General features: G+C 41.0%; 7 protein-coding genes and 1 long non-coding RNA gene across 12 annotated transcripts; 5 read left to right on the top strand and 3 right to left on the bottom strand.

The window, feature by feature from the left end:
* Window positions 1–12,934: 12,934 nt before the first annotated feature.
* Window positions 12,935–50,170, bottom strand: LOC119719171. Its single transcript, XR_005269885.1, has 4 exons — window positions 50,039–50,170; window positions 33,561–33,719; window positions 17,575–17,741; window positions 12,935–13,709 (listed from the first exon to the last, which is right to left on the bottom strand). It is a non-coding gene; the product is annotated as an uncharacterized LOC119719171 (long non-coding RNA).
* Window positions 50,171–53,763: 3,593 nt separating this feature from the next.
* Window positions 53,764–60,425, top strand: LOC119719842. Its single transcript, XM_038189338.1, has 3 exons — window positions 53,764–53,922; window positions 57,024–59,002; window positions 59,297–60,425. The coding sequence occupies exons 1-3, from the start codon at window positions 53,896–53,898 to the stop codon at window positions 59,889–59,891; spliced, it is 2,601 nt and encodes an 866-aa protein (XP_038045266.1). The 5' UTR covers window positions 53,764–53,895; the 3' UTR covers window positions 59,892–60,425.
* Window positions 60,426–62,880: 2,455 nt separating this feature from the next.
* LOC119719847 (translational activator of cytochrome c oxidase 1-like) lies at window positions 62,881–69,189 on the bottom strand. 2 transcript variants are annotated; one of them, XM_038189345.1, is made up of 6 exons: window positions 69,103–69,189; window positions 67,247–67,884; window positions 65,963–66,069; window positions 65,069–65,199; window positions 64,039–64,216; window positions 62,881–63,275 (listed from the first exon to the last, which is right to left on the bottom strand). In XM_038189345.1, exons 2-6 carry the CDS (start codon window positions 67,773–67,775, stop codon window positions 63,066–63,068), a joined length of 1,155 nt encoding a protein of 384 aa, XP_038045273.1. In that variant the 5' UTR covers window positions 67,776–67,884; window positions 69,103–69,189; the 3' UTR covers window positions 62,881–63,065. The 2 variants fall into 2 exon arrangements, with proteins under 2 accessions (XP_038045273.1, XP_038045274.1); XM_038189346.1 differs by having other exon boundaries at window positions 67,247–67,817; window positions 69,103–69,188.
* Window positions 69,190–69,253: 64 nt separating this feature from the next.
* LOC119719844 (double-stranded RNA-specific editase 1-like) lies at window positions 69,254–80,091 on the top strand. 3 transcript variants are annotated; one of them, XM_038189340.1, is made up of 8 exons: window positions 69,255–69,396; window positions 69,936–70,158; window positions 71,268–71,370; window positions 72,837–72,988; window positions 73,706–73,824; window positions 74,439–74,553; window positions 76,594–76,836; window positions 78,389–80,091. In XM_038189340.1, exons 2-8 carry the CDS (start codon window positions 70,008–70,010, stop codon window positions 79,948–79,950), a joined length of 2,445 nt encoding a protein of 814 aa, XP_038045268.1. In that variant the 5' UTR covers window positions 69,255–69,396; window positions 69,936–70,007; the 3' UTR covers window positions 79,951–80,091. The 3 variants fall into 3 exon arrangements, with proteins under 3 accessions (XP_038045270.1, XP_038045268.1, XP_038045269.1); XM_038189341.1 differs by having other exon boundaries at window positions 69,266–69,396; window positions 69,874–70,158; XM_038189342.1 differs by lacking the exon at window positions 76,594–76,836 and having other exon boundaries at window positions 69,254–69,396.
* Window positions 80,092–80,765: 674 nt separating this feature from the next.
* Window positions 80,766–88,191, bottom strand: LOC119719845 (histone acetyltransferase KAT6A-like). The gene is made up of 7 exons (XM_038189344.1): window positions 87,503–88,191; window positions 85,482–85,544; window positions 84,655–84,783; window positions 83,960–84,127; window positions 83,661–83,791; window positions 83,112–83,392; window positions 80,766–82,608 (listed from the first exon to the last, which is right to left on the bottom strand). Exons 1-7 carry the CDS (start codon window positions 87,548–87,550, stop codon window positions 81,599–81,601), a joined length of 1,830 nt encoding a protein of 609 aa, XP_038045272.1. The 5' UTR covers window positions 87,551–88,191; the 3' UTR covers window positions 80,766–81,598.
* Window positions 88,192–88,897: 706 nt separating this feature from the next.
* Window positions 88,898–96,141, top strand: LOC119719848 (actin-related protein 2/3 complex subunit 2-like). Its single transcript, XM_038189347.1, has 9 exons — window positions 88,898–89,115; window positions 89,244–89,278; window positions 89,647–89,759; window positions 90,472–90,704; window positions 91,807–91,900; window positions 92,033–92,159; window positions 92,760–92,860; window positions 93,994–94,094; window positions 94,632–96,141. Exons 1-9 carry the CDS (start codon window positions 89,042–89,044, stop codon window positions 94,654–94,656), a joined length of 903 nt encoding a protein of 300 aa, XP_038045275.1. The 5' UTR covers window positions 88,898–89,041; the 3' UTR covers window positions 94,657–96,141.
* Window positions 96,142–96,547: 406 nt separating this feature from the next.
* Window positions 96,548–107,505, top strand: LOC119719555 (solute carrier family 40 member 1-like). Its single transcript, XM_038189026.1, has 9 exons — window positions 96,548–96,684; window positions 98,165–98,466; window positions 99,297–99,373; window positions 100,576–100,735; window positions 101,151–101,393; window positions 102,159–102,371; window positions 103,390–103,596; window positions 103,944–104,615; window positions 106,541–107,505. Exons 2-9 carry the CDS (start codon window positions 98,211–98,213, stop codon window positions 106,882–106,884), a joined length of 2,172 nt encoding a protein of 723 aa, XP_038044954.1. The 5' UTR covers window positions 96,548–96,684; window positions 98,165–98,210; the 3' UTR covers window positions 106,885–107,505.
* A 2,850-nt stretch (window positions 107,506–110,355) lies between these two features.
* LOC119719506 (ADP-ribosylation factor 1) lies at window positions 110,356–121,020 on the top strand. Of its 2 annotated transcripts, none has more exons than XM_038188986.1 (5): window positions 110,356–110,516; window positions 115,510–115,759; window positions 117,250–117,360; window positions 118,310–118,434; window positions 120,705–121,020. In XM_038188986.1, exons 2-5 carry the CDS (start codon window positions 115,615–115,617, stop codon window positions 120,867–120,869), a joined length of 546 nt encoding a protein of 181 aa, XP_038044914.1. In that variant the 5' UTR covers window positions 110,356–110,516; window positions 115,510–115,614; the 3' UTR covers window positions 120,870–121,020. The 2 variants fall into 2 exon arrangements, with proteins under 2 accessions (XP_038044914.1, XP_038044915.1); XM_038188987.1 differs by having other exon boundaries at window positions 110,371–110,521.
* The last annotated feature ends 1,470 nt before the right edge of the window (window positions 121,021–122,490 follow it).

Raw genomic sequence — 122,490 nt, forward strand, 5'->3', positions numbered from 1 at the left:
GCAAAGATAATCGTTCAATTTTGGTCAGTTTCCTCTTACTCGATTGTAATTTACAATCCAAAAGATTTTAATCATGCCCCATTTTTATTATAATGTAATACTTTCATCACGGCGACGTTTAACGCTGCATGGGAACTAGGACAGACTGCAGAATAGCACCGATTGTCAGAGTTTGTGGCGCTTAAAATGTAAATGGCCCATTTCGATTTCCGAATAATAAAGTAATGAATCAAGATGAAGATTGAAGACATGGAATGTCAAATTCACAAAACTGCACGTTTCACTACGGGGTATTCGAACAGATGCTATTTATTCTGGCTTGAATGCCTACGCTTTTTTATTTACTTTAGCTTTTCTATGCAAATATCTAAACTATTCCGCTGTTTAAAATCCAAAGGTTAATTTACTATGTGCTTATCGCGCTGTTGCAAGTTCAAAGTGCGTCCCTGTTAAAAAAATTACTGTTCCGTTGGCAGATGCAAAATTATGGCAAGTTACTCGGAGCTCCAATTTTACGGGGAAATTCTGCCGGTGGGTATGGGTAACAGGTGTACAAATTGCAGTATTCGTTAATTGATTGGTTTCTGTGTATACGACTTCGGTGTTTTTTAGCTCGGAGGATTCCACAACATCATTACTAAGTCACGAAGAAGGTATGACATTTTCTCAAAGAGGCATGTTTTCTAAAGCATTGTGCCAATTTATTACAATTTTTGTCGGTGTCACCCTGTGGATCTTTTGAAAACGGTCTCCTGGTACGCCCACTCAGCTGTAATTTATTGCTTTACAGACGAAATGAAACGGCAATCAAAAGTGGAGAAGTAGACCACGCAAACTGTGATCAGAGAATAATGGAAAGTAGGGTAATTGAGAAAGTTGTGCTTCACAAAGCTCAAGGCCCAAACTAGACTTGATTCGAGTCTCACTATACGACTAACTACGTTTCTTATTAAGCCAACCACGCAAGCACAGCAACTTTATAAACATGCATTCATCAATGTCTGTTGTATGGGTTCTTTGTGTATTAAATTGCAACATGATATACAAGTTTAGTGTTCATATTCACGCACCGACGGTTTCACCATATAATATGCGGGTAATTAGAAATCATATCTCGTGACAATAGCCTGGACTCCAAGAGCAAGTTACAATTAGTACAGTTTAATGCCATACGCGGTGCATGAATTAAGGGCGCAAGGCTACTTGGACTAGTGTCGGATGTACATTTTTTTTAATATGTTAATATGGATCTTCCTTAGACAAATGTATTGTACATGACAACATAAATTTATAATTGCGTTAATTCTGGCCTAAATTCACAAGATGATGACCTTTAATATAACGATTCCGTGTTGCCAATCAAACCAAGAACCAGATGTAGTTTAAAATTACCATCACTCTGCACCCAGGAATTTGTTTCTAATCAAGTACTCGAAAACTCGAGTAGGAGTAATGTTATGAATAATTGTAATATAAGGTTTAACAAATAAAATGGTGGGCCTACACTATGATAACACCTCTATGTTGCGACACCCCTATGTTCCGACTGCACATCGGGTTGTCGGAACATAGGGGTGTGGGGAGTAACACATGGGTATCGGAACAGAGGGGTGTGGGAACATAGGGGTGTCGGAACATAGAGCAGTCACATACACTATCAGGTAACTTGGCTATTTCCCTGAAAACTGAAAATAAAGACTTCACAATCAACCGCCTGTAATTTGAACACCCTGTTCGACACGAATGCTTTATTGTGAGTATTCGACTTTCCAACTGCGAATTCATATCGGAAAAGCTTCATGAATTGGCACCGGTAACAATGCCCGCCGTCCTACGTGGTTCCATGCCTCTCGTAAAGTTGTTATGCAAATGTGCGGTTTCCGTATGTGGCAATCGTAAACTCAATTGAGTACTGTTTCCCAGTTTTGTTTCCGCAATTTTGAATAGTTCCGAAACGCTTTCATTGTTTCACAACCAAGCCAGATTTATCCTTGACGCGTGATAAGTCAACGGCAGCATTTCGCAGGGGATTTCGTTTGGAGTGTTGGGTAAGGATGTATGTCCCGACCTGCCAAATATGACTTCGTGGTGTCATTTTGCAGAACATTGGTAGATAACATTGGTCAGAGTGGTTCCTGGAACGTATCAAACTGACTGGTTAATGACATGTGATGGTTCAAAGATCGCGGGTGACTGTCAAATTACTCAGCATAAATTTTCCTGGCAGATTTATATACAATTTGTTGCTCTCAGCCAGAACTAAAGATATAATACTGCTCTCGTAGAAGAACAGGGAAAGTAATTTTCTTCATTACAAAAACACATGACTATAAAATGCGAGTCGAACAGCTGTTTGCAATATGCTAAAGACTTAATATCCGTGGTATTGGTATTCTATGAAAAGTAAAAATTAATTTATTTATCCAATCACTTAGGAGCAATCATCACTCATTCAAGTTTAAAGATCATCTCGTCTTCTACATTTGAACCAAAAGACAATCTTAGAATTTAGAATTTTTACACATGCTGTATTTGATACTGTGTTTAACCTGTGTATTAAACTCTTTACAACAACTTCTGCAAAACCATGACCGATTTGTCAGAATTGAAGTTTGGAATTGCTGTGACCCAATACGTGAAAACTGTGTCAACAACCTCCAGTTGAGAAGTGCGCAGTCTTTTCCCGAGAAACAAGAAAGTTCTAAGAATGATGAAGTTCGTTCACCGCCTTTGGATAAATAATCCCGACGATGCTACTATCTCCACGGAAGCACCTGTCGGTCCACATGGCGCTGTACCGCGAAGATCGAAACACAACCCATATATCAAATTATACACTACCCCCAACATCCCCGCTTGCGTATCACGTTGGAGCCGGAATGCGGAACTCGCCGTACCAATCAAAACATCAAATAAATCAAGTTCAATGATAAACACAAAATGCCCCCGAAATCTTGTGAAAATAACTCCCCAATTGAATTCTCTGGTTTAGGGTTTATTGCAGGGCCTGCATTGGCACGTCCTTTCTGACCCATCCACACTTTTAAGAAAATAAATCGTTCAGCTGACAGAATTCGCCGGTCAAAGCAGCATGTACCAACGTGGGCAGTAGAGTTTATTTTTCAAATCAGTGAGGCAATTCCTCACTTTCTTATAACTATATACAGATATGCCCAATTTGTAATACATTTTTATCATGTATTCATTTTATTGCTTAAGGAATCTATGAAAAAATATAAATATCACACCCTCAACGCCCAAAACAACAATCAACGAAAAAACTGGAATAAAATAATCTACACAAGATTCAACACCATTGAACGACTAACACAAAGTGGTCACATTTGGCTGAAGCTTGATTCAAACTATTCTTCGAATCACATGTTCATTTCCGGATGTTCCTTAATCCTCATCAGGAAGAAACGAAAATCAAAATGAAATGTTGGGATTGTTTGGAGGATGTATACATTGACATATTAATGGACGTGTGCTAAATGTCAAGGCAAAATGCTTCCAAACTACGGAGGCACAACCCCAAATGTCACTGTAAAGGAAGGCCCGAGTTGGAATAATATTGTCACTTCATCAATTTATTTATGCATTAACCAACGAAAGCCGTTTGGGTTTTATCAATGTGTCAAGAAGAGCGCTTATAAACTCCAGCTGTGTAAGTTGACATTATTTGGCTCGGTTGGAACCTTTGGGGTGTTTCGTATCGGCAAGAGACATTTGTTCATTTGGCAAAACAGTTGAAGGTGATGTGCCGTCTCACCGAAATGTAATTGTATGAACACGTTTGAAGGTGTTGCTTAATGGGAATACACAACATTTGCAAACATCAAAAACAGTACTACATTATTTTCACGAAAAACCTTACTGGCCTGTTCGTGAATGACAGTCTATAGCATCCTGCAAAATCATGGTGTGCTGACATTTTAAAGAAGATTTGTATCAATTTCCAAATTATTTTTTCCAACGCTAGACGGCCGACCAGGGTTGGGCAAAATGGTTTTTTTTTTTCATATTTAGCTAATCCGCATTTTCTTTGCAATCGATTACACACCTGTTAACGGGTACAAGCCAGCCCGACTGATTCCCTTACCTTACAATTCCCCGGCGTCTACCAATTGCCCCGTTTCATCTTAATCGGGGTCCGGGAACCAGACTGTACAAAAACATGATTGTTTTTTCCAGTATCTACGAACACAAAACTTTAAACAAGTCAACGTAAATATATTTGCTATGAAATACTGAACCCCAAATCCATCCATTTCTGAAAATTACAGCAAAAGCGAATGCTGTATATTCTCTTTAATTCGAGTATGCTTCTGAGGGGGAAATCGGTCTACAGTGCAGGGAAAATACACATTGTTGGCAACATGTACAGACTGAGATTTAAAGTTATATCAACATGTCAGCAGTCATCATGGACAGGACGGGCACAACAAGCAGTTCATTTTAGAAAAACAAATCGTAATTATATTTTTTTTAAATTTAAAAAGCCATAATCTATTCCCCTAGGCCCATTACTTGGAGTTTTTAGCTTGTAACCTTTAAATTACAAACCGCATCGTACGCGTAGGCGATTTCGATAATGCGAAAGTTTTTTGTTTTTCATTCGATAAAATGGTAAAACTGACTCTGTCATACGCACATGACATCAAAAAAGATCTGCATCTGCTGTTTTTTCTCGAAATGTAAACGTTAATGGCAAAGGAGGAGAAAAAAAGGTTAAACTTACGAGGGTTCATGAAGGGACGATGACTTAGTTTGCAAAGACAGGCTGTGCTTAAACACACACACAAACACGTTCAAAACGAAAATTATTCACAGTAAATACAAAAACCCTTATTTGAAGTCAATATTTTACGTAAAGCAACAAACGGAAACTACAAATCTTAATGTATATAAAACGAGAGTAAATTTGTACACAATTGGACAGTGTTGATATTCTAAAAAATAGTCAGTATAATAATTATGTGCAAGCGAACTGCGCCATATGTTTAATGTATAGGCCAAAACACAATCATGTCCTAGATTAGGTATATACCGTTCACGAGACTATGATAGCGACTATTTAGTGGCAATAATATAACTGAACTCATAATAATATTGGCTGCAAACATATTTGTTGGTTATGACATTTCCTTTCATTAATAAAGGAACTGGTGGAACGAAGGATGGATTTATTTATACTGAGGTTGTATGTAAGGGGGAGTTTCAGCTGCAAGATTAAAATGTTCATTCTTGTTTAAGGGCGTTAGAGAAGAAATATAAAAAAAAAAAAAAATTAAAACGCTTTCAAAATAAAATACAGCTTTGGAAAACTATCATTCTTATCAAGGCCGGTTACAGCTGCACACAAAAGCCTGATATTTGATTACTACTTGAAGAGATACTGCAATCAATAGCGACTTTAAGTGCCAAATGTTCGCCACTCCATAAACTGTCATTCCTTAAAGCCACTCTAAGACTAAACTGATATGGACGTCATGGGTAGCTCTTAATTACTGCAGGATCGTAGGTGTCAGCCAAGATTTAAAGCCTCACCGATTATTCCATCGAATACATTCATTTTATTTCCTCACGAGTAACCAGACTGGAATCGCCATGGTTATGTGAGTTTATAACAACATTCTCGTACATGGCAAGCTTTTAATAAAGTTGATAATTTGCCATGGGTATTTACTGGAATATCCAAGTATGGAGCATCCATTACGTTCCATGTAAGTTTGCCAATTGGAACCCGTACCAACAAGTTTAAAACTAATCTACTTTATGGCTCAGGCTGCAATTTACTTCCAAGTAAATACACATAGCATGCACTCCCAAAAAAGGTAAAAGTTACTGCCCTGCATCTTTGAAATCAAGTCTCATGACGTCGAGTAGACCGGCTCAAGTCCAGAACATTATTTCACATATAAAACCATCAATTGAACACGCGTCTATTTGTACAAGGGTATAGGGAGAATTACAGGCTGGAATTAGACGCGTCTGGAGGGATGGATAGGACTGATTAATTACGGGACTCAGAAAACCTAGGAGGGTGTTTATCCAGTACAATCAGTCATTTCCAGTGATAAATAACAAGCAGAGTGCAATACAGGTGCTTATCGACTGATGTGCTAGAGCGCTTGAATTGCAGGAACACGTACGGGCTCCTTCAATCAATGATCATAGCCGATCAAATGTTTGCTTGTTCGTTTCAAAGGTATGGAGACGGAGGAATGCGCTGCAATCGAAGTTGAATAATTTGATTTGTTCGCGGATTGATATTTATTGAGATTGCTTATTAAATAAGTTGTTTCGTTAACTGCGAGATGCAAAAGTGCAAACGGGGGAAGTGACTGCAAAACGTAAACAAACGAAGACGCTGGTGACACATTGGCTTTGTGCTGCAGCTGCTGCTGTATCGTAGGGCTTGACTTGTGATGTTGTTTGCATGTTGATTCTAATATCTATAGGATAACGATGCTGGTGCTGACGCTGATGCAGCTGCGTCGGCTACCACGGCTGGTACTGATGATACCAGCACGTGCTGTGCTGCCGTTGCTGCAGTAAAGACTGCTTCTGATGTTGCTGCTGAAGTCGCTGCTTTGCTGCTATTTCTGCTGCTAGTACAGTTGCTGCTAATGTTGCTGCTATACTGTTGCTATTGTTACTACTGCTGTTGCTGCTGCAGCATATGACTATGGATGATAATATGGTTGCTGCTTATTGCTGCTGGTAAGGCTGCTGCCCTCGTGGCTGCACTTCTGTTGAGCATGACACTCTCCGACTCCTCCACCCCCCATAAAATAAAATGGCTGGTTGTGATGTCCGACTACAGGTGATTCCCTTCTAGTGATAGTAACGAATGATCTGACAAGATTTATTGTCCACTTAAAGCCCAAACATTGAAACACTAATTAGTCGATGGCAATCGGCATGAAATTGTACCCTCCTCTATTCTGCGATTTTTGCAGAGTTGAGCAACGGAAAGAGAAGGGAAGTCAGAAGGTCAGAGATAGGGGAGATGTTCCTGTTCCAAACTGACACTCATTATTTTACGAGCGCTCAGGTTCAGAGTCCAAACGAACCTGAAAATAGCGATGGCCTGCCAAGAAGTCTTATACAAATCACTCTGCGAACGTTTCTTCAAGACATGGATACTTGCGTTAGGAATATAATCACAATGTACCATGATTCGTAATTGCAACTGGTAAAAGTGCGGTGCAGTCAAACTGCAATGAGCCCGTAAACCTCGATTGTGAGACAGTTATAGCCTCATGCACAGCCATTTATGGAAAACAAACAGATACCAAGATCCATAGTGCAAAATCCAAAAAGTCTCTTAAAAGAAACGGCTTAAATCAAACTATTTTGGGCTACTGATAAAAACAAATCAATGGCTTTACCTCAATAGAAATACCTTGTACATGACCCATGCTGAAGGGACGTTAATACATATCGATTTGTCTCACATTCATGTATGAGCACATCTCACTTCTGACACAAAATTAGTCCAAATTTCATTGTTCGAGTTCAATTGGCATACATTATAATCTTATTATAAAAGAGACGCTCCCAAGAGCAAATATTGAAAAACTAAGCAGTAAGCAATTGCTGGTAATGGCGTTCCTACATGTTAATCAAAGTTCAATCTATGCTGTGGCCATATTGTCATGTTTAATGATGTTTGATATTCATTGGGCTGGAAACGTATAAACAATTTGCAATTGAGCAGCGCGTGTTTATGCTTACAAAATTAACGAGACGATGTTGCTGCGCGCGCATAAATATTATTTTTTTTACACAAATCATGCGGAACGGTAAGCCATGCATACGATTCAACTAAATACAATATCACTATAATTCGACACGGCCATTGTTTTGTACTGTATGCCACTTGTAATAGTTAATTCGTTCATACTGCCATACTAGATGACGTCTTTACAATAATTGCATGAATTTGGGATTTATTTGTGTAAAAAATAATGCAGTTGTAATATTGGCAGTAGTTAATGGTTTTCAATGACATTTCAAAAACCTATTTGTTCATAATCACTTCAAAACCTTTGACCATGATATTTACTACAACATTCAGCGCGTATAAACTATAAAATCGCCTTAAAAATCATACTTTGTGCGTTGTAGACTCTCCTCCAGCCGTTTCGAAGCATTTCTACTGGAAATGTCCTTCATGAAAATACACAAATTCACAAAAAATGTGCACTCTACATGTACAAGACCGTAGCAAGTTCATCGTGTGCAAAGTCACGTTCCATACCCTGGAAATTAATGAGATTTCAAGCCGTCCAGACTTTCTGGAACTCCCCCCAACGCGTAATAGCTGAAGTTGTACAATTTTTACATAATTTGCCTGGTTGCGGTACTTTGTTGAAATAAAAAATCACTGAAAACAAGGGACGACTTGGCAGCAACACGTGAGGTGACATACAAGAACAGCAATGGTAACAAGTGGGCCCTTTGGGAATACCGTACGAGGCGGAATGCATACAGAACTTTAGAGAAACGCCGGAAAGCGTGTTGAGTAAGGGTTTATACTGGCGTTATGCGTAATAACCAGTTTGTAGATTCATTCTACCATATACAAATATTATTCCACTGATAACAATGTGTCTAATGACTGACTGGACGTTATGTCATTAGATGCAATGTTCGAAAGTCAGAAGTAGTTCGACTCACTGGCTCTATATAAAAGTGTTACAGGATTGGAATTATTTGTAGTGCACTTGCTGGGGGGGGGGTCAAAGAGCGTCTAGGGGTAAAAGCTTTCTTGAGGATTTATCAGGTGGTACATGAGTCAAAACGTGATATTGTGATTCTCCATGCAGTTTCTATAAATACTTTGGGGGTTAGTTCTGAATTCCGCAGGGTTTCCCCAAATCCTTGCCCTGCGGCAAACCGGCAACAGCAAAACAAGGTCTATCAATGCATTTCACTGTAATGTAGGAAATCGAATTAGGAGTCTATAAATGTCTCGGAAACAATGTAGCGTCGATGCTGTTCTTAAATCTGGGGATGTTTAACAGGAAGGAAATCAAATGTTGACTTGGTGTCAAGACTGGATCCCGACATTGCAGTTTGTACTTTTGACTAAGTCCTAATTTGGCGATATGCATTCCATGACGAAACGACATGGGTGTGGGAAAATTTGCATTATTTTTATTTGTCAATGCAGGACTAAACAGGTTGGTGGTAGCATGGCTGCCATACAACATTTAACCCTGCATGCACTATGAGTTACCCGTGAGGATCATGCTCATTTAGTAAAATGGGTTGGTGTCCAGGCTTCAAGAGAGGTGACTGACATGACCCGAGCGCGCCTCTGCCGACGCAGCTGTGCATTCGAAATGGCGGGAATCTGGGCCAACGGAGAGAGGAAAACAGTGCGCGTCATCATCGGAATTGAAATTCAGCCCCTTAATGCGAAAAACACCACGACTCGTACTTGAACTTAAAGAGTACGAGCAAAGATGGCAATGACACACAACATACCAGTTACGTAGTGCAACCATGAAATCAAATGTGCAGGTGGCTGAGTGTCCTCTCAGAGAGTATCGTTGCAGAAAAGGCACTGACCAACAACTGGCAGTACCACAGTACATATACCACTTATGTGATCAAAACAATGTGCAAGATTGTGAGCGTCTTCTAAAGAAAACATCTTAGAAACCATCTATTATGAGCAAATATGGCAATGACGACAATTGGCAGTACCTCACACTGCATACGAGATATGTGGTACACCCATCAAATCAAATCTGCTATTTCCAAGAGTTCTCATAAGAAAACATCTTATAAACCTCTTGATCATGTGCAACATGGAAATGACTAAAACTAGTAGCCACACATCGCGAGCTGTTAGTCCAATCAAAAATATCAAATGTGCAATTTTTTGAGGGTCCTTTAAAAACATCTTAGAAACAATCTCTCAAAGTACAGAGTGAGTATGTAAGTACAACAGATCAAGAGCACCAATTCCGACCGCCTGACCCCGACCACATTTTATGCAGTGACCGAGGTCTGATCGATAAAAATGCACGTGCATGCGCTGGCTGTTCCTAAAACTTCGCGTCCTTACGGGTAAATGGAGGGCTCTTGACTTGATGAGAGGCTTGTCTTCCTCCGTCTTGATGCGCATTTTGTGGCTCATGTCTGGTAATTCAAACGTTGGTAAAACACGTCCCGAGAAACATTACCAGAAGCGATGGATCCAAATGGGTCTCCTTCGCATACACAAATCACGTAGTTAGTCCGCGCTCTCTGAAAAATTACCCAAATCATTCTGAAATATTTTAGGATTGCACAACTCAATCACAACTGACAGGAAAATACCTCTAACAGCCGGAAACCATGTGATAGGGACATCTGAATTCTTTGCGTGAGAAAGCAAGCGAGAAGAGTTGATGTCATTTGCAGGGACAATATTGCAAAAACGTTCAGGACAATTAGAATTTTGTTATTAATCGGTCAGGTGCAGGAAGACCCACAAATTCCTTAAAAATTGATGGTAAAACATGTCTCGTGGAAATACTGCAGGTCAGGCAACGGTTAAAGATTGACGTAGTGGTACTTTCCTCGCCTACAACCGCTGTGACCCGGGTTCGGATCCCGCCTTGGCTTACATGTGGACTAGGCTATCAGTCCCTGCCTGATTCCGTGGGTTATCCCTGGAATATCCTTCCGGGGTTTTCCTCCCACCTCTACAAGTTGTACATTTCTCCGTCGTCAGACGCTGTCGGGCCATGTTGTTTGCCTGACATCATCGTATGAAGTTGCCTCATTGTGGTTAATTCCGGTAAAAACTGACAAACTAAGAATTTGCCCAAGAGTGTCGATAATTGGTAATGTTGACCAACATTGGGCAAAGTACCGATCCATTTACCCAACTTTTTTAACAGTGTGTTCAGGGTGTGTCAAAAAAAAGGAAACCCAACTTCAAAGAATGAGTACGGACAGACGATATGTTTACTGGCTATAAAACTGGTATCATCTGAAAGCGTAATCTCTATGCTTTTCAATGATACCGTGTTTAGGTTTTCTGAGTAATGCATCACTAAGCATCATTGTCTTGAAAACTGGATGCAAAAATGCAGTTGGTTCACTTTCATCAAAAAAAAAACCACTGGGCACGGTGTGCCTATTGTTACGGAAATGTCTGTGAAATGGCATGAATGTCAATTCTCGGGAAAATGGCACATTGTTTTGAACGTGGCTTAGTCAAAACGAGAATTTACGACAAACAATGAAATCCAGTTTTAAAACCAACCCGACTTGTTTTGGGGGTTTCTTCTTATGCACTCGTGTCTTCTTCTTGAATACTTATTCTCATGCACACCATGCCTATTGTGTTTGACATGAAAGTGAACCAACTGAAATTTTGCATCCAGTTTTCAAGACAATGATGCTCAGTGATGCATGACCCTGGAAATGTAAACAAGGTATCATTGAAAAGCATAGAGATTACGCTTTCAGATGATACCAGTTTTATAGCCAGTAAACATTTAGTCTGTCCATACTGGTTCTTCAAATTTGGGATTCTTTTTTATTGAAACACCGTGTAGAATGCTTTCGGAATGTGCCTTTATCTTTACATGGAGCTATTAAACAAATAGCTCCATGATCTTTATTCAGGCTTCCAAAATAATAAGACTATCATTCAATAAAACTACCAATCATCGACCTCCTCGCTTGTCCAAACCATCGGAAGGTCATCCTGTACAACCGTGAATAATCGACTACAGACTACCCTGACCTCTGTCCAGTCACAAGGTCATCCGGTCAAGCGAGGAGTTTAGACGTGGTGCGGGTAGATACCAGACGACCACTCCTTGTGCGTCCCTGACCCTATGAGGGCATTCGGTTTAGTCATTTTCCCATATCACATCACACCAATAAGTCCATGATCATACGGAACCTTGAGGTCAGCAGACACCAGCAGTATTAAGCACATTGTTCGCGAATCAGTGGGCAATTAAGGTGTCAAAAACCCTAAAGTTTGAACATCGAACCCGCTACGGTTGACACCCTGTGAAGTCATGGGTGTGATTGGGGCAAACAGAGAGAGGGGACTGGACCTGCTTTTAGCCGATAGGCGATTTGCAGATCAGAGCTGTTAGTGGTGACCTTGAATTAAAAAAATGTATTGTTTTTGCGTACGGTGCATTTTTTCCCCAGCTAAATAGCTACATGTAGCTGAGTACAACCCTTTTGCCTTTAGTCATTATGCTGGTGACAATGCAACACGCATTTATGATAAAATGCGAATCATTATAGTGACGCGATATGATATAACCCTGGCGGCATACTGCGGTAAATGATATCGAACGATGGTTAATTAAGTGGTTGCTATTCATTAAAACAGTGCAACTGGGCTCTCTGCCATAATTATTATTCGGTTCTCTGAAATTAACGTTCGCCTGCTGTTTGTAAACATGCAGCTTCAGAAAATTAACTTTTGTTACGGTTATTGTCGGTTATAACTAGTTTGGGGTTTTTTTTTCGTTTAGTCTGCCTAATTTATACATGTGTATTGTGTTGGTTTTTTTATTTAAATAAAGCAAGATTTCACCTCTTGGCAAATTTGTATTTTTTGTCTGGTGTCGTGCTGATTGCGCAAAATGGTGGTAGTATTTGCAATTAATGTTTCATTTTGTTCAAAATGTAGTCATAAAAATCTCTTGAATGAAAGAAACAGTCATATTTTTTATTGAGCCGTCCAGAGCTGCAAATCACCGAAACACCATCGCATGTTGCAATTGCATTCAAAAAACCCTCCCAATGCGCAGGGGGAAAAAACACGATTGGATATGGTTCGCAGGCAGGATATAGAAAATATGAACAATGAAAGTTCACCCAATTCAAAGTGCACTTATTTTTAGATTTTTTTCTTTACAAAGTAGAGAACAAAGGTTTTGAACTTACCAAGCTGCAGATTATGGCAATGCCCCTGTGGGGCCCTTGCCTGTTTCTTCCCGCCATTGTGCAGTGGCGTTGTCGACGGATCAAACTGCTACAAACTTCAAACTGCTACCATTCAAAAAGTCCAAATTGTCCAGGTTTTCGAAGCAAAATGAGGAGAATTGGGTAAATTTTCCAGTTCCAGCTGTCCACAGATTCACATCTGGTTCCGCTGAACAGCAGTTGCTGTGTTGAGCTGAGGGAAATTCAACGAAAAAATCGTAAATCCAGAGTTTCTTTATGAAAGGCAAAACTGGGGAGCGGTACTAAAGTTCCACTTGCGTTCGCGCAAGTATCGAAGACGAGTCCTTTCTGGCTCCCGGGCCAGCCTTCACCGCGGTTTGTCCTCAATCCAGGACACCTCTGCGGTTTGTTGCCAACTTGTCCCGTTAGCAGTTATGAGTGTCCCGTATGCTAGTAATCCAACAGGCGGTCGTGTGAAGGGACAAGGCCAGACAACACACTAGTGCCTCGCGGTGTGTGTATTGATCAGCTCAGTGGGTAGTCTACCACTCCTCGTGGCGTTCCAACTCTCCGAACCACGTTCAGCTTTCCAGCAATATGTAGCTTTTAGTTGACTCTCTCGGTATCTGCCCTCGACTCTGGAGTAACCTGCCGTTGGCTAGCCGTCCAGCAAGACGATTACCACATCATATGTTGACAAGACTGGGAGTGGAAACTGTTGCTCACTGACACGATGTTCGCACATCACGTCTGTACCACACACTCTATTTCCCGGTCCCCTGCGCAAACAATGGAATGAGAACGAGTTAGTTCGGGCCTCATGCAAGCAAAGTCATGTTTGCGGGGCGAAACGGTTATTTTGTATTTACCCTCCGGGCTGAAATTATACGGGTTTTTTTTTTTACTCTGCATTGTTTGACCATATGATGATGTTATGGCTTATGTAAGGCAGCTGGATGGGTTTGAGCAAATTTAATATCGATTTACGATATTCCGCAGACAAAAAGTTCAACCTGAACCGTCAGCGGATTATCGAAAATAATTCATACAAACATAGACACCGAAATTCCGAATACAATTGGCTTACAGCTTCAAATATAACTTTCGATTTCATAATAATTAGGTAAAACTTACCTAATTGATTTTGCGTGTGCGTCTGATTTGTGTGTATAAACATTGAACTATCAAAAATACAAACCTTCTTTAACTGTTGGCAAACTTGCGTAAAAAAAACATCATTATTCAACATGAACATACCTTGCCTAAATGCCCTGCGAGTAAGGTTGTTGCATTTGAAAGACATCTCCAACTGGACATTAGTTCATTATAGGTATTATTCACAGATCGTAGGACCAGTATCAGATTCTGAAAGTGCATGCTTTTGGAAGCAACAAAATAGCAGTCATTTTCTGTTGATAAATTGCATTGTAAACTGGAGAAACAAACTTTAATATTACCCTAGCCTAATCGATCGAATCCCTTGTTCACTGCGTTCCAGTAACACTCGAGTTCAAAATCAAACCGGTTTTGGTGAGCAAATAAAAAAAAAATGTGAATAATCCACTTCAATACAGAAACCGCACGGTCAATTGAATTGCATCGAGGGCCGGGGTCCGGACCGTTGTAATGTTGCTGGGTGACGGGCGCGCAGGACACCGGGCGTGAGACGCGATCTCTCCGTATGTCGCCCGGGTCCGTTCCGCTGGAATTTGATTTGTCTTTGGTGTGTCTCCGGTGGCTTATCTTTTGATATTTTGTTGAGAAGCGCTAAACATTAATCCGGGTACCCTCAACTTCTTGAGAGAGCTGTAGGTAATTACTACCGTATAACGACATCAATGCGATTTGAAGCTTTGGTGGAGAGAAAAATTCGGGAGGCATTCCGGATGTGAAGTGTATAAAAGTAAACGTGGTTCTGAGAAAAAATCTGTTAGAAAACAGCATAATGACCGAAATATCTCTCGTCTTGGAACGAACCACTCTGAAATATTTTTGTCACTATAAATCGGTACTCAACAATCAGTAAAAGTCCCTGAAGCTCCACGATATCAGTTGCGCCTTTAATACAAAGACGTCTAGTATCAAGCGGCAGACATAATTATGTCCAATTGTAATTTTACGATCCAACCCCCCCCCCCCCCCCGTATCAAGGGAATGTTTTCTCAGATCCAGAAAATGGAATTTCTCGGCAAAAATCTGCCACGCAGCAGACAGACAGAACGACAGCCTTGGGAGGAGAACCCACTTTCCACCTGCTTTCAATGTTCAGGACGTACCAACCTGCTCATCATTAGAAGCGAGGCCGTCTGGCACTCTGAATGGACTTTTAAAAAAAGTGGAACCCTTGACCTTCGCCACAGTGGGGATATAGTAGAGACTGGTTCTGGTTCAGGGTCGTTGCACTGTGCCTTGGCTTCTCTCCATGGTCCCGGCTGTGCCTGGTCTACAAACATCAGACACCCGGGGCGAAGTCGGTTGGACTCAATTTCGCGGGCCTGTTAACCAGAAGAGCATTTTGGTATAGACGTTTAAAGCAAGAATAAGCAGGGACCAGGCTCGAGCTGACGTGTAAACGGCATTTGCAGTTTGCTCTGGTGGACGAATTTTGCTGAGCAGAACTCTCCCGTGCTCGGTAAATATAGATATTTTGTTTTCAGTGAAGGACCTCTTGAAGTCGCACAAAAGCTTTGCGATTTCTAAACTGCAAAGCAGACGTGTGAAGATCCGCCTCGTCAAATAGCGCAAACGACAACAAAGATGATCTGAGATTGTGAAACAACATTAGTTTTCCTAAATGGTACATTTGTGATTAAATCCACAACATGTTATTGCCCGCTAAATATATCAACATGATCAGCACTATAAAAAAAAACCACTGGAAACGCACAACGGCTGTAACCAGATCAACTTCCTTTCATCCGCCTCAACATTAAGTTGTGCCACAGGCATGAACATTGTTGTGACAATGTGTAACGTAAACTGAAAACCTCACCACATAGGCCTAATGTTACATCCTCTTGTACCAACTCAAAGTTGTGTCTTTTCATGTGAAGTTCTGGTATGCACAAAAAGGCGTTACCGCCACGCGATATGTGACAGTGGTTAAAACTGGTGAATGTACATGTACATGTACTCTACCTATGAATTCTTGTAATTTTAACCGGCCAAGAAGACTGCCAGTCGACCTTAGATTCTCGGTCATGTCAGAAGTCAAACCAGTGCCTGTTGCCCACTTCCTGTGAGTTTTATTACGAACGGATATTTATGATTATTAAGTCCGGGAAGTTGCTGCCCTGGGAATTAAAGGGGCTCACCGGTTTAGAGCTCTCCATGTTCTAAATCTGCTGTAGGACCCTACCGGTGAAAAGATCCAGAGAGTGCCAGGGACTCCTTTTAAAGGTGTCCAGGATTTACAAGCCAAACCCGGAACAGCCTCCAAAACAAAACCAAAAACTCTGCACCTGTGTGTCATCAAACAGTGTCAAACGATTGCCTTGAACGCGCGCGCATGACATCCAATCAGAAGTCGTCTTTTAATAGACCATCGGCAACTTGGTATACAGTCTTGTATAGCCATCAAGTATTAATCACTCATGGAACTTTCGGAATAAAAAAAAATGAGTCATGCCTTGGCCCAGACTTCAGGAAAGGGATTTACTTCTTTCCCCTTACTGGATATTTATGTGGCTGCCTGCGTTAAAAATAGGAGGGAGTGGCATCCATGGGGATAAAAATAAAACATGGGCTGACTGAGGGTTAGCAGAAGTGACAGCGGACTTCCGTGAATTCGTCATGCTGGTGAATTTAGCGTGTTTACAATAATACGTGACAACCATCTTGGTCGTGTCCCCTGACGTATTGAGATACTCTGCTGATCTAAACCACAGCATGATGTCATGCATATACGACACACTAGAAAAGTTCTGTTAAATGTACAAAATGATTCAACGTGTAACACTTACCATCTGGTAACACAATGTCCATTCCTCTCCGAGTGAACCTCAGCAAAAAGGTGATGCAGATTAAGTTGCTGCAACTTGCAACAACTTGTTAAAGCGGTAATACACCTATTTGAACATGGTTTATTCAAAGGGGCATTTGGATGTACTATAGCAAATTGGACTTCTTCAGTCGAAGGCACTCCCACACTGTACTTGCAATTCGACAAGACAATTTAAAAATAAGTTAAAAGATTACATTGGACAATCCTAATTGCGCACTCGGTGGTAATAAGTGCGACATAAGGCGCCTAAATTCTCGGCATCGCCTTGGTTAACGAGCAACAGCAGGTTCCGTCAGCCGAATGTCAAGTGTGACTTGTAGGGGCAGAGCCGCCTCATAAACCCGCTGGAGATTTCCCTGAGTGCGACCCATTGACCTAGAAGTGCGGGGCCGCAAATAGGGACTGAGGACATCAGTCTATTTCCAGACTTCTGTACAAAAGTGACAAGAACACAAGTCTGAAAAAGCCCCGAAAGCAGCTGCTGAAAGCACTCCAACTTTGGTTCGGAATTCTCACCATTGCGTGAAATGTAACCGTTTTACGAATCTCCGCACCTTAACGCGCAGATTTCAATTAATCCCCAGCAAACCACATCTTTATTTTAGTATCAGAATGGCAACACGTACATGTATGTTACTTACCGTTATTGAACACTCAACCGAACGGTATTAATGCACCTTAGTCTGCATATTATGAGGTTATCACACAATCCTGGGTGAATCACTTCAAAGGGAAGCCTTATATCAGCAATTCAGAGGTCTTGGGTTCACATCTCATCCGTCAGGATCCGCTTTATCAAACGAATTCCCTAGAAAACAAGAACACAAGTGCTGAATTAACCTTGCACAATTTGTTTCGTCACTGTGCTCGATAATTACTCAGATGTCCTCCACAGCTAATATCAGGCTGTAGTCTGAAAACATATTTATTCCTCTGGTTTTGCAGACGGGATAATTCCCCAGTTATCCCCAACAAGGCAGGCCAAGCTAATGAACGCATTGGACCCCGCCTGGCTGGAACTCAAGAAAAGCCCAAGACTGTTTAATTCGAATTTCCGTCAGCCCAGGAGAGGACCACTTGTATACTCAAGAGCCTTCCACTGCAAATTATTCAAATGACGAATTCAGGGATAGTCAGCAGGGTTTTCCTTCAGATCCTGATGGCTTTGGTACCCGGGGGAAGTTCCCCCCAAGCCACCTTTGACCTACTTGGATTCTCGGGTTGGCTGCCGGGTAATTGGTTGCTCTACCGGTGAACCAGGGATAACGTTGGTTCCCGCTAGTTCTGCTTCCACAGGGGGTGATCTATTTACATGACCTCTGACCCTGACTAGGGTCAGGTACCAGCGATTTCGTTTGTTTTCAAATTGTGGAGAAATTGAAACAGACACTATTGGGGTAATGGGAAAAAACACTGAAAAGGGATCGGACTCGGAAAGATTTCAAACCTCACCCTTGGTGAGTCGTTGACCTCAAAATTGTTTTGTTGACGCCTGCGGGCGCTATTTATACAGAAATGGCTTAATGATTTGCAAGTTTACATAAATATGATGAAACGGTGAGAGAATGATATTCTAGAAGCAAAACTATATTCGTTTACTACTAAAATAAGTGAAAATACATGTAGTTAAAAAACGACATTTTTGAAAGGTATCTCAACTGCATTATTCCTGTTGTATGTTGAACTGGATTTATTTGAGAAGAAATCGAAAGTCCCCCTTTTTTGGTTTACAAATGTCTTCCTATTGCCTAATGTACTTCGTGTCAACGCAACATAAGGTGCTGCACATCAATTGAAATTCCGATGACAGACTGTAGTGGCTCCCTGAGTCCACGGGGAATATTACACGAATGTACTGCATGATCGAATCGGTGTGCTGGAAGCATGTTCAATTCGGTGAATTGACGTTGACCAGAAAAAAAAAATGGGTCGCACGATAACAACAAACATGTACTTTCATCAAGTTAACAGGTGTCAGGGACAAAACAATTGGTATTGATGACACAGGAGGGCGCCAGTGTGACCTTTGACAAACGTTGTTCGTCATCATTCCGAAGAGGGCGCTATACGTATGCTAAAATCCTAAAAAGGGTCGTTGCATGTGTGGGACTTCGAGGTTGTAAAACGTAGTTTCTCTTGCTTGTGCCTTTCTGGATTAGAATTACTTCAAAAGTCTGGAATTTTCATACAGCGAACATAAACCAAGATATCAAATATGACTGATGGAGCAGCATTAAATGAGGAAAATTGTATTTCGTTCAAACACAATTTGCATGGATATATACATGTATTATCCAAAATGCCGAAGTGTGCTAACATTTGGAAATGATTTGTTAAGGTAAGAGTAACAGGTGAAATGTAAGACCACGAAGATTCTGTCTATTACAACGGCGCAGCCCCCGAAAATCCAATCGCTACATAAAGACGACGTTTCCTCAGCAGTAATTCATTCTCCTATCCAACAAACCAATGTGCCTGACCAGATGGGAAAACCATGCTCTCCAAACACGCCTTCTGAAATTGACACAGACATCTTCTGACAGCTCAAGTTCACTGTCATAAAGGGGCTTATGGCATCGTCGAACAATAATTAGTTTAGCTGTGTTAGGACAAAATTGAGTCCTTCAATGAGATTATCAAAACGCGCGCCAATTTTGACAAAAGTACGCGTTCCCCGGCCGTCAGAAGTTGCACGCGGGCTGCGCTGTGCATTTGATCCGGCTAATATAACGCTGGTAGTAGGACTCGCAAACGAATGAAAGAAATCGATTGCATGTGAATAAAAAAAATCGGACGAGATGTAATCCTTGCCCAAGGGCGAAGTTCCTCGTCCGGTTTGCCGTGGAAGTCGGTGAGAGTTGGCGAGGATTAGCCGGGCTTATTTCTTGTTTTTTCCCCGGGTTGAGTGAGGACTGTGAGATTGGAGGTGCTGTTGCTTATGTCGGAGTCGTCAAGGTTCAGGCCTATATGTTATAACATCAGATTTCACTCCTATTTCTTCATTTAGTTATAGGACGCTGGAATTTTATTCAACCGATTGTGTGCTTTAACATAGTATTAGTTATGGGGTTATTTTTCTGTTTATTGCAAATTAAATATCGGCCAAGCTATGGAAATTTCTGTTTGATAGTTGCATGAAAATGCAGAGCGAAATACGACCGGTGATCTGTTAAAGGTACTGGTTGGAAATACAAGCTACACTATATGAATAGAAGGTTGTTTTATTATGTTTTGCACATGGCATACCTGCAAGAAAACACAGTGCTATCATTAAACAATCATCAGTAAAATATATATATCAAGGTTACATTAAGATATCGATAGCATTTCACTGGAAAATGTTCCTTAAATAGTAAGGAACGGCAGACTTTTAGGTAATGCGATATCCTAAAACTATCCATCAATGAAGCTCGGAGGAGGAGGAGAACATCATGTTCCCCAAATGGAAAATGGCGCCAAGTCATTCATACGTAATGTGTTTTCCTTCTGCAAGAATGTGCCTTTAGCATGACAAACTGCCAAGACGTACCACATCAACGTGTGGACTGTCGTTGTCTGTTAATTTACTTCATGTGCCTGCAGATTGTACCGATGGTGTTATGTGACGACAAAATCAGCAGTAAGAGCCGTCCGAATGGCCCTACAGGCGACACATTGTGGTAACGCTATGGCGCTTTTCACTTCGATAAATCAACAACGGCATCTAACGCTGGCGACTTTCTGCTACGGCAGAAGAAAACTGCCTTTATCTTCTGACCTCTGTTACTGTTTACTGCGCGGAAATTGCGCTTTTTGGGGATGTCACTACAAGAGGAGAAGTTCACTAAAGACGCGGAAATTGTCTTGTCAGAGGCTGCTTTAACATTTGTCACGAGAGATGCTAGAAATAATAGATGAATACAATCGGTGATGAAGCATGCCATATTGAAAACAACAAAATATTGATTTACCATTTTAGAATGTGTATTGTGTTATTTCAATGCATTTTTGTTTATTTGACGTACACGCTTACGCGGGAACGTTGTATTATTATTAATGTTCAATCTGAAGAAGCAAAAACATGCACGATCGTTTAGGAATTTATGTAATGGCAATGACCGCCATTAAAGGAGTGTTAAAATGAAACCTAGAGGTTAAAACAGGTAGGTTTGTAAATAATTGTAAAGGGGAGATTATTTCCAATCGTGAAATACTTTGAACGATGACCACACAAAGTGCTTCAAATCAAATAGTTTGTTCTTGTTTTATTACTATTAGGAAAGAATTTTCCTATGAAACGAATCATTTAAAGAATGTCGGTAGCATACCCTTCGGGTACAAATGCCGCAAAAGCTTTCGACAAATTGAATCCGCTCTACTGTATGAAATGCATGCAAATTTTAATAACCAAAATAGACCCCGGCTTGCGAAAGATATAAACTGTCAACTTCGGAACCCTATAAATGCAATTCACCAAGACTCCTAATTTAATTTCAGAATAATAAATGGACAAGAATAACTTTAACGCTTATCTGAACTGATATAGGAGAGCCTTTTACGAAGCACTCTATTCCGGAATTTTAAGTGAAATGCTGGTCAGTACATGTGTATGCAAACCAATCGAACAGTTATCAAATTCACTATGCTCGACCAAGATTTTGTTTTGACATGAATTGTACACGGGACAATCTCGAGGTTGTCAAACAAGAACGGTGCTAGGGGCTGTACATGTTTATTACGGGCAGGCACGAATGTGATAAAAATGATTACGTTCCAAATATATAAAGACGTAAATCTTTAACACAATTTTTTTTATTAAGGTCAAGTAGGCAGGTGTGCATATACGCTACACTGCGGCTATAGCATCTTATAATTACATTACCTTTCTTTTTTATTTTAGGTCGTACGTCAATAGGCGTAAATTCCCCCCCCCCCCCATGTAAATGACATCAACTTTGAAAGGTTCTTATCGTTTGGTGGAAAAACAGGCTTCAGGACCACTACACTAATAAAAAGGTTATTACCATCTCTGAGCATTGTATAAAATAACTTTGTTAGCTTACACATGACGTATTCGCCAACATATACTTTTTATTCGACAGTTGCCTGATTTCACAAAATTTATGGTATTCAACTAACTTTAAAAGAGGGTTTAGGGGTGCACACCGGTAAATAGGCCTAAATCCATCCGCCGAGCTCATGAATATAAGTCATACCCTCAAAATATTCTATATTAGAGAGTTCTGAGAGCCATAAAATCGGGGAATTGAAGAGATATGGCAATGATATGGCAATGAACCTCTGGCCCGGACTTGGGGCTTTCAATTCTGAGAATTTTGGATGCAATTGGGCTGGAAAGTGGCGCTATTTTGCCACGTTGTGGAGGGATCGTTTTCCAGGATGGCTACTTGTCCGCTTTGGGGAAAATAGGGGTCGTCTTTTTGGGTGAGAATTTTTCGAAAAGTCAATGGTCAACCCACCAAAAAATGAAAAGAAAAGGAAAGATGACATGTTGATCATTATATTTCTGTGCAGCTTAAATACCTGTGAGAGTTCTTAGTATTTTTAAAAGAATTTTGAAGTATGGGCATTTAGCAATGGTGTCTATGGGAATTACAGGGTTGCACCCATAGGCCACGTTCCAGTGCAGTGCGCCATTTGAACAGGTTTCTTCCACAGTGAAGAACCAACAAAATATCCGATAACTTGACCTATGGGATTAGTTGACTGCATCAGTGCAGATTTCAAGAGAGGTTTGCAACTTTAATCGCAAAATGAAAGTTCGCGAGACTAAGAAATGTGGCGTCGGTGGCTCCTACCACGAGACGCCTCCGTTGCGCTTACATCAGACATTGCCAATATATGACCCATAGATCTTATATTATGTATCCCTCGAACAATAATGGGCTGGAATAGATAATGGACGAGATGACAAGGTTGTGGAAGAAGTAATACGTGTCCAGGCATAGTCCTGATCATTTTGTAGCGGGTATATCTAGAGTACATGCCACTGCGTGAGAGATGTTGTATATGAGCTGCTTAATGCGAAGTTGTGAGCCATGTTCTCTTTGCCATTTGTAGGTCTTTCATACCAAATCGATACATGCACTTTACACTATGCAGTGTATTGACTTTTTAACCGTGGTTTTGTGCGCTCTGATTCTATGCAAACATGAGGGCAAAACCTGTTTTATTTGCAGCTGAAATATGTGAGCGATTGTTTTTTTTTTCAAATCTTTTAATCTTGCATCAAACGAACTCGTTTAAAAATAAAGGGTACTGTACTGTGTGGTTTATAGTTAATCAAACAAACAATAACAACATTCATTTCAATTACATTACGGCCGATCAGATTCGCTCTGATGACCTTTTTGATAGTGCATGTTCCTTTTTCACGCGACTTTGGTGAGCGCAGCCTTCGACGAGTCGAGAAACAAAATGACATTGCGACGCACGATTTTCCCGTAACATTTTCTAAAGGAAATAAACAAGATACTCAAAAGTCGTATTCGAATAATGTCATGACCTCTGTTTTCAGCAGAGCAAAATGAAACGCCAAAGTACACGGGGACAAAAACGGGACGGATTTTCGTCACGTTCGTTAAATCCTCCGTCGTCATCGCCCTCTCAGACGGGCTGGCCGTCGGCTGAGGGGGCCAAGAAGGAGTCACAGATGAAGATAAAGAGACAAGAGATGTCATCGCGAGGGGAAGGAGGGGGGAGAGATTCGTGCTTGGCCTGATGGTCGTGGAAATAGGATTAAGGAATGCGAGATGCACAAGCCTAATGACTCTATCACTACTGGTTGGTGGTGGTAGTACGTGGTACATTGCAAACAGGTTGTCGAATTTTTTTTAGTTTCTTTACGTATGTTCCAGAGATGTACAGTATACGTACATTTTCGTACGTACATATGAGGTACTGTCTAATTGAAAGAGGGCTTTGAATATCTCAACTTTATTACAGAGGGCACTATTCACAATGAGGGCGCTATTTAAAAAAAAAAGACATGGCGCCATTCATACAAAAAAAGTCTAGTGAATTACCGTACAGCTCGAAATATACAGGTGTTAATTGCTTGTCGACTGATTATTTTTGGCTGTCAACGATTGGTATACAAGGCTGATTTTGTTTATTTTAAAGTCACGGCATGCTGCACCTTTGCAAATTGCTTTGGGCCCAAACGTATCATATCTGATGAATGTATATATAACCGCCTCGGTTTACTTGCACGCAAACCAAACGCGATACGTCACCATTGGCCGGGTGTTCATAACGTGTGTACAGTATACCCATGTCACTGCTGCAGGGACCTTGGCCACAAATTTCGAGGAGACTTGAAAATAATTAAGTAATCATCCTTTTTGTTTGATTACACATTAACAAACATATGTTACATACTTTAGCGAGTAAGTAAGGCATTAGAAGTGCGATGTAACTTTTGAATCTGTATTGGCCTATTCGAAACATTACAGGTACCAAGCTTAGGTTCTCTGACAGTGATAGCTTTGAGCCATGTTGAAATTTCCACAGCAATGTTAAGTTGAAGACGAGAAAAACATGAAATCTGCCAGCTGGAGGGTTCAAAATGTTAATGAATTGCCTGGCAGTATATAGAGATAGTAGCATCTTATATAGTCCTGCATGTCTTCTTCCATAATACATGTAATTGATGTTGGAAATGATACAATGCAGACATCCGCGCGCTGTCAGACTGAGCGTAAACACCGATCGGGTTGGGTAATATACCGCGTGTTGCATTCAGCTCACGGATCGAGCGCTACCAAACGTGCCTCGAACCGTGTACGCAGCTTCCCTAAGGAGGCTGATAACACGGTTACGATCCGGAGGATTTTGAGTTTATTCGAAGACAATCTCCCGCTTGTGGGTACTGGGTAGAACCAAATACTGCTGACTCCATTAAACTTGCATTAGCCCTTAGGTCAAAATTTCTAAACTATTCTTTACATACCTCATGAGGCCATATTACCCATACAAAAAAGGACAGTAATACTCAATATCAGGACACGGCACCTTTGATAGATAAAAGGGCCATTTTTTCAGGCAATTCAAAAATATTTACCGCCCGTTATAGTCTTATATAGCGAACTTGTTGTGAGGACTCGTTGGTCTTGTTGAATATAACTTTGAGCAATATAACTAATAGAAGTACTGGTGAAACTTGGGGTTTAATTGAGTGGTTTTCTTTTTCAAGTAAAAAAATTAATGGACGGGTATAGCACACTTCTACCACGAGAGATTTTGGCTATAGTAGCTTATAATAAACATGAGTACATGGATGTAAACAATTCAATTTACGAAATAACGATTGAAGTTACAATTGTTCGTGGCTTCTGTAAATGGTCCATCTGGTGTTTAAAAACAGAAGCCTTGCCTTCAGGAAACTATTCGGGAACAATCAAGCTTTTTGTATCTTTCGCTTTCATTCAAGTTAATTATCGATAGCTCTATAAGCGAAAAAAAAGCATTGCATTGACCGTTTTTAATCAAGCTTGTAGCACCTGAATAATGTTGAGGCGCACATGCATTCTTCACCATATGGTCAATATATTACCTGAATCTTATTACAGTTGTCTGTTCGTCGTAAGAAATTAAATGTATTTAGAAGGTCCTGATTACTGTGCAGCCTTGGTGATCTGTCTTCATTCGTAAACATGTGTTTCTTGAGAAATGCAAGGCGGGATAATAGGAAATCCAGCAACCATACGGTTAATTAAATTGAGACGATAACCATACAAAGGACTCTCCAACATCAAGCAAAAGTGCAATATGTTCGGTTATAATTTAATTTGCACATTAAAGCATATCTCTCGTCGCCAGTTAGGCAATATCATTTGATGGGAATTATGCCAATTGCAATTTGGATGAGCGATGATATGGTTCGAATTTTTGTTTTTTTTGTATAAAACACAATTGCTTCCAATAAAATAACGAAAGAAACTGAGTAATGCCGTCCGTCGAAATGCCAAAACTGTCTTTATTTAGTATACCGATAATGTACACGTTTTTCTTGTAGCATTATCTACTGCGGGTGAGTAAGTTTCGAATCTGAGCCAGTAGGGAGTTGAACCGTTTAAAGAAATTAAGATATTTCAACCAAACACCGATAACAACTTGAAATGAGTTAAAGGGAATATACAACATTTGCAAACATCGAAACATAAAACTACCAAGTTTTTACGAAATACTTTACTAGGATGCTGGTAAATGACAGTTTAAAGCATACTGTAAAATTATGGCACCTGGTGTGAAGTCATTTTCAAAAAATAGTTATTTGTATACATTTCCAACGGTGGTCGGCCGACCACCGTTGGAAAAACCTAACTATTTTTCAACTACTGATCCAAATTTACCATATTTTCAGTCCAAATTTTGTTTGCTATTGGTTACATGTTCATGAACGGGTGCAGGCAGGCTAGACTGGTTCCCTCACCTTACAATTTTCCGGCATCTATAAATATTGATCAATTTCATCTTTAGTGGAGTCAGGGAACCAGACTGCTTGAACATTTATGTTTTTCTTGGTTTTCCAGCATTTTCGAACACACAACTTCAAACACTAGTGTAACAATATTTGATCTATTATACTAACCCCTCAAATAGTTCATTTCTGAAAATAATAGCAAAAGCCAAAGATGTACATTCCCTTTAAACTTTTCTGACATTTTGTTCGGCTCCTAATGGTAAAGAAGTTTTTAATTTCCAGATGTTAGTTTTGTCACTACAACCACCAGAGTTCCTATAGCGTGACCTTCAGTGCAACAAAGCGCACCAAATTGCCAAGTAGTAGTTCTCCTTCTAACTGCAATTTAATTACATTCAAATTACATGTCATTAAAATACTCCTCCCGCAATAGACATGTATGCATTTTACATTAGGACGCTGAGTGCAAACAGCTCTCCCTAGGGGTTTGGGCTTCGGGTGCTTCAATACTTTACAAAATTCATCTGTTAAGGAAGAGTTTAATTATACATGTACACACCGGCAAGGTTATTTATTTTATCGTTTAATGAGTTTCACAATTTCGGTTCTGCCATCCATAAGACTATTTTTTCAAGAACCCTTTGGATTGATATCGTATATGATTAATGAGTGTCAGTAGGGTTTGGCAGTGTATAATTATCTCCATATAAATTGTAAGGCTTTAAAACGTGAGTCTAAATCTAATGCGCATTAAACTTATTACAATTTGACATTGAAGATCGACGCCAAGAAAATAATTGTGAAGGAGGTATAACATGAGTAGTTACAAAATCATATTTTTCACATTCTACTTCGTGAAATTAGAATATTACTTTAAGGATGATGCAGAATGAAGATAATTATTCATGAACGTTGTCCTTCGAGTCGTCATGTTATTCAACATTGTTTGAAGACGCTATCCTGCTGCTTTTGAGGAAATATTTCGAAACAAATTTCAAAGAGCAGGAGTCACGAAGATGGAAAAAAAATTACTTGTAAGATCGTCTTTATTATCGTTGATTGCACGATACTTCATTGTTAATGTCATCACTTACCATCTTAGTGATATTATCAATATTGGCAAGTCCTTTGCTCATGAAAAAAAATAAAGATTACAGGCCTAAGTAGATCCATTTTTTTTTACAAAAGAAATGTTATGCTTTCGTAATAGCCGAAAAGAGTAGAATTTAATTCGTCCAGGATACGAACTCTCATGTGGCTTTAATCTTCAGTCTTCAGCGAGAGCCAAACATGATGATGAATTGTTGGGTCGAGAACTGACGAGAGGCTGATGCAGTGAAATACTAGCCAATATCAACTGTGGGCTGGGGCCTATGGGAACACGGTGGAGGAATAAAATGCCACCTCTCTTCACAACTCGCGGGAATAACCACGCGGACAAATGCCTGCATTTCAAATTCTATAAGGTTGGCCTCATAGCTTAATTGCTTTGATGAAATTACCGTCCTGTAATTATAAATGGCATATGGCATAATGGGCACGGCTACTGGTGTAGCCACGGGGGGTGGGGCTGGGGGCCGGAGCACGTGCCCCCACAAAGTTTCTGTGCCCCCCCCCCCACCAAAATACTGATAATGCCACTTCCCCAACAAAAAAGGGGTTTTTGTAAGTTGTATTTTTTCAGTTAGGCAAAGGCTTACTGGGTAAAATTTCTTATGTCAATGGATATAGCGAGGCATGGGGCCCAACTGGAAAAAAAAAACTGCAATAGGCCGTTTGCGATATGTGCCCCCTATGATATTCTGATGTCCCCCTCCCGTGCCCCCCCCCCCCCCCTACAAAAAATCCTAGCTATGAAATTGATGAAATTACCGTCCTGTAATTATAAATGGCATATGGCATAATGGGCACGGCTCACTGGCGTAGCCACGGGGGGTGGGGTGGGGGCTGGGGGAGGCACGTGCCCCCACAATTTTTCTTGCCCCCCCCCCCACCAAAATACTGATAATGCCACTTCCTCAACCAAAAGGGTTTTTGTAAGTTGTATTTTTCAGTTAGCCAAAGGCTTACTGTGTACGATTTCGTATGTCAATGGATATAGCGAGGCATTATGGGGCCCAACTGGAAAGAAAATGCAATAGAAAGTTTGCGATATGTGCCCCCTATGCTATTCTAATGACCCCCTCCCGTGTTCCCCCGCCCCCCCCCCCCGCAAAAAATCCTAGCTACCCCACTAGCACGGCTCAAATTTGCACTTATCCATGCAATTTCCTTAACAGATTAATATGCAGGCAATGAAATTCAGTTGATTGGTGGGGGAAAAACAGAATTTGAATGTTATGACTAAGAGGAATACAATTAATTAGGCTGAAAACAGTTACGACTATTGCAGACAACAGTAACATTCAGGTGCAATCTTCTGGTTGACAACTGATGCAAAACACGATCTTGTTTAATACACCGCACGCGCACACAGGAAACATGTTCTCCCATTGCGAACATTCTATTTCATGTTCTGAGAATATCAGTTCACGCCGAGACTGATTTTGAAATAGGGCGTGTAAAATAACGAAACCCAAGAAAAGCTAAATGTGACTGTTACATTCGCCAAACAGAAACTAGCAACAAAACTCGATCGCAGTCTCTCACCGTTAACAATGGTGTTGAAGGTCGCAGGAATGTCGTGGGTTTATTTGAATATTTCATCGAAGGAATTCAGATCCGAGAAGGATTTATGTTGTATTTAGGTCAAGCATGTATACACAAAAATCGCTTTAGTATTTGCATTCTGGAGTCCCTCGTGGCAAAGACAAACATTTGCCGGTCGTTGCTGTTTTCGACATCTCTTTGCAGGAATTTAGGCCATGGTTGCTCACACGTAACCTTAAAGACTATTTCACTCGCATTAGCGAACCAATAAAGTTCCAAGTTTTCTGTTACATAAAAGGAACGATTCCCCTTTTTCTACTTCATCATCAAGTTACACCAGTGAGTGTTCCTTAAAAAGTTTCGATTATTTTTTTTTCTTCTTTCTAGTTTTGTTTTAAGGCATGAAATGCGAGCATCTAAAAACTTCCAACGATAAACACATTAAGCATCGCACTGTTTTTCCTCAGACAGTTCGTGCCTCCCTCGCAAATTTCAGGGGGGAAAAATCAGAAGAAGCAAAGGGCAAAAGGGAAGGAAACGAGACGGTTGCAGTTGTTTGACTATAGCCGGACATCGATTAAAAGCGTCTTATAGACTCCTGCTCCACCATTCCATGGACTTATTTGCCAGCCTGATGTTGTTTCTCTTTTCCTCTGGGGACAAGACATGGGAGTAAAAAGCTAAGTGTCCGGGAGTTGGGAATCAAATATTGGATTTATGGCATTTTAGTCGGGGCAAACGTACAAGTGAAAACAAAAGTGAATGATTTATTCCCATTTTTTTCCCGAAAGGTCTGGTCGGCACAATTGCGAGTAAATATCAGTTGTGACGTCCAAAAACCTTTCTCGAAATGTTAACAAGTTTATGGTTGACATTTTTGTCTATTGTATCCGTCCGTTGGAAAAGAGGCTTTGATAAAAGGAAGATAAATTTATGGCTATTATAAATACAATATATAAAGAAGAACAAAGCCAACTTTCTCGTCAATTGTCAGTAACGAAATGTGGTGTTTTTTTAAATAGAAAGCGCCATCATGACGGGTAGTATCTTCAAACAAACTCACCGAAGGAATATTCTAACAGCTTTGAATCAATGCTCTCGCCTATAATGACACCACTTTACTCACTGTGAATTACCATAAATTGCTACAAATAAGGGAATTTGCTATTTTAAAAAGTGGCGATAAAAAGGTAGAAGTTGGAGTACCGAAGAAAAATATGTGCCCTTATTAATAAGGTCTTCCAAAAAGTATTCTGAAAACACTACTAATTTAATTGGTTACTTCTCCTCCGTCAGCTGCTTTTTTTTAGTATATCACTGCATCGCGGTATCCCTTTTTTATATCTACATATGAGATGTTCACTTCTACCCTATCTTGCACCCAGCATCAATGATCAAAATTGAACACTGCTTGCGAAGTCAATGACCGGGCAACGGAGTGTGTCGTACGGGGCGGGATTGATGCGCAAAGGTACCGTACGGGAGGGTATTTGCGGAAGGATATAGGCACGGTGGCTAAGGCTTTACGTGATTGTTTCCGTACGGAAATCATTCCGGACAGATCGCATTATAGAGTCGCTGAGGGATTTACGCGGACGAGGAGTTTGTGCGTTGCCACACTCTCGGTTAGATTATTGCTCAAGAGAGGATTGCACAAGGGACCAGAATTTCGTACCGGGATTGCAGATGAAAAAAAATATTTCGGGGAAAATTGCAGTCAAATTTGAGAAATGATGAAAATTGAAATCGGTTTTCTTGCTCATCTCGTTGCTTGAGAAAAAAATATAGGTCCAGAATATTAATTTTAGCATCAGTTGCAAACGTTTTCTCAAAGTCACAAGAGACTTATGGCTCATTTCTTAATAGAAACAACTGCCATGGAGGGCCAACGAACTATGTACTCAAGCGGATTCTGTCAGAATTTGTTGTTGGTTTTTTGTGGTCCATTTGGCTGCAAAGTTCACAATTTTACTTAGCACGTGAAAGATTTGCAAGAGAAAATCAATTATTTTCACTGCGTTGATTTCCACTGCTTTGTGACGGGGTCCACCCAATAACCCCCAAACTCCTTAGGGTTAGGGTTAGGGGGTTAGGGAACATAGCTATTGGGGAACAAAGGTATATATGCACCCCTTTGTGACTTGTTACTTTAACAAATAGTTACTGACATTTGATGTATTATAACTTCTGCTTAGCCTTTCCTAAATGAAAGCCCAAGTCATCGGTACATTTCAGGCTTAACTTTGTTCATTATCCAACGGAGTGATAGTGACAAGGGAAAAGAGCTAATGGACAGGGCTGGTAACCATTACGTCCAGAATGATACCAGCCAACAAATACAAATTCGAGCCGTGCGATCAGAGAGCGAGTTGCCCGTTATTGAAACACCAGGACGACGATTAGGCCTAAGTGAATGTGACTTTGCATGTTGGTGGACTCGTTTCGTGTGACTGTGATGGCCTAGATTAATTAGAGCCAACCTTTTTCTGCCTTCTTTGGCAGACGTGCGGTTTACACACGATAGCTCGTTCTGTTACACCAATCACTAGTGATTCATGTGAGACATTATGTTACACGCCACTTGGAGTGCATAATGTGGCCTTCTAACGAGTTAGACTCAGCCATTGCTTAACTTTGGGCAATATCTTTCTTGGCATACCAAATGTATCACAATTTGTGTTAATGGAGATCGCTTTCCAACTGGATCCAGACGTTTTTTTTATCAATCAGCTTTAGTTCCAATCTCACGTAGATCGTGTTCTAATTCAGGGAGCAAGATCAGAGTTATTAAGTCCAAAGACCTGTTGTACGTAACTCGAGGGGAACGATCTTAATATGAGTTCATGGTATATACGGCACCTATTGCTTTGCTTTTAATAAGACACAAATGAACTTAATGCAAAATCACACGATATAAATTTAACAAACGCGTCTGGAATCGAACCTGACACCACTGGACTGCAGACCCAGTGTTCTACCATCGGAGCGCTAATGTAGGTCTACCAACGGATCTCTACCCACGGTTCTTTGGCGGCGTCATTTAAAGTCAACCTGTTTGTCATGGTTGGTACCAACCAGAAACTAAGGACCCAAACAAGAAACCACACACGGGGAGAATTCGAAACCAAATGTCTTTTGATTCCAGAAATGTAGCTACGTTATCCACAAGTTCAAGACCGTATAGAAATATACATTTGCATGTTGAGATCCAGGAGAGAGCCGCTCCTGCCAAATGATAGTGCTGATGGGAAACAGATTAGGCTCTATGTTAACTTGCACACCAAAGTATTCAGATTACGCATGAAGAACACATATTAACGATTTAAGTAGATCATACATATCAAACCACAGCCTCTCCAGACTATTACTTTCCAATCGTTTCGTCGTTATCACATTTTTTCGAACCCCAATCACTGACCCGGATCGGAATCGTGAATATTCGGACCCTATTACCAGGCGTTAAACAGCATGCGACACAAGATGCCAATGTGAGAAAAGAACGATGACACCTGGAAATGCAGACCCGCGTCTCTGAACACCTGAGCTCAAGTAAACGGTAGATGGTTAATAACCTCGATTGAGGCCTGTTTGGTTACCGTGCGTGGAACTGCCCCTGACATCGATTAGGTATGGTGATCACGGGCAGGCAACCCCTCACGGACGCACCTCAGGCTCAGACCCGTATTACGCCGTTCCTCTCTCCCTCCACTAACGATCAAGTACGTTTTCTGCGTACACATTTACCGTACTTGTGCACCTTTTTGCCCCCGTTCTTTTCCTCACAAACAGGTCTCTCTGGAATGACTCGCGGGTTGAACCGCGTAATCATGATCTATCGAGGACTCGCTTTCAGCCGGTGATTTGAAGAGTATCATCCAAGGATTGTAGGACATACTTCACAATAAAAGTCTCGATCGCGAAAAGGGCTTGGAAGGGGGAATGTTTCTTCAAGCTCAAGCTCGGGGGTACTTTTAATTGGCCGGAGCGATTGGAGGTCATTGCGCCTTCTTACTTTGTCCATGTGAGTGAATTTTCAATTTCTCGACTTATTACCCTCAAATATCAGTGACAAATTTGTTCGCTTTAGATGACTAGCCAGTTAAGATTATTTTCATGGATTTCAGCAAAACTCATGCGGATGTTTTCAATAAAAACAATAATGAATAGCAGTGTGTAATACAGTATTAATCGCTTTAATTCAAAGGCAATTAAAGATGAGTTACGCTACCCTACAGAAAATGTTCAACAATCGTGACCTACGACCGGTGAGATTATATCGGTCAGTTTGATTAAAATTCTAGGCTTTCGCGCAGAGTGACCTCAAATCATTACTGAATCCGTTTAAATGTACAGGTTCAAAAAGGAACAAATAAAACATCTTTAACACTCCACTCAAATTTTCACATTTTGTTTATAAAGTGCAACGGGATGCCAACTGCAACGACGAACGCCACGGAAAGTAATTTTCTAAAATGTGCTGAAATGTAGACACAGCATAAATGAAATGAATATCAGAAAATTTGAAAATGGAGAACAAAAACGGATGACCCTTACCCGTTACGAAGATGCCAAGTTGCAGGTTACCCTTCCCGCGAGTAAAGTCCTAGCAGGAACTGACACGCACTGGTTCAGGCAATCCGTAAACCTTGGCCTCTTGTACGTCAACGTACAGTACACGCTAAAAACTTGATCAGTCACCGACAGCATCGATCTCTGCAGAGACAATGGAGAGACAAGGTCTTAAAAGCATCCAGGCACTGTATAGCCTGGGAACCATACGGAATTGACAAATGGAGAGTCAGTGTATTACAAGGCGGATTACCATTGAGTGAGGTCGCTACGTATCAGACCGCCCTTTGCCAGAAGCCAGTTAGCAAAGCCACAGGCGTACTTTTTCTCACACGCCGAGAAACACCGACAAGGAATCATTCTCTTGCATCCAATGCAAAAGTTCCGCGGCGGAGCAGCGCGCCAAATTGCCCGCTGAATAAATCCCAAGATCGGAAGCGCCTCGGCTCGGCAGCGGTACGCTCAAAGTGCAGGCATGGTGAATATGCGAAGTCTTAACGTCAAAGGTCAAGATGTGATTAGGGAGCAAAAAAGATTCTGTTTTCCGGTCACATCTCGTTCTGAGAGGGTGGCTAGTCGATTTGCTAAATGGAACGGGGCAGAGAAAGCACAAGGGTTACATTAAGATCTCCAGTACAGTATCTAATTGAGCGATACAAATTGAGTAATTTACCAGACGCCGTAGCCCTCTTGACTTGGGCCTTGGGCTTATGTGGGCGTGGTCAGTAAGAATGTTACACAGTGTGATGATGAGTGGTCAGTTCTGCGAAGTAGGCGGGGACATTTCCGCGTAACATGTAAGAAAGGAGTGGTCACAAGATGAAAAAAAAACCACACAAATTGATGTCACGTGACAGTTGGGAACTGCACTAAAATATGAACCCTGACTGAAGTAATATTAAACCAATTAAATGATTAATTAATACTAAGAACACAATTTTAGTTGCTTTTACGTTGATCTTTGAGTTTAAAAAACATAAAATGTTAAAAGTGTACTGTACTTAATATATTAAATTTCATTCACACGAAGAAAATGAGTAAAGACAACATCATTTAAAATTGAGTTAATGATACATAAACTATTTGGTTAATATATCTCCAAAAAAAACAAATTCATCAGGTGCACTTAATTCATTTCAGTACTAAATACTTAAATCCATAACTTGTAGATGGAACGTGAAGTATTTATGTCATAAAAACACAACAAACCCAATTAAAGCTGATATCGATACAAGAGTCCTTAATTATACGTAAGATTGATCAGCAAGTTTGAGTAATAAACACGTAAATCTTAAAGAGTCGGTATAACTTAAAGTCTTTAAGATCTTCAATGATAAATTCAATTTTCAATAAAAAAAATTTTTAATATTATGGTTGTATGTATTTGACATGAAATTGCTTTTCGTGCGAACATAATAATGTAGTTTTTCGGGAGGGGGCTGTATTTACGTCCAACCAACCAGCAGGAGTAGTAAGATGAGTTCTGAGTGTTATGGAGCCTATATTAAATGGCATAGCGCGGCCATCGTATCAGGCACTTCAGTGAATGCGCGCGGAGTCTTGTCTTTAGAACAGTGAGTAAATGCAAACAGTGCACACGTTCTTTCACCAGTGCTGTCGGTATTGAATATGAAAATTCAACTTGGAACTTCGTTATAATGTTTACCAAGATTGTGTTGTGATAAGTGAGGATACCCTGAAGTATGTAGCAACACTACAATTTGGTTAATCTAACGACGTAGCTGATAATTCCATCATTCTATTCATTACTAGATCCCATTTGTATGTGAGCTGCAATTACTTAAATTATAATAAGCTGAATTTACTTATTTGAATTAAGGCAAGTGGGTTGCCTTAAACGTATTAAGTAGATTCTAAATGATTGAATTTAATAAATACTTACTTAAAAACTGAAGTGGCGATAACTTAAAAGTTGAAATGACGTAATCGAATTAAGGTAACAATGTTGCCTTAATTTTATTGAGTAGATTGAAAGATTTTTTTTTAGTGTGAATATCCAAATCTCAGACATGGAAATGGCGAATCTGGTTTTATAAACAATAAAAATTAAAAAAAAAGACACCAACATAATGTTCCTATACCATTAGCGCGTCTTTGAGTTGCATCGCTTACAAATCGTCACTTGTTATCCCTCTATGTAGACTTTGTTCACAAGGAAGCCAATGTCGATCGTGTTCCCTGAAGCTATTTTAGAAATGGTAACTGTTGAATGGAAGGTGCCAGACTATTTTATGATTGGAGTGCGTTCCAAGACTCACTTTCAAATTTTTCTTTCGAATTGTGGCTTAAAACATTAGGGTATGTTTAGGCCTAATCACAAATTTGTAATTATTCATCAGAGCAGACTGGTATTTATTTGTAATTAATTTTATTTCATTGCTTTCATATCTACTGGCAAGTTCCCGAAATGAGGAGTTGACCTCGCTTACAATTTAATGTGGCCGACTCACGAATGAATTCTATTCAAGTTATTACCATTAAGAGAGCAGTTTATGCAATCAACGACGCCGGGATTATTTAAAATGAAAAGCACTGTCAGGGTAAGGACAAGAAAGACCGATGGGAGACTGACCAAAAAAAAGCAAATCTTTATGAGAGTAAATCACCTGATACAAAATATCATGCGTATCAATCTCAAAACACAAAACTGAAATCTGGCACACAAGGGATGATACAGCTCCCAAGACAATTATGCATGCTCACAGTCGATCCAAAAAAGAAATAGAACTCAACCTAGTTCTCCTTGCTGAATCGTACCGTGCGTGACGATTTGACCGAGGCACGGATTATATCGAAGTTGTTGATGTCGGGCGAAACGAACGAGGAAAAAAAGATCGGTACAATTATGCATAAGGCAGCCAATGGCTTTATCTGTTTTTGGTACATATATCTCTGGAGCCATGGACAGCGACTGCGTCTTTTTATCTTTCATAATGTATGTGCCTTCTTTTTCTGGAAAGCTCATGGGTGGGTTTAAGACTCGGCACCGAACCGCAAAGGTATATGGGTTAATGACTTGTCAGGGTATACGGATTTAAGAGAGGTTTTGCCTTTGTGGAGGTTTGTGCTTGCCTTGGGGAGGGTGTACCGACGACAATGAGTAGTCTCGTTCAAAAGGAGTGGACAGTAAAACAAAACTAATCACTAAATACATTTTTAAAGGAACAAAGCCAAGGTGCAACAAATAAATCATTATATTCAATGGAATATCAATACACAAACATCATTTCTGTGTGACAGTGAACTACTAACAATTGGTTGGCAGAAAAGCAAAGTTAAAAGCGACCCCCACAAAACACAAATATCCCAGAATTCTGGCTATTTAGCCTACGAAACATAATCGTCGTCCCGCAACGAAGTTTACAGTAAGAAACAAGGTACCTGAGAGAGCAATCTGTAATTGGATTCGCAGTAATAAATCCCTAAGATCGCCGTTAAGAACTAAAAGCAGACTTAGCTGTTTCCTCTCCATGTACTTACCAAAAGTGCAAAGTAGACCTAATGGTGTTTTTGTATTAACTGCATTACTGACCTCCCAAACGATTGTTTTGAAAGTCCATTTTTGAACTCCGAGTCTAGAAATCTGAATTCAAACTAGTCCATTAGGGTCAATGGCTCCCTGTAAAACCACTGCACGAATCGGTCCCTTTTCCGCCAAACACGGTCGGCAGACATCAGTCTCTCGAACTGATGCATTTTTTTATGGCGAAAAGCAGATTTACGAAGCTAGTTCCGGCTCAAGATACATCCAAGACATTCGTTATATTGGTTTCTTTTTGACATAAATGCGTAAACAAGCTTAATCTCAAGCTCAAATGGTAGTTTCGTGCGTCATATTTTGGTCATTTTGGCCGAAAAGACCTTGATTTATAAAGCCTATGGTTTTCAGTGCGATCTCCATCAGAGTAGCTCCGGTGATAAATACTTAATGGCGAGATGTTCTTAATACGCGTAATGACTGCGGGCGCAAAAAAGTGTATCTTTGAGTTAAATTAAATAGTGTGAATCTTTTCTGCTTTGTCTAAGATTTGTTTATCACACTTCAAACGGAATTTTAATAGGCCTTTAGAAGTCGACTATTACTGATTGTCTATTTCTTGATTTCTTTAAAGATTTCTGATATTGGATATATCATCGACTGCTTTATCGATTTGTTTTGTCGATGAGCAAATGAGGCAGCATTCAGCGGAAGTATATTCGCATTTGGTCCGATTACAGTTTTCCCCATACGGATGGGATCGTCTATGGCCGTGGCCTAGATTTGCTCAACTTTCTGACCTCGGATGATTTAAGCGTCAATAGAGGCGAGACGTGGAGATGCCTTGAACTTCTCAAGCAAAACGGACTGAGACGATTTGCTACGAATGCACCGACCTGGAAAGGAGAAGACGCCCATAAATTTCATCCAAATGGTCGTCATGACATTAGACGGCAAAAAGCTGTCAAAGTTACTGGAAAAAAATCGCGCCAAGTAGCGACATCCACTCCCAAGCTCAAGCGACACTGATTTATGTTTTGACATTAATTGTTCATAATTTGTCCAAACATAGTCCTACTACATGTTTGATGAACGGGAAGACGCTATGGACACGGACCACCAAGGAACTGTGTCTTTGCAATATGTCTCGCCAAAAACGTGAAACGTGAAACACTCATTTTAATACTGTTTCTTGGTACTGTTTATATTTTGTTACAAACTGCTGAGTTTACTTCTGGAAATTACAGTGTTTCAAGTTGTTGCCAACATTAAAGGTTTTTTTTTACTTTGAAATTAACTTTACAATCATTCTCAACTTTACAATGTCATTAAATCATTTTAATGGAACTTCTTGTTGCTGTTTATACTATGTGACGATCTACATGCAATGTTTTACTGGGGTGAAAATAGTTTTATTAAACTTAATCTCCACTTTAATTTTCCAAATTGTTGTCGTAGAGTTTATATTATCCCGTATGCTCAGTACAATATTGATAAATAATTTGTGCTTCTTCAATGCATTCTATTCTCATGTTTCAGATTTACCTTTAAGAACAAGCTTTCTTCAACTCATTTCTTAATTTCTAAATGGATCTGATATATGTCTTTTAATCAAGCTGCATCTTGATGTACTGTTCTGTAAAAACGATCTACGCGAAGGCCGGAAAAAATGGTGTTTCGTTTCCAATCAGTGCAAGTTGCCACGTTCTCCGTACGCGTAGCTCAAGCGAAACGATTTTATCGAGAGATGTCACTGGAGATTAATTGTTCATTATTCTGTACTTACAGTTTTGTACATGTTTGTTCACGGTTGATGGAGAACAAGATGTTAAAAACAGACTTTGGATAACGAATGTGTATACCATTCTTCAACTTGAATACGTGAGCCCATCCATATTTTATGTCGCCGCAAATTAGGAATTTATTCCTTGACATTTTTAAAATAAAAAAATTAGAGTGGTATGATATTTCATCCTTATAGCAAGGACTTCTTCAGAGGCAAATAATTTTGGAATGTTTCTGCTTGATATGGCTTATATTAAATTGTCAAAAACTCAAGCTCCTTATGTTCGTAATTAAATATCCGAATCATTATTTTCTATACGCAACATAATTATCAAAATGTTTGTCCCATGTAACTCAGATTTAACATATGTTTAGAAATCTGAAATTTTCAGATTTCTAGTCATGCTTCAGAATCTAATCGGATGTTACATGTCTTCATTTTTGTGTCTACAAATTATGCCTGAAATAGTTTGTACCATCGCATGTTCCAGATTTCCTGTAAATGATACGGATTCTTCGTTGGTGAGGTAGATAAGGTGACAAATTAATGTCTATTTCAAACATGAATCACATTTCCGTCTATCGTGTCTCTAGAATGTTTACTGTATCGTGTCTTCCTTTAATTAAAGAATGCTGAATGCGCTGATTGCGCCATAAGTTACTCGTGTCTATACCAAGTCTCATTGTAGTAAAGGGTAAAGGGGGACGAACCTGTGTTCACAGGAACGGAGTGCCCATCTCTCCTTCGAAGCGATTGGGCCAGACTCATATGCTGCTGTGGGGGGATCGCTACACCTCCTCCACAGCGAGTCTGTTACCTTCCCAGCATTGAACAATGCCGGTACCCATTCAACACCTGGGTTGAGGGGAGTAATTGAGGTAAAGCGCCTTACTCAAGGGCACAACACGCATGGCCACGGTGGGGCTTGAACCCACAACCTCTCGATCACGAATCATGTGCTCCACCGCTAGACCACACGTGCCCACCATTGTACCGTTATAAAATCCACATTATGTCCACAAATATACAAATGAGTAAATGTATTTCTTTGCTATTAATATCGTGGGGTCCACAAAACGGCGTATTAACCTAGGAATCAATGTGCGGAGGGGTGCCGTTTTCTGGAGGGGGCACACAATGGGTATGATCATACTGTCAAATAATAAGCCGGCGATTGTGGCGATGATGCATTTTTTTTGGGGTACACACTGATGTGAGCCACAATTATTAACAGGAAACTCGGTCACATGTCAAGATCTTATTGATACACCCCTCGCGCGCTCAAATGCAAGCGCAGCACGCGTAGACGATAGCGCGTCCACGCCGCACTTTTTCTTTCCCGCGCTTTTTTTAATGAAACAGCGCCCGCCCCTCATTCTCCCGCCAAATCTGATGATCTCGCCAGATAATCTTCCGACAACATTTCATTAGAACGCGGAACTCTGTCCTTCCGGCGGGCACGGGTTTTGGATATGAGTTTACAAAGGCGAACCTCCGCTTGTCTATTGATGTGACATTGGAGACTAGGTGGTTGATAAGCGACAAGGGGTGAAATTGAATGTTATTTATAGCGCTGTAGGCGCGGGAAAGTGAAACTTGCCGATGGGAAAAGATGATTTTCTCGTTATTAGTGACATCGAAAGATATTTAACTATTAGTAAGTACACATGCCCTTTACTTGTAAAGAAATAGGTCAGTACGGATAAAAAAGGGGGGAAAAATATTCTTCAATCCTGTGGCTGTAATGCTGGCATTCATACGGGAGTGATATTGCCCTATCCACCACTGTGATTCATCGGATAATAACTCCCAACCTCCGGGCTCTAAGCTTCATGATCGCACCACTGAATGTTTTAAGCAGGGGGTGCACGTGGAATTCACACGGTGAGGCAGGTTATGTACTCAGTCTGGGAATCAGTGATCTAAAGCACTTTCGGGTGCTTTTCCGACATCCCCCCAAAAAGAGATACAAACTGCATGGCTTACTCAAATCCTGATGGGTATAATGATAATACAACACAGTTTAGAACAAGCTAAGGTTTTTCAAGACATTTTTAATGTTTCTTTAATAAACACCCTTGAGGAATGCCGATGAAAGCAGATGCTTAAATAAAGACAAAGAATAATATGCTTGATATTGATATCTTAAATACCTGCCGAAGAATTAGACTGAATTCAATCCCAACTCGACCGTGCTTGTGCTCCCCAGAGATCTCTTATCCACTAGTAATTAGCATTTACGACAACCCAAGGGTACAGAGGAGGGCCGGCTCCGGAGGGAACGCCAGGCCACTTCAGGCCATAGACGGGCTGCCGGAGAGCTCGCGCCCCGGGACGCGTTGACCGCGCCTCGCCTTCCCTCCTACTTCTCCCACGAGTGATTCTCGTGAGGTCAGACGCAAATTGGATTTTCCATTTCTCTCTCGACGCATATTAGATAATTTTTGGTTTTAAAATCCTCACACGACAGGACCAGGTACTTCAAAAATGTCAGCGAGCTTAAGTGCCAAAATGTAACCATTATTTCAATCATCTCTATGGTGAATCTCTTTTTATCGGCGTTATCTTGACAATTAATTTCATTATCTCAAAAAATGAAAACATCCTCAACAAACCTGTTGATTGTCACAGTCAGCAGCGATAGCGACAGCAATATCCATAATTCTACTGTCATTGTCATACGCCATTACCTTTGTCTTAATCATAACTGTCACCATCGCCACTGTACTGAGACACTATCAGCTTCATCATGAATTCATCATGGCAATGGCAAATCACTATCAGCTCCATCATGCATCATCATGGCAATCGCGACAACAGCCTGGTCAGTTGTCTTGAACACAATAATTTCACCTTTAAAGTGATCGACACAATCGCCAACGGCATCAGTCCTTTATAATAACAAGGACGTACACCAGCAGCAACGCCAAGACCAACAACAGACTCAATTTAAGGATGAACAATTAACCGATCCTTAAAAGCTTAGACTTCTCTTCGTCCATCTTATACAGCATGCATGACATTAAGGTCCGTCCCCGATTGACCAGACCTAATCTTGCACAGTTACAACCCCTCACAGTCCAATCCACTGGTTAAAGTGTTTTAAGCTGGCAAACTCCCCACCTTCGTCTGCGAGGGAAACAAATCCACCCCGAGTGTCTATAATTAGTCTACTCTCATTAAAGAATCGACGCAGAACGTCCAGAGGTCCTCTTCAGACACTTCAGAGACACTTCAGAAGGATGCTGGGAGGACTCCTCAGTGGAGTTTAATCCAGACAAGAGTGCTGGAAGGTGCTCCTATCTGCTGGCCGGGCAGGAGCCGGTGAAAAGGGGGACTATAACGGGGACACTTGGAGTGTTTTCTGCGGGGAGGGCAATTATGATGTGTGGCAGGGCACAGCTCCTGAAGTTCCTTGATGGTGGTATTTTGAGGAGCTCGGCAAATTCAGTCAAGTGGCGTATGGATGGGAATAGGCCTATTATTGAGTGTCTTTAATTTACTAAAATGTTGAGATGTCGTCATCTTTTTCCTTTCAATCATTTCTTTCTTCATCCTTGCATATTAAACAATTTGCACGTTCGTCGTCAAAACATAAATTACCTCCACTTTGGCGAATTCTCCGAAAGAGACCTTAATTTTCCAGGAAATAAACAACAATAACAGAGGTTAATCACACCCATTCTAGGATATAGCATACTGCTGCCCCTGTTTACTTCTGAAGATGATCGGTAAAGAGCACAACCGCTTTAAATTGTACATCTCCCAGTCCCAACGGGAAAAAAAATCCACCATAGACAACATCAAAGGAGCTTTTCCACAAGATCTAAAAGTATCATCTTCCACCAGTAAATCATCCATTATCTACGCGCATCTCCGTCCAGGCGCCTTCTGGAAGATTAAACTTCCTGCAAACTTGGTAATGCACTCACGTGCGGTGGCTTCGATTCCAAGAACTGGAGCACAACAGGCCATCATGCAATCAACCCATGCGACGATAGATTCTAGTAGTTAAGCCTTACGCATCTAAGGTGTTAGGACCATCACTGTCTTGAGAGCCCTTATCATCCCTGGACACTGGGCCCTGCCCATTACAAAAGACGTCAGCGTCGCATGAACATGTTAACACTTACACCTCACTGATGGGCTGAAGTTCATTACTTTTATAAGCAGAAAATGTAAATTGTAAAATGAGGGTGCACGGACAGACTAGGGGTATTGTGGCTTACTGTTTCTGCTAAGCAACGAGTCTTAATATTAAGCAACTTATGTTTGACGGTAGAATGTCATATCTTAAAAAAAAGTGTATACATGAATGCAAAACAAAATAATCCATGCATCGGAAGGTTTAGCACAGGACAAAATGGGCAAAAGTACACTGCTGTGCAAAAATGTCACATGATCGACGAATTTAACATCGATTAAACTGGTTCCATGCCTCATCAAGCTTTACGATTATAGCATGAATGATATCAATCTTCTTCCCAGGTCGACGAATATCAATAGGGCTGGTACAGTGCGCCTCGACACTTTAGTTGCGTTTATTAATGTGTTCCTTTCAGCAATGAGGACGCTCATAATATACGGTATATTATTATCTTACCAAAATACGGTCAACCGTACCGATGCCAACAAAAAGGTCATCGTTTTTTGTGTAAAGTTCCCGCCGCATATGGTGTGAAAGGAAACTGATGATGTGAAGAAATTTTTCACACCGCAGTGTCGGTGTTGCAAAAATGTTATAATTACAATTTCACACCCAGCTGGTGGCTTGTGTAGCAATATCAAATTTGTGTAGCGCCATCTGCCGATATTCTGCAAGTGTCATCAAAAGACATGCAAATATGCTGTGTACATTTGTTTTTGTTAAATCATTACCAACTTCAACTGTTGTTTGTGTGTCTAAAAATCATTTTTCTTTCCCAGAAATGTTTCAAATAATTTGCTCAAAGTACAAGAATATCAGTACTACCTTTCAGATAGTGAGTAACTTATTGAAACATTTCATAATGCTTAAGAATTCCAGAACCAAGAGAGGGCGCTGTTTTGAATACAAAGGAGGGGCAGTTTTCACGGGTATAAATATGTCAATACCGAAACCTATCTTCAATTCAAAAAGTAAACATTTCCCGAAACCTCACCCGAGTAACTTAAATCTCTACAAACATTGCATTGACCAGCAGTATTCCTTACCAAGATTGATCCAAGCAGAAAACAATCGCAATTAAAACTTTAAAAGCAAACTGGAAGTCGGGCGTGTCAATAACAATTCATGATTGAATCACTGAAAGGTGATTATAAGATCTCAACATATGTAATGAGTGATATGTTCAAACCAAAAGCCTGGTTTGAAATCCAACATTAGTCAAGGAATTATAGATTCCCAAAAAGATGGGTCAAGCCTGCGCAATCCCCGAGTCGATAAATCTACAAGTTCGGCTTCAGCGTTAAGCGGCATTTGATTGGGGGCTACGCGGGAGAAAAGTCCCGTGCAAACCTCGGCGCAAATTGAGCAAATCGGCGCGAATTGCTTCTCGAGTAACGAGCATCCGCCACAGCGTAGTGTTCCAATGCCCGTCGATCGACCTCCTGGATCCGATCCACGGGTCAACACGACCGGGACATCGGGCGGCGTTGTCTTCCCGCGTTGTGCAAATCACTCCAAAACTCTCGCATAACAGAACTCACACACTTTCCCTGTTGACTCAAGAAAATGGGATGGATGCCGCCCAGGCGAGGATTGTTTACCATCAGGAATCTTCCGATGGTTGGTAAGATAGTTCTGATTTAAGGTGGTCTACGTGAGACTGTCGCCAGCCTTTTTTACCTTTACCTATTTAGTGTTTACTTGATTGCACTTTACCAAGGAACGGCAGCGACTTCGGCGGTTAGCGGTCGCGTGAACTTTCTTACGCCCTGCTGACAAAGTTCACGACTTGGATGTTGTGAAAAGACACTTAAGTCTTAAGAGAAGGACTCCAACAAGTCTCGAAAGTTCCAGGTTAATGGGTTTTTGGCACGTATGACTGCAAACCCGGGAGTGTTCAAGCATTCCATACACTGTGTGGACTTCCAAACAAAAGAGCTCCACATAATCCAGGTAGCAGCGACGTTGTGTGGACTTGCCCACGTCCACACAAGGTTCCCCCTCTCTGGAAAACAGGTTTAGAGGCATTTTGGATTAGATTTATCCGTGGCAAAATGAAGAGAAACACTCAAGAGAATCATAGAAAATAAAAATTTGGTTGGAAGAGTTTTCACAGTGTGAGTAAAATTAGTTTTTTTTTCACAGGTTTTTCTTAACTACACAAAAACAAAGGAATGTCCATACTACGTATGTAACGTAAACGTGTGTGTGTGAGCTTGTCTTACATACGCAGTGTGGACTTCCGAACAAAAGACGTCCACATAATGTAGGTAGCACCGACGTTGTGTGGACTTGCCCCACGTCCACACAGTGTTTCCCCATTTCTGGAAAACAGGTTTAGAGGCATTTTTGGGTTAGGTTTATCTGTAGCAGAATGAAGAGAAACACTAAAGGGAATCATAGAAAAAAAATTGGGTTGAAAGAGTTTTCACAGTTTGAGAAAAATGAGTTTTTTCACTGGTTTTTCTTAACTACACGAAAGCAATGGAAAGTCCACACTAGTCATGTGAAACAAGTATGCGTGTGTTTGTAGATGTGTAGACTGTGGAGGGACAAAAAAGTAGAGTTCTTTGATTGAAAGTTGGTGTGGGCATTGCGAACCGGAAAACAGTGAACACTCCCGAGTAAAGTGTACGGTCATTCACACGACGAAGGCACGCAGGAATGAAACAAGGAACAGGGGATGAACAAAGGAAGAAGTTCCGGATCATTGTGGTCGAGCAACTAGACGTCAGGATGTTTACGAATCAGTCCAGACAAAGGTTTCCATTCCTAGCGTCTTCTTTCCATCAGTGTGGCCTAAGGTTATTTCTTGGTAGCCGACATTCATTATTTACAATAATGCACACGACACGCAGCATCTTCAGCACTCCAAACTGCCTTTCCTCACAACAACAAAAGACAGGCGACCAGTCTAAAAACAAAATGCACGGCAATTTCCACGTCATGCTCAGATACGTTTACCGCACAATGACATCTAAATTGCTAACAATATGCCCATTGCTGCACGCACGATCAACCTCTATAAATAAATTACATTACAGTTGATGAGAGTTCAGACGATGAGACAGTTTCATGAATAAAATGTGTTGGGAACTGAATTCTACCTTAAATATTACGATCAGTGGGAGTTTGGCGACCGCCAGTGTATAAAGGCACATATTATAATGGTGGACAGAAACAAATTTTGTCCATATGATAAGCCTGGTTGGTAGGTATGTAGCTGAATGTATGCTAGAAATTGTGTGTGTGTAAATATTATATAGAAGGCAAGAGTTAGATGGTATGATTAAAAAATTAACTCCACAATAATCATCTAATTACTCCTAATTTTACTTACAATGATAGAAAAACTGCTATCAAACATCGTGTTAAATTGTTGTCTGTAAAATGACAATTTGAAGAATACTATAGGATATTTGAGTAGAGCTGCAGATTCCATAAAGTTCATTGAAAATCAAATAAAACATTAATCTTTCCAAAGGTTCATCTCCTTAATTTAAGCTAAAGGTACGAAACGGCCAGGGCAAACATCTTCGGAAGAAACTGAAGAAGATAAGTAAGAAGAAAGACAACAAGAAAGTGCCCGCTGCTATGTACATTAGATTCAAACCAGCCAACCGATCCTGTTAATAGCTCGGTGGTCGAGAGGCAAGACATCTGCACTAGAAGGCAGGTGGTCGTGGGTTCGAGTCCCACCGAGTGATTTTTTCCAACTTTCACTCGGGAGGTAACACACTGAGTATACAGTGTTTATACGTCGGTGAAGGGCAAAACCTAGTTTGATTTACATCACCCGGTACCGCGACGCAAAAAATCCCATCTTATGAAGAAAGTGCCAGATGAGTATAATGGTGATCTGGTTACAGTACTTAGAGGAGCAAAGGAGGAGCTCTTGTGCGTTGATCTGATTTCAACAGCTCTACGTGTAACCGAGATGGGCAATTTGAGGACGATGTTACAGAAGAAAATCGCTTTATACAAACCAACTCGAGAGTACATTTGCAAATATGCTTGCCGCTTGAAGAACCTGTGCTAAATGGACGGTGGACAGAACGTGGCACCTGCTTTACGCCAGAATCACCTGTAATACACCTAGTAGACGCTCATACGAGAGGATATAATGATTTATATTGCGGGTCACTGAATTCCCCTTCTATACACGATTTTGACTATCTTTGTTATATGAACCGTATCTAATGTTTTAAGTTTGTTACAACGACAAAATTTGTAATTTGAATATTATTCGGATCTGAATATCATAAAAAATATAAGCGAGTACATGTTTGGCTAAAGCAAAAACTCCTTCAATAAGAAACAATGGTCAGTAGATAGGCACTATGTGTCCAAAGGGGTTCTAAATAAGAGTGAAATTATCCACGGTCTAAGACAGCCATATAACAAGTCCAAACATGCATGATAGATCATGCGCTGTTGTCAAGATAATTCCTGATTTACGTTGTGAGTATCGTATAAGACGAACATAGAAAACTGCTCAAATGGCCGTATGTCTCATAAGGGCTCCTGTTTCACCCGAGGTATTATAATATATGCACGGTTTCAGGTACAGTAAAGCTAGATTAATATACTGGTGCTTTCAGTTCGCTACAATAAAAGATCTACAATAGAAGACAAACTCTCGATGATACATGAGGACAGCCGCGATTCACCGAGCACGGTGCGACTTGACAAGCCGATGAAAAGCGCGTTCAGCCGGGCTTGACGCGAGACCGTCAACGCTATCTCTCGGCGACACCGATAATTCGGATTTTGCAACGGTGCAGCGAAATTCAATCCACGCGGTAAAAGGTTTTACATTAATGTGAATTCTCCTTTCACGAGAATTCCACATTGGCCAGGGGACATGGACTAATTTGTCATTGACGGATTTATCTCGTTTCTGTGGATGTTGTGTTTCAGTTTCGTAACAGTAAACATGTTGTCTGTTGTTGGTGCGTTTAATAACGTAATATACATCTCATCCCTAAATTGCATAAAATATCAGTTTACAATGACGCATATATGATAGAAATGAGAGTATATCAACTTGGGCATCGACAAATCTAGTTCAGAAAGTGGAAATTACCCCTTTAAGTATTGACAAGAAAAAAATAAGCTTGCAGATTCAAAAGGTAAAATTCACCCAAACACTCTTAACACGCAATGCATTTTGAAAGTGAGTTTTCCCGAGAAGCTATTTTGGAGGACAAGCCCTTTTTTCTCTTAAAATTAAACCTTAAGGAGGAAGTGTTGACGAAATTAAGACTGTTGTGAGAAGTATCAGCCAAAAAGGCACACAACTTCTCTGCAAAGTTTTTTAACGTTTTTTTTTCTTTTCAGTTAATTTCCATATGAAACCTCAGCGAAGGTTAATAAACTTGGGCATCGCTTTATCTACCCGACGACGCATCTTGCCCTTTCAGAAATAAGGGGGCCTAGGTGGACGGTTTTAACTCAACAAAACCTTTCAACGCCTGAATAGGAACAAAGGATCTCACTAAATAGATAGAACATTCAGTCATGTCTAAGATCCTACATTTCTTTAATGTTGTTCTGCTCACGAAGATAATAGCCCAGCGCGCGGTAATTGCAGGTCATTCTCTTGGGACGTGACTTGGCGAGGCTACATGAACAATGAATGCCATCCGTTCCTTAGTCCTATCAATTATGCTGTTTGATCAAAGGTTTGTATTACACAGGCTCATTATAATCGCGTCATAAGAGACCCTGGATTAATGGGCTACAAAATTCAGTATTTTAATGCTACTATCATCCAGATGTTTCGTAATATCTGGCTGAGATTTCTGCTGGTATAGTATTTTGCTTATTCATTATAATATTCCATGCCAGAATCCCATTATTTCGACAACTCTGCATGTTACTTACGCAGAATCACAACCTGAACTTAACCTTATAATTGACAACATAGCATGCAATAAATAGGAGTTTTCTTTTAAGAGTCGCCTAAAAGAACCTTCTAGTAAATCAATATTAGGTTTTGCCCTAATACTGATTTACATCAACCCGACGGAAAATTCCATCTTGTGAAACTTCTCGTAATCAAGAATGCCCTGGTGGAAACAATACACAGTGCTTTCAAAAGTGCCGCTTTGACAAATTACGAACATAAGAACATCGACTGAACCTTCCGGGGGAAAAGAAAAAAGAAAAGAAAAAAGTAAAGTCTGTCACGAGGCCGACGTTTATCTCCGGTTTCAGTAGCATGAAACGGCTGGGAATATTTCTATTCCCCCTGGATGGGATAAATCCATCGCAGGTTACTCCCCAGCTAATGCCGGTACCCATTTATACTCTTGGGTGGAAAGAGGCAAAAGGGGATGAAGTGGCTTGCCCAAGGACACACATAAGGCCAGTAGCTGGATTCGAATCCCTGATCCTCTGATCATGAGTCACAAACCCTAACCACTAAGTCACACTCCCCCACAACCTTCTAGGGTATGAATGCTTAAAGCGGACACTGGATCGCTGTCGTCCTCAAATTTTAAAAGAAGCTAACAATCTTTCAAGTTTGTTCTCTCTTTTTTACCTTTCCAGCTTTTGCCCAGTTGAGTCCTATTTTGATTGAGTCCTTTTTACTCTAGGCTCGCTTCTGATTCCCCCCCCCAAAAAAAATGTTTTTAAAAGCCTTAGATTTCAAGGATTTAACAGAATAATTTTCCTCCAGAATATAAGGTTTACAATAATAATCAATGCAACACAGCACCAAAGCACTTACCTGCCCCCCCCCCCCCCCTTGACAGGCAACAATATTTCTAGCAATTCCTGTAGTTTACGGAGCCTGCGATAATCTTGATATCAACCGGTGAAACTAAATAAAGAATCAATACTGATATGACAGAAAACGGAATCGTGAACGGTGGGTACAGACACGAACCTCGTGTGTATGGTTCGTGTTGCATTTCATCAATCGAACATCCCCATGAGTTTCAACAAAAGCAGATAATTTGTCTTCACTCAATGCAAAGACACGGCTCCTTCGAGATGAAGAGAAGATAGACTTATCATCTCACCTTTAAGATCTTCAAAGAATGACGACAGGCGAAGACGTGATTAAGGTGCGAAAAGTCATTTGCCTCAGGTCTCTTTAAGCAGTCTGCTCGCTATAGCCAGCCCCTGGCACAGGTTTCCCGTGTTGGCAGCGCCGTTCACTATGACTATAGAAGTATGACCAGTTCACAGTATAGTTGTCGCGTACAAGGGAGAATCGGTGCGAGGTGTGAATGTCGCGAGGCGATCAGTGATTGGCTGATGCATGTCAGTAGCACGAATGTGATAGGCTGGCGACTTTCCCGCCAGCGCCTTAGAACCTGTGAATCCTCAACTGTTGGGCCGACCGCGTGTTGCATCAATTCGATGTTATGTCAATACAAAAATTGTCACGTCCGCGTGTTTTTTATTGTATGTTCTATAGTTTCTATTGGTATAAGCATCATCTTAACAAGTTATCGACGTTTCGAGCACACCACTGTTGTCGTCTATAATTACAGAAGAGACTCTTGACATATCTACTTCATAATATCTCAATTCTCTGCATCATGTCTGTCGTCGCTTCTCAAGGGATTAAGCATCCGATTGCCTCTTGCAAAATACATTTTAATACATACTTAAACATGTTCTACCCAGGGGTACTAGAGAGAATTGCGACATTAAAATGCTGACTCGTTAAACCTGCCACTTAAGCGCGATTCGTCTTGGAATTTTAACTTCTAATCTCATCTCTCTTGAGTTTGGAGTTGCACAATAATTCAGCAGACAGTTTAGTATATATGTAAACAGACGTCATTCTTATATGTAATTTCTATTTATTACATGTTCATCTTCTGAGTTTGCTGTTGAACTTTTCAGAATACCGACAACTTCGACCGTTTATGGTTCATCGTTGTCATCTATAAGGTTGCATTGTGATCGCTTATACCACCCGAGAGGACATTAAAAAAAACTTCTTTAAGGGAAGTTCCCTATCAGATCGACTTATACTAAGCCTTAGTACCTTTTGTCGACAAGGTGGACTTCGTCGTGGATGACAACGTATCATTTTCGGCATAATTTACTTAATCCACGATGCAGGGAAACTTATCAATTACACAAATTTGTGCGTACCTTCGATTACAATTATATACAAGCCAGAATACAACCAGATTTTGTACCTTATGCCGACGGCATCATATCCTATGTAATCATTCACATTCTGTAATTTCACTCTAATTTGACCAGTTTACGGCTACCACGGTCCAGTTCGTGAACCAATCACAAACACCTTCATTGCATGTCTCTAAATATATAAGCAATCAATGACATATTGAATCCGAATGTTAAGCCGTACACAGAATGTCTAAGGTTCGTCAAAATTTGGGCGAGCGTATTTCCAACAGAATGGAATGAGGTTATACCCGTCGAGTTCTTCGGGGAAACATTTTTCATTTCGCCAGCCTTTGACAGAATGCGGCGGTAATGAACCAGTCAAGCCTTTAGTTCATTGGTCTACGTGGAATAACATGCATGGAAGCATTGTGGCATACATTTGCTGATGTACCAATTTCATATTAATCAGAGCATGGGGGTTTATGAAATCCCGACCCCGTCTCAAGCTGCGGCTTCATCCCTGCTTCAAGAACAATAATTATTTAGAAGTCTTTGATACTCACAAGGCTCATATCTGGCTTCATATTTGAGCATATCATTTTCATGAAGCAGCAACTCGACCAAGACTGACCAGGTGTCTACCAGGTAAGGGGCTAAAAGTTAAACATTTTATGATAGAACGCAGAGCCGAAGCTTTTATTAAAGGCGTGAAATAGAGGTGTTTGTGATTGGTTTACGAAGTGTAATAAATAAATAAATAAGCCAGGGACAAATCCGTAGTTTGGTTAATCTCTCATTAAAGAGTTTCTTTAACGTCAATGGCAAGACACTATCAGAACACGCACGCTCAAGTACAAGTAGTTAGAGCCCACGGCCATACTCGAGTGCGTGTTAAAGTGCTCCGACACAATCAACCCATTTAAAGAGGTTGTGGAATGCTCGAAGACATTTCCGTCATTTTTCGGGTATATGTAGCCTAAGGTGTGATGAAATAAAAACGACTATTGTGTCTGTCATGAAATGAGTACAAAAGGTACTTTTGAGAGCTGTTTTTGAGGTCCTGTATCGACCCGAACGTGCAATTTGTGTAAAAGTCGTCGTTGGGAAATGTCTTTGAGCATTCCACAACCTCTTCAAAGCAGATTATCTTGTATAACGAAAGTTCTACAAACCTGTGAAATAATATGCAAACAGGAAACTCGTACACAGGAAAGGGTACAAAACACGTCCATCTTGAGTGTAGTCGAGTACACTATGAGTACGAGTAGGCGTACGAGTGTTTTTGTACGATTACCTGTGTCAGTTTTGTGTGTTTTCCTTTTTTTCGGGAGGGCTATCTTTACAGGAATAAACCAGCAATTATAATCGAAATTCCATATGATGACGTACTCCTTGTACAAACAGGAATGTTAGGGGGGAAAAACACATACCACATTCGATGGCATGTTCCGGTTCGCCATCTGGGCTGACTGCTAACGAGTTAGTCCGGCATAATATAATCCGGTACTGGTAATCACAGTTTTCTTGTGATTAGGTTAAAAGTATCCGTATTACAGTATTTCTGTAAAAGCAATCTGACGACACTGTGTAAGGCTGCATTCATTAGCCATCCTAAAATTTGACCAAAGCTGGAATCGAAACTTAAGATCTTCAATTTCTTATCTTCCGTGAGAATGTGAGAAAATGTACTCACCAGCCATTAGAGATTTACCGCCCAACAGACATCGAATGTCGTCTTCTCTTGTAGTCAAGCTGTAGTCCTCCTGCGTTATTTCCCAAGGAGACGATCCAATTTGGGCTGATCAACCCAGACTGCACCGTCTAATTCGACTGCATGGTGCAAAGTGTACCTGACAAAAGACAAGATCCGGTCAAGTCAAAACTTAATGCTGAACGCAGCTCTTCTGACGTTGCAAGGCTATCATTGAGTGCTTTCAAAACGTCGAACTCGTCTCCAGATTCAACCCCAGGAGATTTTCCTTCCCTTACTTGAAATAAAGCTCAATATAACTCTAGGATCTACTTTAGGGAACATACATTTCTATACCACGCGACCAAACTTAAGAGCATTTCTGTTCAGTTTGGACAGAAAACGTTTTTCTTTTAATGTCTCTGGATCCAAAAATGAAGCCAAAGATACTAGATGCCGACGAGTCGAGTTTTTGGAAATGGCTATTCACATTGATCTGAAACGTGCGCCTGTACTGTATGCTGGGAACCTGAACGTGTAAAGCTTCGGGGTTGTTTTCATGTAACGAGCGCCCTCTTTGAGCCTTTACCAAGCTCAAAATGCGGCTCTCAATTTGTGGTCTAAGAGAAAATGCTCCTATATCTCAATGTAAAATTAAGACAAAACGTGCTTTTACATAACCTATTCGGAACCCACGCTTGAACCTTTGCGGTATAAGGCATAAGGTTTAAGGCCTAGGCCTGGAAATTCTGATAAAATTTGTAAACTTGAAGAGATTTAATTCAAATTCAATTTAATTACAAAATGATGAGCGCCCTCACCGTCTCAACTCGAGCAACCAGATCATCAGAGCGGAATCATTGGTTAGCAACCAGTTGCTAACTTCCCGCTGTTTGTTGACTGGACGGTTTCCATGGTAATCCAAACATCTAATGATACTTAAACGACGAGGGAGGCGGTCGATTATTATCACTTCGCCGAGCGATATTGAATCAACCAGTTGCGATCGTACCGAGCTGACGACTGATCAATTTGTGACCGTCGGCGTCTGCTGAAAGAAAATATCTTTGGATCTCGACGGAAAGGAGCATCAGAATGGAAGACTACTCGGAAATTTATTACGTGAGTTTATCCTTTGTTCTTATAATTAAAATACTGTCATTCTTAAATACTAATGAAACAATAATAACCAGCTTATTTTAATAACAACTTATTGAATACGTCTCAAGTATAAACATCTTACCAAGACAAGATAAGTTTGCAGTAGCACCATGTTAATAAATCTCTTTTGTGAGTATGTGTGGTTCTGAAACAAACCGGAGGGACTCAAACGTTTCGAACAGTATGCTCTGCCCGTCGTCAGGAGAATGACGTCCTGACGACGGGCACAGCATACTGTTCGAAATGTTGAGTCCCTCTGGTTCTTTTCAGAACCACACATACCTACTCACAAAAGAGATTTATTCACATGGTGCTACCGCAAACTCATCTTGTCTTAGTATCTTTCCACCATGTAAACCTAATCTCATCTTAGCTCTGACCAAAAATCTTTGTAATGTGGACGGACAGTGATAATGTAATTTTATTTTCAATAAATTCTTTTATTATTAGGTTTTGCTTCTTTCCTTATACTGAAGGTTAATTATTTGAGGTTAATTATCTTGTACTTTTAAACAAAAACCTGTTATCAATACATTCAACAAATGACGCACGTCCATTCCGAGGTTAATGGAGTACTTTCAAGCAAAGGAGGGGAGATGGATCGTAGTTAAACTGAGATGTAAACCCCGTGGTCGGCTAAGCGTAAAATAAATTATATGTTGGAACACGAGGAAGGACGCTACGAAATGGCCATTTTAGCTGCACATTCTGAGAACCTCCTCATAAGGAACCATATTATTTTTTTTTTCATTGAGAACTCAGCACTGAGTTCTCGTATGGTTTAATCTGGCACTTTAATGCTCTATTGGTAATTTTTTTCGGGGACAATAAGCTTTGTTTACCTTCCAAAAAGACTCTTCAAGGAAGGCTCTTCGTGTCTTATAGTAACCAAAATACTGCCTTTAACTGCTTCACATTATCAGATGATGAATAGAAAACTAAAATGCAGAAATAATTTGTGTACATATTGGTGCATTTTTCTAAGGCAAACTAATTAGTTTTTTTTATAGTTTGTTTGTTTGTTGGGGTGTTGGGGTGTTCGTTTGTTTGTTTGTTTGTTGGGGTGTTGGGGTGTTTGTTTGTTTGTTTTGCTTGTTCGTTTGATTGGGATGTATGGTTTTTTTTGTAAGTTGTTTGCTTTTTTATTTATTTCTGTTGGCCTATTTTAGAAGTACTGACTTTGTCTAAGTGTTGGTCTGAACATGTCCGTTCGTTTTCTGACTTTGCCTGCTTTTGGTTGGCCTGGTATGCTTGGGTGTCTGACACTGTGTACTTGTTTGTCTGGTTTGCTTGACTGTGTCCACTTGTGAGTCTGATATTGTGTGAGATTTGTTCGTCTGATTTGGTCTGGTTGTGTGGTTGTTTGTCCGTGTCTGATTTTCTGCCGTAAAACGACTTGTCTTGAATTTTCTATTTGCTTGTTTGTCTGTGTAAATGTTGTTTTTTTTTTACACATTTTATAAGGGTTTTCACTGCATGTTGGATATTTGTTTGTTTCGTGTTTTAAACCATAATTTTTAATTGCAAAAGATGTAAAATAAATAAATAAACAGAGTACCATAATTATGCTGTCGTCAGTTTCAACTGTAGCGTTTCGAATTATCCCACGCTGCAAAATGTATTATAACTCAATTATGTCGTGTGCTGTATTAAATTATAAAGTCACACCGATACACTGTTATTTCGGCCAGTCATAATTTCAATCGATAATAATGGTCAGTGCAGTAAGACCAATAATATAGTCGTCGTTCTAATAACGGAAAACGGCGACGACTTATTGATTCGCATTGCAAGGGCATGAGACATATATACGTAATCATCTATTGCTACTAATCTGACTTCACTGTACTATAATTATTGATAATGCTGCTTTTTTGTATAAAAATTACAGAGAGAGGTTATTTTATTCCCTCCATATTCCAATTTCGATTGTATGTCACAAGAAACTGAACAACTAAATTTCCCGGGATTCCGAAAATGTAAATGTTGTTACAATGGGAAAAATTGAAACGTATTATTAAAGTATCTTAATGTGCCTCAGTTATTTCCCTATGGAAAAATACAACAGTGGTTTCGTTGACCAGTTTTCGACGAACGCGATGAGAATTAAAAATGCATGATAGCACAAACACACCGGACGCGCTGCCATGACAACAGCAAGCGACTCGTCACGGTAATTAGGCAAGATATTAAATTTTTCATATCAATAGATATCGCATTATAATGAAAGTAACCGAGACCAGTTCTCATTTGACCTTGCACGCGCCAACCATTTCATTTTTAATGTCAATGTACTGGTGATGATATTCTTCAAGTATTGATTTTTTTACCGAAATTTTCAAGTACTTGTCAGCTGTGTTTGAGCCACGCATGAAAAGAGAATGGATGCTTTGTTTTCAAAAGCCTTATACAGAAACCCCTGTGAGTTTGAAACTAAAGCAAGACTCATTGAACTTCGAGGACAATTATGTTTTTACACGATACAATGACATTCGTGTTTCTCTTGCGTTATTGCAAAAAATGGGTTTTAAGAGGTATGACCCTTTATTTAAACTTTGTATACACTTTTCTCTGTTATTACACGGGTTCGAATTCATTCTTCCCTTAGTTATTAGACGAGCTAAAAGGTATTCCTCGGCATACAATGCTGGTTTGTGCGTGTGACAAGGCTGGCACTTTCATGTCTCTATTTACCTCGATTAATTAAATGCTTTCAAGACTGCTACACTTGGTATTCACACAGCTTAGGGTAGCAAGTGCATTTAAGCCTTGGTCTGTGAGCAAGTAGTCCTAAAATAATAGATCATTATAAAGCAAATAAGTCTTTTCTCAAGCAACAAGCGCTAAAGCTTCGCCAATAGCATGCAACTACATGTATTAGGTATTTCCTTCCTTTTCGCGAATATAGCACTACGACGCGATGACTCAGTTTAAACAACTCCACCAATGTCCGTCTTTAAACCAAAAGAATATTAATTTACCAATAAATCAAACAATGATTCAATCTCATGACTCCAGATATTTATGACTTATTGGTTGTTATTGCTTTATTTATTCTTCAGACCAATCCCGATGAAATGATGGGGGCAAGCAGGCCAAAGCAGAACTACGCCATGCACAGGCAGCTCACAGTCTTCGAGGCTGAGGTCCGGCGGGCTGACAGCCTCTTCTCCGTCGACCGACTCTACCGAGAGCTGAGGGGAATCATCCCACAGAATTTCACCGTGAATTCCCTCAAGGCCCTCCGCGAGGTCGTCAAAAACGCCCCGCCATCGCCTCAAAGACGCGCCAGTAACATGTTCTTCAAGACGTTCTATGAGTACTTGGAGTACCTGCGGCGTCTTGCCGAGATCTTCAAGGAGAGAATCTACACTGTGTTGTTCGAGTTCTACTACGACACCTCCTTCATACGACTGAAAGACCTGCACGTGAAGAAAGGGGGTTTGGTCAAGGGGCAGGGCCAGGGTTTGTCGCCAGAACTGGTCATGGAGGTCGGGGAGTTGTGCCGACAGCTCTCATTCAACATCGACGGTCTGGAAGACACGGTCAACTGCTGGCAGGAACTTCTGGGGGAGTCCGACATCGACCAGAATCTCTTTGACGAAAATTCGGCTCAAAGCATCCGTCAGCATAAGGATTGCAAGAGATTCCAGGATCTTTTGAGGCTGGTTCCGGACGTGCTTAACAAGAGCCGGATGGCGGTGGTGCTGGCCAGGGCTTGGTGGTACAAAGCTGAGAAGATTCGACGGAAGTTAGCTGGAAACCCTGGATCCGACAGCGGTATGTCATCTTCATCAGAGGTAGAGGCTCCTTCAGTGGCGTCTAGACCTTCTCGATTGACTAACCGACAGAAGGCCACCAACAACAACCCTATGCGGCAACAACCAACCACCTCCCGTAAGAAGGTGAAAAGTCTGGAAGACATGGACAAGGAGCGAACATCGTACGTCAAGAAACCGGCACCTGTACCTGAACCCGGCAATCAAAACAAGAAATCCAAGACCTCAGACAGGCAAACGGGTGTCAAAAAAAATCCCAACCAAGAGGCAATAAAAGAAGCTGAGCAACCTGAAAACGGTCAGTCATTCGCTGAAAGGAAGCCTAAACCACCAAACGACAAATCACCACCAAAAAGGGGGCTCAATCAGAAATCCAGAGCAGCCAAGGCCGAATCTAAGTCAGATGACCTCGGACCAGCAGAGGAAGAGAAAAATCAGGAAGAGACGGGCCAGAGTTATCAGACAAGTGATCCAAAGATGAGCAAGCATACCAAGAGCCGGCCTGCTGTTCGCAATCAAAGAGGTGGAGTTCAGAGAGGTGAAGGTTCCCAGGTAAATGCAGCCGACGCCGAGGATGCAGGCGAGGCTACCGAGGACAACCGCGGGCAACTTGAGGAAAACGGAGCGAACAACCTACCAGCATTACAATCTCAACAGAAGGGGAAGAAGTTGAGGGATCAAGATACCAACAAGAACCAGAGAAGCGCCTCCCCGGATTACAACGAAGTTGACACGATGCCTTCGATTCACAACAATGGCAATACCAAGGGAAGACGCAAAGCACCTGCCCAAGCAAGACCAAACAATACCAAAACAGGACAAGGAAATTATCAGGGGCAACCTGCTCAACGAAGATCAAAAGAGGCTCCGGCTTCGATGAGGGGAACAGAAGATGGCATGGAGGCTCTGTCCCTTGAACCAGAACAGGAGCGCAATGAGCAGGAGCCACGTGATTCTGGACCCCTCTCCTGGCAAGAGAAGAAACTGGAGAAGCTACGCCAGAAGCTGGAAGAGCTTATAGAAGGCAAGGAGACCCAGCAGGCCGCTCTCAAGCTTCTGACAGCAATGAAAGACAACTTGGCCAGGGAGATACCCAAGTATAGAGGCAGCTACCGCCTAAAACGCAGACTGCAAGCCAGGGTAGCCTTGCTGATGGAGAAGGCCCATGGATGGAAGGAAGAGACCAAGAGTCTGGATTATCAGCACCAGCTCCTATCAGAGGACCTCAGGCTGGAAATGAAGCTAAACGGGTCTTTCTACAGGTAGATGAAATCCACAAGTAATTCTAGTAGGACTTACTTTCACACTGTATCACCGAGCTGAGAGCGTAGCACCAAAAATTGAACAAACTGACGTGTCCTAGAGTACTGAACATTTCTCAATCTAGAGGTACATAAGAAACTCATGCACACTGACTGAAAAGTTATCGAAAATACCCAACTAGGGAGTGATCTTCAGAATAGCTCAAAATTTGACCATTGATGTCAAAAGCCTAGAAAATCTTGCATCACACATTCTAATTATCACTAACACATCTTTCTACCCCTTTTTTCCAGATACAACGACATAATGAAAGACAGGATAGGCTATTTGAACGAGCTGGTCCGGAGCGAACGAATCGGGATAGAAGAGCTTCTAGGAGAACTGAGCAACTTGAAAGACACCACAGACCAGATGCTCTACTACGGCATCCCCTTCGATCCTGACTTCGACGAGTATGAGTTGGAGTTTGGGAGCCTGTCCGGATACGCGCCAGGCTATGGGTACAGGTACGGAGCCTTAGGAGGGAGCTTGAGACCCTACAAGGCTGCTCAGTTCCTTCGCGATGAGGAGCTGCTGCTGAGTAGAAGCCTCCAAAGCAGGTACGAGAGGTCCATCTGGGACGCCCTGAAGTGGGAGAATGTTGACAGCATGTCATTGATGAGTCCCGAGGATAGCTTCAGTTACCCCTCTAGAGCCCGGGAGGAAAACGCAGACGGGGCTGCAGGTGGTTACAGGAGCAGGAAGGATCAAGGGAGGGGTTACCAAGGAGATGACGACTTGAGCTCAGAATCTGACGGTGGTGAAGATGAGAGATCTGGCAACAAGCAGCCTCAGATGTATGACCTGAAGCGCGATGAGAAGCAGCCACCTTCGTTTGTACCGATCTAGATGACGGGCCTCTCTCACGATTACGTAAGGTCATCTCATACCACGCCCACTTCACACAGACTGGTTCAAAACATTATAAACAGTCGCAAACAATTGCAATTCGTCATTTAGAAGAGATTAACACCTGGGATTAGAAGGCCCAAGTAATGCGAAAACAGAGAATAAATCTAATATGGAATTCAAAATTATATTTATTGAATTTAACAATTAAAACTTAAAACAATATGTATTTAAATAGTTCAATTCTTTCGCCGTGATTTAACAAAATATACGTCTCGTGAAATGAGCCTACATGATGTTGCGCTGTACAAGGTCAGAACCCATTAAGATTATGGGCGACAAAGATAGAACACAGTAGGTATTTTCTTCTGGGAGGAAGAAAAGGAATTTCCGTGCGCATTTTGACATGCAGAAACAAATAAATTAAAGGGAATGTACATCATTGGGTTTTGCTGTAATTTTCAGAAATGAATTATTTGAGGGGTTAGTATAATAGATCAAATATTCTTACACTGACATGTTTGTAGTTTTGTGTTCGAAAATGCTGTAAAAATCAAGAAAAACAAAAATGTTAAAGTACTCTGGTTCCCTGATTCCACTAAAGATGAAATGTATCAATTTATAGATGCCGGAAAATTGTAAGGTGAGGGAACCAGTCTAGTTGGCCTGCGCATGAACATGTAACCAATAGCAAACAAAATTTGGTCTGAAAAAAATGGTAAATTTGGCGCAGTAGTTAAAAAATAGTTAGGTTTTTCCAACGGTGGTCAGCCGACCACCGTTGGAAATGTATACAAAAATACCACTTTTTTGAAAATGACTTCACACTGGGTGCCATAATTTTACAGGATGCTTTACACTGTCATTTACTAACATCCTAGTAAGGTATTTCGTAAAAACTGGGTAGTTATATTTTTCGATGTTTGCAAATGTTGTATATTCCCTTTAAATGAATATAATCATTAAACTTTAACTTTTAAATATCCGTTTTCAAATTATATCTGAAAAGAAACAAAAGTATTAGGTTTAAATTTAAATCTCTCAATTTAATACACGGTTTAAAGATTTACATGTATGTCAATTTCCGAGATTAGTCCCAACTATGAATCACGCATCATACATGTGTTCGATGCTTTATATGGCTTAGCGTTTCACTACAAAATCCTTTTGATTCAAACATGTTTGCACTTGCTTTTTACTATCTGGACTCAATCCCTTTTGGCCGTTTGCTAAAATGGTATTGCAAATTGATAATTACTCCATAAATTTCGGGTGACTTTAGAATTTAAGAGTAAAATCAAAGAGACTTTACTCTTAAAATTGATGCATTGTTCCCAATTATTAACTGTTCCCAATTTCAATTGTGAACAGCTTCTGTTTTCATTCTCTTTTTTTTCCTCTTCCACTTTTTGTCCAAAGGATATGTACACGTTTGTGTTCCACATGCCACTTTGGGAACTTTATTAATTAATGCAATTTATATTTTTCTTTCCCGTGAAGTGCCTTAACATGTATGCATATCATTCTTGCCAGTTTCACTTTTACATCTTTTAGACAGAGTTAAATTTATAATGAAGTTACATGTACATGTATGTATAGTTTAAATTAATCTTTTTCCTGATCACACTGAATAAAATAACTGCACAATTATAAATGTCCAAAAAGTTAAATTCAATTTTTTTATTTCCTTTTTTTTTCATAACAACACATTCCATCTATGCCAGCTACGGAGAAGATGCATAGTTGGGTCCCCCTGTTATGGAATTGATATCTGATACACATTATACAACATGTATGACTTTGGTGTCCCACAGTAAAAAGAATCAGTTGCGCGTCTCAACACCAATAATTATTCACATCAATATTCAAACATAATTAGCATTTTACAATTGTTTGTTTTTAAATGGGTGGAATAGACAAATCCCAAAGTAAAATGAACAGAGACTAAAAACAAGCAGTTATCCACTTTCTCTATACCCATCCACCCCAGATGGGGGTCCACATTTACATCAATTAATGCTACAAAGAATTTTGTTGTAGTACACCTATGGGCTCCGTAGTACACAAGTGCCCCCTCCGCGGCAAGAAAAGGTGATTATGGCGGTCCTACTAAAGCGTGTCAACAAGCGTCAACAAGCGTTAACAAGCGTCAACAAGCCTCAACGGTCGTCAACGAGCATCAACACATTTTGTACATGCTTTTGAACATTAAAAGTAGCTTTATATGGTAGAAAAAGCAACAAAGAACATCTTCTGCATATCAATTAAAGTTCAACTTATTCAAAAACTGGTTTTTTTAACGCGAAACGTACGACGAATTTGTCGATTAGTGTTGGCCGCCATCTTGTTTGGATGGCGCTGTACACTTCGCACATGCGTAGTATGGCTCTGTACACTTCACGCATGCGTAGTAGGGCTAAGCTTCACGTAAACAAGATGGCGGCCAACTTTAATCGACAAATTCGTTGTACATTTCGCGTTAAAAAAACCAAGTGTTTAGATAATTTTAACTTTAATTGATATGCAGAAAATGCTCTTTATTGCTTTTTCTACCATATAAAGCTACTTTTAGTGTTCAAAAGCATGTACAAAATTTGTTGATGCTCGTTGACGACCGTTGAGGTTTGTTGATGCTTGTTGACGCTTATTGACGCTTGTTGACACGCTTTAGTAGGACCCGATTATGGAGACCATTGGAAGAAGCATTCGATGGCATCGCTGATGCCGCCTGAGGCTCACACAAAGACACATTCTTTGTGAATATTCAAATAAAAATTAGTCGTGCATATTTCACACTACACTTGCGCGAACAGGAATGAACACGTGCTGTGTCCCATCCACGGCACTCCCAAAAGTGTTTACAAAAAGCGCCCTCTTTTTGTTGCGCATGGAGCCCATTGAGTTATTGCAAGGATGAAGAAATGAAAACTTGGTTTTGCTTTCAATGTCAAACCCCTAACTTTTTCTGCTTTGCAGAATTTCAACGTAAAAAATGTTAATCCATTTGAAATGTAGGCCAATTTAAATTACTTTCAATCATGTGGGCAGTAATCTTCAGAGTGCTTCACCTAGATACATGTATTCCTTAAAAATGTCATGTCTGGTTCAACCAGTCTGTCAAGAACCCCCCCCCCCCCCAAAAAACCCCAGCAACCCAGGTTCAAACGGCACATTTCAACCAGAGCTTTCTACATTATCATAGATCTTAACAACATTTGGGTTATCGTTTAGGAGCGATATCAAATGGAAAGCATCCTCTAAGTTTTTATCGTTTAAAGCTATTGAGGTTTCCGGCAGATATTCAAACGATGAGGACTCTACGGCATAGTTTAGCGAGGCCAGATTGTTGCGAACTGTGCGCAGATCCCCCATATCACAGATGAACTGAATGAGTAAAACAGAAGACAAGAACAAATGCGAAAATTAAAGAACATGTGGAAGACAGTAAAACCAAACACCAAGGGACAGAAAAACACAACATGAATCATGAATAAAATAATGTATGACCAAAAAATATACAGTGGAACTGCTTTATAACAAGGTCCTTGGGACTTTACAAATTACCTAGTTATAACAGGTACCTTGTATTATAAGTAATGGAAAACAAAGCAAAACAAAGACTTGGGACCTAACATGTTCTTATATTTCAAGCAGGATGTTGTATTTCAGTGCTCTCCTTATCAGGGTTCAACTGTAAATATCCTGCACTTCTAAGTGCTTGGGGAGAGGTGGGGTATGGAAGATGGTGGGGGGGGGGAGGCTATATGCAGAAGAACATCGCCCGTGAGTGGTGGTCGAAGACAGAGCCACAGAGGGAAACTCTTAACTTGTGAATGTACTACAGGCCTGAACATTTCCTGCCATTTGATTTGACGAAATGAGAAATGGTGGTGTCCGAGAACAATGACTTTTTGCTCTTGAACCTCCTACATGTAGTTGCTAAAAGCTTTCCATTTAATGTTGATGCAGTTCTTGAAATTTATCAATGATCGTGGATTTGTGTCTTTGCCATGGCAATTCTTGAAGAGTTCTCATTGACAAATATTAACACTATCTCAACTCCCGAGCAAGTTTTAACTTGAATTGTTGCCTTGCATTATGCAGGCAGAAGAACATCCAAAACATAACAGGAACTAACTGCACTCACCATGAACAATGGAGTGTCATCCTCACTATTCGTCTCTTGCACGTCCTCAGCGCCGACCTCAATGGCAACCTCTGTGGCAAGGTCAAGGGTCAAGGGACTCTCCTGACCTTCTATATGGGGTAGCACCTTGACCACACCCTTCCTGGTGAAGGCATACAGAGAAGTGCCAAAGTCACCTCTGAAAACAACAAAAAAATAAGTACAAAAAATTCAACACACCTCCCCAGCAATGTGCAGAATATGGTTATCAAATGACAATGAGGCTTTTTACATTGACTTTTGATGGACTTTGTGTCGGTGAGACATACATTTTTAATATTGGGTTCTCCCCTCCAACAAAAATATCCCATTAAAAGCACTATAATTTCAGTGGTGCCTGAGATGAACTCAAAAACTTAAAGAGGTTGTGGAATGCTCGAAGACATTTCCGTCATTTTTTGGTATATGTAGCCTAAGGTGTGATGAAATAAAAACGACTATTGTTTCTGTCACAAAATGAGTACAAAAGGTACTTTGAGAGCTGTTTTTCAAGTCCTGTCATGCCTGTTTCGACCCGAACGTGCAATTTGTGTAAAAGTCGTCGTTGCGGGCAGCAAACAAAACACAGTAAATCGTGACGTAATAAACAGGACTCCCGATGCAGAGTAGCATAAACGAGTCCTGTTTATTACGTCACGATTTACTGTGTTTTGTTTGCTGCCCGCAACGACGACTTTTACACAAATTGCACGTTCGGGTCAAAACAGGACCTGAAAAATAGCTCTCAATAGTACCCTTTGTACTCATTTCATGACAGAAACAAAAGTCGTTTTTATTTCATCACACCTTAGGCTACATATACCCGAAAAATGACGGAAATGTCTTCGAGCATTCCACAACCTCTTTAATAAGGTTGGAATAGAACCCGAGCCTCCTACTTATTAGTATTAAGGCATCTGCACTAGTTACCAGGAGGTGTTAGGTTCAAGTGCTGTTAGTTGGAGTAAGGAACTCCTCTTCAAAACCACAAGGAATGCTCCAGACACCCTACCCATTCTTTTGCAAGATGCGTTGGATTTCGCTCCTTGTCCTCCTAGCATTATCTGTCAAGAGGTCAATGAGAAGACATGACTGGCCTGGTCCTCTTGCCTCCAGGAGTAAGCGAGTGTCTGCGTTCTTAGCCTTAAACAAAAAATCATAAGAAATTGAAGCAAATTTTGTTATGCGCAAAGCAAAATATCACAACAATGTACTGTACGTTGCAAGTCAAATCTCTCTTAAAGGGAATGTACATCATTGGCTTTTGCTGTAATTTTCAGAAATGAACTATTTGAGGGGTTAGTATAATAGATCAAATATTGTTACAACTGACATGTTTGAAGTTTTGTGTTCGAAAATGCTGGGAAAACCAAGAAAAACAAAAATGTTCAAGTAGTCTGGTTCCTTGACTCCACTAAAGATAAAATGGATCAATTTACAGATGCCGGAAAATTGTAAGGTAAGGGAACCAGTCTAGCTGGCCTGCACCCGTTCATGAACATGTAACCAATAGCAAACAAAACTTGGACTGAAAAAAAGTGTAAAGTTGGAGCAGTAGTTGAAAAATAGTTAGGTTTTTCCAATGGTGGTCGGCCGACCACCGTTGGAAATGTATACAAAAATACCATTTTCTTGAAAATGACTTCACACCAGGTGCCATAATTTTACAGGATGCTTTAGACTGTCATTTACCCACATCCTAGTAAGGTATTTCGTAAAAACTTGGTAGTTTTATTTTTCGATGTTTGCAAATGTTGTATATTCCCTTTAAGTTATTACCTTCATGAATATTGCCCATAGCCTCCAACAGTCTGCCAAGATGTTCAAACTGATCTTTATCTTTTCACTCCCTTACAGCCATAACACTGGCAAAGAAGTACATTTTTTTTCAAATCCTGGTACTTACAGTATTTTTCAGCACATTCTCTATTGTGGCCTTGGTCATGGCTTTTTGCCTGGCTTGGGCTATGAGGCTGGCCAGCGTAGAATTCAACTCTGGGTTGGGTCCATTGTCTAGAAAAGAAAAAACAAAGAAATTACATTTCAACACATTTGGAAATATTATCAAAAGGTTACAAAATTCAATGGCCAGACATGTTGGCAGAAATATTTTTGTTATTTAAATTCAACATGACAATGACACTGACATTACAACATGTTTATAGCCCTATGCAAAGTAAACAAAAACCTTGTTTAGTGTCCTGCCTTTTTGAAAAAAAATGAAAGAGGGAGGCCATTTGTTTTCCCTTCCAAAATGGCCGCCTGCCCGGGCTATTTTTCAAGATGGCCGCCAGTTTTGTTTTTTTTAATTGGACTCAAGAAATGATATACCAGCTTTATATGGGCTAGATGCAACAGACAAAGAGGCCAAAATGATGTCACTGTTTATAATTTTAAGTTTTAAAGGGAATGTACATCATCGGCTTTTGCTGTAATTTTAAGAAATGAACTATATGAGGGGTTAGCATATAGATCAAATATTGTTTCACTGACATATTTGAAGTTTTTTGTTCAACAATACTGGAAAAACCAAGAAAACCAAAATCTTCAAGTAGTCTGGTTCCCTGACTCCACTAAAGATGATATGGATCAATTTATAGATGCCGGAAAATTGTTAGGTAAGGTAACCAGTCTAGCTGGCCTGCACCCGTTCATGAACATGTTAAGTACCAATAGCAAACAAAATTTAGACCGAAAAAAAAATGGTAAAGTTGGAGCAGAAGTTGAAAAATAGTTAGGTTTTTCCAATGGTGGTCGGCCGACCACTGTTGGAAATGTATACCAAATACCACTTTTTTTGAAAATGACTTCACACCAGGTGCCATAATTTTACAGGATGCTTTAGACTGTCATTTACCAACATCCTAGTAAGGTATTTCATAGAAATGTGGTAGTTTTGTTTATCGATGTTTGCAAATGTTGTAAATTCCCTTTAACCCTGTTTTTTTAAAATTATTTGGCCTAATGACATCATGCTTCAGCTTTGAGACTTTGTTTACATGGGTAACAAGTGGGGATGCAAATCACAAACTCCAAAAGAAAGCACTCTTGTATACAAAGTGTGACGTCATTACGTCTCAGGTCCTTACAAGTTACAGACCCATCTTGGAGGAAAAGACACATTCTCGGGCGGGCAAAAGGGAGGAGGCGTGTCCAAAACTGGTTCACTTTTTTACTTGGCCTTAGTTACCTTTGATAGCAATTCTCATCTGCAGAATAAGTTTGTTGAACAGCAGGCTCCTCAGGTTATCTTTGGGCCCCTTGATGTTCTTCACTTTGGACCACTTGTTATGCCCCGCCCACATCCGGCCACTCCCATGAAAAAGCCTCGTTGCTACATGGATCGTCGGACCACAACTGCCTGGTCTTAAGAATTGGCGAGAAGCTCCGAGGATACTACTGCCAAATCTGTCCTCAGGGATTCCTTGATGAATATTCCTTGATGGTCTTCCAAAATGTTCGTCATTTAGGCACAGTTCTCTCAATTTTGGTAGTTCTACTAACCTAACCACTGCACCAAACTGAGGAGTGTTCAGGGTGGTTACTCCTTTTCTTGAACTGACTGCAATATGTTTGAACCTCACAGTTTGTCCATTCACTGTGTGGGATAGTTTGGAATTCCAACAGCTGTAGCGACACTGTTGTACTCGTAGAGAGCAAATCGAGATGAGCTGTTTGAGTTCCCGGATGGGTATGGAGGACAAAACGTTGCTGGCCATTTTTACTTTTAATCGGGCGACGACTGAGGAATTGCCTTTGGTTTGAAATGCAGTTTGTAGTTGTACTCCAATCACAAAGTTGGACTGGAAGACATGATGGATAAAGAACCTGCAAGGAAAGTTTTTGAGATGGATAGGTCATTATGAACAAATTAGTTATGAAAATCCGTGAATACAAATTACAATTTTTCTTTCACATTTTGAGCATTGTTTTGAGCAGTAATATTTGGAAAGACAATTGACACACAGTACCACCATGACCGTATAAAGAACAGACTGAAGTCTGTGCTGCAATGCACGACAGCGCTTGGACACTATTTTTTCCGGTAGTTTTCTCGTGTTTTCCAGTAGTTTTCCGGTGTTTTCCGGTAAATTATAGAAGATAGTGGATATATTGCCGGCGGTAATCCCGGCAAGCTAACGTTTACTAAAGGTTTGCCGGCCGCAATCCCTATCAACAGAGGGCGCTGTACTCTCTAAGATAGGGCTGAATATAAGGTATATTAAATTACCAACGGTTGTGTACCTGTGGTCTAGTGGATAAGCAACGGATCTCATGAGCGGGAAGACCCGGGTTCGATCCCCGCTGGCGACATTTCTAAGGTTTTTTCCCCCATCCCCAAAAAATAAGAATATTCTTTTTTTATTATTTTAACATGTCTCAAACATTTTTTATTGTAGAGTATTACATTTTCTTTTTCAGATTTGTGGCTCTGGAGGATTTTTTTTTAAATAAAGTCCGAAATTGTAAAATGGTCTGATTCCCATCTTGTAAATATGAAGTTACAACGATAATGTTGGCATGCAGCCAGACTAAAATTTGTCACCGGAAAATGTTCAAGTACAAAAAAAACAGTATCGTCAGATCCCCTAAAATGGCGAGGATATGTTTTGACGCCCTCGCATTCAATTTGCGTTGGACAACGCGCATATCGCATGCATATCGCGCATGCATATCCGGCAAGCTAACGTTTAGTAAAGGTTTGCCGTCTCCGGCTAAATATCCACTGCCTAAATAGTAACACCGGCACCGGACACAAGTGTCCTGCGTCTATTGACCATTGTGCATGCTCGGCGGACACTATTTCGGCACCGCACAGCTTTGGCGCGAAACCACTCACCGGTCATGCAATGATGCATTGGCATTGCCAGTCAAAAAAATATGGAAAAAAGTGACACGCCACTTTTTATAAATAAATGTTTGTTAAATTAAACAGTAAATTCTTTCAGCATGCATACGAACCTTGATACTACAAATCACTACAAAGTATAGCAAACAATATGAATAAACTGTTATGTCTTCTTTTTCTACAAAAACAAGTTTTACCCAAACTTATATCGAACAACTTTCGGGTTCCCACAACAGATCCATGTGACACAGACAGAGCACACGAGACTAGAGCTAGAGATTTAGGTCATAAAATCAACCAATCAAAGCATCGCATGGAAAATTCAGCTGTGTCATCACTTGGTGGCGCTACAGCGATTTACTGGGAGCGCCGAGACGCGTAGACGTCCATAAAAAAAGGTCACAAAGAGGTAGTGATTTTATTAAGTCAGAAAATCACGGCCCTAGAAAGGTACTTGGGGCTTTCTGGGCAGAGAAATAAAGAGTTAGACGGTAAGTTGAATTGGGACAAAATAAATATGGAATGTGACTTCCCTAATATTGGCTGTATCTGCAGAGTTTAAGCAGACTTTCCTTCGACGCTCAGCAACCCCAACATGCCCAAGAAAGATCGAAGAAAAGAAGGGGGGGGGAGGGGGGTTAGGAGGGGGGGGGGGGGCAAGGGGGTATTACTCGCCCCCCCCCCAATATTTGTAGACTGCTCTTTTCCATTCACTGCCCTTTTTTCACGAACGCTTACCCCCCCCCCCCCCCCTCCAACATTTGTATAGAGTGCTCTTCTGGCTTCTTAGTTCTTTTGTTAACAACTTACAAAAAATTACAAGTGCCCTTTCTTCTGAACAAGTGCCCTTTGTAAAAAAAGTTGTGCCCTTTTTTTGTCCCATCGTCCATTACAGGTGCCTTGTTTTGAAAAGCACCATATATTATCTGTTAGTGTGCATAATTGTCCGATTTGTCGGTTTTGAACAGCGCCCCCATCGACAGATGGAACCAGGGACTCAAGCTAATACACCTATCCGTTTGGTAAACAGGTCTACCGTCACTGACTGTAAACTGCGGCATTCTACCTTCGCAGCATCCAATTGATTCAGCTGACTTCCAAGATGGCTAACTGCAAGACAGCAGTAAGCATTCTTCAAGAGCACTGTGCCCAGCAGGGCATGACACCCATCTATACTACCATTAGTCAGGAAGGGCAATCCCACCAGCCCAAATTCACCATCAGCTGCACCGCTGGACCCACAGTAGGAACAGGTAAGTCCGTCGATAGACTAATCCGACAGGGCCATATCATAAGTCCAACGCCTCATAGGTCCGACGCCTCATAAGTCCGAAATTTCGGACTTACGAGGCGTCGGACTTATGAGGCATAAAATTTATTTATTCCGCCTCATAGGTCCGACGCCTCATAAGTCCGACAACGGAAAAACAAGGCATTTAATTTGTCGGACTTACAAGGCGTCGGAGCTACGAGGCGTCGGACCTAGAGGCGTCGGACTTATGAGGCGTCGGACCTATGAGGCGTCGAACCTATGAGGCGTCGGACCTATGAGGCGTCGGACTTACGGGCCTTTATTTGGTTAGGGGATGCGATTTTGTCGGACTTATGAGGCGTCGAACCTATGAGGCGTTGGACCTATGAGGCGTCGGACTTACGGGCCTTTATTTGGTTAGGGGATGCGATTTTGTCGGACTTATGAGGCGTCGGACCTATGAGGCGTCGAACCTATGAGGCGTCGGACCTATGAGGCGTTGGACTTACGGGCCTTTATTTGGTTAGGGGATGCGATTTTGTCGGACTTATGAGGCGTCGGACTTTTGAGCGGACCCCAATCCGACAACTGCCATTTTCTGCAGTGGCACCAGGCTCGCGCTAATCGTGCTCGGGTAATACGCACGCACTATCGCGACCAATTTTAGTTACCAAAATGCGCGCGCCTTGTCTTTAAGAACGCGTCAGCATGGGCGCGAGTGTGGCACCACCGCAGTAAAAGCTTCTAATTCTGGAATCTGGTTGCCGGATTCACGACAGACAGAGTTTTCATGATGATGTCGTTTTACGGAGCTGCAGTAAATACTGCTTAGCAGATTTGTGTACTAAGCAAGAATCAGCCAGGAACAAGTTGAAAGCAGTAGACAGCTCATGGCATTTTAACTGGTAACTTGTTTTTGCTAAGCGAATATTTTCTGTGGTTAACAAATTTCTGTACTCAACAGTTCCATGAAAGTTGTCCCTGTTTACTAAACTGATTCAGGAAAAATTATTTCATGCATTCCTCCAAGTTGAGTTTCCACGTAACTTCCTGAAAAGTTTTTGAGAAGAACTATTCCGTAATGTTATTACTGTCGTTCTTGACACACAGGTGAAGGAGTGAGCAAGAAGAGTGCCAAGCAGGCAGCAGCCGAGGCCGTCTTGCAGCAATGGGACGTGGAGATACCCAAACTAGACTCTGTCAAAGCTGAAACGTACGTGTATTTTGCGCTGAACCCCACTCTTCCCATTTCCCTGCATTTAGACATTGTCTTAACCCTAACCCAACAGCGTTGTTTTGGCTAGGAAGTTTTCCAAATCCTATCAATATCCAAGACTCTGCAATTTACAAATGACACATTTTTCTCAAACAAACTTGGATTTCAAGACTTATCTTAAAGTTAAAGGGGCACTAGGTCCTGAAATCCCCAAAAATTGTATGTTTTGGATTGTTTACTTAGCCTATTTCAAACATCTGGTTGAAAGGAAACCAACCTAATGTCTTACCGTTCCTGAGAAAAGACGAAAAAAGTCAGCTTGTTTACATCGGACATGACGGAATACGAATACGTTTTTCGTGTCGTTCTCAGTGTACGATATACACGTTGTGTGTCTCGGGAACAGCGCGTGGTGACCAATCACCAATGCAAAAAAAAAGTGGTTTCTTCAACGTTCCGCAAAAGGCGAACACGATACGAATGAAATCACAACTAGCATCCAAACAGCTCGAATTTATGGGGTCGCAAAAGTGGACCCTGAAATTCGTTCTCGCACGCTTAATACAGGAATAACACAAAAATGCCCAGTTTTAAAAGGATAGTTGTGTGGATGTTTATATGCTACTTTTAAATGTTATTTCGGATTAACATCATCTCGTTCAAAGCGCGTTTTGTAGCCCAATTGGGCTGTTCCAGGACCTAGTGTCCTTTTAAGTAAGGGTACATGTAGGCTTGGCCCAACTGTACTGAATCCATGAAAATCACAAAAAAACTTGTATTTTGAAGGACTCTGTCATGATTTTGTAGTTAGTCACCTGAAGGTTGGCCTGCTCACTCCAGCCCAGTGTCTAGTGGTTCAGATGTACACACTTGTATGCAGGCCATATGTGACCGGCTCCACAAAAAAGGGTAGTATGTCGCAAACAAAAAATGAAATTGAGTTACATACAAGGTTGGAAAGCCCACAATGTAAGCTTTCATTTTGTATATAAAAGAACTCCATAGCCCCTCCCATTCTGGAGATATGACGTATTTGCATATTAATTACTTCCTTGGAGTTCAAATTACACAACTGAGAAAACAGGCTTTGAAATAGCTGGCTTTGTTGTAGAACAACAGAACGATGCACACAAAATGGTTGTTTTTTCTACTTCGTTCATCGAAATCAACATTTCTGTGAAGGAAACCTGAAACTGTAGGTATTAAAGATGTCATTCATGACATAAAATGAAAATCACATTTTGACGAAATTTTCACCCTCTCAATGTTGAGCGGGCCATTACACAATAATGCCCAGCGCGACTTAGTACCCTTTTTTGTAGAGCCGGTCACATATTGGAGTAACTTAATTAACTGAGTAAACTAGTTTCCTTACAAGCTGGGCTTCAATATTCTGTCATATTCCTTTGTTTGTACGCTCAAACTAGCTTTAATTCAACATTTTCTGCCATTCATGTCCCCAGGGTAGACACCCCCAACCCTGTCGGAGAGCTCCAAGAGTTGGTCACGTACCTGGGATGGAGGAGGCCAGAGTATGACGAGATTGAGGAGACAGGACCACCGCATGATAGAAGCTTTGTGGTCGGTGTCACTGTTGGAAAGTTCAGAGAACAAGGTAAAGGCCCTGTCACACTGTTGCGAATAGAGCTAATGTGTGCCCAACGTTTTTGGAAATTTGGATGTACGTTCGTGTGAGTTGGCATTCGTTCGTGACACGTTTGGCATAAGTTGTATTCGTTGGCGGTTCGTATGGGTTCGCAGAGGTGCGCTGGGGTCTTTTGAGCGGGCGACAACGTGCATGTAGTTGCGTAAGTTCAGCATTCGTTGGATGGACGCTATGCATGTGCTGTCATTCGTTACAATGGACGCTAGTTATAGGCTCAGCATTCGTTCCTCATTTGTTAGGCATTCGTCTTATACGTCAGGAGTTCGCTAAAAAAAAAAGGATTTTGGCCGAGAATTTGAGCGTATCTGGACTTTGCCCAAGTTTGAGAAAAAAATCAGTTCGCTATGCATAAGTTAGCTCTATTCGCTACTATGTGACAGGGGCTTAACTGCTGACCAAAACAAAACTAAATAAGGTTGTGACAATTTGCACAAATTCTGTATAACGCCTTGGAAATAGCTTGGGCCTTTTTTTTTTTAGAGTTGTGGAAATGTCTTTAAAATCATGTACGAAGTGTTCAAGACAGTGGAAAGAATTTGTGAAGCCTTTACAGTGAAATTGAACTCCTGAAACAAACACAGATGTACAATGTACGTAACAATTGAAATTCTGAAGAAGAAAAAACCACAAGTCTGTCATATTTGCATATTTTTTTTTTTTCCACAGGAACAGACAAAAGTAAACGTCTTGCCAAGCGTACAGCCGCCAAAAGCATGCTGGACACAATTAAAGCCTTGCCACCAGATACGGACCCGGGAGTCGAACCTGGGACCACCAAACCAAAGGTAAAAATTTTGACCATTTTAATAATTGTACTTTGAAAAAAATAAAAATTTCCACATTCACATATTGTGCAATCTAGACTGTGTCCGCACACATTAGCATCCGACAATCTACATGTAATGTTATCCCTTGGGGTAGAAGCACCTTTTAATAAGGTTGAACTCCTTTCCAAGATCCAGGATCTGAACATGATTTTAATCTTGAATTCATTACCTTCCCTTGTCGTAGTCTTGCCCGACCAGTAGTATTTAAAACAATATGAAAACTTCCAGAGATTAACTCTAACCCTGTTGGCCCTTTTTGTTAGGAACCATCCTCAATCCTCCAAAATCCTCTAGAATTGTGCATGTTTGTTTAAAAAACGGATACCCAACACTTCAATCCTTCAAAAATTGTCAGACAGTCCTGCCACTCAAAATCATTCATCCTCAATCTTTCAAAATCCTCCTCCTCTTCAAACACCATTCATCCTCCATCCTCCACAATCCTAATGTTTCTAAAACACCGTTCATCCTCAATCCACAAAAATACTCGAAACCGCCATGAGGATTTTAGAGGATTGAGGTGGGTTACGGTTTAGTGACAGTCAAGAGGTTGAAATTTTTTTTTTTTGCAGAAGAAGCAAGCTGCAGTAGCAGCAGCAGCAACCAAAGCAGCAGCAGGCTGCTCGCTGCAAACCGCAGAAGGACCCAACATCGACAGGCTCTGCAACAATCCTCTCAACTTCCCAGGTTGGTCCATTTACTCTTCTACCCACTTCTATAATCCTTTCTATTTCTTTTTTCCTTTCGTCTCCCAGCGATGATCCTTTATACTTCTCTGTACAAAACCATCACGTTTTTATGGATGCCTGGTGCCTGTTCTCCTACTTGTAGCCTCTTCCATGGGCCATGGGAGTGTATCAAAACTTTGGAATGCTTGGTAGTTCCACTGGGAAACTGCCTAGTCCAGGCTGTGCCCACATGGGAAAGCTGACTAAGAAAAGCCTGTTTTGTGTCTGGAACACTGCTTGTCCTGACATGAAAGCAGCACGTTCCAGGTGAAGCATTTCAAAGGAACAGGACCATCCTTGAGACACTCCCTAGCCTCCCTGCATGATTTTCCTCTAAGCACTTACTAATCTATGCACTAAGCTATATTGCCATCCAGTTAACAGTAGATGTGAGCTTGTGAACTGTGTGTGCAGTTTGTTGTTGTTCATGTAGTAGAGTGTTCAGAATTCATTCTTCATTCAGGCCTGGGGACTGGTCCATTAAACAGGCTATAGGCTAATTCGGCGACCTAATAAATAAGAAACAATTTTCAAGGTGGAACCATGGAGTGTCATATGGCCTAGCGGTTAAGAGCACCGCACTTGTGCTTCAGAGGCAACAGAATGTGGGTTTAAGCCCGGATCTGGACATTTGTAGCCTTAAGCAAGGCACTAAACCATTATTGTTTCGTCCTTTGGATGGGACGTAAAGCCGTGGGTCCCGTGTGTTATGTAATGCATTGCACCTAAAAAAAGAACAGTAACACTCGCAAAGAGAAGGGTTTGCCCCGGTGTTTCTGGCCTTCTGTTAAAATTCCCCTGCGGAGTATCTAGGAGAAGAACCAACCAAGTACCAGGCCCTGCTCAGGTGGCACACACATACATGCTTGTTTGACTAATAGGGTTACCAAAATGTGCGCACGCCTTATCTTAAAGAACCTGTGCTGCATGCATGCGAACTTGGTTCCATCTGAAAAAATTGCTCCTCATTTTAGTGGCCGAATTAGTTTATCAATAAAGCTTTGGCTGTTAAGTGTTCCCATCAATTTGCAGACCACTATAACCAAGGGATGCGGCTATTTTCTTAAATCTCAGTTCCCAGAAACCCAAATGTGCTCAGCTTTGGTTCAAAATATAATTCTTAGTTATACAAATCAAAGCTAGTAAGTATATAAGCTATCTTTGCCTGTACTGGCACTCAGTTGTTTGCTGGTGAGGAATTATTGTTGCGAGGTATATTGCTCAGGGACACAAGCACTCCTACCAATCAAGGTGCATACGAAGTTACGAACTGTTCGGAAGCACGACCCCAATAGACCCTTCTCATAGACAGCCATCTTCGTAGGAACATTACAACTGCGTGTTCAACGCCATCAGGTACACGTGCGCGCAGTGTGCAAAATGCTCTAAAGATACATGCATCTTGCTCAAAATTCTTCGAAAAAAGGCGCAGCAGATGCACTTCACAAAAAATTTGACGCCCACAATGCCAATGCACGTGACAATCTGCAGGAAGTGACGTCGTTTGAGAGAGACCTATATGGAGTCAAACTGAAACCATTCTTAGCACAACCCCGTTCAAGTTTCTTCTCCTACCACACGTAACTGCATATCTGTTTCTGCAAGTTTGGCGAAGCTTTGGTGGTGGGCGTTTAACTGTCCAGATTGAAACCAATGACACTGACTGCCAGTTTTGAAGTTTTTCTATGGTAACTTTCCCTCTTTCACTCTTTCTTTCAAATCTCTAATTTTGTCTATATTTCTCAACAAGAAATGAAAATTATGATTTGCTAATTTGTGACTCCATCAAACTGTTTATGCATAGCAGAAATGGACATAAACTATAGTAAGCTCTGCACTAAAATTCAATGCACATGTACAAAGTACAGTAGCAAACTAATGCCAGGTAATATGCCGATTTAAATACCAATTACTTTTTGCCAGCTTTAAAATCAGCATTTTCATCAGACAAAATACGAGAACCATCTTGAAAGTCTGTCTTTCTGACCTTCCCCACCAGACTCGCAATCCTGCCAGATACTTCAACTGGTAGCGGATGAGCAAAATTTTGAGACCAGGTACATAGACCTCTCGGAACGCAGCCTGAAGGAGGAATATCAGTGCCTAGTGGAACTGAAAACATCCCCTCTAGCTGTCTGTCATGGCATGGGTCCGACTCCGGAAAGCGCACGCTCCACCGCGGCACGTAACGCCCTGTACTACATAAAGACGATGGCCCACAAACCCCCAAATCCTCCAACCGGTAATTCATGATAGCCAAGTCTTAACGTCAAAATAGGGAAATTGGAGATACCATGATCCACTTCAAAAGTATTATGGATATATTCAAGGGTATTTTCTGTATTAGACAAAGCTTCAACGTCCTGTGAACTCACTGTGCATCAAGTCAACCTTCCAAAGCCAACTCAATCATCCAAATTTGGCAACAACAGCCTGTCTTATCCCAGTGTGACACTTTTATCCACCCAATATATTCCCAAATACAATTGGAGAAGTTCATTAAAGCAGTATATTCTATGCTGCAAATTTCAGTAGTTACATTATAGGAGTAAAAATGGATTTAGCAAAGTAGGCAATCGTTATATTGATTTTTTTTAACACAATATTTTACTCAGTTATGATTTACTAAATGAGTTCTTCCCTCAGTCTGCGACCCTCCAGTACTTTGTCCTTGATTTCAACCATCGTCAGCTGCTGAAATGAATGAATGTAATGGTATTGTCTGTGTCATGAATGTTTTCATTTGGGTCTTTGGTATTCAGAATAGCTGCAATTTTGTTTTACAGTGATATCTGTGATATTTGAATTGATAGATTTTAGAAATCTTCCTCGAATTTGTGTTTGGTCATTCACAAATTACTTAGCCCTCGAACAAAATGTTGGACAATATAACTCTGTAGAGAACATGTTTTGTTCTCACTAAGCCTTGTATATCCTATTCGTTTGTTGAATATTGGAAAGGGTTTAAGTTACATGTAAGGTACCCTAGACTACTAAATGCTCTCTTTAAGCCTTTCTCCAAACTTACATTTAATAAAAACTATTTGTAGAGAATATGAATTATTTTATCAATACATTTTTGGGGCCATTTTTTTTTATTCTACAAGCAATTGAGATGAAAATCTGAATGCTAATTATTTCCCACTTCCACCTAAATTATAATCATTGACTTTAAATTTGTTAAAGCATTTAAAATAAACACCGCTAATTTAATAATCAATTTTCACGATTGATTTTCATAATTGATGATTTTTGAAGATGAATTGCAATTCTAACAACTGTTTTGTGTAATATGTCGAGAATTTTCATGTAAAGTACTTTTATCAGCAGCTGACAATTTCAACTAATAATCAAGAATAGAAATTTGCATAATTTGCTGTTTTGAGTAGTCTTGAAAAAGTTCGAGAAAAATTTCAAGCTTTGATTTTGCATTACAATAAGAAAAACGTGTGAACAATGTTTTCTATGTTTTCTATTAACTTATAATAAACCTCAAGCCATGTATTATCTGCGATGTTTACTCTTAAGAAATGTTTCAAAGATATGTATTTTTATTGCAGAAAAGCTTAATGTGAATCATGCAAAGTTGACATTTTGTGGATTGTCAAACCTGAATTAAAACATCTTCATGATCTTACACAGCTAGTGTGACACCCTGTCTAATTACTTTCATTATGTTCTGTTCATCCAAAGATTTACTTTAAGTCAATTTAATTAGGGGATAGTTCATTAAGGCAAATAGAAAAAACAATATGTTTGTCTTCTTTACAAGTCCCTTGTCTAATTCTGTTTAGATCCTACAGATATTAAGGATGATTTTGAGCCACCTTCTCACAAGAATCCGGTCCAGGTGCTGAATGAGATGAGCATCGCTCCCTTGGACTTTGTCATTGTCAGCAAAGATGGGCCACCACATGATCCCTTCTATGTCATGAGCGTCCAGGTGAAAGGGAAAACCTTCATGGCCGAGGGTAAGAAAAAGCAGAAGGCGAAAGAAACAGCTGCTCGGGCAGCTCTTCTTGAAGTTTTTGGCATCATGTCTTCTGATAATGACTCGCTGCCAAATGCCAGGATTCGACCGACACCAAGCATTTTGTATACTACCTGGACTGGGCAGGAGGCCTTCACCTGTGCCAACCACATCCAAAGCATCGTCGAGGAGAAACTGAGAGAGGTTGCCCTCAAAGATGGCCAGACAAGGTACCTCAGGTACAAGGTCTTGGCTGGGGTTGTGCAGTCGGATGGCGACGTGTTGAAGAGCTCTAGGGTTGTTTGCCTGGCAACGGGCACCAAGTGTCCTCTCACAGAGGAGCCGGTGACCAAGGGAACCATTCTTCGTGATTGTCATGCAGAGGTTGTCGCCCGTCGCTGCTTAAAAAGGTACCTCATGGAGCAGCACTTGAAGCATCAGAAAGATCCCAAGTCATCTGTCTTTGATGGCAGCAATGGGATTCTGCAGCTGAAGGAAGGCATCCAGTTTCATCTCTACATCAGCTGTCCCCCTTGCGGAGATGCTGCAAGCTTCATCAAGGAGGAGCGAAGCATGGGATGCGGCGATGGCCACCCTCACCGAGGAGCCAGGGGCATCCTCCGTGCTAAGATCAAACAGGGAGAAAGCACGATTCCTCTGACGGGTAAAGCCATTACGGCCCGGGAGCGCTTGTTTACAATGACCTGCAGCGACAAGGTTGCCAGCTGGAATGTCCTAGGAGTTCAAGGTGCACTCTTGAGCCACCTCATCGCACCAGTGTACCTCTCCAGCGTGATTCTTGGCATGCAGTTTCACCCTGATCACCTCCCACGAGCTCTCTACGGGCGCCTCACAGACCTACCAGAATTGCCAAGAGGCTACAAGTTGAACAAACCTCTCATGGTAGGTGCCAGCAGGCCCAATGAGTGCCTCTTTGGAACCTCCTCATCCTCCAAAGCACCCAGCTTCAGCATCAACTGGATGCAGACTGAAGACACAGACAATATTGAGGTGATCAAGACTGATACAGGATTAACTGAGGATGGCACCCCCTCTCGTGTCTCCCAAGAAAAACTCTTCTCTACTTACTTGGACATCATGAGGAAGCCTCCTCACCAGAGTCATGCCACAGAAGATTCCATCAAGCATTCTCCAAAGAGACGCAAAACCTCAAAAAAGAACAAGCAAAGTAAGGAGAGGGTCTCAACAGACAAATCTCAGCAGAACCTCAAAGGCGGCGCCACCTACCGGGAAGTCAAGGAAGGTGCAGAGGCTTACCAAAAATGTAAGAAGATATTGAAAGCAACATTTCTCTCAGAAGGGTTAGGTCGATGGCTTGAGAAACCTAAAGATTGTGACAATTTCAGGTGTTCTTCTGATCAGTAATTTGTAAAGTAGTACAGTTTGTCTACTAGTTTAGGATGTACAAGCAACTGAGTTTAATTGTCTGAAGGAGGCTTATGATCCACATAATGACTGCACTCAATTTTTTGCAATTAGATGTAGAAGAAATATGTTAAAATTAGTCATTCTTTTACCAGCTGACATGCAAAGTTTGACATTGTAGTATTCTGCATTTATTTGTGCAAAATCAAGTAGTTTATTTGCTGAAAACAAGTTGCAGGGTAGCCAGTGAATTACTTTAAAACATGCCATTATACCAGTATTAGTAGCAAAATGACTTAAAGGAGTAGTGATAAAATGCATTGATAAAATAATGTTTTAAAGGAATAAAGATATACTTCATATTCAGAATATATTAATTTTGTATGCAATTTGTATCTGAAATAACTGAAAATACGTCCCAAAATACACCTTGATTGTTGCATCTCTGTTTTTTATATTATTACATTCATAAATTTATGTCACAAATTGTCAGCAAATGTAGTTCTAATCAGATTAACAATCGTATTTCTGAACACACAAGGCCAGCTTAGTGTAAAATTTGGATCCTGCACTACGGATTCATTGGTGGTACTGTGCATGCCTATAGTGGACACAATTAAGAAAAATAACAGGTCCGTGTGATGGTTAGACTCCATTGTAGGTAACAGAGATCAGACTTCACAGGAGCTCACATTTCACATGAAAAGTTCAAATTACTGTGGTTGAAAGTGTTAATCGTTCAACTTTTGTCTTAATTGGTTCTTTGGCGTGAGTTTTATGCACATTTCGCAGGATCTTCATAACCTTTGGAAAGATAAAAGACTCCATTAAAGAGTCCATTAATTAGCCTTTGTTTCATCTGAACTTTGATTTCATTGTTTATTTGGACATCAGGCACAGACATTTTTCTCTTTTTTACTTTCCGGGACCACTGTGGGTTGATTTGTTTTGGAGTCAGGAAGTACTCTCTATTTTAGTCAATGACTCATTTCCTGACTAGCCACTGTACAAGATTATTATCTCCAAATGAAGTATCAGCCAGTTAAAAGATAATTGGGTGCAAAATGGATTGGAGCGAACAGTTTGAAGTACATGTAATAAGTGTACAAATATATATACCCTTTATGTTGTCTTGATGACGCGAATGGCTTGTCACTGATGTTTGATTGATTTTCGTCTTTTATTGTTTCTGTATTTGTTTTATTTTAGATATATTTTATAGTGTCATTATTGCTGCATAAGTTTATTTAGGTAATATTTTAAGGTTAACATTTTAATTCAGATATGTCTTATTGTGAATGTGCATTGTCATGATATACTGAATACTGTTTTGGTGATGTCAAGAAAATTGAAGAAAGAAAAAATATTATTTACTACTGTCTTCTGAAAATTGTATGTGTCGCATTGCAGAACGTCTGAAAAGTAAGAAGTCAGTCTCCTGCCTATTTACATCATTTTAATTGGTCAATAAGGTTGCCAACTTTTGAAATGCTGATTTTCATTGGTTGATACGGAATTACTTAGGATTCGAGTGTAGCTTCTCAACCAATACGATTTGCAAACTCACGAAGACAAGCGACAGAATCAACACCAGAATCGCAGATAGAGTAAAAATCACATCGCGGTGTCGCATCTCTTCGTTGATTGGTCAGTCCGTTTCATTGGTATTGTCTTCTTGTTTGCTACTGGTTGTTGGCGCGTCGTTCTGTGAAATTATGGGCTGGAATGTGAAGGTGGTCTTTTCTTCAGCTTCGTGCACGTCCTTTTTATGTTCTACAGCACGGTACTGGAAAAGCGCAGGCGAAGCGGGCCTCTCGAGTTCCGAGACCTGGAATTTGTTGATGGGACTTGGTAGAAGATCCGGCTGTTCAAAATGATCTTCATCCTGTAGAGTCTTCTCAAACCCGAAGGACATGCTTCTTACTCTTTCTTCCGTTGGACTCTCATGGCCATTTTCCACTCCTTGCATCTGGCTGTCGTCACTGGGAGACACTGATCCATCCTCGTTCAGTTCTGAATCTCCAACTGCTTCTTTAAATTCATCAGTGTTTGCCAAGATGTCTTCTGTTGCCTCATCGTCTTCTGTATTCTCAGATGATGATTCGGACTCTACGTCTCCGTTAAGCTGCGTCTCCTGTTGGAATGCCTTCATCTCCACGCTGTTCTCACCCTCACCCTCACTTTCTTCGTTACCCAACTCTGACATCTCAATCTCCTCAGGTTCGTATATTTCGAGCTCCTCCTCCTCGCTGTCTTCATCTTGATGATCACTGACCACTCCCTCCGGGGATTCGATCATAATGACCGGGGCTTCCGCTCCTCCAGCCTGCCTCAAGGCAGTGACCTCCTCCTGGGTCAGCTCCGCATCAAAGGACCTGTAACCTCGGAAAGTCGCCTCAATCACCTCTTGCTCATCAGGGAGTATCCCAGGAAGCTTAGAGATGGCGACTTTAGGTTGATAGAAGTCTGGGTCGGATTCCTCACGCTTTATCTTCCGGGAGAGGGTAGGCAGGCCGTGCTCTGTGAGGATCGGGGACTGAGGTTCACCATCTTCTGGTGAGGAGGAATAGGAGGAGGAATGACGGGAGGCGCCGGCGCCTCCGACAGCTCCTTGCACCGGAACTGCATTGTCTTGGATTCCTGGCTCGTCTTTGCCACCTGTTAGCAATAAAACAAATATAGTATTTGTCAATAATTGATGAATTTTGTGACCAGATGCCATCGTTGTAGTTGAGGAACGTGATGGATCACAAGTCTGGTCCCAAGTAACAGGATAACAAAGGAATAGTATTGTCATTCCGCTTGTGAGTTGACTCGAGACTCGATGATTTTGGTCGATTTTGTGATTTACTTGTGATAACTTATGATCCATCACAATTACCTCAATTGCAGTACGGCAAGATAGTATCATTATCATCTTAGTCATCCCCACAGTGGCCCCAACCGTGACCCCTCATCTGCGACATCACAAATATCAGAATCCTCCTCACCACAAATCCAATTCCACCACTCATCACCACAATTATAAACATTACAATCACCATCATCACCATTTCTTTCATGACTGCCATCATCATCACCACCACCTCCACTACCACATCCACGACCCTCATCTACAATATAAGTCTCAGCATCGTCCTCAACAACAATCCAATCCTCACCTGTTGGTGGTGTGAAGAGTTCATCCTCCTCTTCCTCACTATCTCTCGCTGCCTCCGTCTCACTCTCAGCTCCCACCCCAGAGCTCCTCTCATGCAGAGTCAAGGACGCCTCTAGCTGCAGCTGTCTGGTCCGGTGGATGTCTTCCGAGATCCTCTCAAGATTCCGGAGCGCCTCCCGGTATCGCTTCTTGCACTTGGCCAGGAGCTTCTGGCGATTCTCCACCGACTCTTTGAGGTTCTCCAGACGGGAGTAGAAGGCATCCCTGAGATCGTAGTAGGCTCTTTGGGAAATACAGAATTCGGAGATTTGAAGAAACTAGAATTCAGTCAGGTTATGTGTTGCTGTTTATCAGATGGGTCTTATTAACGATTTTGTTGTCTTCTTGCCGAACCAAACTTCCTTCTACACTCTCTGTTTCTCTGTTCAGTGCAGCTGTGTTCCCACTTTCGGTCTTTACCGGAAAATAAAGTTGAACCAATTATCATATTACAAGTATCTAATCTCTTTTATATGAAATTCCATATATTAAAATTAATTCGTCCACTCACGCGGATTTTGCGATACTCTTACGTAGCTTCTTGGCAAGCTGTTCAACCTTAGCCAGCGACTTAACGTAGGTCTTGGATAGCTGCTGGTGTTCCTTCTGCCCTCGCACTTTCTCCTGCTCAGCAGCGTTCAGCTAGGGTAGCAAGACCAAATGAAAGCTAATCAGAGGGAGGTTGTCTACTAGAAGTAATTGTCCCAGGTACTGGCAACTCTGTTACTATTGAGCAGATGTCTTTGTCATGTTTACAGTCTCTGTCGTTTTCACTGTCACGGTTATAGTCAAACCATCAAACCAACTCACCTTGACCGTAGCATGGTTCAGCATCTCCTGAAGGGCCGAATCAAAATCTCTCTTCTTGTTTCCCTGCATGGACGTCTCCTCCGCTATGGTGATCGTCTCTTTAGCCGCCCTGAACATCCCCACGGCCCGCTGGTACGCGTATGCTGCCTCTTGCACCTTCTCGTGGGCCTTTCGTTGGAGAAAAGAAATAATGCAACTATTTTAAGATCCCACTATGCTTTGAGTGGTCGGGTTTCGACATGTTCGTATCTTAGACTTCTTATTGTAAAGATGTTATTATAGGCCTTTAAAATTATCAAGATGTGATATCGTCTGATGTTGAGGTTGCTCGCGTCACGTAAAACACGACTTGCATCAGGTCAAATTATATATTTGATACCTAATACCCATCAAGTGCCCATGGGAGCTATCCAATTGCCGAATCGGTAATGTACAGTTTGTACTGGCATATACTTTGAAAACTTAACCGGTATTTTCCCGACACGTTATGCCTATAAAGGCTGGCATAGTTCCCTATCTTTCAAACATCGAAATATCTGGAGAAATCAGGCAGCTCTCTATCGCCAAACGTTCCGGTAAAAATAAAATGAATTTGAAAACTAGAGAGAGTATTACTGTTTGTGTAGTGAAAGATTGACAAACTTTCGTGAATAAAAGACAACTATTTCGTGAATAGCGATTGCCTGTTAAAATACCTTCTTGGCCTTAATTCGCGCCTCGTGGTACGACTTGGCCTTCTTGACCGACTTGCCGCATCGCTTGGCCGCCTCGCTCAACTTGTGAGATGATTCAGTCAGTGTCACGCGAAACTGTTGCCTGGCGTCCTACATTCAGAAATGGAAGTGTGACAAGTGGAAATTCAGTTCAGGAGGAATATTTGGAGTAATTTGAGTGAGATAATTATTGTTGAAACGATTGGTATCTAATTCTTCCGATACTATAGACCGATCCATTTGTTTAGGCCACGCCCACTGCCACGCCTTTCCAATGTAAATGGTTCCAGCTGCGCGCGTCATGCGCGCGTGCACGTCAATGGACCGATCCAGTAAGCACCGCCCCATGGTATTCTGACCAGTCACAGCCGTGATTTATGTCCGACATGCGTGCTCAAAAGTCCGACATGCGTGGCACGCGCGTATGATGCGCGCGGCAGGAAAATGCAGTGTGGCATTGGAGAGGAGCACGTGTTAATTTGCCCACGTGCGCAGTGGGAAGGGCTTACTGGATCGGTCCATTATGGACGCATAGATGGACGCATGTCCGACATTAATCACGGCTGTGAGTGGTCATAATACCATTGTGGGCGGGGTTTAATGGATCGATCTCTACTGAAAGGATCTCTGAAAAGAGCTCAAGTTGGTCAGTGTTGAACACCTTTTTTGTCTCAAAATTGTGCCGTGGACAGCATGAAAAATGGTAATTTAGCATATAGGAGGAATCAAGGGAAATACGCGCTCTTTCTACAGTCGATGTGTAATTCCGGCAACTAATCTTAGAGTATATAGACTGTTAATAAACTCACATCAAGTTCTTTCTCCAAGCGGTTGATTTCCTCCGAAGTGCTGTTCAGTTTATCCAGCTCGCCCTGGTTTGAATTTAAAAAACATTTGTGGCTTAATATATACTTTCCCCAAGTTTCTGTCAATGGACAGATTATGTAAATGATGAATTGTGATTGCGGAAATTCCTGTTCAGATAACTTCGGAAATGTATCCGCCAGACGACAGTGGACTTAGTTATGCAGTAGATGTGAAATGAATGTATGCATTTTATAGACGCAATGCAGTCACTTCTGTCACAAGGCCGCCCCTTCAATAGCGAAAGCATTGTCTTAGCTGTTGTTCAGATAATCCGTCACGAGGCAGTAGCTTTCCACAATAGCTTACAAAATGCTTTCGCCATTGATGTGGGCCGTGTGTGCAAGGGTGGATCCAGAACACAATTTTTTGGGGGGTGGCAAAACATGTTTTTGTCCCCCAAAACGGTGTCAAAAAAATAACGGCGTTGGGTTCAGGGAAGGGCCCCGAATTTTTTTGTTTTGGATTCCAGATGCTCTGTGGTGCGATCTGGGGCAATTTCTGACCACTTTAACCAAATTTTGTTGAGGAAAAGAGGGTGGTGTATGTACGTACTGCCTGCCTTTATTGCGACGTCACTTTAAAAAAATGGTTCGGTTTTTTTTTGGGGGGGGGGGGGGCATGGCCCCCGTTGACCCCCCCCCCCGGATCCACCCATGCGTGTGTGTACATTGATCAAGTGCCCCAGCGGATCTAGAGGGTATGGGGTTGCCCCCCCCCCCCCCCCCCCCCGTTCAGCCGCTGACTAATATTATGACACTAGTAAAATTGGGCAAACAATAATAAATGTCCGGAATGCCAAAGTTCCTCAATTCATTCTCAATTTACCTCAGAATGCAGGAAAAAAGCATCGTAGATTTTTTTTTCGGGGGCCAGACCCCCCTTATTAACAAGGCTTGCCTTCTGCACGCCTCCCCTCAACCTCCCTCCGTTCATCCCCCCCCCCCCCCCATTTCCTGAAAGGTAGGTCCGCTCCTGTGCCCTGATTCGTCTATGGAAAACCTGCATTTTTTTCAGTTGATATCATGTGATATCAATAATAAACACTCTTCCATTACATGTACACACGGCCGGTATTTATTCAGAAGCGCCATTTTACCGTTGTGTAAATACATGTAACAGAAAAGTCACCTTATTGAAGAAACACTCACATGCACTATTGTATAACACTTTGTATTCAGTTCGCAGTATCAGTTCGCAGTAGTTATATTTCAGAGCGTCTCTTTTTAATTGTTGTCACCTTCGCCTTAGTGTGTTGCCGAGCTAGAAAATAGTGACAATGCTTTGCAAAGGTTTTACTGAAATGCTGAGCGACATAAATCCAACTTGATTTCACTTGTGCTATTTTCCAGGCTATTTCCGTAACAATCCTTGCATGCAACGAACCAAATAATAACAGACAGCAGGATATGACGAAGTTTCACAATCATGTATAGTCACATTGTTGTCATACACGGATCGGTACGTGTTATGTTTTTCTCGTCCATAATGAAACTGTCATGTATAAGAGTCGGTTGTATACTTGTAGTGAATATGTACTCTCATGAATGTACAGGAATTTTATGACTGTCATTGTTAATGAGATATTGTCCTTATTTCTCTTAAAAAGGAGTGATCTCTTTTCAAGATTAAGTGGGTTGCGCAGAAGATGATATTTTATATTTCAGGAAAACAAATATTTCAGCCAACTTGCCCTTCCCAGGAATTAAACTTATTTAGCCAAGAGTTACTTTAAATTTGGCTGTGATGTAATTAAGGCGTGGCTTATTCTCGGGGAGGCGGGGCCAATATTCCCATCCCAGTGCCAGTATACCAAAGGACGACAAACTCATTCAAGTACACGAAGTGGCAGAACGCTTCCCAATCCAGCAACACTAGATTACGGGCCTGATCACTGCATAGCCAGGCCTCATGATTCTTTTTAAACAGTATGTTTCTAGTTTTCCGTGAACTAATTTAGACTTACCTTGATTCTAGGGTCCAGTCTGGCACCGCCCTGGTCTGGTTCCGCCATTGTCCCATCGGCAGCTAAAAATATTGATACACCGAATGAAGTTCACGGGTGCAAGTTCTTATAGTAACACACAATAGCAATGAACAACCTGCTAAACAGCTCGCGTAGTTTGTTCCTAACACTTGTGATTGAAGTTGACTTCCTGTACATGTACTTAACTCTTGTACCATGGACACATTTTGTACACACGATATTTTGCCAGCTTTCAAAAAAGACGAACTTCACTGTACGTACGTGGGACGGTGTGACAAAAAAACCCTGCAAGATTGCAGACAAGTGAACAGCGATGGCAGTTATAGAAACTCGATTAAATCAGTTCTGCAGTTTGTCTCCGATCATGCCGATTTTGTGTGGTCGTGCAGAGGTCTTTTTTTTCCCATCAATCCATGATGTCCCGATGACTTGGGCATTACAAACTTTGCTTATCAACTTTGCCCACAATCGTAAACGGAATGGATAAGTCAAATAAGCTGGTATGATATGCACGGGTCGAGAGGGGGCGAAGGTCGGCACCGCGCCGGTGCTATAATTCAGGGGGGCGTATACCCCATGCACCTCTAGCTCGTCACGGTGGTGAACGGGCCTGGCGAGCAGGACCAATGTACGGGAACATGTAGGCCCAGTACCCATCGTATCGTACCCCGTGTGTCTTTGTGTTTATTATGCAGGGAAAATTTGTGCCAGTCAGCCCAAGTACAATTAAAAGCGGAAATCTCATATTAGCTTCAATCTGCAAAACAAATGTTTATGTTTCCTGTTAAATAAAGTTCATCAGTCGAATACTTATGTCATTGACATAGAAAAAATTAACTTGGTGGCATTTTGTAAACAAGACTTTTTGTAAGTATGGCATCATGCGTGGTAGTAATTGCTAGAGGAAACGCCCCTTTGTACCAACAATAAACCACTTGATCGTTTGTCAAGGAGGGTTACGCGGATTTAACTTGTTACTTTTAATTTAAACATGACCTTTGGTAAGTGACAGACACTGTATCTGCACAGAACACTGCAGAAAAGTTAAATAGGGCTTATTTTTATAGACGTGTATACTTGTCGATCCTTCAAAAATATAGGGAAGGTGCTTTAAAATTTCAGACATTTCTTTTACGGGATATGGTCAAAGCATAATTAATAGTGATGGTGTTATATATCTCAGATCTTTATAATGCCCATTTTTTTTCCTTATGTAGCCAAATTGATATTGCAAAAGTGTTCGAATTTAACATTGAGGAACCTGCTGGGTTTGTGAGTTTTGCTCCCAACCCATAAAAATTAAAATTATTGCCGAATCGATACAGGGAACGAGTGCGTTGACCGCTAATTTTATATAGCGCCCTCTGCGTTTGACTTTGTCCATGTCAAATCATTTCCTCTTCCGGTAATCGTGTCGTGGGGAGTGGAGCCGATTTGCTTCAGCCGAGATTTTGAAGCCGGAAAAGTGAATTATTTTCTGATTTTCCCAGCTGGTTAGACCTCGTAACAGAGCCGAAGATGATTCTTCTGGAAATCAAGAACAGAATTTTGGAGGAGACGTTATTTGCGAAATTTGAGGCGGCTAAGGCGGGGTGAGTTCCTCATTCAGGTCGTTGCACCAGATTCGTGATAAATAGAAGATTAACAACTTCGATTAGGATAAGTGATTAAACGTGTTGAATCAAATGGAAATAAAAATATCTTTTTGTTTACTTTACAGAAATAAACCCGATAGCACAGACATTGTTATTGCAGGTAAGCAGGAAAGCAAAATGTCCACAATTAATCATGACAATATTTTTGGTCAACATGACTCAAGGTGGATTGAAATTAAATTTGTAAAAATTGTAAACATTGTTGAAACTTCGCTGAAAACTTGAATTGAAATACTACAGCTTTTGCAAATTTTAATTTGTGTATGTTTGTCATGTTTATGGCTATATTTCGCAGTGTATTCAAATTTAGTGTGCAACAATTACATTTCAATATTAAGACATTTTTCTCTTCCTTTTTTAAATTTTACATTTTAAATTTTAAATTTTATATTTAAAAAATCGACCATGTTGATAATTTTTGTTCAAATCAGATATGTGACTAAGAGTAACACTGTGCTATTATTGCAGATTACGATGGCGTCACGTACCACATATCAAATCCCGACGGACAGAAGACCAAAGTTATGGTTAGCATTTCACTCAAGTTCTACAAAGATCTTCAAAAACATGGAGCAGATGAGGTTAGTAAATGATTTGTAGTCTTCATTTCTGTATCATCAAAGAGTTTTCAAATACATAAGTGTTTTTGAGGTTTGTTGGAGGGTTAAATAAAGGCAGTGTATATTTTGCCGGAGACGGCAAACCTTTAGTAAACGTTAGTTTGCCGGATATGCACTGAACATGCACAGTTACTGTTTTTTGGTACTTAAACATTTTCCGGTGACAAGTTTTAGTCTGGCATCATGCCAAAATTATCGTTGTTACCTCGTATTCACAAGATGGGATTCAGACCATTTTATAATTTCGGACTTTATTTCCCTTTTAAAAAAAATCCTCCAGAGCCACAAATCTGAAAAAGAAAATGTAATACTCTGCAAAAAATGTTTGAGACATGTTAAAATAATAAAAGAAGAATATTCTTATTTATTTGGGGATGAGAAAAAAAAAACTTTAAAATGTGGTGCGGTCGGAATCGAACGCGAGTCATCCCGCTTACTAGAGCCTTTGCTTAACCATTACACCAAACGTGCTATACAACTTTTGGTGGGAATTTAATACATCTTATAATTCAGCCCTATTTTAAAGAGTACAGCGCCCTCTGTTGATATGGATTGCCGCCAGCAAACCTTTAGTTATCGTTAGTTTGGCCGTCATTACCTCCTGCAAAATATCCACTATCTTAAATAAATCATCTAATGTGTCTCTGTTTTTCACTTTGATTTGTCTCATCAGTTGTTAAGGCGAGAGTATGGTCCTCTCATTGTCGACACAGAGGAGAACTACAGCGTTTCCATCCTATACGATCTGGAGAACCTCCCCGAGAACATCACTGAGGAAGCCGCCAAGGGGGCGCTGCTCAAGCGCAACTGCTTCGCCTCCGTCTTTGAGAAGTACTTTGATTTCCAGGAGCGCGAAGAATCCGGAAAAGAGCGGGCGGTCATCAATTATCGTGAAGACGAAACACTGTGAGTGACTTTTGTATTTCTTTAATAACCCTGGTTTTTGGGGAGATCCAGAATAGAGAACTGAAGTGATACGTCAGCTGTCTTTGTTCTTGTTCACACTGGTTTGTGCGCTGATGTCTTCACACTTAAGCTGTGTGCGTGGAACAGAATACGCGGCGCACTTCGGTACAAACTTTTCGATATTTGCAATGCATCTTGGAATTGGATGACTAAAAATTGGCAATTTGTACACCAACCTATGGGGCTGAGTAAACAGTTACAACTTTCATTTGACTCCTCATTAATATCAAGAATTTCGTGATTATTTTTTTGCACGCATTGTTGCACTGGTAATTTGGCATATAATCGTTTAATTTTTTTTTTTAAGCCTATTACAATGAAGAAAGTTTCGGGGAATCCCTTTTTAGAGGGAATATTAGTATTATGATATTGACCAATCCGAATCGAGATGTCAATCTCACACTTCCGACACTGACCAATCACAACTGTCCCTCTGTCCCTGATGACTGGTATCCTGAAATAAAAAAATTTCAAAGATTATTTCTTATTATTAGTTCTAAAGTTTAAAAAGTGAATTTTATTTACAAATTATGCATTTATAGGTGAATTGATGATGTTCACTTAAACTTGGAAAAAAATGGGGAAAAAAATACTTAAAAGCTTGACTGGTTCCTATACTCCATTGTGTTTGTGTATTTAACTGCATTGCATGTTTGTTATCCACTCCCATGATGCAGTGTTTATGGCAAAAACGTTTATTGCGTGATTCAGTGTACATGTATGAAAATGCAAGAATTTTATAATAGTGTTGGATAAACTTATCAGATATGAAATATTTATAAGTTTCTATTTACGTGTTTTTTTGGTTGTTTTGTTGTTGTTGTTTTTTAACTTTTTTTCGGAGGGTGAAAGTAAATGCTCTCAAAGATGAATAACTGAAAAAAATGCATGTACATGTACATGTAGCTGAGAAATCCCCTAAAAACACTATGTATTTATAATGATACCGAAAGGCACTTCTAATTGCCATGAGAGATGGAGATAACGAATCCTTCAAAAAACTACTTTTAAAATTGAATTTTCTTTATCTTTTCTGATTCAGGTATGTGTCGGCTAGAAAGGACCGTGTGACAGTCGTCTTCAGCACCGTCTTTAAGGATGATGATGATGTCATCTTTGGCAAAGTCTTTATGCAGGTTGGTTATTGTCTCGTAACAATGGCTTCTATTTTTCAATTTATTTAAAAAAAATTATGTGAGTTTAGCGAACTAATTTCCAGCCATCCAGTCACTGACAAGTCTTCATTGTTGATATTCCTCCATTCCTAGGAGTTCAAGGAAGGGAGGAGGGGTGCACAGAACGCCCCCCAGGTCCTCTTCAGTCACAAGGAACCCCCTCTAGAACTGCAAGGGACCGACGCAGCGACTGGGGAGAATATCGGCTACATCACTTTTGGTGAGTCGTGAAGACAAAAAAATAATCACAAACATGGCACTGGCAGTTAGACAGCAAGATTAAACAGATCGTTTAGTAGCTTTGAAACCTCAGTGTTTTTTTCTCCTACTTTGACTTGAGGAGAATGAGGAGACGTTTGTTTCTTGCTAAATGACTCCAGCTGCTCGGCTCAGAGAATGTCAAGTGAGGCAAATAATTGAAATGTCCATTTATTTTCCCAACTGAGACCTTTCATATCACAGCTGAATTCAAGCATGCAACTTTTCCTCGGATCAGCTGATTTCCTCTTTTTTTACTTCCCATGTGTGCCATTGAAAATAGAAAAACACTGTACAAAGTCTGGGAAAAATTTGAATTTCCTCTTTTTTGTGATTTCCCAGTTGCATGCCTGTGAATTGATAGTAAGGTATTAAAATTTGTATTACACAAGAGAAATGGATATAAAAAATCATGGGAAACAAATTACTTTTAGCTGCAATGTGTAATTTTGTTCAGGTATGTTTCAGCTGAGGAGGACCGTGTCACAGTCGTTTTCAGCACCGTCACAGTCGTTGATTAAGTCAGTTTATTTGTTTACCCTTTTTTCTCTTGGTTTGTTAGTGTTGGAGCCTCGTCACACCAATCGCAAGGCCCGTGATAACACCATCAACTTGATCCATCTGTTCCGGGATTACCTTCACTATCACATCAAGTGTTCCAAGGTAAGTCGATGAAGACCCACCTCCCACCCCTGTCCTCACGCCCCAGCCATCCAAACCTCATGCTTCCTAACCCCCCCACAACCCCCTCACCCCCCTTCTCGCTTCTAATCAAGCTATTCATGCAGTGTGACCATCCAAAGAGTGAACGTCCAAAAGATATTGACAGTGTTGTTGTCCAGCCCATCACAAGTCCATCACAAGTTCATCACAGTCTCAAGTCCAGTCACAAGCTACTCCAATAAATTGTAACAAGGCATTCCTTTGTTGTTGTTCATCACCTGTAACTAATGACTAGGCTTGTGATTTACTTGCGACCGGCTTGTGATGGATTTGTGATGGACTCAGACCAACTGCCTCAATCAGAAGTCATTACTGAGGTCGCGACATTCTCAACGGAAGGTCGTACGTCGGTACTTAATGTTCCTTTGACCAACATTCAGCTTGTCACTTGACTTAGGACGGATGACTTGCAGTGTTCTCCAACCTGTAAAAATAACCTGGTGCCTCGCCATGCTTTCTGAGGCACCCACCAAGCTTCAAAAATTGCCGCCATGCTTAAAAAGTTGCCCGCCATGCTTTAAAAAAAAATGAAAAAAATATAAAAAAAGACAAACAAGTGGGACTACCCTTACCCTCCAAGGTATATTTTGGCCCGAAACTCTGCCAAAAGCAGTAACATGGAACATTTGTCAAACTGACAAGCCTGCCCATTGTAGCAATCCATCAAGTCTCAAGGCCAAACTGTGCTCAGAGTCCCTGGTCACTGATGTATTAAAAAAGATGATGCTGAGCCAGTATTGTACTTAACTGTTACTGTTTTAGAAATAGCCTAAAAGCTGTTATCCATACAGAAATTACATGTTCATCTGCAAATAGCGCCCCCTAGCATAAAGAAATGTATGACTGCAAATAGCACCCCCCCCCTCCGCTTTTTGATGGCACACCGACCTTTAATTTTCAAAGTTGGAGAACACTGGACTTGTGATTGACTCTTGTTTGATTTGTGAAGAGTTGTTAGGACTTTCGAGGACTTGAGTCACTCGACAATAAATCTGGCTGTATAATGTTCACTAAAACACCAAGTTCAATCAAAAGCTATAATTCTCAAGTTAAATTTCCTTTGATCTTGATAGGCATATATCCACACCCGCATGCGAGCACGCACCTCGGAATTCCTGAAAGTCCTCAACAGGGCTCGGCCTGAAAACTCCAACAAGGAGAAGAAAACAATGAGGTGAGATACTGTGATGTCACTCATATAAAGCATTCTTATTGGGTCAGGAGTGATCACATGATCACGCAGGAGCAGCCAATGAAGGCCTGGATGATTTTATGAATGAAAACTTACAAAATACTATGAAGTCATAGATATGCCTTCTCATTGGATCAGGAGTGATCACATGATCACGCAGGAGCAGCCAATGAAGGCCTGCATGATTTTATGAATGAAAACTTACAAAATACTATGAAGTCATGAATATGCCTTTTCATTGGATCAGGAGTGATCACATGACCACGCTGAAACAGCCAACCAGGGTCTTGGTCATTTTGTAAGAATGACAACTTGCCAGAAAAGTTTTTGATTGCCCATATCAACCCTAATTTTTGTGATAAAACTCATTCAAAATCTGTGAAGTTTTTGATACTTGCATGAAGCAAACAGGAACAATGTTCCGTAATGCTACATTTTGCCTTTCTTAATATTTCAACTTGATTTTACAGGCAGCAGCAGGCATTTTATGCTATTCTTTCTTTCTCCCTTGTTTTACAGTGGGAAAACATTTGTCCGCAATTAAAGTCAGCTTTGAAGAAGACTCGAATCATGGAAATCATCTTCTTCCAGAGTGTAAAACGCATCAAAAATATACACAAATGAACTTACAGTGTAATTGTAAAGAAAAATGAGAACACACTTTTTTTTTGGATAAACCTGACAGTGCGTTTCCTGTGTATATATAGTGCACTGTTGTAAGGCAAACGGAGGACAAATTCTCTGCTGATTATATTTTTGAAATTTTGCTTGTCGGCACATTATGTGGGGCATTCCACTGATGTGGAAGAAACAGAAGTGACACATAAAGTTTGTGTTCATTTCTGTCTTAATGTGTGGACAATTTGGTCTGCGCATTTGGCATTTTTGTGGAAATAACGGATCAAGTGGACTGCACCAAACCATTTAGGTTTTTTTTTTTTTAGAAAAAAATTGAAGATTATCCCATGGCTTTGAATGAAAAAAAAATGTAAGCTCAAAAAATTGTCAATTCAGATCAAATGAAGGGTTTGGAAAGTCCTACATAGCTCGGAAAAAAAAATAACTGATTTTAATGACCAAAGTGTTTGGACTTACTTTTGTGGTCAATAGCGTGTAATGGCGCCCTCTTTAGACAGACCTGATACATTGACTTTCTTAATTAAAATCTGAATTCCATTGGATACAGGTAAAAAGTCATAAATGCTACTTATTACTATTTTTTGAAGGAAATGCAAAACTTTGTTTTATTTATATCCGTTATGTTTTACTTTTTTGCAAATGTCAAAAAAGGCTGTCACCTTTTTTGAACTTTTTAGTGAAAAAAAGAGCTTTCAACGAATCTGTCTTATATTAATTATTTTTCCCCATTAATGCTAAAATGAGATAGTTTATGTAAGCACAAGTAATTGGTCCAAATATTGCCTTTTTTTGATAAGCATTAGGATTGTAACCGTTTCTAACAGTTTTCTAATATCAGTCCGATAAATGTACCAAAGTAAGCTAAACTTTCCTGTCATTTCAGTAGATTTCTCTTAAAAGCAAAAAGTAGATAAAAGGGGGCTAGGGAATCGGTCGGTTTCTATTGTTTCTAGTCTGTGGGTTAGTACATGTAATTAATTGCAACTGGTTTGCCTTCACTCAAGATGCAGTTTTCATCATAAATGGTTTGAAATCTGTTTCACATTAGCCGAGGGTAGTGGGTGATGCATTTATAACCACAACTTGTTCAGTTATGGATAAAAAGCTGGGGAAAAAAAAAACAATGACAACTACGTTTCCCAGCCAGTTATTGAATTACCATCTATTTATCCTTTGCTCGTTATGTTTGTACAATATGACCAAATCTTCACCAATATTGTCGATATGGGTGATTGGGTTTTAGTTCAGTCAACTAAAATGGTGTTTCTTGTATTTTTTCAGGTTACCCCCAGTAAAGTTTGTTTTTTCATTGAATAATAATCGACGGTCGGCTTTATTTTACCATTATATTTCTATGATTGACATAATTAAAACAATTTAGCTACATAGATTAATTCTTGAAGTGTGCGATTATTTGCTGTTTTTAGCAATTTTTGTTTCTTTCATGTTTTCTGACGTTTATTGGGGTGTTGGGGTATTTGTTTGTTTGTTTTTCCATTGATCTCTGTCTGTTTCATTCATGTTTGTGTATTCTGTATTATGCAAACTTGTCATGCATATATATGTATTTCATTCCAATGCGAGATTGTCATGCGCAGTAATAGGTTTGCTGATCATTTAGTGTTTACATTTATTGTGTAATACACAAAATAATGTCCCAGAAAATCGCCCCGCCCTAAGTACCCCGCCACTGTCGGACTCAATAAAAAATAGAAATTCTGCACGCGAACACTGATTGAGTTCGGAAACAGGTGCGCCAGGCTGGAGCACGTACGCCACGCACGTGATTAGTGAAAATATTGCACAGCGCCATCAATTGACGGCATTTGGCCAATTTAAAGTCAGGTGTAGCTCAGACGATCGACATGTCGTCAACTTATTGAGATATTCTTGATTTTGCAGATGAAAACCTGACATTCGACCTGCTTTTCAGGTATGAAATTCAAGATGAGATGATTATTGTGATTAATTCCTATAATTTGTATCGGGGACTTTTTGTAAACTTCAGCTTGTCGTACGCTTTGTTTTAAGTAAGTTGCATCGGCCGCACCGGCTGGCCCGCCGGCGAATTTTTTTCTCCCAAACGACATCCGCATGCATAGTATCGTAGCGCCCTCTACGATACTTTTATGATACGCACGCAGGTATAAATTATTTGTTTCCCTAAATTTTGGCGTGGGTCAGTCGATACACATGATAGAAAGTAGGATTTTACACCGCAAGGTTGTAGTCTGGGTTCGGATCTCGGTTTTGCATAGCTTGAGCATGTAACTCTAGCTAGCTGACAATTGACATGCTCCATATTCATTCACATGTAGCATGCCAGCTGGAGTTACTCAAGCTAGTTTTGCACCCGATTTTTTGTTCCTTTTCTTACCTGAGGCTTTGGAGGATTTTTTTTAAAAGGGAAATAAAGTCCGAAATTCATAACGTTCAAATTCACTTTTTTTCTAGTTTTATATTTTCTTCTCATGTTTTCATAAAAGTTAAGTCCAAAACGCCATAGCGTACACCCATATGTGGATGTCGTTTGGGAGAAAAAAATATGCGGCCCGCTGCCGGTGCGCTGGCCCGCGCCACTATGACCGGCCACTGTGCGTACGCAGTACACAGCCTCAACTTCAAGGCCTACATGGAGGTCTGGGCCTCCCTCATAGCCCCATAAATGTGGCAAAGAATAGGCATCACCCGCATAGCCTACCCAAACATTTATGACTTAGTAAAAAAAAAAACACATTCAGCATGTTCAGCTCAGACTTTTAATATTTGCAGTTCATGAACTTATACTTTAGACATTAGAATTATTAGAAATTAGAACTAGAGGCACACTCACCCTAGTTTGAGTAACTCCAGCTCCAATGCTCATCAGGGCTGCTAAAACTATGCTCATCAGGAATTCGACATTAGAACTGCTAAAACTATGATGATCGTGTAGCGTAGGGCCCCTGTTTAGTAAATATCAAATTAGAGTCAAAGATGTTTTTTATTGCTCAAAAATGACCTTTTCAATCAAAATTTCAATCAAAAGCAGACCTCTCTTAATTCTAATGACAACTGTTTTGCAATTTTGATAGTTTCTTGGGGTAGAAATCACAATTTTCCTGCGTGGTTTACTGCCGGTTGCTGCCTTGCGATTCAGCGTGCCGTGCGTGCTCATGGTACACGATGCAGTGATCGCCATCTTTATTTTTGGGTTGCGTGTTGTCGCCCAAAACGCTGCCCTCTATCTAAGACATTCATGTACATGTTTATTCATAATGTTGCCAACTACATTTGTGCTTTGTCAGTCTAACAATTTCAAAGTGCATTTTGTTCCCTTAAAGAAACGGGGTCCGTAGATACACGATCGCCAAAACTATTACACATATAGTTGTGCAAATAACGTTTATGTGTGTATGTCTAAACAAAAACAGGTCAACGTGAGCACCTCATCATTCATAAAAGCATACTTCACTCACTATGGCTGATCCACTGAACCAGGCATCGACAGAATCCCACAATGCTCCTGCACCAGACCTAGATCATCAGCCTCCTCCACCTTCCACGATTGCCACGATCCCAGAGATGGATGAAGGGGACTTGGAGCCAGAGGGGGCGGAGTCACAGAATAATGAGGGGGAGGATGGGAGGGACGACGAAGAAAATCCACCCAGTATTGGAGACGGGGATGCAGCAATTGCAATGCAAGATGATGATGACAATGCGCAACCACAAGGTAGCTAGCATCAGGCCAAGTTAAAAACAACAAAGTTTCTCATCCAGACTTTTCTAAGAAATGAAGGAGGCAGCCTCCTTGTGTTTTCCAAGATGGTAGATTTTCTAAGATGGCGGATGGATTCTTCCATTTTCTCGACTCTTTTTCTGATAGAAAATTGTGTCCAAAAAAGTTACAATTTTGTTGGCAACAAATAAAAAGACAATACATTGACAGTATATTTGCAAAAATATATTGCAAATGTATGAATTAGAAAATAAAGAGGCGGGCAGTAAAAAGGAAGTGGGCTGGACAAGAAAATGGTTTATTTTTTTCTTGGCCTTGCGCATGTGCATGACTCATTGAGGGCGCTCTTTGGCCTAAAAGCCAAATGAAGGTAATGTGGCGTGCCTCGTGCACGCGTGATTGACAGGTGAACGATCCCTGCATATTGGTTCGTATCCCGTCAGGTATTGCACAAGGTTATTGTTCAGTTGGACCGAAAAGTTGCCAAGAAGCCTCCAGAAAATATCGTAAATTACGCAGCAGCTTGGCAACTGACACTGGAAGCAGGTTCAAACTTTGTTATTAAGAGGGTGAGTGTATTTTTAAAGCATAAATGAACTGGGTCTGAAGTCGCAATGTGGAAATCACTTTGCAAACTTGTTCGAGTAGCTTCAGTGATGGCGGATGTGTGGCCTATGTTTACGGAGGCAGTCCAGTAAACTGGCCACATTTATGGGGCTACCATTCGACATACATGTATGTGTATGGATCAAAGTGCATTATGAGTTTCATAGCTTCAGTTCCCAGATTTCACTCGAAGCACTTGTTTCCTTGTTTTATTACAGGTCGGTGCCCGGCATTGGTCGCATGGTTTAAATCCAATGCGTTTCTCATTTACTGCAGCCAGTTCTTTTCTGCCTGGGTAGGTTCATATTAAATTCATTTTTCTTTAAACTACTTTGCGCCAGGATTATTTTTGCCGAAAATTTCAATTTTTGCAAAAAGAAACATTTTCCAGCCAACTTCTGATATACAGCCAAACGCCATAACTACTGATTTGCAAGAGTCATTTCAACGGTATTTGTACGATATTTCTTGCTGAAACCTCATATGTTTCAGTACTCCCAGGTGCGCACTGGAACGTAAATTGTTGAACAATAGGCCGTGCACAGCGGCCAATTCAAAATCAACACATGGTCCGCCTCCACAGACTTCACAGACTTTGTGTGTGTGTACAAAAGACACAAGGGATTATCGTGTTTAGACGTCACCCGGAGGCGAGTTGAAGCAATCTTGACATTTTAACCCATCAACCATGCCCATGTATAAAAACAGCCAGTTTGTGTTATCACATCCTCCGACGCAAACTGGTTATCTAATGATGATAGTAATCAGATAACAACTTAGTTCGAATTTCAAGTATTGGGAGCATCTTGTGGTTCATAATTAAAAATATAGTCCATCATTTGTAATTTGTGCATTTTGTTCATTTGAAGCAACAAAAGTGTTCAAAATCTAAAGAAGGGTACTGAACAACTAACCTGATGAAGTTTCAGCTCCGCTTCAGCTGTCTATTCCGAGAAAAACAGCATTCTAGGATCTCAATTTCAAATCAAAAGTTGCTGAATCATGTTTTGAATTGGGCCTGAATTCAGCATCCGAGACACGTTCTCACTCAGCATATTGCAGCTACGCGATGTCGCACACTGAACCGCACGTGCCTGTGTGTCGTGCTAATGCTTGCGCGCGCTTCGCCGAATAACAAAACGAACTACTAATTTAAATTTCCTACGGTGCGTCTTAAGAAGCACCGTTGGAAAGGCCTTCTTTCGTTGATTACTTCAAAATGACAGCTTGCAAGAAAGAATAATTTCACAGGGAGTTTAGTCCCCTTACTGTCCTTTAACCAAGTATGTTTTTTCAACAATAATCACGCCAGTTACTTTTCAGATAGCTGCAAATGATGGACAATAGCTTTAACTGGAGCAGTTTCTTAATTTTGTTTTTGCTGCGTGCTCTTGCAACCGTACAAAATGTATTTGCTTCAGCCTCACACCGTGTTGCAGACTCTGTCATGTCTGTGTGTTATCGTATCAATTACTCTTTCATGTTGTCTATCTGTAGGGTGACCGCATGTGGACATTTGCCGTTGCCCTGTACCTCGTGGAAATTGAGGACAACTCGCTACGACTGACCGCTGTCTTTGGTTTTGCTTTGACCATCTCGGTTCTACTGTTTGGCACCCTGGTGGGTCAGTGGGTGGACAGAACGCCTCGGTTAAGTGGTAATGAAGAAATTGAGCTTGTTGGCTCAGTTGGTAGTAGTGTCAGTATATGGCATTCTAGAGGTCACGTACTGGTCCAAATGCCTTTCAGTATTTTATGTCAAATTGGAATATCAGCCACCAGGCAAAATCGAGTAATTAGCCACCAATTAGTTGGTAGAACATCGGTACAGCATTCTAGAGACAGGTTTCAAATCCTGCTCCGCTCGCTTTTCTCCACTCGACTGAAAATCCATTTCAACTTTTGCATACAGTCATGAGTCGGAGTAAGGTGATGCAAAACTAGGCTGTTATTATAAACGAATATGGTGACCACCTCTATAAGATAGCTCAGTACATCATTCCAGAAGTTCGAATCCCGCCTTAGTCATTTTTTTTTGTTCAACTATGAATGGTGTTTGATTTTGATTTGCAGCCACCAGGCAGAGTCTTGTGATCCAAAACTCGGGGGTCATCATCAATGCCGTCTGTCTCCTCATCTTGCTGCACTTCAAGACGGAGATCCTGCCCGTTGGAAACGGCAGCCTCTTCTTCTTCTGCCAGGTAGTGATCATCGTCCTGGGCGTGATTGCCAACCTGGCGAGCGTTGCCGAGAAGATCTGCATCCAGAAGGACTGGGTGGTGGTGCTGGCAGGGGGCAACAAGGAGCGTCTGGCAGGTTGGTGCCAAGCTCCCATCACAAGTCCTCACAAGATTTGACAAGTCCTCGCAAGTCCTCACAAAACCTCACAAGTCCTCACAAAACCTCACTTGTCCCCACAAGTCCTCACAAAACCTCACAAGTCCTCACAAAACCTCACTTGTCCCCACAAGTCCCCACAAAACCTCACGTCATCATCAATAGTCCTCACAAAACCTTACAAGTCCTCATTAGTCCTCACAAAACCCCACAAGTCCTCTCAAAACCTCTCAAGTCTTTACAAGTCCTAACAAAACCTCACAAGTCCTTACAAGTCAATTGCAAGTCATCAAGGTATTAAAAATGCTGAAAATTGGTTTTTCATAAAAATTTTGACACAAACATTAGTCCTCACAAAACCTCACAAAACCTCTCAAGTCCTCACAAGTCCTCACAAAACCTCACAAGTCCTCACAAAACCTCACTAGTCCCCACAAGTCCCCACAAAACCTCACGTCATCATCAATAGTCCTCACAAAACCTCACTAGTCCCCACAAGTCCTCACAAAACCTCACAAGTCATCATCATTAGTCCTCACAAAACCTTAAAGTCCTCATTAGTCCTCACAAAACCTCACAAGTCCTCTCAAAACCTCTCAAGTCTTTACAAGTCCTAACAAAACCTCACAAGTCCTTATAAGTCAATTGCAAGTCATCAAGGTATAAAAAAATGCTGAAAATAGGTTTTTCATACAAATTTTGACACAAACACCTTTTTTTCACCCTCCCCCTTCAACCATTTAGAAATGAACGCCACGGTTCGTCGCATCGACCTGACAGTCAATATTCTGGCCCCGATCCTGGTGGGTCAGATCATGTCGTTTGCCTCCATGACGGTAGCCGGGATCTTCATTGCGGGCTGGAACCTGTGCTCCCTCATACTGGAATACTACCTGTTGCTAAGGGTCTACAAGAAGGTCCCCAGACTGGCCATAAAGCTTCACAAGGATGAAACTGGTGAGTTGTCGATAAATTTGACCATTCATAACATGGAGTTTGCGCCTGGGTGATGTAAATTTAATATAAGGTTTTTGCCCTTCACTGACGTATAAACACTGTATACTCCATGTGTTACCCCCCCCCCCCCCCCCCCCCCCCCCCCCCCCCCCGAGTGAAAGTGAGAAAAATCACATTGGATTCAAACCAGCTAATATTGGATTAATATGACGCTATCGTAGATGATAGAACTTTGTGTTGTAATGGGATTTTACATCATACAGGGTGAGTAAAACAAAACAAAACCCAAATGTCGGGACCATTTTTTTAGTGAAGTTCTGCATGTAGCACATTCAAAATCTAAGATATGAAAGCCGAATTCATAAGCTTTCTTTCAGTACAAGAATCATTCATAACACTTACGTACGTTTCAAATCCTGGAATTTTAAATACCACCACCGTTTTAAGGTTCTGTCCACGGATCACAAAAAAGTTCAGCATTCTTTCAGGAAAACGAAAACAAATCACATAGGGATGTGTGTGAATTGTTTTGTTTTGATGGAAGAATGCACGCCTTTTTTGTGATCCGTGGACAGAACTTTAAAAGGGTTGTTAATTGTGTTTGAAAAGTACAAGAGTGATTTGAATGATTCTTGAACTAAAAGAAAGCTTATGAATGTGGCTTTCAGGCCTATACCCTAGATTTTGAAAGTGCTACATACAGAACTCCACTAAAACAATGGTCCCGACATTTGGGTTTCGTTTTTTTTTACTCACCCTGTAAATTTTAATGTTTGGTTTTGCTCTTCAACCATTTCATTCTATAAACACTTAATATGCAGTGTTGTCTGAGAACTTGTGAAATAAAAGAATCACTAGCTTACTTGAGAGTGGGACTAATGATCCCGACAGGACTCTTTAAGAACTGCAGAGTTTCAATTCAAGATGATCACAAGACAGTCACAAGGCAGCACAATGGCGACAAAACTGCATCCAATGTTTTCAAGACGCTCTCTGAACCATTGTTTTTGATTCGCAGAAACGGCCACGGCTGCGGAGCCAGCGGGCCAGACCACCGAACCCGAGGCAGCCACTGAACCCAACGAGGAGGCAGAGATAAAGCCCAGTGCAGAGAACCCAGACGCAGAACCTCAAGCAGACGCACAAGTTGCAGATGAAGATGAACCTCCAATGGAGCATTCCACAGCTGGAGATGCTAGAGGGACTGATGAACATGCTGAACCAGGTGTGTTGATAATACCTGAATAGTACAAAAATATTGAGGGTTCTGTGTATATCTGGGGTGAAGAGCTCAGAATTCGGATCTTTTGTTTCACACACAGGAAGTGTTAGTAAGAACACGGGCATGCAACTTTTCCTCGGATCAGCTGAATCCCTCTTCGTTTACTTCCCCTGTGTGCCATTGAAAATAGAAAAACACTGTACAAAGTCTTGGAAAGATTTGAACTTCCTCTTTTTTTGTTACTTCCCAATTGCATGCCTGAGAACAGTAGGAGCAACATGTAACTTTCATTGAAGATTCGCCCTTTCTTCCGCTGAGGTATTCCTATATTTTCTCAAATCTCATCCTAGATTACAAATCAGGAGGCCCCAAAAACACAGCGAAGGGTTGGAGCAGATTGGAGGAAGACACGCCAGACGACCAGCAACCCGCCGACACTGAGGTGCAGGTCACGCAGCCTTCGCCCAGACCCACGATCCTGCGACGAGTTGCCAACTGGTTCATATCCTACTACCATGGCTGGCTGACCTACAAGTCCTATCCCGTCTACATGGCTGGTCTGGCCTTAGCGTTCCTCTACATGACCGTCATGGGGTTCGATTCCATCACGACCGGCTATGGCTACTCCATGGGGATATCGGAAGCCTTGCTGGGGGTCATCAGAGGCTTAGGTTCCATCGCCGGCATTGTGGGGACTTTCGTCTACCAGCGAATGCGTCAAAAGATCGGTGCTACCCGCACGGGTCTGTACGCCCTCTCCGAGGAAATTCTGTGTCTGTTGCTCTGCGTCTTTTCCGTGTGGGCTGCAGGTAGTCCGTTTGACCCTTACTACTACTTTTCTGGCCAATCAAACTCACCAACAGCTGGGCCAACTATTGGCAATGACACAGGGAACTTTTCTGCTGTCACACCAAACGTCACAATGGATCACACACCCCTGATAACACCACAGGGCAGGGATGATCCAAAGAGCTACTTATCTCCAATTTTATTCTTCGCAGGAATGGTTACTTCCAGAGTAGGTAAGGAACAGGTCATCAGCTTCCCCTCTTCCCCCCCCCCTCCTAAAAAAAATTTCAATTCTAAGATTTTACAACACTTGTGGTGTCAGTTGATGAACTGTCGATAAATCATGACAGATTTTAAGAGTTGATCAGGAAAATTCATCGTTAACCAAAGTAACTGGCAAATGATATTTTGAGACTACCATTTATAGCTCCAAGAGACCTGTGGAGGAAGGACAATGGACAAATGTTCAGATGCTGGAGGATAATCTCAAATGTGACCGGCTCCACAAAAAAGGGTATTATGTCGCAAAAAAGGGAAAATTGAGTTATATACGTGGTTGGAAAGCCCACAATGTAAGCTTTCATTTGGTACATAACAGAGCTCCATAGCCCCTCCCGTTCTGGAGATATGATGTATTTGCTTATTAATTACTTCCTTGGAGTTCAAATTACACAACTGAGAAAACAGGCTTTGAAATAGCTGGCGTTCATGTAGAACAATAGAATGATGCACACAAAATGTTTTTCCACTTTGTTCATCAAAATCAACATTTCTGTGAATGAAACCTGAAACTGTAGGTATTAAAGATGTCATTCATGATAAAAAATGAAAATCACATTTTGACAAAATTTTCACCCTCTCAATGTTGAGCAGGCCATTACACAATAATGCTCAGAGCGACTTAATACCTTTTTTTGTGGAGCCGGTCACATATAAACCAATCATCTAACGGTGGTTTGCGGTTACCAGCAACAGCACGTTCGCCATGGCGCGCGTGCTGTCTGGCGCCAGACGACAGCTGATTTAACGTTAGTAATTCTGCATTTTCATTGGTCAACTCACAACGGGTAATGCATTATGCATGTCTACCAAATCGGTAGACAAATGTAAAGAAAAACATAAGCATTCTCCACGAGATGGTAAAGGCCCTCGCGGCTTCGCCGCTCGTGCTAGTCTTTTTATGTGTCAGCATCCGGGGTGCGTCACGTGTCCAGGTAAGCGCGTGGGACTTGACTAAAGGCTAACTAGGTCACAACTGAAAATTCAATTCGAAGGTAGTCTGGTTCCCCGACCTGACAATTTCCCCCGACGTCTACACGTCTCAATTGTAGGTCAGGCAGCATCCGTAGCTAAAACTAAACATGACGACATTGATGTCCCTTTTTCAAAGCTCGGCTTCGTTTCCGAATTTGCTTTATCACATAAAGCTTTTAATGTTCTGATCTTTTTTTAAAAATGAATCACTTGCTTCATGTATCATACAGTTATGATATACAGTTTAATACTTCTGTAAGAAAACATTGACTAATTTTGACCTGGAATCTTCAAAGTTAGACACCCAAACAGCACTGTAAGCAGGCGGAGCCGAATTGAGACCACGCCGAGTTTTGGAAAATGCCGGTAACGGTCGTCAAATTCAAACTAGTGCATGACGCAGCAAAAAGTTTGCCCCTCGTATACGATCCGAGTGCAAAATCGTCGTTGAATTTCAAGTTTTCTAAATAAAAGCAAGGATATTAATTATCAACTAGTTTTTTAAAGTTTTTAATAAGCAATTAGCAGTTAATAAAACCTATATTATACTCGGAAATACTCGGACACTATCCGATTGTCGACGAAATGAATTCGGCAAACTTCGGACATTTTCGGAAAAAGGAGGAATTCCTCCCGTTTTAGTCACGTGATGTAAATTGTAATACAATGTATTACCGGAGGCTATCGGACCTAAGATTCATCAGGAAAAGTCAGAATCTTTTGGTCTGGAAACCAGACTAATCCAAAGGCTGTCTGTTGAACCTGGGTAAGGCAAGTGGAATGCGAGGAAATACCACTGCACCAATCTGACTCACTTTGACAAATCCTAGTACAGTCCTGTTAGGATTTTGGTTGCTCCATCTTATCTGCAATAATTGTGTTTGTTTGCTCCCATCTGCCGTAGGCTTGTGGATGTTTGATCTGGTGACCACCCAGCTCATCCAAGAGAACGTCCAGGAGAATCAGCGCGGCGTCTTCAACGGTGTCCAGCGCTCCTTGGAGTGCTCCATGGACATGCTTCATTTCATCCTGGTCATCATCCTCCCGGCTCCAGAGACCTTTGGTTATCTCATCGTCATCTCCTTCTTTTTCATCTGCACGGGGGCCGTCTTGTACTGCGTCTTTTCCTTCAGGGACAGGGGTCACCTCTTCCACACGGAGAAGTTGACACAGTGTCTGCATCAGAACGGCGAAGCTGGAAGAATGATGAGGTTCCACAACGAGACGGAGAACGATTCTGAAGCTTGAACATTTTTTTTTTACAAGTTTACGGCATTTGACGGGTACCCTTGAACAATTTATGGGTCTGGATTTTATAAGTTATCCCGCGAGCGCGAGTGGAACACAGAATAATGTAGTGCGTCTGTGTCCCGCATACCACGAGGCCGAATATGTGGGACACAGACGCACTGCATTTTCCGTGTTCCACGAGCGCGAGCGTGATAACGAATTTATCTTCAAGCAAACTTGATGCGCAGTACAGTTGGAACGAGCACACTTTACACGGACATTCAATCGCAGTAGCGTATGCAGCCGGAATGTCGCTCGCATCTTTGAACAGCGGAATACGCGGAGTGCGGTATGCACCGAGACTGTGCTAAATGGTTATATGTAGCACGGCTTGTTGCCATGGATCGACCAATCAGGATCGAGGATTCAAGTTTACTTAAAGGTAATAGTATATGTAGTAGAGTATTGCTACGTTGTTTTGTGGGTCTTTTTTTTGGTTTCATGTCCTGCGCCAATCGTTTTTTTGGTTTGCCCAAAGTTTTGCTTGATGGTGCTTAACCTCGGTGCTTAACCTTGATGTTGCTTCAGCAGTTTATGAGTGTCTCAGAAGTTACAGCCAAAACTTAATTATTAAGAACCGTTTTTACCCCTCAGCCGAGAGGCTCGAGGGGTATTGTCATCGCCTAGGGCGTCCGTCCGTCCGGATGTATGTATGTCTGTCCGTCCGTCCGTCCGTCCGTCCGTCCGGGCAGCTTAGTTTCCGGATGATAACTTGAGTTAGAAATGTTGTTTGGGGTTGTAACTTCGGTAGGGGGTTGCCCTTGGGAGTAGGCAAGTTGGGATTGGTTTTGAGGTCAAAAGGTCAAAGGTCAAGGTCACCGTGGTGAGTTAAATGTAAATGGTTTCCGGATGATAACTTGAGTTAGAAATGAGATTTTGGTGTCTAACTTTGGTAGGGGGTTGCCCTTGGGAGTAGGCAAGTTGGGATTGGTTTTGGGGTCAAAAGGTCAAAGGTCAAGGTCACCGTGGTGAGTTAAATGTAAATGGTTTCCGGATGATAACTTGAGTTAGAAATGAGATTTTGGTGTCTAACTTTGGTAGGGGGTTGCCCTTGGGAGTAGGCAAGTTGGGATTGGTTTTGGGGTCAAAAAGTCAAAGGTCAAGGTCACCGTGGTGAGTTAAATGTAAATGGTTTCCGGATGATAACTTGAGTTAGAAATGAGATTTTGGTGTCTAACTTTGGTAGGGGGTTGCCCTTGGGAGTAGGCAAGTTGGGATTGGTTTTGAGGTCAAAAGGTCAAAGGTCAAGGTCACCGTGGTGAGTTAAATGTAAATGGTTTCCGGATGATAACTTGAGTTAGAAATGAGATTTTGGTGTCTAACTTTGGTAGGGGGTTGCCCTTGGGAGTAGGCAAGTTGGGATTGGTTTTGAGGTCAAAAGGTCAAAGGTCAAGGTCACCGTGGTGAGTTAAATGTAAATGGTTTCCGGATGATAACTTGAGTTAGAAGTGAGATTTTGGTGTATAACTTTGGTAGGGGGTTGCCCTTGGGAGTAGGCAAGTTGGGATTGGGTTTGGGGTCAAAAGGGCAAAGGTCAAGGTCACCGTGGTGAGTTAAATGTAAATGGTTTCCGGATGATAACTTGAGTTAGAAATGAGATTTTGGTGTCTAACTTTGGTAGAGGGTTGCCCTTGGGAGTAGGCAAGTTGGGATTGGTTTTTGGGTCAAAAGGTCAAAGGTCAAGGTCACCATTGTGAGTTAAAGGTAAATGGTTTCCGGATGATAACTTGAGTTAGAAATGCAATTTTGGTGTCTAACTTGGGAAGAGGGTTCCCCTTGGGAGAAGGCAAGTTGGGATTGGTTTGGGGGTCAAAAGGTCAAAGGTCAAGGTCAGCATGGTGAGTTAAAGGTAAATGGTTTCCGGATGATAACTTGAGTTAGAAATGAGATTTTGGTGTCTGACTGAGGTAGGGGTTTGCCCTTGGGTACAGGCAAGTTGGGATTGGTTTTGGGGTCAAAAGGTCAAAGGTCAAGGTCACCGTGGTGAGTTCAATGTAAATGGTTCCGAATGATAACTTGAGTTAGAAATGAAATGTTGGTGTCTAACTTCGGTAGGGGGTTTCCCATTGGTACAGGCATGTTGGGACTGGTTCTGGGGTCAAAGGCCAAAGGTCAAGGTCACCACGTGAGTTAAAGGTTAATGGTTTCCGGATGATAACTTGACTCTGGCTGAGGGGTTTCAACAGCAACGCTGTTATTTTTTTTTCTTCAAATAAGAATGTGGTGTGATGTACATAACATGGATGTTGAAATACTTTACGATTAAATTAAAATTGCTTTTGATTCAAGCCGTCTTTCCATAAACGCATTTGTGTCCATTGCATAATTAGACCTCTGTAAACTATTGGCCCAACTCTATGCAATGAGATAAAACTGACAAATATTTTTATGGAAAGAAAGCTTTTGTGGAGAGTTGATCGGTTGTGGAATATAAATACCTCAGATTGTTACTGCCGTGAGATTGTGTAATTAAGGTGCATTGATTGTAACCTGCCAAAATTTTACCATGTTTACAAACTTGGGTAAAACCATTTTTTATTTCTTACAAAGTTATTTGAGATTGTAAATAATTGTCGAGAAATTGAGTATTTTTGTCAGTAACTAAGGTTTGCTTTTCAAATATTTCTATGAAAGAAAATGCATGTGTGGAACAATATGTTTTTCCACGATATACAGTACCACAAGGTATACTTGATGTATGTTAAGTAAAAAATGAAAGAGGAAATTAACACATTAAATTGAAACTGAAATTCATTGTGTGATTTTTTTTGTTTAAAGAATAGGAGTATTTTCAAACATAACGGACCGTTTGAAAAAAGGTGCTAGTTAAATTGAAAGATTAAAGTATAAAATACACCCCACACTGAAATGTAAATGTAAACTAAACATAGTCAAATAGTCATTAAAAAAACAGAAACCACATGTAGACATCCCTGGACAGAACAGAAACAACAATCCCCTCCCTACCCCCACCCCCACCCCTCTAGTTAGACCAAATCAAACAATTGCAAGGTCATAGAATCGGTCTAGCACTGGCTTGTACCCCTTCACAGGTGTGTAATCAATTGCAAAGAAAGGTCAGATATAACTAATATAAACAATTCGGAATAGTTTTTCAAAAAAGCCAGTTTTCTCCAACACTGGTCGGCTGACCAGCGTTGGAAAAATACAGTTTTTCCTGAAAATGTCAGCACACCAGGAGCCACGATTTTAAAGGATGCTTAAGACTGTCAGTCCCTAACAATCCAGTGAGGTATTTCGTGATAATTTGATCATTTCGTTTTTTGATGTTTGCAAATGTTGTATCTTCCCTAAATTATTGGAACTGCTCGATTTCAACAACACGCCCCCCACGCGCACAGAAAGCTTGACTCTTGAAGTTCAAAGTGCGCGATGAGCAATATGCAAATATCGTGACGTCATTGTGTGACGTAATGCGCCGTGTGATGACTTTTCTGATCCTCCACGTCGGCCATTTTGTCGTGGGTTCACCGTTCGGATGAAATTTGTACGTGGGTAAATCACATTGGATCACATGAGAGCGGTTAGTTTTGGTTGTTGAACATTGAGGAAACAAGCCACAGATCAAGGTACGGTGAGTTTGTATGCTAAAATTTGAAAGTAAATGATTAAACATGGTGAGAAAAACCAGTTGAAACCTGTCCCTGCACTAGCATGACTAGTGTACGCGCCGCGTGCCCGGCGACTTGAGTTGAAGAAGTCAAGTCGCCCCCATAGGTTTACTCGTGTAACTCGCCCCCATGAAAAGATGAATTCATTGTTTTATATTTTTTTGTGATTCTTTGTTATGTACTGCTTCCCTTTAAGTATAACAATACTAATTAGCATATCTGGCAATATGTCTTAGGCCAAAAAAAATAATACTTCTGCTTCCGGTGTCGTGCCAAAAACCGTCCGGTGCCAGTGTCCGCTAATTAGCATAATGCGATCTGATTGGTCATGCGTCTATGACGTCACATTGTTTACGGATGCTTGCCAAATAGTGTCCGCGCTTAGCGTGCATCCTATTGCGTGCCTTGTCGAGCTGTCAATACTCGTATAGAAAAGATCTCTTTTCACCTGAACTTGCTTTTAAAAATCTGTTTTAACGTTTTCCTTGTTATCTTTGATAACTATCTGACTTGGTTTCCCTAATAATATATTTGTGCAAAATGTTTGTGTGTTTTTTCGCGTCAGTTCACCTGTTTGGCATGCAGTACGTACGTAGGCCTAACGCCGTGTGAAGTGTGTGTAGTACGTACTGTGCTGTGTGTAGCATTATAACCAACGTTATATTTTACGGTTTCTCCCACCTAATACTGTCCGATTTTTCCTGCCAAATATTGTCCGATTTTTCCTGCCAAACTGTCCGATTCCTCCTGCCAAATATTGTCCGATTCCCCTCTGCCAAATACTGTCCAATTTTTCCTGCCAAATACTGTCCGATTTTTCCTGCTAAACAGTGTGCGATTCCCCCTGCCAAATAGTGTCCGATTTCCCTGCGAAAAAAATGTCCGATTTTTCCTGCTAAATACTGTCCGATTCCCCCTGCCAAATATTGTCTGATTCCCCCGCTACTGAATATTGACCGATTTTTCCTGCCAACAAATACTGTTTGATTCCCCGCCCTGCCAAATATTGTCCGATTTTTTCTGCAAAATACTGTCCGGCAGGACGTACGTACGTGCCCTTGTTCTCGCTCGATCGACGGCGCCCGGTCACTATTTGGCACCGGACACTATTTGGCATGTATTACATGCCAAATAGTGTCTGGCGCCTATTGCGCATGCTCAGCGGACACTATTTGGCACCGGACGGTTTTTGGCACGACACCGGTTACCCGACCGACCTAGCCCAGGTTGGACGAAGTCTTCATTGCATTACGACTAACGTTCAGGACGAGAATTCTCTACATAAGACCACTCACAATTTGGACCAGATTTTTGGTGTCCTTACCTATAGTATTAGGCTGCTGGGTTCAGGAATTCCATATGTGATGCTGACCGACATTAATCAGGAAAATAAACTCTAAAGCAACGTTAAACTTGTACGTGTTTGTAGTCTCTTTTCATCAGTTTATTCCCAGAGTCGTACGTTATGTACAATGTACGTGCGTACGAAAGCGCGCACGCACGCTAGCGCCCTCATTTGTTTAGCTTTGGTTGGAACCGTGACGTCACTCCAGCCAACCGATGTCACGAAAACGCTCAACCAATGAGGCCAAATAAAAGACTAGTTCTGCTTCCGATTACATGCCTTTCAAAAATAGGGTCGGTCGGTCGGAATTTTTTTTTTTCTTTTGCCAATTTTTTTTATGCAGATTGAATGGGGTATTCAATACGGGCGATTCCCAATAGTGCGCCTCCAAGAGTTTGCAACGCGTTGGCCAATCACAATGCGCGAAATCAGTTGACCTTTTCCAAACGCGCATTGGGTCGACAGATTTTGCGCATTGTGATTGGCCAACGCGTTGCAAACTCTTGGAGGCGCACTATTGGGAATCGCCCGTATTATATGCGAAGTTTTAGCCTGAACTATTTCCATTGCACTACAAAAGCTATACACAAAATGGCCACAAAAAGTGAATAAAACCTACCTTAACCCTAACCCTCCTATCCAGGGCAGTGCGTGAAATTAGACAAAAAAAGTGGTCAGACAAAATGTCCGAGCACAATCAAAAGTGTTCTGCCATTGTCTGATTGTCAAGTTTTGATCTGCCATTTAGCGTTCCAAATTTGAAGGTCACATGAGCAAACAAATAGGTTATCAACAGTCGAGGACTAGTTAAAACATACTTACATAGTGCTCTCTTCATGATTGAAAACTTGAAATGCGTCCTTTTTCCCAAGTAAATTACTCTGTGAAACCTTGCGAGACGAACTTTCAAAAGGCCGCGTTTACTATACTTCAAACACGTGGACGGTACATACACGTGTGTACATGTACAGTATGTATGTTTACGTACGTACGTATCCATAATACACACTATGTAGTTGCAATGACAAGCGCCGGGCATTCACGCGCTCGTTTCTGTAGTAAGCCACGTTGTGAGAATTTAGTAAGAATCACGCACTTAAAGCATACCGCGCAACACAACGTACTTTGATCTTACTAAATTCTCATTACATGTATTGGGGTGTAAACGCGTTGCATCTATTGCGTGAATATAAGACAACACGTACATGTAGTTAGCAGCCGCTCAGCGTACGGTAAGTATTACAGACCGGATCATCGGAAATAAAGTAAAACAACAAAATACTTTTGAGTGCAAACGTTTATTTCATACTTCTGAAAAAGACAACTCCACAAAGAATACATAAATCGCTCGGACATTTTGTCCGAGCACATCTGCATTTGGTCGGACAAACCATGAAAGTGGTCGGAAAATGTCCGATGTCCGACTGTAATTTCACGCACTGCCAGGGTATTTTGGCTAGAAACCCTGCCAAACGCAGCAACATGCAACACTTGTCAAAGTGACAAGCCTGCCCAGTGCAGCAAGATCTATCAGGCCAAAAGTCTCAAGGCCGAATTGCCTCAGAGTCTGTGGTCACCGCACACAGCAGGGTACAACTGTGGCATTGTTCAATGGGACTAGCTCTCATTGTGTCAGAAGCGGCTGTTTATGCACTGGTGTTGGTAGCTGAATGCATCAAAGTGCACCAGACTTTTTCACCTGATGCACTGTGTTGCGTCTGGCAATTCGTAAAAAAAATTGTGGGAAATTCAGGTCGTTCGCACCATAGGCACAACGCTAGTCAAGAAGGGGAGCTGGCCAAAACTCCGAAGTGTGTGATGCACTGTACATGTACACTGTACATGTGTGGCCCGCGGCCAACAGGTCGAACATTTCAGGAAACACGCTGCATTGTATCACTCCAAATACGAGTAGTGCGATCTCAAAATGAACTCTTGAACACGGAAAATACATACACAGACAAGCTAAATCAAATCTGTGATTTAACTTGCAAAAATGTTCTTTCTCCATCTGTGTTTTCTTGGCATTTTTACGGTGTCTTTCTCAGCATTTTTACGATGTCGAGTCCGACCAGTTGACAGAGCACGTGCCTGCGCCTGCATAGCCATGCTAGCGCTAACGATCGCATAGCCGTGCACAGACTAGTTACCGCATTTTCATAATTGGCCCCTGCGCGGCGCGGCGGGAAACAGTCGTCGCCGCATTGCGCTTATTACGCACGTGATTATAGACATCAAATTGCGAAGTAGTTGAATCGTGCAGAAATGTCCAAAGTACATGTACATTGTAGGTGTCGGGAAGTGGATACGCGGATACGGGGTGGATTTGAGCGGTGGAGGGTCTAAAGTGGGCGATATTTTCCTGTAATGAGAAATGCGGCCAGCAGGGACAACGTGAATTGAATGGGGAGCAGGGGTTCAATAAATGTCTAAGTCCAAAGTAGATGCCGGGAAGTAGATACGCGGATACAGGGATACAGGGATACGGGGTGGACTTTAGCAGAGGAAAATATTTTTGAGAACGAGCCAACGAGGCATCCATATCCATGTTGGAAAATAACGAAGGCAGAGACAACGTGAGTTGAATGGGGAGCAGGGGAAAAATGTCTAAGTCCAAAGTAGGTGCCGGGAAGTGGATTCGCGGATGCGGGGATACGGGGTGGACTTTTAGTAGTACATGTGCATACACGTACCAGCATGAACCCACACATGTACAAGCACGTGTGTTTCCGACCAACCGACCCTATTTTGAAAGGCATGTAATCGGAAGCAAAAAGTTTGGTTTTTTTTCGGCCTTATCTGTAAACATTTAATTAAGTCATATTGTTAAGGCATTGTAAGGTTTTGTTTCAGAAAAAAATGTTGCAACCTGACGCCCCTTCAGCGGTTGTGTACAAAGTCTATGGAGAGTCAAGAAAACTTTCTTCCAAGTATTTCCTAACAAAATTGAGAATGTTTCTCAGTGGGTGTCAGTCCCAGATTCATGTCTTTATCATCACTTTTGCAATGACTGACTGTGGCAGTGACCTTCATTTTGACAGAAGAATAATTTGGTATCGCACTGACGCTCCGGGCACTCCTCATATCCGGATCGTAAGTGCGATTCCAAATTATTAGCAGCGTTTATCACGTGGTCTCGTGATTGGCCAGTCTGATGCCGCCCGCGATATGCACTACAAAGTCGGTGTCTGTGGTCGGTTCCCAGACCAAAAGACTCTGACGTCACGCCAACAGTGCTTCCCGTGCACGTTAAAACTCAAGCTGTAGCTTCGGTACGGAAAGGGGACTGTTTTCATCATTTTTTTGCACCATCAGGATCGATTCAACCCTTATACTTGTTAGTGAAATAAACATGAGTATGTCAAAAAGTACTGGGCATAGTCTGGGGGACACATATACAGCGGCTGCTCCAAAAGTCACTCCCATATTATTCGTGGAGTATACAGCATGTTGGCGTTGATATGCCTACCTATTTCATAGACAGTGTTTTACTGTGTTCCTTCCTCCATGGATTGGATACTCTCCAAGCCTTGACAATAAGTCGAATAAGAATCACTCTGTACAGTTTTGTTTCACTTTTTTTCCTGGAATCTGTTTCTCTTTCAGGTAGCCCACCATTGATTGTTTACGCTGAATCACAGCACACAACCAACTGATTGTACGTGTGTCACTGCTGTTGCCTATACATCAGTCACCTGTGTGTAAACAGACATGGGAGCATTTGCGAGTTTATTTAAGGGCCTTTTCGGCAAGAAGGAGATGAGGATTCTCATGGTGGGGCTGGACGCCGCCGGAAAGACGACAATTTTGTACAAACTCAAGCTTGGAGAGATTGTCACAACCATTCCCACCATTGGTGAGTGGCGGGATTTTTACAGAGGTTTTTGTTTATGAATTATGTCAACACTAGGCATGTGCATTTACGGGTAGTACAGGAATCGGGCAACTTGTTGAAAAAACACCTGTACCTGTTTAAAAAAAAAAAAACCCAAAATTTAAATCTCGGAAATTGCTGTTCACATTGTTCATAAAGGTCTGCACGATTATACTACCACATCGGTGCGTCAGTACAGCAAAATAAAAGTATGTGGGTTATTCCGCCGGGTTGGGGACCATATTAAGAAAAGCATGAATGCCTTGCTAGCAGTTGCTCTACATAATATTTGTTGTTGGGTGTTTCACTACTGCAGAAAGTTTGAAATCATTTCAATGTATTTTGCCAAAAATATGATCAAAAAATGTGTCAGCGTTACATCCAAATATGACATTTGTACCTTTTTTTTTAAATTTCTGCGAAACATTACCCAAATTCACTTTGCGTACTTCTTACTTTAGATGCAACACAATAAGAAAAGCTTTTGTTACGGTAGTCGGGTATCAAATGGAGCAGATATGATTGCTTGGTTGTGTGGATGTTACATTGACACGGTGTAAAACCCAAATGTCACCGTTACATCCACACTTGAGGTATTGTTTCTGCTATATTGGAACCCTGACTATACCAAAACAAAAGCTTTTCTTGGTGCTTAGGTGTCCAATGATAAATTGGACAATGTCAGTTTAGGTGATATTTTACATACGTGTAAAAAATGGCAAAAAAAGAATATTTGGATGTAACATTTACACGGTGTCAATGTTACGTCCGAATTAATACATTTTTGCTCATATTTTTGTCAAAATACTTTCAAAAAATTTCAAACTTTCTCAAGTATTGAAACACCCTAAGACAAATATTATGTTGAGCAATTGTTTAGAATGCATTGATACCCTTAATATTATAACCAAATATATGGAGGTAACATGCACTGCTTCCCAACCTGGTAGAATGACCCATGTACAGTGGGCTCTTAAGCTTTGCCATGTAAATTGTTGCAAGGGTCGTAGATGTGAATCTGTTTTGTTTTCCATGTAGCCAGGTTTTCATTTGAAAATTCCCTGTCAATAACATTCAAAACCTTTCCTTTTTCGTTGACTGAGAAGTTACCAAGCAATATGTAAAGTTAATTACGGTTACTCGACTCCATAATCTGGAACCGGTTTCCTGGCATCAGTGGTTGGGCACTTGGGTACCCGGTGCTGATGCACAGCCCTAGTCAACACTATATTTTCAAGACTCTGTGCATCCTCAAGATATTCTAAATGTATAGATTTGTACAAGTTGCGTAGATTTGTTTTCTGTCATATATAAGGATGCTATATTCTTGACTTGAGCAAGCGTGTTCACAGATAACAAGTTTCGATTCACAACAGAATAACATACAAGATTAAAAATTATAAAAAATTCCAGAACTTGAAATTGCATCCTTTCCATTTAGTTTGCCAACATCTGTTTTCGCCTTTTTGCAGGTTTCAACGTAGAGACAGTTGAATACAAGAACATCAGTTTCACAGTATGGGACGTCGGTGGCCAAGACAAAATCAGACCTCTCTGGCGACACTACTTCCAGAACACACAAGGTGGGTCCAGATTTCATGTGGAGTGACATACTAACTTTCCTGCTGCACAAAGCAGACATCGGAAATTCCTCGTGAAAACTTCTGCCTTTAGTGTACGATACATTATTTATAAAAGTCACAGACTACACTGGAACTAAAAAAAAATGGTGTACACCTGTACATGTTCTTAAAGATATAGTCCATCATTTGTAATTTATGCATTTTGTTCGTTTGAAGCAACAAAAGTGTTCAAAATCTAATGAAGGATACTGAACAACTAACCTGATGAAGTTTCAGCTCAGCTTCAGCTGTATATTCCGAGAAAAACAGTATTCTAGGATCTCAATTTCAAATCAAAAGTTGCTGAATCATGTTTTGAATTGTTTTGAATTACAGCTATACGCGATGTCGCGCACTGATCCGATGAATTATAGCAACCGCGCGTGCCTGTGCATCGTGCCAATGCTTGCGCGCGCTGCGCCGAATAACAAAACGAACTACTCATTTAAAATTTTCCTACGGTGCGTCTTAAGACGCACCGTTGGAAAGGCCTTCTTTCGTTGATTACTTCAAAATGATAGCTTGCCAAAAAGATTAATTTTACAGGGAGTTTAGTCCACTTACTATCTTTCAACCAAGTATGTTTTTCAACGATAATACGCCAGTTACTTTTTCGGATGGCTGCAAATGATGGACTATAGCTTTAATTTGGAGTTGGTTTGGTTATGCTTCCAACTCTCACTTACCATTGATGTGTAAATTAGCAAAAATTTGAAATAGGGACAACAGTATCTTTACCAGCATGTTTTTATGAGCAAAGATTTTTGAGAAGCATTTCGGGAGAGACATAATGGTTGGCATCTTCCGCGCGCGCACCTCGACTTTTGTTTGGTATGTTTTCACTTCGAGTGTTTAAAATACGTCCATCTCAACTCTTCCAAAGTAAGTTGGTCTCTCTTGTCTTTTGCAGGGTTGATATTTGTAGTAGACAGCAACGACAGGGAAAGAGTGGGTGAAGCCAGAGAGGAACTCGTCAGGATGGTGAACGAAGATGAGCTGAGAGATGCCCATCTTCTGGTGTTTGCAAACAAACAGGTATGGTGAAAATTACTAATATTATTCTTCAAATTAGGTTTTTGCCCTTCACCGACGTTTAAACACTGTATACTCAGTGTGTTACACTGTATACTCAGTGTGAAGGGCAAAAGCCTAATTTGATTTATATCACCCAGACGCAACAATTCCATCTTATAATAATATTATTCTTGTTATGAAAGCACCGATTCCTCACAAAGGCACCCATGGCACTGACGTCAGCAAGCCTAGAGAAATCTACATGTATAGAGAGAAGACAATGATGAAATACTGTTAGCTGTGGGACAAAAATCCTAGATACATGGACATAATCTGGGGGAAACTGAAAGAATTAGGTAGGGACCGTAGAGCTACATGTATATTAAATTACTACTAAATTATATTACTAGAGCGCTAACTCGTCATTCTGCGCGCGGAGACGCTTTGAAGCAGCTCTGGGCACATACATTTTGAATTCATGTGCGTGTTTGTAGAACTTAATGAAATTAGATGGATTGAATTTTAAAAGTGTACTCTACATGCAACGCGCAAGTAGAACATACGCAAACAACCTAAGCGCGTCATTGACAGTTCAAAAAAACGTGACGGCAAAAAGCATCTGCAGCGAATACGCGCACGCGTTGCGCTGTTTGCGTAGAGCAAAATGACACGCTCATTTGCTGATGGTGCGTTTCGGTTTTGGGCGTATTGGCTTCGATATCGCACCCGTATGGAATACAAACGCAGATATGCAAATAGCCGTACAAAAGCCGTACAAAACTTCTAGGTCTCCATAGGTTTGTGCACAAAAACATGGATGCGCCCAGCAGGCATTACTTTGTACACGAAGATAGTGCTCTAGTAATTTAATATAGCTCTATGGTAGGGACTGATATAAACTCAAACCACATGTTGTCCTTGGTTGGATTGAACCTGGAAATAGAGGCAGAAGGCAAGGAAAGGACCAGTGAACTAGTCTGACACTCTGTGCAAAAAGTTGTCATCAAATCATGGACCATGTGGTAATTCGTTTGAGCTCAGCAAGATTAAGAAAGATTGTGAAGCTTTCTTTGCAAGCTATTTTAAAAGTACCGAACTGAGTAGCCACGCCTAGTGCTGATGTAATATTAAATCTTCGCAATCCTCCAAAACCTCGTTGATTTTGAATTTTGTGGTATGATCAGGGTGAAGTCATTAAAGGGCAAGGATAGGGGAAATTCTTGTCTTAAAATTTTACGATCTGAGTGTGGGTACGAGAAGTACATGTGCTTGACTTCTTTTGAAATGAATTGATTAGCGCACTTTGTCAGTTAACTTTTAACAACCCCAACTCCCTAAGCATTTTTGCTGGGATGTAACCTCAATCCTACAAAATCCTCCAACTGCCTCCATGTAAAAATTGCATACAGCCTCAATCCTCCAAAATCATCAGTTATTTCTTGAATGTGGTCCTTGGAGGGGTGACCACTGCCTCAATCCTGTAAAAATCCTCCAGCAATCACTGTCAATATGTTGAGACAGATCCAGTGATATCCTAGAGCAGTGCAGAGGATTTCAAGTATAATCTAGGCCTAAATGAATGCACGGCTGAGTAGAAACAACACAAGGTCCTGCCTAAGACATTGATACATGTACAGTGCATGCATCCTCAAAAAATAGGCCACACATTTGTGCCATACAGCCTCTATCCTGATAGATTCTCCATTTTGCAAAGAGGATTTGGGAGGATTTGGGAAGGTTAACCCTAACCCCCTAGGCCCTTGTTGCTTACAACCATCCTCAATCCTCCAAAATCCTCCAAAATCCTCCAAAATTTTTCAACTCCGCCTAAATTTTTCAAAATTGTCAGACAGTCCTGCCTCAAAATGCATTCATCCTCAATCCTCCAAAATCCTCCTCATCCCAAAACTTTGCACTCGTGTTTAAATGAAGGATAACCAACGCCAAATCCTTCAAAATCATCAGACAGTCCTGCCTCAAAATGCATTCATCCTCAATCCTCCAAAATCCTCCAAAATCCTCTTGTGCTTCATTCACCAGTCATCCTCAATCCTCCAAAATCCTCATGTGCTTCAATCACCATTCATCCTCAATCCTCCAGAATCCTCATTTGATTCAATCACCATTCATCCTCAATCCTCTAGAATCCTCCAAAACCGCCAGGAGGATTTTGGAGGAGTGAGGTGGGTTAGGGTTAAGGTAAAACGTTGCAGTACATACATGTAGGAAGGGTTTACTTAATTCGTAAAAGTTGTCTGTGTGTCAACCTGCATTTTTGTTTACCCCGACAGGATCTTCCCAATGCAATGAATGCGGCCGAGATCACCGACAAACTGGGCCTGCACAGCCTTCGGGGCCGCCAGTGGTACATCCAGGCCACATGCGCAACGAGCGGCGATGGTCTGTACGAAGGCCTAGACTGGCTGTCTGGCCAGTTGAAAAATTTGAAATCATGAAAAGACAAATTCATACATTGAAAATGGGGAATGAGTTCTTTGGGTCATATTTGTAGAAAACGGGAAATCGTGAAGAGTGGAGTTACATGTTTTATCTGATGGTAGGAAGAACCCTACTAAAAATTATGTCTGGATTTTTTTTAAAGATAATGATTCAATATAACTTCATGAATGCACCTTATTCTTACATATTTTGCATCAGCCTAAATTTGTATCAGATTTAAAGAGGTTGTGGAATGCTCGAAGACATTTCCGTCATTTTTCGGGTATATGTAGCCTAAGGTGTGATGAAATAAAAACGACTATTGTTTCTGTCATAAAATGAGTACAAAAGGTACTTTTGAGAGCTGTTTTTCAAGTCCTGTCATGCCTGTTTCGACCCGAAAGTGCAATTTGTGTAAAAGTCGTCGTTGCGGGCAGCAAACAAAACACAGTAAATCATAACCTAATAAACAGGACTCCCGATACAGAGTAGCATAAACGAGCCCTGTTTATTACGTCACGATTTACTGTGTTTTGTTTGCTGCTCGCAACGACGACTTTTACACAAATTGCACGTTCGGGTCGAAACAGGACCTGAAAAATAGCTCTCAAAAGTACCCTTTGTACTCATTTTATGACAGAAACAATAGTCGTTTTTATTTCATCACACCTTAGGCTACATATACCCAAAAAATGACGGAAATGTCTTCGAGCATTCCACAACCTCTTTAAAGTGTCACATTCACATTCAGTAAAAGGGGGTACTATAAATAAGGATGGTAACCAGATTTAAACCTCTGCATTCTGTAATGGTGTGTTTCTTAGCTGGTATCCTGTCATATCCAAACCCTTGCCGATTTATGCATGCTTTCCTCTGTTTATATATGCCTTTTCTGTTAGAACACTGGTACGGCGTTTGATGGATTATGATAGTGATACCAAATGGTGGACAATTTAGTTGGTCCAGTAAAAGTTGGGTACAAGTGGGTCAAAGGGAAACCCTTAGTAAATGATCCTGGTAAGGGTGCAAACTTCTTTAATAAAAATCTTTAACCAGTTCGAACTGGGTTACCTTGACAAGAACGGAATGAGGCGCAGGATTAATTTTCACTCGATCTCAAGCCATACGGGTTGAAGCCATCACCCTCAGGCAGCACACACATATTTCCGGCCTCCCTTGTTGAGTGTTTATCCGTCATCCGTTCCGAATACCACAAAACCTTTGCGTGTATACACGTCATCCAGCACGAACTGGTTAAACGGTTGTTTATTTCATCAAATTGGCACAGTTTGAACACATTTCTTATACGCAATCCGTGTCGTTTCAAATACATGGTTCTCCAAGTTATGCATCTCCGGAAAGACACTACATTGGATGAAGTAGAAGGCTTTTTTGCACTTTGTTTATGGGAATTATATGAAGCGGTGCAGATCTAGCCTTAACAGTTTGTCTGTTGGTTGGTGTCTCTAATTGTCTGTCCCTCTTTCATATAAAAATATCTTTGTCTTTTTTCCCCTTTTTTTAGGGAAGGGTGGGGGTTGCTATTCTATGTAAATCAAGAAAAATAGTTTGCTAATATTTAAGTGGAATTAATGTAATTTGGAAGAAAAGAAAACAAACTTAATGATTTAATACAGT

Source organism: Patiria miniata, unplaced genomic scaffold, assembly GCF_015706575.1.
Source record: "Patiria miniata isolate m_02_andy unplaced genomic scaffold, ASM1570657v1 HiC_scaffold_8, whole genome shotgun sequence".
In the NCBI taxonomy this organism is placed as follows: domain Eukaryota; kingdom Metazoa; phylum Echinodermata; class Asteroidea; order Valvatida; family Asterinidae; genus Patiria; species Patiria miniata.

Bases quoted from the DNA above. Each gene is read 5' to 3' on its own strand.
- LOC119719555 (XM_038189026.1), top strand. From the start codon at position 98,211: ATGGCTGATCCACTGAACCAGGCATCGACAGAATCCCACAATGCTCCT. The intron at 98,467-99,296 runs GTAGCTAGCATC...GTTTTATTACAG, and splicing joins TGACAATGCGCAACCACAAG to GTCGGTGCCCGGCATTGGTC. The intron at 99,374-100,575 runs GTAGGTTCATAT...GTCTATCTGTAG, and splicing joins GCCAGTTCTTTTCTGCCTGG to GGTGACCGCATGTGGACATT.
- LOC119719845 (XM_038189344.1), bottom strand. From the start codon at position 87,550: ATGGCGGAACCAGACCAGGGCGGTGCCAGACTGGACCCTAGAATCAAG. The intron at 84,784-85,481 runs GTGAGTTTATTA...TTCTGAATGTAG, and splicing joins GCTTGGAGAAAGAACTTGAT to GACGCCAGGCAACAGTTTCG. The intron at 83,792-83,959 runs GTGAGTTGGTTT...TTGCTACCCTAG, and splicing joins TGAACCATGCTACGGTCAAG to CTGAACGCTGCTGAGCAGGA.
- LOC119719842 (XM_038189338.1), top strand. From the start codon at position 53,896: ATGGAAGACTACTCGGAAATTTATTAC. The intron at 53,923-57,023 runs GTGAGTTTATCC...TTTATTCTTCAG, and splicing joins ACTACTCGGAAATTTATTAC to ACCAATCCCGATGAAATGAT. The intron at 59,003-59,296 runs GTAGATGAAATC...CCTTTTTTCCAG, and splicing joins CTAAACGGGTCTTTCTACAG to ATACAACGACATAATGAAAG.
- LOC119719506 (XM_038188986.1), top strand. From the start codon at position 115,615: ATGGGAGCATTTGCGAGTTTATTTAAGGGCCTTTTCGGCAAGAAGGAG. The intron at 115,760-117,249 runs GTGAGTGGCGGG...GCCTTTTTGCAG, and splicing joins CACAACCATTCCCACCATTG to GTTTCAACGTAGAGACAGTT. The intron at 118,435-120,704 runs GTATGGTGAAAA...TTACCCCGACAG, and splicing joins TGGTGTTTGCAAACAAACAG to GATCTTCCCAATGCAATGAA.
- LOC119719848 (XM_038189347.1), top strand. From the start codon at position 89,042: ATGATTCTTCTGGAAATCAAGAACAGAATTTTGGAGGAGACGTTATTT. The intron at 91,901-92,032 runs GTTGGTTATTGT...CTCCATTCCTAG, and splicing joins TTGGCAAAGTCTTTATGCAG to GAGTTCAAGGAAGGGAGGAG. The intron at 92,861-93,993 runs GTAAGTCGATGA...TGATCTTGATAG, and splicing joins ATCACATCAAGTGTTCCAAG to GCATATATCCACACCCGCAT.
- LOC119719847 (XM_038189345.1), bottom strand. From the start codon at position 67,775: ATGGCCAGCAACGTTTTGTCCTCCATACCCATCCGGGAACTCAAACAG. The intron at 65,200-65,962 runs GTAAGTACCAGG...TTTTTGTTTAAG, and splicing joins AGAATGTGCTGAAAAATACT to GCTAAGAACGCAGACACTCG. The intron at 63,276-64,038 runs GTGAGTGCAGTT...TTACTCATTCAG, and splicing joins ATGACACTCCATTGTTCATG to TTCATCTGTGATATGGGGGA.
- LOC119719844 (XM_038189340.1), top strand. From the start codon at position 70,008: ATGGCTAACTGCAAGACAGCAGTAAGCATTCTTCAAGAGCACTGTGCC. The intron at 71,371-72,836 runs GTACGTGTATTT...TCATGTCCCCAG, and splicing joins GACTCTGTCAAAGCTGAAAC to GGTAGACACCCCCAACCCTG. The intron at 72,989-73,705 runs GTAAAGGCCCTG...TTTTTTCCACAG, and splicing joins TGGAAAGTTCAGAGAACAAG to GAACAGACAAAAGTAAACGT.